At 34.1% G+C, this 123,233-nt stretch overlaps 6 protein-coding genes, 4 long non-coding RNA genes and 4 pseudogenes across 14 annotated transcripts; 9 read left to right on the top strand and 5 right to left on the bottom strand.

The window, feature by feature from the left end:
• Positions 1 to 18,120: 18,120 nt before the first annotated feature.
• On the bottom strand, positions 18,121 to 18,818 carry LOC123913034 (auxin-induced protein 15A-like). Its single transcript, XM_045963642.1, has one exon. It carries the CDS (start codon positions 18,732 to 18,734, stop codon positions 18,432 to 18,434), a length of 303 nt encoding a protein of 100 aa, XP_045819598.1. The 5' UTR covers positions 18,735 to 18,818; the 3' UTR covers positions 18,121 to 18,431.
• Positions 18,819 to 33,631: 14,813 nt separating this feature from the next.
• Positions 33,632 to 34,580, bottom strand: LOC123913052. The gene is made up of 2 exons (XR_006811549.1): positions 34,221 to 34,580; positions 33,632 to 33,910 (listed from the first exon to the last, which is right to left on the bottom strand). It is a non-coding gene; the product is annotated as an uncharacterized LOC123913052 (long non-coding RNA).
• A 3,429-nt stretch (positions 34,581 to 38,009) lies between these two features.
• On the bottom strand, positions 38,010 to 53,705 carry LOC123913048. 4 transcript variants are annotated; one of them, XR_006811539.1, is made up of 7 exons: positions 53,475 to 53,681; positions 51,480 to 52,440; positions 50,133 to 50,379; positions 48,258 to 48,540; positions 45,253 to 45,499; positions 42,477 to 42,759; positions 38,010 to 39,749 (listed from the first exon to the last, which is right to left on the bottom strand). It is a non-coding gene; the product is annotated as an uncharacterized LOC123913048 (long non-coding RNA). The 4 variants fall into 4 exon arrangements; XR_006811540.1 differs by lacking the exon at positions 51,480 to 52,440 and having other exon boundaries at positions 53,475 to 53,705; XR_006811538.1 differs by having other exon boundaries at positions 38,010 to 42,759.
• On the top strand, positions 41,963 to 42,956 carry LOC123913044 (auxin-induced protein 15A-like). The gene is made up of 2 exons (XM_045963648.1): positions 41,963 to 42,038; positions 42,444 to 42,956. The coding sequence occupies exons 1-2, from the start codon at positions 41,963 to 41,965 to the stop codon at positions 42,743 to 42,745; spliced, it is 378 nt and encodes a 125-aa protein (XP_045819604.1). The 3' UTR covers positions 42,746 to 42,956.
• LOC123913037 (auxin-induced protein 15A-like) lies at positions 42,407 to 48,658 on the top strand. The gene is made up of 2 exons (XM_045963644.1): positions 42,407 to 42,452; positions 48,234 to 48,658. Exon 2 carries the CDS (start codon positions 48,242 to 48,244, stop codon positions 48,524 to 48,526), a length of 285 nt encoding a protein of 94 aa, XP_045819600.1. The 5' UTR covers positions 42,407 to 42,452; positions 48,234 to 48,241; the 3' UTR covers positions 48,527 to 48,658.
• Positions 53,706 to 57,391: 3,686 nt separating the features above from the next.
• On the top strand, positions 57,392 to 68,065 carry LOC123913042 (annotated as a pseudogene).
• Positions 57,615 to 62,839, top strand: LOC123913043 (annotated as a pseudogene).
• LOC123913038 (auxin-induced protein 6B-like) lies at positions 66,533 to 67,261 on the bottom strand. Its single transcript, XM_045963645.1, has one exon. It carries the CDS (start codon positions 66,932 to 66,934, stop codon positions 66,656 to 66,658), a length of 279 nt encoding a protein of 92 aa, XP_045819601.1. The 5' UTR covers positions 66,935 to 67,261; the 3' UTR covers positions 66,533 to 66,655.
• A 508-nt stretch (positions 68,066 to 68,573) lies between the features above and the next one.
• Positions 68,574 to 70,247, top strand: LOC123914804 (annotated as a pseudogene).
• A 734-nt stretch (positions 70,248 to 70,981) lies between these two features.
• Positions 70,982 to 75,599, top strand: LOC123914803 (auxin-responsive protein SAUR64-like). The gene is made up of 2 exons (XM_045965978.1): positions 70,982 to 71,369; positions 75,088 to 75,599. The coding sequence occupies exons 1-2, from the start codon at positions 71,121 to 71,123 to the stop codon at positions 75,433 to 75,435; spliced, it is 597 nt and encodes a 198-aa protein (XP_045821934.1). The 5' UTR covers positions 70,982 to 71,120; the 3' UTR covers positions 75,436 to 75,599.
• Positions 75,600 to 77,428: 1,829 nt separating this feature from the next.
• LOC123913041 lies at positions 77,429 to 81,080 on the top strand (annotated as a pseudogene).
• Positions 81,081 to 90,874: 9,794 nt separating this feature from the next.
• Positions 90,875 to 91,494, bottom strand: LOC123913036 (auxin-responsive protein SAUR21-like). Its single transcript, XM_045963643.1, has one exon. It carries the CDS (start codon positions 91,437 to 91,439, stop codon positions 91,140 to 91,142), a length of 300 nt encoding a protein of 99 aa, XP_045819599.1. The 5' UTR covers positions 91,440 to 91,494; the 3' UTR covers positions 90,875 to 91,139.
• Positions 91,495 to 96,079: 4,585 nt separating this feature from the next.
• LOC123913051 lies at positions 96,080 to 102,524 on the top strand. Of its 2 annotated transcripts, XR_006811548.1 has the most exons (5): positions 96,080 to 96,293; positions 97,173 to 97,315; positions 97,763 to 97,855; positions 100,637 to 100,724; positions 101,197 to 102,524. It is a non-coding gene; the product is annotated as an uncharacterized LOC123913051 (long non-coding RNA). The 2 variants fall into 2 exon arrangements; XR_006811547.1 differs by lacking the exons at positions 100,637 to 100,724; positions 101,197 to 102,524 and having other exon boundaries at positions 97,763 to 98,096.
• Positions 102,525 to 106,581: 4,057 nt separating this feature from the next.
• On the top strand, positions 106,582 to 111,594 carry LOC123913055. Its single transcript, XR_006811551.1, has 3 exons — positions 106,582 to 107,015; positions 107,266 to 107,431; positions 111,425 to 111,594. It is a non-coding gene; the product is annotated as an uncharacterized LOC123913055 (long non-coding RNA).
• Positions 111,595 to 123,233: the final 11,639 nt, after the last annotated feature.

Here is a 123,233-nt window from a genome sequence, read left to right as displayed (position 1 = left end):
GAGTATGATAAAAAAATTATATTTGGTCAGAATAATTCTAAATGAAAATATACTATGGTGCAATGTATAGTTGTCAGAGTACGTATGGCTGGCACATAAATAGATCTAGATTCCTCAAATATCTTATCAATGCAAACTGCAATACTGCATAGTGCATATTTGGATTTTATCAAAATATAAATTTAATGTATCACCTATTCTTATAGTGCTATAACAAAACATATAAAAATATGAGAAAATCAGAATTATTAGTTAAGTTTGTATGACCATATGTGAGAATTTTGGAATATTTTGAGATTTGTCTGTGTTCTGGGCCGAGCATCGAGCTCGAGCATCAGAAGGTGTCGAACATACACGATCCGAGCAAGACTCCAACGGTCTGATACTCTTACGTATTGTAACGGCTGTAAACCGGAATGATGGGCATTTACTGCACATCAAGGCCTCCAAGCCGTTTTCCGGCAGCCACTTGATGGCCATTAATGCCATCAAGGGTCTTAGCCCAGCGCTGGGGGCTATATATATGCATCTCCACTTCATTTGCAAGGTACGCATTATTTTGCTAAGAAAACCTTCACAAACACAAACTGACTTGAGCGTCGGAGTGCCTGCAGGTACACAACCCCCCTCCGCTTCAACAGGGGTCTCAACGCTCTCAACCACCGCAAACGCCGGCGAAGTCGCATCATTCTGGTCAACACGATCAGTGGCGCCGTCTGTGGGAACCATTAGTTTCCCTGTTTAACCAAACCAAAAACTAAAACTTCCTTCAAAACACCTTCACGACCAATGGCTGGCGTTAACAACCACCAAATCCCGGAGCACGTGGCGGAGAACCATGGATCACCGATGGACTACGCGACGTACCATCCGCTGGACGGCCAATTCGCCTCCGTAACGGAAGATGGCCAGGGAGGGCAAGACGCGCATTACGAGCCCTACAACCCAGAAGAACCGCAGATCCCTGTGGCTACCCCGCCACAGGCGACTCCGGCAGTGGCTATCCCTCCGGGCGTTCCCATGCAGGAAATGATGGCTGCGCTGGTCAATGCAATCAACCGCCAGTCGGACTTATTGCTGCAACAGAACCAGCGATACGAGCAGCAGAATCAAAGGCTCGAGCAGCAAAGCCGTCGCATCGACGCAATTGCTGAATCGAGGGTTACGGCGCAAGCTCGCCCAGCTCGCCGTTCACCCACACCTGTGAGGAGCAGAACCTACTCCAGGTCACGCTCACCACCTCGCCACAGAAGCGAAAGGAGGTCGAGCCCAAGGAGAAACGAGGCAATATCTCGAAACTCCACCCCACCGAGGAGACATTCCCCTAGAAGGGACAACCCTCCTCGCCGCCAAAGGAACCGATCCCCGGAAGAAAGGGACAGTCACCAAGGCCCCCTCTCCCGAAGGATCCGAGAACTCCCTCTGCCGGTCGGACTCGAGAAACCACCGGCAATGGATACCTACGATGGCTCGACAGATCCAGACGAGCACATCGAAAATCTTGAAGCTCTCCTCGAGTACAGAAATGTACGAGGCTCTATCAAGTGTAAGCTCTTTCCCACGACTCTGAGGAAAGGCGCTATGGCTTGGTACAAGAGCTTGGCGCCAGGATCCATAGACTCTTGGTCGGACCTGTGCGCCCGCTTCCGGGCTCACTTCACTTCCTCGAGGCGTCACCCAAAAACTGAAGCAACCCTCGAAGCCATTATCCAAGGCGAGAACGAGCCTCTAAGGGCCTACCTCGAACGGTTCAACAAAGCAGCCGTAGAAGTGAAGGTCGAGGAGAGCATGAAGCTGTATCTCCTCGACAGGGGACTACATCCAGACAGCGACTTTGCTAAAGCTGTCGGTATCGAAGAGCCGAAGACGCTGGATGCATTCTTCGAAAAGGCGAAGAAGTACATCGCCTACGAGGAGAAACAAAGGGCCAAAGATCTAAGGAGGCCTAAAAGTCAAGAAAAAACCAGGAACCACGAGAAAGATGAAGCTGGAACCTCGCGAAGAGGTAACGAAAAGCAAAAGGAGGAAAGGATTAAAGATTCCAAACCTCCTCGGGGAAAATTCACAACATACACTCCACTAAATGCGTCAAGAGATCGCATTTTCGCCGAAGTCTCCGCTGCGGACTTCAAAAAGGCTGGGATCCACTTCCCAAGACAGCAGCCCATGAAGGCAAATACTGATAGGACGAAATTTTGTCGCTATCATAAAAGCCATGGACACGTTACTGTGTCCACTTAAAAGATGCTATCGAAATTCTGATACAAAAGGGTTATGCCCGAAGATACGTTCAGAACGACGAACAAGCACAACAACAACAACAACAACGGCGGGAGCCTCAAGAGGTTGCAATGGCCATTGATGTTCCCGAGCAGGAAAACAGAGGCATCGTCCCTCAGGCACTGGCCATCTCAGCACCTGAAATTCCACTCCCATCCCCGGGGTCGGACGAGGGAGCGCTCATGAGGCATTTCAACGCCCACCTGAATGGCTCATGGGAAAATTTCCCAAAAGCACTGGTGATAACAGGGGGAGGCCTAAACAAAATCACCCTCGGATCGGTAAAAAGAAAATTCGAGGAGCTGGAAAACGTTTGCTCGGTAACTCCCATCACCATCACCAAACCTGAGGGAGACTCCGAACCGTTGGCCTTCTACAAATCAGAAGTTCCTGGGGGCTCGCCAAACTACCAGATACCACTGTTGGTAAGGGCTCGCATGGCAAACTTCGACGTCCACCGCATCCTCGTAGATCAGGGGAGCTCGTGCGACGTAATGTACTCAGGGCTTTTCAAAACTTTACAGCTATCGGAGAAGAACTTGGTTCCGTATGTAGGACCCGACCTCCAGGGGTTCAACGGGTCGACTACCAAACCTTGGGGATATGTGGACCTCATCGTCACTTTCGGCGAGGAGAAGGCTATGAAATCCGTGAGGACGCAATTCATGGTCGTCGACTGTCCCTCGCTGTACAACTGCATCATCGGCAGAACTACTTTAGCAGAGCTGTTTGCTGTGTCGTCCACCGTTCACTTGAAGCTGAAATACTACACACCGGACGGCCAGGTCGCCACCATCAACGGCGATATAGCTGCTGCGAGGAGATGTTTCGAGGCCGCGGCAAAAAATTTGAGCACCGTGGCAACCCCCAAGAAAACTGAAAAGAAAAATTCGGGGGTAAACACTATTGGAGGTTCCGTCGACATCGATGCTCGACTCACAAAAAAGGAGCATCAAGAAGAAAAACAAAAGGACCTCACCGATGCTGAAAAGAAAATCTACCGCCCCATCCCGGACGGAGATTTCGAGCTGGTGCCCTTGGGTGAAGACCCCCTCAAAGGGATCAAGATTGGAACTGGACTCCCCGACTTGGTCAAAAAGCAGCTGATCGCCTGCCTTAAGGACAATGCTGAACTGTTCGCCTGGAGCGCTGCAGAGATGCCTGGTATCGACCATGAGGTCGCTTGTCACCAGTTGACTTTAGATCCTAGGGCTAGTGCCGTTGTTCAGCGGCGTAGGAAGCAGTCTCCCGAAAAAGCGGAGGCTGCCGAAAAAGCTGTAAAAGACCTCCTCGAGGCAAATTTCATTTCGGAAGCTAGGTATACCACCTGGCTATCCAATATTGTACTTGTTAAGAAATCAAATGGAAAGTGGCGCATGTGTGTTGACTATACCGATCTTAATAGGGCTTGCCCTAAAGACGCTTACCCTTTACCTAACATAGACAAATTAGTAGATAATTCATCAGGATTTAAATTACTATCGTTTATGGATGCGTACTCGGGTTATAATCAAATAAAAATGGCTGAAATCGATAAAAAGAAAACAGCGTTTACGACCGAATCCGGTAATTATTATTACAACGTAATGCCTTTCGGGCTTAAAAACGCAGGCGCCACATACCAAAGGATGATGAACAAAGTCTTCAATAATGAAATCGGTGATATGCTCGAAGTCTACATGGATGATATGATCGTCAAATCCGAAGAGGAAGTCGATCATACAGCCCATCAAAAAAGAGTGTTCGACCAAGCGAGAAAGTATAACATGAGATTCAATCCTGAAAAATGCACGTTCGGCGTAAAAGCTGGGAAATTCCTCGGGTTTTACTAAACCGAAAGAGGAATCGAAGCCAACCCCGATAAATGCAGAGCATTCTTTGAATTCCCTACGCCGGACTCAAAGAAATCAATCCAATCATTAAACGGGATGCTCACAGCCTTATCTCGTTTTGTCGCAAAATCCGCTCAACACGCGCGACCCTTATTCAAATTACTTCGAAAAGAATCCACATTCGAATGGACAAAGGAATGCGAGGATGCGCTACAACACTTAAAACGAGCACTATCCGAACCTCCAGTCCTAACGCGACCCAACGAAGGGGAAACCCTATACCTTTATCTCGCCGTAGCATCGGAGGCCATCAGCGCCGTTCTCATAAGAGAAACCGAGCAAGGGCAAAAACCCGACTATTTCGTGAGTAAGGCTCTGCAAGGACCAGAACTCCGATACTTACAGATTGAAAAAACGGCCTTAGCAGTAGTCATGGCCGCGAGGAAGCTAAGACACTATTTCTTAGCTCACTCCATCGTTGTTCGAACTGATCAACCGATTAAGCAACTCCTTGCGAGGCCAGACATGACAGGACGAATGCTAAAATGGTCGCTCGAGTTGTCCGAATTCGAAATCTTTTTCGAAAGCAGAAAGGCTTTAAAAGCCCAAGTGCTAGCAGACTTCATAGCCGAAATGACCACGTCATCTACCCCGGATAAAAACAAATGGACCATCTTCGTAGATGGATCCTCGAATCCACAAGGAAGTGGCGCAGGTATCATACTCGAAAGCGGTGAAGGAGTGCTCATAGAAGTTTCACTCGAACTCGCCTTTCCAACCACAAACAACCAAGCCGAATACGAAGCTTTCTTGGCAGGATTAAGGTTGGCTCAGGACATGGAAGCCGAGGAAATTAAGACATTCACGGACTCACAGCTCGTCGCATCACAAATAACCGGGGAATACCAAACAAAAGACGAGCGACTCACGGAATATTTAAACTTGATCAAAGAAAAATTAACCAAATTCAGACAAACCGAAATCAAGCACGTTCCTCGCGAACACAATGCAAGAGCAGATATCTTATCAAAGCTCGCTAGCACTAAGAGAAAGAAAGGCGGAAATCAATCGCTTATTCAGGAAACGCTATCCAAACCAAGCATAGTGAAACCCACCGAGGTATTCCTGATATGCGAGATCAATGCCGACAGCTGGATGACACCCGTGTTCGAATTTTTGAACACCGGAAACCTTCCACTTGACAAGAAGGAGGCAGCTAAGGTTAAAAGAAGAGCCTGCGCATACGTAATCCTAAATCGAAAAATGTACCGCCGAGGATTTTCCATCCCTCTACTAAGGTGTGTCGAGGAAAGCGAGGTAGCCTCGATCCTCGGCGAGATCCACGAAGGAATAAATGGTCAACACATCGGTGGACGCTCCTTGGCCAGAAAGGCCTTGCGAGCAGGATTCTATTGGCCTACCATGCAAGCAGACGCAAAGGAGCATGTCAAAAAATGCGACAAATGCCAACGTCACGGGGATATGCACTTGGCCCCTCCAAACGAGCTAAAAACGCTATCGTCCCCGTGGCCGTTTTCTTGGTGGGGGATGGACCTCTTAGGACCGTTTCCAACGGCAGCAGGACAAAATAAATACTTAATAGTAGCTGTCGACTACTTCACGAAATGGATCGAAGCCGAACCTCTCGCCCACATCACAACATTCAACGTGTTGCGATTCTTCAAACGCAATATACTTGCGAGGTTTGGCATCCCTCAAGTTGTCGTTACAGATAACGGGACTCAATTCACAGACAAGAAAGTGCGAGAATTCATGGCAAAAATAGGTACAAACCCAACATTTCACCTCTGTCGAACACCCTCAGACGAACGGCCAAGCCGAAGCTGCGAATAGGGTTATACTACGAGGACTCAAAAGAAGGTTGGATGAAGCAAAGGGAAAATGGACAGAAGAACTACACAGCGTACTCTGGTCTTACCGAACCACTCCACATTCTACAATGGGAGAAACGCCCTTCCGACTGACGTACGGAACAGAGGCCGTAATTCCAGTAGAAACCGGAGCATCCTCCTTCCGAACGGAAGTACCCCTTGAAGGGGAAGACAACCACTAAATGCTCAGAGAGGAGCTCGACCTCTTGGAAGAACTCCGATACGGCGCAGCCCTCCGAGAAGCTACTTTGAAACAAAAAATAGCAAAACGGCATGACAAAAAGGTCATCAAGCAAGAATTTGACGTTGGGACACTAGTACTCCGACGCAACCAAAAAGATTCTCGCGAGGGTAAACTCGCGGCAAATTGGGAGGGACCTTATCGTGTCCGAGCCAAAACCGAAAACGGTGCTTATTATTTGGAAGATCTTTACGGAAAAGAAATTCCACGACCTTGGAATACCGAAAAGCTCAAACAATACTACAGTTGAGGGAAGCTCCAAGCCATCCCTCGACGAAGGCTGTGTCTTCGTCCATGAGAAGCACGCCTATACAACGGAGGAGTGCTTAGGTACGGGCATGAATCTTAAAATATAAAACAAAGTCGAGGCATTTGGAACTCGATGATGTTGGCGAGGATAGTTCTAGACCACGGAACACCATCGTCGTAGTACACGCCCGGTAGAACCCCAGCTCGCGATGGGATGTTCACACCCCGAGGAGGAAAGCTTAACAACAACCCCTCTCCTCGTTGTTAGTTTGGATTAACATCTCCAAACACTTAGAATGGTTCCCCACACCTTCTAAGCCCGACATCAAATGGTACCAGCTGCCACAACGATGACCACCATCCAAGCACACACTAGCGCGAAGAAACGAGTAGTTCGGCGTATAGAATGTTTGGAAAATTATCAAGTTAAAAACCTCAAATTTGGTCGAGCGCAAACAAAAAGATAGCAAGTATCCAGGTCGTCACAATGAAAAGACAATCAAAGCGTAGGCTTAAGAGCGTCGAGCATACGAACGATCGATTCGACATTCAGAGGAAATTAAAAACATCGCCATACAAACCCTAAATCTAGATGAGATAAAGGTAAAAGAAAAAAGTAGGTGAATAAATAGAAGTACTGAAATTATAAAGACCACAAAGGGTCATAATTGTCGATTACATCAGAAGGGCAAACGCCCGAACAAAATAAAGAAAGAAAAAACAAATTTACACTTCATCATCAGGAGGGGTGACAATAGCTCCATCACGAACTTCCTTCTCCTCGTCTAGCCCCTCCTCAGTCATACCGGGGTTAAGAATCCTAAGCTGGGCCACCGCATTGTTGAAGCTAAAAGAAGCAGCAGCAACCATGTTGGACTCGAGCTCCTGGATCTTTGCAATCAAAGCAGCACGAGAGGAGGAGGCATACACCCCTTCAGGATCGAGCTCCTTCTCCTCATCCTCGACAATCCCGGTGACTTGGAGCCTCTCCAGCTTCCCTTCCAGCTCGCCTATCAAGATCTTCTGTTCATCAACCTTCTGCACAACATTATCCCTCTCCTCCGACACCGTCTTGAGCCTATCCTCCGCTTCCTTGAGGTTGGCCGAGAGGGTCTTGCGCTCCTCCCTGAACGCCTCGCAGGAGGCCTCGGATTCTGCCAGCCTCCGCTGCAACAAAGGCAACTCCTTGCGAGCTTCATCCCTTTCTTCCAGATACTTGCATTCCCGGCCATTCAAAAAAGTCGCCACCTCGACTAATTTGAGCAGAGCCATGGACTGGGCGGCTATTTCAGTCCGGAGAGCCTCAGGACCCATATCCGAGAGGATGGCCTCATCTGTCGGATCAATCTTCACTTTGGTCTCTCCGGTCAGCAGTTTCTCATGAGCATAGAGTGGAGGAAGGACGAAATCATCGGCAGGAACACCAGCAGACAACCTGTGAGGACCAGGGCGAGGAGGATCATCCTGACCAGAAAGATCCACCACCTCACGCTCCTGTTGGGAAGAGGTTTCTTCCTCCGGCCGCATCCTCTTCGAGCGATCCACATTAGAGGCTGAGGGAGAATGAGGGGCAGAAGAAGTTGTGGCAGCACTGCTCGCCTCCCTCTTGTTCTTAGCAGCACGAGCTTTGCGGAGAGCAGCAGATCCACTGGTCATTGTACCTACACAAATCAGCGTAACAGTTAGCAAAACGAAAGCGAGCAAATAAAAGAAGCGAAAACAGTTGGTAAAAAATAAATAAAAGAAAGCTACGAGCATACTCCAAAAAGCGGTCAATTTTTCCGAGGTGTCGCAAGCGAGCAACTCTTTCGTAGCGATCACCTTCGGGCAAGTTAACCTTCGACCATCTTCCCCGAGCAAAGGCTCGCCCCCAGGGTCACTCAGAAGGTAAGGAGGCAGGCCCTCCACGAACTCCAAAAGTTTTTTATAGTCAGTTCTTTCCTCGACAGACAACGCTCCCAGCGTGAAAACGAACTCCTTGGTCGACATGGAATAATGATCCCTGCGCCAATAGAAAGGAAATCTGGCAAAGTCCTCCTCGATAGGGAGCCCCTGCTCATCGAGCACTTCCTGTCCCAGCTCATCTATTCGATGCCCCCTACGAACGAAATTATTCCAACCTTTCGTCGTTATTGGCCTAACTCCATAGAAAACGGACTTGAACCCCCGCACCGACTCGTCGAACATATCAAAGAGGCGTTTCCGTTGCCTCAAAGAAACCCATCCGTGTTTGGTGTCCGGTACCGGGGCTCCCTTCGCAAGCTTCCCTTTCGCCTGTTCCCCCCGAGGACAGCTCCGTTGAAGGCCAAAATGATAGAAAAATAAAGGCAAGGTGGGGCCCAGACCCAAATACTCAGCAGTTTTTTCGAAAGCCTTGATAAAGGCCAACGAGTTCGGGTGGAGTTGAGAAGGAGCTAGCCGAAGATGACGAAAGATGGACACTTCTAGATCGGTGAAAGGCAACTGAATTCCCAGATGCTTAAAAGCAATCTCGTACATGGGAATCGTCCCCCAAGCCCAATTGCCGCAGATCCTGTGACGAGCAGTAGGAATCCGCACCTCAAAATCTTCGGTAGGAGGAGTCTGTATATCCGTGCACATCGTCTCTGGGATGTCACTCTCGCAATCCTGATAAACTGACTCCGTCTCTCGAGGTTCATCCGCCACCCACGAAACGTCGGCTCGGATGCGAATTGATGAGGAAGGCTGTTGATCTATGAACGTGAATTGACTTTGAGATCCCTCAGCCATCTAAAAAACCTGAAAAAGCAGAGGAAGAAAAAATGAATTCGACATTCAAATCCACCCTTCCACCGCCAAATCAAGTGAAAGGGCGAGGATCTCAAACAAAAGACTACGCGGAAACTAAAGGTGACAAAACAATTTCTCCGAGCGCTAAGTTCATCAAACAACCGAGCACGAAACGAATGTGGTGCTCGACGCTGTTCTAAGCCAAAACCCAACCGTCAGTTGGTAAAAACAGCGATTTCTCGCCTGAAAACCGCGAAAAACCCTTATTTTAGGGGGAAAAGGGTGCTAATCACCACCTACAACCTTCAAAAGGACTACCCAAGCTACATGAAAAAACACACTACAGCACTACACCGCGTAACTAACTACACAATCCAAGTAAAATCCAAACAAAATCTTCAAAGATCAAAAGGGATAAAACACTTACTTGTTGTTGAATGAAGATAGGAGCAAGGAGTTTGTAGTAGAAGAATGGAAGAGGAGCAAAACCACCAATGGAAGCTTGAAACGGAAAGGCCAAAAGATGGAGAAAGTGAGTAAGAAACTGTAAAGTTTCAAACGAAAGAACCTCCCTCCTATATATAGGCCAACGCATCCGTACAGGAAAACCCGCGCCGCTTCCATCTGAACCACAGGATCGATCCAACGGTCCGGATCAATCACGATCAAGTGGCTCAGGTTTGATCTCAGGAGAAACGAAAAGGCGCGAAAATCCAACGGTTCAAGACGACCTCGAGATTCAAATCTCAGTTAATAGCCACTCGAGTACTATTTAATAGTCTTTACACGTGGCGAGAGGAAACGAAGCGACTCGTCCTTTCAAGTCACATCCGTCTGCTCGCGCAAATCTCGCGGAATCCAAGACACCACATCCCGAGAAAATTGCAACCAAAAAAGGAAATGCAAGATCCTCGGAGTCCATTCCCCTTATTTCTTTGCTAAAAATACGGGGAAGGCCGCAGCAACCGAATAAGAACACCGCGCTCCTCGACAAGTTCGTAAAGTCGAAAACATGCTCGAAAAAGGAGTATGGTTTTCGATCGAAAAGTCTGCTCGGAATCGTTCGGAAAATCCACGATATTATTAAATTAAGAGCATACGTAAAGCGTAAACGCAAATAAAATGTGCTCGAAATACTTAAAGTAAAAACGTTCTTTATTAATTGGAATCTAATACAAGGAAAGGAAAGTTACAAAGGACCCGAGCATCTAATCCTCATGCTCGGAATCCGAATCAATTGCTGAGTCCGAATCAGTTCCCAACACCTCCGCTGGCCAAATCTTGGACTCCTTCCCATCCCAAGACCTCCCTTCACCAAAGGGGGGGGGGAGGAGGATAGAGATGGGGAAACTTGTGGGCCCTCCAGAACTCCTCAAAAGGATCCTCCGACTCATCGGAACTTGAAGTATCAGAAGTTTCTGAAGAGAGGATCATCACCTTGGCCTCCTTCCCTTTCTGAGAACGAGCCACCGCAGCCTTGGGAGCCTCGGCTCTTTTCTTTCCCCTCTGAGAATTGAAGCTCTCAGCAACAACCTTTTTGGAATCCTTGTTATCCATCGCTGACACTCAAAGCACAAAATATGGATGGCTAAGAAAAAGCAGCAGGTATTTATAGAGAAGCCTGCCGCCCAACAAAGCCTATCGTCACGCCTGACACTCCATAAATGCGAAGAGACGGCTACTGATACCTAGGATTGACCACTTGGAAAAAACGCTTCTCCTTTTTCCAAAGCTTGACTTTGACCAAAGGGAACCGCGAAAGTTCGTCCGTCCAACTCGAAGCAGTTATGTTCGACAAATCAAAATAAATCGAAAGAACTTCAAGTTATTATCCTCGTCTACGAGCATAACAACTTGGGGGGCTCCTGTTCTGGGCCGAGCATCGAGCTCGAGCATCAGAAGGTGTCGAACATACACGATCCGAGCAAGACTCCAACGGTCTGATACTCTTACGTATTGTAACGGCCGTAAACCGGAATGATGGGCATTTACTGCACATCAAGGCCTCCAAGTCGTTTTCCGGCAGCCACTTGATGGCCATTAATGCCATCAAGGGTCTTAGCCCAGCGCTGGGGGCTATATATATGCATCTCCACTTCATTTGCAAGGTACGCATTATTTAGCTAAGAAAACCTTCACAAACACAAACTGACTTGAGCGTCGGAGTGCCTGCAGGTACACAACCCCCCTCCGCTTCAACAGGGGTCTCAACGCTCTCAACCACCGCAAACGCCGGCAAAGTCGCATCATTCTGGTCAACACGATCAGTCTGATTATTAAAATTCAAATGAATCTTAATCCAGTATTTTGGGATCAATATGTGAATTAGCAAATTCTTGATGATGCTCAATCAGTATTCCTTGTCGCGAGTTCAATGAACACAAAACCTAGAACAAAAGGTAAATGCTCGTAATTTTTTTTTTATATTTTTGTGTAAATAAAAAATCAGTTACACAATAACACAAAGATAAATGCTCGTACTTCCTCTTTTTTTTGTGTGTGTAAATAAAAAATCAATTACGCAAAGATAAATGCTCACGATAGTACTGGATTCAAAATATGGATTCACTAATACAAGGATCTTGACTTTAATGTAAATATCTTGAATCAAAAGAGGAAAAAGAAGAAAAATCCAAGAACTCTAGGAAAAATCCACAAGGAAGATAAAAAACATACAAATTGAAAATTAGACGAGAAATGGAAGAAAGATCACCACATTCATGCAAAAAATAAGATGTTTTTTTGTTGTGCTCACTTCAATCAAAGATTGAATTTCCAATTTTATTCAAAGCTCCCAAAATACACTACAAACCAGTCGTATATAGGCTTCAATCAAGAAGGCTATGGAAAACTAAAAGGAAAATGAGCAAGATACAAGCTCTAAAAATAAACCTACAGTCTACAGAACTAAAAGGTTTTGTTTTCCGGCAAATAAAACTAAACAGGATTACTTTGTAAAACAATTCCAATATATGTCGGAATGACTCAGGATTACTTTATATTTATAAACTAAACAGGATTACTTTGAAAATTATAACGTCCGCTACTTAAGTAGCGGAGAAGGGTATATTGATAATTTCGTAGGACGCGCCCCAGAATCAGTAGGGTGAGAAAAGTAAAACTCTTTTTTTTCAAGTACTTGCTAACACATTGCAAAGCCCGTACAGGAAAGAAGAAACAAAAGACTCAATTAGGGAAGGCCCAAGGTGCTAATCTTATTTTGAGGCACACCCCCATAATTATGAACCGCCAAATATTCGTACATTTTGTGTACTTCCCCTTTCTAACATATTTTTTTTATTTTCTGTGAAAATAAAAACATTTTTTGGTATGTAATAAATAACATTTTATATACTGTCAAAAAAAAATTATATACTTGTAATGTGTATTTTTTTGTTTTCTTTCAAAAAAACAGTCGCAACTTTTTGTTATGTGTAAAATTTTATTTAGTTTCAAAAACCAGCTGAATTTCGAAAGTTACACCACCATCAACACTTCTTTTATTCAAATACCACCTTAAACTACGAATCATATCAGACATTATTATTTTAAGAAAAACTCAACTTTAATTATCAATCAATTTATAAAGTCAATTTATTCATGAAAAGTTGAAAACCGTGTTGGAAAAATAAACACCCATCCAAATCTAATTATATCCCAACACTCAACGTACTATTACTCCATCCGATCCTATATATAAGAAAAAATTGACTTTTTAAATTCATTGTAGAATTGATGTATTTAGATAATAATATAGTCTAAATACATTAATTTTACAATAAATCTAAAAAATGAAATGTTTCATATATATAGAATCGGTGGGAGTATACATTATGCTTATATCTTTTTCATGAGCTCTGCCACAATCAGTCTAACTGGATGAGTATGTCTATATGAATGACTTTAATATACTAATTTGGAGTATTGGCCTCACTCTTCAAATAAAAAATAATAATTAACAAGAAAATTAATCATTGATACATGCACGTACACTCACACAATTGTTTTTTTTGACACATACACTCATACAAATTACTCACTTCAAAACAGCGAAATACACCACAATTTTCTCTCACTAATTATATACATATATAATAATTAACAAAGTAAGATAGTTAAACACTTAACTAACTATGAAGGATTGAAATGAGAAGTGAGAGTAACAAAATAATGAATGGAACATGGAATAACAATATTCCCCATTGGATGTTCAAAACCAAACTCTTCCTCAGCACAACTCAACAAGGCTTGAAACATAGGTTGTTTCAAGTAAGATATTGGGACCACAAACCGCTTCATATATTCATCATCCTTATCACCCACATAAACAGTAAAATGTCCTTTTGGTACATCATGATGAATAATTTTTTTGGAACTAATTTCTCCTGAAAAATGGTGCTTTGAGTATTTTTGAGATCTCAATATTTGTTTTGCATGTTGAATGATCTCTACAAGCATAAGAAAACCCATGTTTGAATTGAACACTCTTTTTAGTCTCTAATTTTTAAAAAGTGAAAAGACACATGCTAGGTTTGAACTGTACATGACTTATATATATAGTATACTATATTGGTAAATAACAATTTAATTAATGGGTCATTGATTTTTATTTTCTTTATGATGTATTTGAATTGAATATTTAGATACACATTTTTATTTATATTTTAATTTTTCTTTATTAACTCTTTGATTTTTAGAAAAAAGTCTCAGTAATTAAGAGTTCGACTTTATTAGGGATTCTTCCCCTAAGAATCGGAGGGTTAACACTAAAAAATGTTTGACCAATTATTTTTTCCAAAATTTGAACTCAGATTTTTCTGAACGATTCGTTCTAGTTCATACATGTCTTTATATTTATAATAATAATAATAATAATAATAATAATAATAATAATAATAATAATAATAATAATAATAATAATAATAATAATAATAATAATGTAGCATTATTGTCAAAAAAGTGCACTGTTTTTTCAAATATAACGTAGTTCATAATGTGATGTGAGTTTGTAATAGGTCCAAGTTGGCGCTTCAAATTGACTCAAAAGCCCACTGTTTTTTCAAATAACATGCCCCGTTTCTGTGATGTGTGTTCTTGAATTAGCCACGTTGATGACGTCACTAGTTTGATGAATGCATGTTAATAATAATCAATGAAGATGAATTTGTCAATTATTTGTTGTTATTCATTCACACAATTTCAATCTACTCAACCTACCTACATAACATGTCAATTATTATTATGTACAAAATTTATACTATTCTCTCTTTCTCTTAATTTAGCACGCAACGACGACATTGCACACATGTTATGTTTTTTCAAGTTTGTGAGTTGAAAACTATGAATGGAACTACGAACGAGAATGTGGGCGGCTGGGCACGACACCTGAAAGCTTAATGAGTAGGTTGAATGCATCTATATTCATGTGTCAAAAGTGACTTATAAGTTTTACATAAAAGTGTGCGTTTGAACAACATATATGTGAGATAATCTATATATATTTAATGTTTATATGATTTTAGATTAAGATGCAAGAGCAAGCCACTATATATTTTAATCTATGAAAGTATAATTCATCGTCATATTAGTTTCCGAATGTATCAAAATTGTAAATACATATACATTCCTAATGTCTCTTTTATTAGTATTTTTACGGACTAAATTGACTAACAAAAAACATATCTGAGAACCAAATTGACTACATAAAAACATATTTGAGGACCAAAATGGCTTAATTTTGGATTTATAAGAGATGTGACATATTAACCCAAATGCTTTAAGGTTTTAGGTGGAGATGTGACGTCTCCCTCTATTGTGGTCCTGAAGTATTGACCTTTTTTTCTCTTGAGCTCCTCCAGATTCCCCAATACTAATTGCAATTTCGATACTTTTCGGAGCAAATGGGACAGTTAGATATACTTTCAGAAACCAAAACGTTGTTTTGCCCAAGATATAATGTCTAACTCACTTATGTTGTTGCTCTAAATTTATAACTAATGGTTTTTGTATAGGGAGCCGGTTCTGGATATCGAAAATCTTTCTAACAATGCTAGTCAAACGACGTGTATTGTTGACAGAGCAACAACGATGATACAAATGTATGCGGATAAAAAAAAATATTAAGCAATACTCCATCCGACTTTAATTATAAGCAAATTTTACTTTTTAGATTCAATTGAATACCAATGTATCTAGACTTACTTAAGACCAAATACATTGGTTTTTAAATGAATCTAAAAAGTAGAATTTTCTTATAATTAAGACCGAAAAAAATATATAAATGAGATAATTTAAATTAAGATATAATGTTCAACTTATTTATAATGCATGAGTGTAATCTCATGATACCTCATGACCCAACAAAGTGAACGGTTCATTGCCTAGATTTCGTAGAGGAATGGATGTATAGGGACATAGGTTACATAGCAATCTTATTTTCTTTTTTATTTTATGACAAAGGTCACGTAGCAATCTGAATCTAGTGAAAACAGAGTTATACTAGGAGGCATGCAGGGGATATTGTTTATATGATCCGTTTGGTCTTAATCTATGTTACCTATCTATCTCATTATCTCATGTCATGTGTACCTTTTTTTCATGGGTGGAAATAGGCCGAAATGAATTAGATCTTGTAAGGTCTAAATTTGACCTGTTAAAAAATATTTAGTTCGCATTCTAGACTTATAAATTTAAAGTTTTTTTAATAAATTTAAAAGTTAATTTTAATGAACGTATTTGAATAAATATTTTTTTTAAAGCAATTTGAATAAATAGTTGAATCTATGTTTAAATATATTAATGAATATGATTAAATTCATTTTTTATATTTAATACAATAAAAGAACCTGATTATTTATGGTATCATATTTCAACTCTAGTTTAAAATAATACATTTAAATAATGAAAAGTTAATGTAGATTAATAAACTTAAATTATTAAAAAATTTAGTAAAAATATAATATAATAATAGTAATAAAAATATTATTGCTCCACAGTTTAGTTTTTTTTAGCTAAACTTCTAAAAAAAAGGTATTAAACCTTCTCTATTTATTAAAGAGTCTAGTTTAACATGAGCCTAACGTAGATCCATGTAATTTTAATCGTACTTATCTCAGTGATGTTGGAAGAGCTGAATTTTAGTGGTTAGTTTCGCTCATTGAAAGGTCTATGGATTTTATTTTTAGTGGTTATCTTGGTGATTCTAATAATACCCATGTTGAACTAGCTGCAATCCTTGATGGTTTAAGGATTCGAATTCGGGACACTCCATTTATTCACCTTTAAGGTGGATTTTCTAGCTACTAAGACTACTTGACAAAATAAAAAGTTACGCAGAAGCCAAAATTTTGGTAATGTGGCTTGTTACTCAGATTTCTTGCATGATTTGAATCTCATAATTGCCAATACTAATGTTCAATTTCATTGTGATGTGGTAAGGATCGCCTCTATCGAAGATCTTTTGAAGTTTAATTAGAATGCTCATTCACACATTAAAAGAAAGTAATCGAAGTCCTGAACTACTTGCTAATTTTTCTAGCCGCAATGAGCATCATATTTAGTATGATCCTCCTTCGGACTCCCTCCATTTTTTAGGCAGATACTTGAGAAATGGCTACTTGAAAGAGTAGCTTTTTTTTTTCTTGTTTTCTTTTTCCATTGCACCAAAAGTCCAAAAAAATATTAAACATTATTTACAAATCACTCTAAAGTTATATTAACCTTTACTATATATTTATGATTATGAAAATACATCACACTAGTCATTATTATAAAATAGACTTAAATGTAGTTTTAGCCCCCAAGTTTTACAATTGCTTGATTTTAGCCCCCCACATTTTAATTGCTTGATTTTAGTCCCCCAGGTTTCAATTGCTCGATTTTGGCCCCCCGATAGACATTTGTAATCTTATTTGAAGGGAGTTTGAAATGAAATAGAATTTCTTCCGTGAGAAATGTGAGTGAGTTAGGTCTCCTCTTTTGAGTTATTGGATTAGAACTTAATTGAATCTTATCAATGGCTTCCTTACCATTGTGGCGATTCCTCTTGGCTTATCAATCATCGTGATTGTGGCACCTTCTTACCATCTCCTTCCTCAAATCCATCTTTTGTTTCTTTCTTTTCCCCTTTCATTTGCTACTTTGCTTCAAGAATCACTTGATGAGATCATTCATTGTATGTGGAACCTACTCCGTCCATAACTCCATATCACAAGTTTACCCCCTTTTGTATTTGCTAGTCCCCTGTTGACTTTTTTGACTAAAAATTGCTTATGTGACATTTTTAAAAAAAATTTAAAATATGTTTTAATTAAAAAATAATAATATTTGCTTTTATAAAAATGTATTAATTTTTTTTTAATAAAAGGTTTAATAATTCTTTTTTATTTAAAAAAAAAGTTTACAAAGTTTTTAAAAAATAGTTCATAATTTTTTTTTTTTACTTTTTTATATAACAAAATTATTTTATAAACTACATATAATAAAAAAAATTATAATTTAGTTTTTAAAAAACAATTTGTAATTTATTTATGTATTTTTAAACACTTATTTAATTTTAAAATGCCACATAACCAATTTTTAATCAAAATATTCAACGGGGGGCTAGCAAATACAAAAGTGGGTAAACTTGGAGGGCCAAAATCGAGCAATTGAAACTTGGAGGGCTAAAATCGAGCAATTGTGAAACTTAGGGGATTAAACTCAAGCAATTGAAACGTGGGAGCCAAAATCAAGCAATTGTGAAACTTGGAGAGCCAAAACTGCATTTAAGCCTATAAAATAAAATGATTTAAATCTTGGATGCATAAATAATTGCTACAATTTTGAGAGCTAAACATCAATTAATTATTTTTTCATAAGTAGGAATCAAACTACTCCAAATAAATGGCAAGTTATTTTTGAATGATAAATGCTAAGGTTACATTGTAATTTTCAGTTTACATCTCGAGACAGATAAAATTGCTCGAATCAATTTAGAAAAAACAATTTAAATGAGTACATCACATGAATTGGAAAGTTATTAGATTGAGTTGAATCTCCAATACAACATGAATTGATCAAGAGACCAAATTTAGTTGCTCCTATCTAACTTCACATTAAATAAAAAAAATAAAAATAATCAATATTTTTGTTCAATGGGTCAACAAATTTGTCATAAACCCATTTAATTTTTTTTTTTTGAACAAATTAATTAAGAGAAGAAGTTAGACTAATGAAGTAATCTTCAGTGCATGGAATTGTAAGACCACCCATTGGATGATTGAATCCAAATTCTTGTTCAGCCCAATCCAATAAATCTCTAAACAAAGGATGACTCAAATATGATATTGGAATTACAAACCTCTTATGGTCATTTCCAACATAAACTGCCAAGTGGCCTTTTGGAACATCACAACCAGATGAAGCCATTCTAATTCTTTGTGAAAGTGTTCTTTGAAGTTTCTGTTTAGCTTGAACTATTCCCACAAATCTGTTACTTGTTGTCTTCATGATGAAGAAAACTAGATATGGATCAATTTGAAAATATTATATGATAGGAAAAATGTTTAATGTGAAAGGTAGAGAAGACTTAGAAGTAAGACTTAGGTTTGAATTGAATTGTCATACTCTATAAATATATATAGGGTGGCAAGCCACACTAAATAATATTATTTTTCTATTTTTAATAAATAAATAAAATAAAAGTAAATAACAATAATGAGCTCCCCTTAAGAAGAATCGTTCAAGTAATATGCGAGTTCGATTCCTGGTGGAAAGAATTCTTTACTAAACTTTACTTAACTCACGGCCGAACTCTGGATTATCGGATGCCTCTTTCCTTGGGAAACAGAGGGTTAAAAAAAAAACAATTTTGGTTCATGAATGTGTAAGACTCTGTCATTATAGCTGCTGAATATATCAAGTTGCAAACACATTCTCATCTATCTTTATAGTTAGTTATTTTGATTATTGAATGTATTTTGTCGGCCTTTTTATCATCATTATATTTTTCTGTAATCAATTTAGTCAATAAAACTAAAAAAAAAAGAGACACTAATAAATGTATTTACGATTTTAATTTATTTTAGAAATTATAATGACAACAGTTTACACACATTTAGAGACACTAAAGTACTGTTTAGTCATTAAATAATATTGCTTGATAAGTGATAACCATGAAGAATGTTTAGGAACATGTCAGGTGGAAGGACAATAGTAGTTCACATGATAATGCCTAATCTGGACCAAAACATGAGGGCCCACGAAATTTTGGAGCCCAAAAAAAAGTGTGGCCCTTGTTGAAAGTTACATTACTTGTTGGTTATAACTTGCTACTTGCTTTAAACAAATGAAAATCTGGCTTTTTATATCATTGGCACGTTCTTGATACAAAATGCCAACATGGATTAGAAAATATGTTGTTTTGGTCTTTTGCTTATTCAAAGGAGCTTTGAATTTAGACTTGTGTGTGATCCTTATTGGCATATTTTTGTCCCCACTATAATCTCTGTTGTGATAAACTGATAATGGATATAACTTTCGATCATTGATTAAATATAACAAAGTTTGTTAGATTTTGGATTAGTTCTAACTCATTCTTATAAAATTATAAGACGTGTACAACGCATGTGGCACATACATGCCGAAAAAATAATAATAATATACAACATTGATGTGTAACATACAAGTATCGCACATGAACTGATATCTGATATGTCTCTCCCTCAAATGGTATATCCATGTTTTACACCTTATGTTATTTCCCAGTGTTGTGAATTCGGATCAAAAACCACACCAATAATACTTTTGATATGTGGACAAATGAATTGAAGCAACCAGAACAAAATGGATGAGCAATAATCAATAAATCAACAAAGAACTAGAACTACCAAAAGCGATAAAAACACGATCAAATTGTTTATTCAATTCAGTTAAAACCGATCTACTCTGGGGGAGAGAGAGACCCTCCAATCCACTATCAAACTTCCTTCTTGTTACAAAGATTCATTACAAAAGAGTTCTAAGAATTAGACTTCAACCATAATATTACTTTTTTCCCAAATCTCTTCCCGTGACCAAAAGATTTCAATGATAAGTGATTATAAGGTGTTAGAAACACTTCCCCAACCCTAGAATATACCCAAAAGGAACCCCTTTTGATCCTAGATTGATGTTGGATGAAGAACCATAAAAAACCTCACATTTTCTCTCCCTTTCTCTCTCTCTCTCTCTCTCTCTCTCATATATAACGCGATTTTTTGCCTGAGGCGCCAAGTTTTCCGCCTAGGGCGTGAAAACAGTGAGCTTGGCCCTGTTATGCAAAAACTTGCGCCTGAGGCGCAACTTCCTCCGCATGGGGCACCGTTACAGTGTGACAACCAATTTTCTGCTTCAATTTCAAGGCAAATCTCAACACCCAGTTTACGGAAAATCAATTTTTTGAATAATATGCAAAAAGAAATTATTGGTCGAGTCGCGGTTCAATACGCTCTCTTTAAGACGTTTCACGACACTATCCAAAATTGTGCAAGGTAGACTATCAACCGTGAAGTCCTCAGGATGAAACAGTCAATTCAAATATATACCGTTTTCTACTGCACTGTAGAAACAGGCAAAAAAACACCTTTGATGGTTACGACGAACCATTCTAATATTGATAGTGGTAATTTCTTGTGTCTTTTTGCATCAAAATTGCGTCCTCGTGCATTTCTTGAAGTGGAGTTTTGGGGAATTTTTAATGGTTTAAAGTCGGGTGGACTAGAGAATTTAGAAAAATTAAGGTGTCTTCTAATTCTTTGAATGTGGTCACTCTCCTAAATGACGGTTGTCCCTCCACCCATCCTTATAGGACCTTGGTGGAGGATGATACTCATCAAATTCACAATCGTGGAGGCGATATAAAATGGAACATATATATTTTTAGCGAGACTAATCAAGTAGCAGATAGTTTGACTAAGCATGATTTAACTTTGGATCGTGGGATTAAATTCTTTGGATATTCCTTTTATTTGTACTTGTTAACCAGATCCAATTTCTACTAGTGTATTGTAATTAAAAAACAAAAAAGATAAATTTGTATTATAAAAGACACCATTAATTACTTTGTACAAACAAGCTGATAATAGGTCCTCGACCAATTATTTGACAAAAGGTTGGTTTACCCATATATTAGTCCTACTATGTTTTTTTGCTAAGTTGGATTAAGATTGATAATAATCGTCTTTGCAATCAATTTATTCAAAAGCAATTTTTGTTACTACAAAATGAAACACACATGTGTTTGTTTTTTTTTTCCTTTGCAAATCACATTGGTTTTTCAACGGCAATTTAATTAGTCAATAGTACTCCAAATTGTTGGAAAATCAATAACAGAAATATTCAAACAAAAAACAAAAATAAAAGCTTAATTACAATAAAAATTTACTTACTCTACAACTTTTTTTTTTGGTACATATTACTCAACAATTTTTTTTAAGAGAGAAAACCGCAACTTATCTCAAACACACAACTACTGCTTAAACCCTCAAATACACTCAAACAACTAAACAATTTTTATAAGGAGAAAACCGTAACTTATCTCCATATACATTTATATTAACTGTCTATTTTATTTTCCTTCGAATTATTTGATGTGAAACTTGAATGAAGACATAATAACACAACACAAATGGATGCTAAAAAAAATGAAGAATATGCATGCTTAATTTGCCAATATAGTTCACTTAATTAATGACTTCATTACATTGTTCTCCTCTTCCATTGAAGTCATATAAAAGGGTGCCATTTAGCCTGCACAAATTGTACAATTTGTGCACTGTGCACAAAAACTTTTTGAAGGACACGTGTTTGTTACACTTTTTTATTACCGGTTATAAAAAAAAGTTAACTTTTGCTATTTAAACCTTACCAACCTCTCTTGTCTGTACAAGAAGTAATACATACCCTACTTACATTTCACCTTTTTGCCCCTTTTTCACGTTTTTCATATTTACCTTTTTTTATAATTATTATTAATAAAATAATTATTATTATTATAATAAAATAAAAAATAAATTATTTTTATTTAATTGAGTTTAAAAATAAAACTTTACACTGCCATATTGCATAATTTGATTGCGCTAATTTTAAGTGTACTAATTTATCATAACTCTAGTTAAGCCGACAAACAGTACGGTAAAAAAAGTGGGCACATAGAGTCGTTCATAATCTAGTTAGAGCGTCTATATTTTAGTTAACCCTAACATTTTTTTATTATCATCCTCCTTATATCGATACTATTATATATATGATATGATGAAATGAATTGATTTAGCTTTACTTAAAAAAAATGGCCACGTAAATGAATTTCGGCTCAAAATAAAATTAGCTATTAGATCGTTTATAATATTTGGTTAAAATATTTTATCAATCTGACTGTTAAATATCACATAATTAGACTGAAAGACAAATGAGAATGATAATTTTCATAATCAGACTTCGAATGTATAGACTGATTGTAATAACGATCTCATCAGAGACCTAGTTTATATAAAAGGGTCATGGAGTTTGACTCGAGAATTTGAATTTGATCAATCTCACATAATTTGAATTTGCAGCGAGTCGTCACCGTATTAGATTTTTTTAATTATTTATTTAAAAAATAAAATCGAACATCGTTTTATACGTATCAACGACGTTCCAAAGAGTATCGGCGAATCGGTGCTTCAAAGCTCAAAATAACCTCCAAAATTCTCATGAGTATTTTTTGTGTAAGAAAATTAAAAAATTTGTGTAACGTTTTATTTTTTTAATTAATAGAAGGATTTTTTTTATTGCAGAGAAGGATCAATTAACTGAACAAGTTGTATTAAACATAGAAAGATTGATTTTTTTTGTCAAAAAAATAAAACTGAACAAGTTATTTTTTTGGTCAAGAAAAAAAAACTGAACAAGTTATAATTATATTAAACATTTATAGCAAAATATATTTTTTGGTTAAAAAAAAAACATTTATAGCAAAATGTCTCAAAAAAAAAACATTTATAGCAAAATAATATCTTCCCTTCAATATTTTATTTGGGCTCAAAAAAATATTTGGCCCAAACTTCCAGCCCAAAAGACACAAATAAATAACATAAATTTATATGATTTAAAATATTCATTGTATCCAAAAAAAAAAAAATTATTTGGTGGGGTCATGGTTTTATTTTTTATGTATGACCAATAAGTCATAAAAAGTTAACAAGTCAACAATCAAAATTAATCTCAACCACTACAATATTATATATTATATCCAATGGCTCACATTGAAACAAATAAATTTGTGCACCCATGCACAAATTTTACAATTTGTGCATACTAAACCCCACCATATAAAAGTGGTTCAATAATAGAAGCACAGTACTGTAGTAGAAATTTGAAAATGAAAAGCACTTTAATTTCCATGTGATTGCATAAGATATGCTTTCAAAGTTTCAACACAGCATGTGAAGTACGAACTCCTGCTTGGAAGAGCATTGTACCTTATTTTAATTATTAAATAGATTTTATGTATCATTAGTTTTTAATTTTTATGTATATTTAAATTTAACTACACTCTAAGAGGTTAAGTCAATATATGGTCCAGAAACATCTCTTCAAAATTTAATTTATGTGCAACCAAACACAGCCATACTATATATGAAAAGAAAACTAACAACTCTCGTAGAACAATGGTCACCCCTGATTTGTCAACTTGAGAAAGAGTACAAAAAGATAGATATTATTGGCAGTGAACAGAAAAATAGATAAGGAATGTGAACGAAATTACTTGCATACTCCCTCATATTTTTTAAATTTATTTAATAGCTGATATATATAGACCAGTTTTACATAATAGACCAATTATTATTTATATATATATATAGAAAAAAGGTAAAAATACATCGGTGGTCTTTTATCTTATTTTTTTGTAACACTTTTATGATTTATCTTTTATTTGTAACATATATGTCATTTTTCTTGTATATTCGTAATATTTCAATCATTTTTCTCATTTTTTATTAAAAAAAATAAAGAAATTCAGAAAAATATGAAGTTCTTGAGCATCTCTAACATGTTGCTTTGAATCTTCATCATTCCTTAAAAAAAAATTCCCCAATTTTTCAATACTCAAAACCCTAAATCACCAAAACTCAAATTGACACTCAATGACTTCAACTACAAATGAAATTTGGTTCACTCTTTTTCACACTAGTGAACACAACAACACAAAAACAAATTATCTTCTCTCTATTTTTTCACTTATTTCTCTGTCACTGTAATTGAAGAGTGAATTTTTTTGAATCATTGAAGCAATTAAGTTTCAGAACTTCAGATCTCGTGTTGATTTAATTTATGCAAAGGAGATGAAGTTTCAGATCTCGTTTTGCTCATGGAAACAAGGAGATCTTCTGTTGATTTGGATTTAGATCTCATTTTTGGTATTGAGATTGGAGTGTTTGTGGTTGTTGATTATGGAGAAATTGTTGTTGTTGAAGATAGATGTCTCCATCTTTTTTCTCATTGAAGAGTTAAAGATCTTGATGAAGATGATGAAGATTTTTATCATTTTCTGAATTTTTTTAATAAACATATATTTAAAAAATAAAATTATCTGATGTGGTTGGCAAGCCACTTTTTTTAATAAAAAATGGAGAAAAAAAATGACTGAAATATTATAAATATACAAAATAAAGGATCTATATATTACAAATAAAATATTAAAATGTTATAAATAAATAAGATAATTTTGCCTATTAAAAAAAAAACAGAAAAAGAAAATGTAGTGGCGGAATATTCCGCAACAAAATTGAAAAATAAATATGAAAGATGCATAAGGTGCGTATGAAAAATAAATATGAAAGCACATGGTGAAAGTAGAAAATCAAATGTTTTTGGTTGGGCTATAGACACTAGAGCAATAGAAAATTATGAAAGCCCAACAAACTTCTTTGTAGATCAAGTTCGAATTTTTTTTTCTACCCCAACAATTATCCATCTATCTCAATATTAATTTTGAATGGATGAATTTGTCCTCATAAAGTGTTCTGGTATGTACAATTTTTTCTAAACTTTTTTTTTGGTTACCGGAACACTTTTCTAAAGAGTTCGGGTATGTAAAAATTTCAATTAATGATCCAAAGTGTTCCGGTGACCGTCGGCTGGGTGGGATTCTAATACTCTAACCCTTATACTCTTCAAACACCTTCTAGATGAATCTCTAGAAATCTTCAACACAAAAGATCCAAAAGCACAAAAATATCACACTCACATTTAAATTATCCAACAATTTAATCAACAAAAACAGAGAGAAAAAAAGGTAAAAAATAAAGGGTAAATAGTGTTATACCCCCTGCAAAATAGGCGAGTTTTGCGTTACCCCTGCAAAATATTTTTTTGAGATTACCCCCCCTGCAATGTCAAGATTCTTTGTGTTACCCCCTGGCTCAACAAGTGGGCATATGACATGGAAGAATCTTGACGTGGCATGACACATGAAAATTAATTTATTTTTTATTTATTTTTAATTGCCAACTCATTAATTAATGTGGGTTTTTAATTAAAAAAATGAAAAAAAAACTTAAAAGTTGTTATATTTTTATGAACTTACTTAAAAGAAAGTTTTTTTTTTTTTTACTAAAAGTTGTTATTATATATATATAAAAAAATTCTTATATATATATATAATAACTAATAATAGAGTAACCAAAAAAAATGAAGATGAAAAAAAAACTAATAATAATAATAGTAACCAAAAAACTAATAATAATAATAATAATAATAATAATAACTAATAATAATAGAGTAACCCAAAAAAAAACTGCAATCACATAGTAACGCAAGAACAATCGCTTTGCACTAACCCCCAAATTGAAATTGAAAACGAAGAACAATCGCTGCATATGAACGGAACGAAAAAAAAAGTTTCTTTAAATAAAAAAATTTCTTAAAAAAAAAAAAGTTTCTTTAAAAAAAAGTTTTTTTTAAAAAAAAAAGTTTCTTTAAAAAAAAAAGATTTCTTTAAAAAAAAAGTTACCGTAAAAAAAAAAGTTTCTTTAAAAAAAAAGTTTTTTTCATTTTTTTTAATTAAAAAATAAATAATTACTGAGTTGGCAATTAAAAATAAATAAAAAATAAATTAATTTCCACGTGTCATGCCACGTCAAGATTCGTCCATGTCATATGCCCACTTGTTGAGCCAGGGGGTAACGCAAGGAATCTTGACATTGCAGGGGGTAATCTCAAAAAAATATTTTGCAGGGGGTAACGCAAAACTCGCCTATTTTGCAGGGGGGTATGACACTATTTACCCAAAAATAAATATAGGAGATTTATTTTGGTACGAACAAGTGATGAGATTCATATCAGAAGAAACAATACATTCATCATAACCGGTATCATCATCTTCTCCAGTTTCAACAGGAAGACGTGTCCCATGTCCACTGTAATGAACGAACAAAACATCTCCTTCCTCCGCCGATCCAACCAAATTCGACAGCGCACTTCGTATATTCTTGCTTGTCAGCTCCGTCTACGACGAATCTGTGTCGATCAAAACAGTTATATCATTTTCAGAAAAACCGTATCGTTCGATCAAGCATTTGTGCATCCTCCAAACGTCGTTAACACATCCTCTTAACTCTGCTTTTGTTCCAGGATAATTGATCCCAATCAACACAGTTTTTTTCCAGAGTATTCCGGTAACCAAAAAAAATTTAGAAAATTTTACATACCTGAACACTTTATTCCAAAGTGTTCCGGTAACAAAAAAAAATTTTAGGAAAAATTTATATACCTGAACACTTTTTCTAGTAACCAAAAAAAGTTTTTGAAACATCGTACATACTAGAACACTTTTTTCTAAAGTGTTTCGATAACCAATTTTTTTTTCTTCAGGGTTAAATTTTATATATCAGGGCAAATTCGTCAATTCAAAATTAATGTTGGGGTAGAAATATTTTTTTTCATCAAGTTCGCCTAAAGTCATTCTCAATTTATATTTTATTTTATGTTTTTTTTTTTTTGGTAGATCAAGTTACCGTAAAAAAAATGAAATTGTTGACATGAACGATCATTTAGGTCGTAAATACTTTTTGAGTACATAATAAGGTTGTAAATATGTTATCTTGCTATATTATTTTTCTACTCTAACAGATTCACTCATTGATATCTATGGTTGTATGATTGTTATCAGTTATCTTTCCTTGTTAAACAAAAGTTCAATAGAACGGTTGAAAGTAGAGAAGAAATTGAGTATAACAAGTTTCACTTGTTGATCAAACTTGTGAGGCTATCAGAACGAGGTTGTTTTTGTAGTTCATGTTTAAGTAGAAGTTTATGTTGTACAATTAGAAAGATTGTATGCAATTCTTGTTAAGCAATGATATTGCACTTAGGCCTTTATATCTTGTTGTAACAAACTAGTTAGTTAGAAAGTTTGTTGTACAAGTTAGTTAGTTGGTTAGGCCTTATGTTAGATTTGAGTCAATCATTGTAATCCCTATATAAAGGGCACCTATTGATTTGAGTAATGCAATGAAAAACCTTTCCCTTTCTCTACAATTGGTATCTAGAGCCAAGAACTATTCTTCCCTTTCTTCTTGCAACTAACTGCAGTTAGTTACAACAAGTTGTTGCAACCGTTTCTTTCATCTTCTTCCTCCACCTTCACCGTTTTCTATGGCGGAACAAGGCTTTGTTCAACCATCCATCCCCAAATTCGAAGGCTACTATGATCATTGGGCTATGCTTATGGAGAATCTACTTCGTTCTAAAGAGCTTTGGACACAAATTGAAAATGGAATCGTGGTTGCACCTGCAAATCCAACCGCTGAACAAACAAGATTGGCAAACGAAAGCAATATTCGTGACTTGAAGGTGAAGAATTACTTGTTCCAAGCAATCGATCGCACGATCTTGGAAACCATTCTTGAACGCAACACAGCTCGTGATATTTGGGAATCAATGCGTAGAAAGTATCAAGGGTCTACTAGAGTGAAACGTGCACAACTTCAAACCTTGAGAAGAGAATTTGAAGTCTTAACAATGAAGGATAATGAGTCAGTTGAAGAGTACTTTGCACGCACTCTCACCATAGCCAACAAGATCACAGCACATGGAGAGAATTTGACTCAGGCATCTGTGATAGAAAAGGTATTGAGATCTATGTCTTCAAAATTCAATTATGTAGTCTGTGCAATAGAGGAATCACATGATGTAACAACAATGTCTATAGATGAAATTCAGAGTAGTTTAATTGTTCATGAAAAAAGAATGAAGGCTAATCTTGATAAAGAAGAAGAAGAACAAGCCCTGAAAGTATCTAACTATGGTAGAGGTGCTAATCGTGGCAGAGGTGGTAGATCTAGCTCTAGGGGAAGGGGGAGAGGAAGACAAATTAGTAAAGAAAATATTGAATGCTTTAGATGTCATAAATTGGGACACTACCAGAGTGAATGCCCAAATTGGGAAGATGCAAATGCCAATTTTGCTGAGTTTGATGACAAAGAAGAGATCTTGCTTATGGCACAAGGAACTGATGAATCCAATAACAAGAAAGTAGCGTGGTATTTGGATTCAGGATGTAGCAACCATATGGTTGGAAACAAAGAATGGTTATTTGACTTTGATGACAGCTTCAGAGAATCAGTGAAGCTTGGTGATGATTCAAGAATGGCAGTGATGGGAAAAGGAAATCTCAAACTCAACATCAATGGAATGGTACAAGTTATTACTGATGTTTACTTTTTACCTGGCTTGAAAAATAATCTTCTTAGCATTGGTCAATTGCAACAAAAGAATGTCACCATCATCTTTGAAAAGGACCAATGCAAAGTGTTTCATGACAAATGGGGACTGATCATTACTTCTGACATGTCTGCAAATAGGATGTTCATAATTCAAGCATCTATAATCAATCCTATGTGCTTGAAAATTAGCAAAGATAGTCAATCACACCTTTGGCACTGCAGATATGCACACCTTAGCTTTAAAGGGTTAAACACCCTGGTGAAGAAAGATATGGTAAAAGGTTTACCAACCCTGCAAGAAACAGATGAAGTTTGTAGTGACTGTGCAACAGGCAAACAAAGCAGAGAAGCCATTCCAAAGAGCAACAACTGGAGAGCTAGTGAAAAGCTACAACTTGTCCACTCTGACATATGTGGGCCAATTAATCCAGCTTCAAATGGTGGTAGCAGGTATTTCATCACCTTCACTGATGACTTTAGTAGAAAAACATGGACATACCCTTTAGCTGCAAAATCTAATGCCTTTGAAATTTTTAAGAAATTTAAAGCATTAGTGGAAAAAGAGTCCAACTGCAACATTCAAACTTTGAGAACAGATAGGGGTGGAGAGTTCACCTCACATGAATTTAATGAATTTTGCAGCACCAATGGCATCAAAAGACAGTTAACTGCAGCATATACACCTCAGCAGAATGGTGTGTCATAGAGGAAGAATAGGACTCTACTCAATATGGTTAGAAGCATGCTCAATGGAAGGAATGTACCAAAAAGATTTTGGCCAGAAGCAGTCATTTGGGCAACATATGTCATGAACAGATGCCCTACCTTGTTTGTCAAAGATATAACACCTGAAGAAGCTTGGAGTGAAATCAAACCATCTGTGCATTATTTTAGAGTTTTTGGATGTCTGGCCTATGCTCATGTACCAGATGTTCTGAGAAAGAAGCTAGACCCTAAAGCAAGCAAGTGTGTTCACTTAGGCATAAGTGAAGAATCTAAGGCCTATAAATTGTATGATCCAATTCAAAAGAAGATCATAATAAGTAGAGATGTGAAATTTGATGAATCAAAAGGTTGGATTTGGGATAAGAAGAATCAGAAATCTCAGAGTCAGATTGAAATTACACACAGCAGTGATGAGGAAAACATAGCAGAAGATAATACAAATGATAGTGGTTCACAACAAGGTGAAATAGCAGATGAACAAGTTGAAGATAGTGATGGACCAGATGAAGACATTGAGTCACCTATTACAAAATTAGGTCCAAGAATAAGAAAACCACCTGCATGGACTCAAGATTATGTCACAGAGCTGGAGAATGCTGAAAATAGTGACCTGCAGAACTTAGCTATATTCGATGTTCAAAGCAATGTTTTAAGAACTGGACCGGACCGACCGGTTCGACCGGGAACCGGACACAGCAGCAGTCCGGATGAGTGCTAAGAACCGGTAGTCTGTAGAACCGGAAAAAAACTGTTTGGAACCGTTCTGAACCGCCCTGAACCGCTCAAACCATTGAATCGGGGGCGGTTTTAAAAAACCGGCCGGTTCGGAATCTAGCTTTTAAAAAAAAAACATTTTTTTCCCTATTTTTTTCTTTTCACGCTTTTTTTATTGTCAAGATTTTTTTTTCCTTTTATCAATTGATTAAGATTTGCCTTTGTCTTTTACGGTAATTAGTTAACAGAGTTGTAAAAAGATCTGTACATAGAAATACAGAGACAAGAAGGATTCAATTTTCTTTTCCTTTGTTTTTATACAAATAAAAGTAACTGATTTGTTTAAAAAAGTAAAAGAAAGGAGAGAGATTTGTTTGAAGAAGAGAAAGAAAAGAGAGAAAAAGAACAAGATTGAGCTTGAAGAAGAGATATAAGAAAGGATGTGCCAATAAAAAATAAGAAAGAAAAAGAAAGAAAGAAAAAATCTCACGTGATTGAGAAGAGAAAGATGAACAGTGACGGCTGATTACATTACCTTTGCATATTGTTTGTATTGTATACTAAGATTAGATTAGATATTTATATTTAGGGTTTAGTAAATGGGCTTGGGTCAAGTATGTTCTTTTTTCACTAATAAATTGGGCTTATTGTTGAGCTAAGTGTTATTCTTTTTATTTTATTTAATATTTATTTATTTATTACTTTCTTAAGTTGTGTTTTCTTAGTTTGTTATAGAGAAAAAAAATTCTATTCTATTTTGTTATTATAGTAAAATTATATGAACGGTTCAATATAAACAGTTCAATAACGGTCGAACCGGTCCGACCGATTGAACCTTGAACCGGTGGTCACAACGGTTCGACTTCCGGTCCGGTTCTTAAAACATTGGTTCAAAGTGATCCTATCACCTATGATGAAACAGCCAAACACAAAGTATGGAGAGATGCCATGGATCAGGAAATACTGTCTATTGAAAAGAATGACACATGGGAATTACTTGACCTACCAACTGGAAGCAAGAAAATAGGTGTGAAATGGATTTATAAAACTAAGTTCAATGAAAAAGGGGAAGTTGAAAAGTACAAGGCAAGATTGGTAGCAAAAGGATACAGCCAACAACATGGTGTAGATTATAATGAAGTTTTTGCCCCTGTAGCAAGATGGGACACCATAAGAACTGTGATTGCTCTAGCAGCCAGCAAAGGTTGGAATATCTTTCAATTAGATGTGAAGAGTGCCTTCTTACATGGTGAGGTAATTGAAGATGTGTATGTTGATCAACCTCATGGTTATCATAAAGAAGGAAAGGACAAGGTATACAAACTCAAAAAGGCTCTATATGGCCTGAAGCAAGCTCCCAGAGCTTGGTATAGTAAGATTGAATCTTACTTTGTGCAAGAAAATTTTGAAAAATGCCCTCATGAACATACCTTATTTGTCAAGCAAACTGATCAAGGCAACATTCTAATTGTCAGTTTATATGTAGATGATCTCATATACACTGGTAATAATGAAGAGATGTTTGAAAGTTTTAAAGCATCCATGAAAAGCAAGTTTGCTATGACTGATCTAGGAAGAATGAGATACTTCCTTGGAGTAGAAATAAAACAAAGTGACAGTGGAATCTTCATATATCAGCAGAAGTATGCTCAGGACATCATTCTTAAATTTGGAATGGAGAATTGTAACAAGGTGTGTAGTCCCATTGTGCCAGGTAACAGACTTATGAAAGATGAAAATGGAAAAACTGTTGATGCAACTGTGTATAGGCAATTGACTGGAAGCCTAATGTATCTTCTTGCTACTAGGCCAGATCTTGCATTCTCTGTGTGCCTAATTGCTAGATATATGGAGAGGCCTACAGAACTTCACTTAGCAGCAGCAAAAAGAGTATTTAGATACCTTCAAGGCACCTTGAATTTTGGTATTTTGTATACAAGAAGCAATGACTGTGAACTTAAGGGCTGGACTGACTCTGACTATGCAGGAGACATAGATGATAGAAAAAGTACTTCAGGCTATGTGTATATGTATGGAAATGGAGCAATATCCTGGTCATCTAAGAAACAAGCCATTGTCACTTTATCTACCACTAAAGCTGAGTATGTTGCTGCAGCATCTTGTGCCTGCCAAGGTATATGGTTGAGAAGAATTTTGGAGCAGCTTAAGCAAACACACATGACTGGAACTACAATTCTCTGTGACAATACCTCTTCCATCAAACTTTCAAAGAATCCAGTTATGCATGGTAGATGTAAGCACATAGATGTTAGATATCACTTTCTCAGAGATTTGATCAAGGATGGAACTGTGGAGATGAGTTTCTGCTCATCACAGGATCAGATAGCAGATATAATGACCAAAGCATTGAAGCTAGAGACTCTTTGCAATTTGAGAACAAGGCTTGGAATGTGTGACTTGGTTGAAGTTACTTGAAGCTACATGATTAAAGCAGTTGTTTGTAATCTGGTTTTTTTAAGCAAATACAGATTAGGAGAGGTTGTTAAGCAATGATATTGCACTTAGGCCTTTATATCTTGTTGTAACAAACTAGTTAGTTAGAAAGTTTGTTGTACAAGTTAGTTAGTTGGTTAGGCCTTATGTTAGATTTGAGTCAATCATTGTAATCCCTATATAAGGGCACCTATTGATTTGAGTAATGCAATGAAAAACCTTTCCCTTTCTCTACAATTCTTTCTAATCAATTAGGAAAAGAGCTATGCTAGCGAATTTTCACGAACACGGCTACAGTAGCATTGACAACCTTCTCAAACATAGAATCATCCAGAGATTGATTGATGAGGGTGAAAGCTTGTTGATCCTTTTTCTTTGTATTTTCAAAAACCTCCTTCTAAATTTAAGACAACTCTCTTCTTCTTGTGTTTCATCATCGCCTTTCTCTGAAATCTCCCATACACCTTGAGAGTCAAGCAATGTGCTATTTTTCATAATTCTCTTTAGTAAGAAGAGGAAAGTGAAAAGTAATGTAGTCACAACTTACCATCTCTCAACCAATCGTTAGTTGGTTCAGTGGTGATTGGCGCTGAACTTGGTAGGGAGGACCGCGGTTCGATCCCCCGCAACTGCGATCGGGAGGGGGCTGGAACCACTTGATACCAGAACTGACCCCCGAACCAGATTCAACTGGTGGTGAAAAACCAAAAAAAAACTTACCATCTCTCAATTTTATTCTTTAAACTCTCATGACCAAGCTCTGAATACCACAATTTGCTTGATTGAAAATAACAAAAGTACAATGGAATTCGTATTCGTTATAATGAAATCGCTAACTTGTGCATCGTACACCATATGGTGCACTTGTGCATGTTATCCAAAGCCAGAAGAATATGATGGGAGTAGTTGGCTAGGTAGTTGAAATCATGGGGCAGGAAGTGGCTCCATGTGTTCCTATTTTCCTGGTCCCATCTTGCCCTAAGCATGACCGAGTCCATCCTCATACAATGAGATGATAAACTAAATATGATATCAGTTCAAGTCCTGATAAAGGAGAAAAAAATTAACATAACATTGTAATAAAAAAAAATGATATATTAGTTCTCAATGCATATTGGGTCTTTCGCTCTATGGGGCGGGTCGAGCCCTAAATAGAAATTTGGAGCTCGCCCAGTACATGGGCCAATAGGCGAGTTGGGCCTTATGCAAATAGTACCCTGATATTTTGTCCGGTACAACTACCTAAATCAGAAAACACAATCGCATGCTAACACACAAATCCACAAGCATAAACTTCTCACGTGGATGTAAATGTTTCAATGTATGAAACTCAATTAATTTTAACTGAATTTACCTTTACAATTCATAGCATTTGGACTAGACTTAATCCAATGTCAACACTAATAACACAAATATGATATTGAAATCACGAACTGCCTCATTCTAGACAACAAGATATACTTTTAGGTCTTCAAATCCATTGGCAGATGCTTGTTGAATATTAGGCCTTTTGATAGTACTTGTCATACAGAAGCCCATTGTTTTGTTCTTCCAAAAAAATTCAAAGGAATTGTATGAGAAAGAAATATTTGAATTCTGATATTTCAGGATAAAAAAGACTTTTGTTGCCTTAGAGCCCAAGAGATAGTGTATATATAGTTGTCTAGGGCCTATGCAAAAATTGCAAACCATTTTCAATTAATGTTTTGTGGGCTATGATATGGCCTAGTGAGGGAGGAAGGTTCACATGTTAATGTCGATGATTTCTCTCCCAACCCCCCTCAATTCTTTTCTACCCCCCAAAAATCCAAATTTGCCCCTTGCGGTTTGAAACATTTTTGCCAAAAAACTTCGGTTCGTATTCACCGAAGCCAAATATTAGACCATTTCGGTAACTGCAAACCGAACATTAGCGTTTTCGGTACACAAAAAACGAACGTCAGTTTGTTCGGTATCTGCGAACCGAAATGTCATAGATTTCGGTACGTTGGTCGTTGGAATTAGGCCATTTTCGGTAGAAGTTTACCGAAATAATTGTTTCGGTACCTGCGTACCGAAATGTCCCAGATTTCGGTAAGTGGTTACCGAAATTTATTAGAATGTCAGCTTATTTCGGTTTATATAAACCGCAGTACCCCCCAGGGGCAAAAACGGAAAATCAGGGGGTAGAAAAGAATTGAGGGGGGTTGGGAGAGAAACCATCGTTAATGTCTTATAGAGGTCTTTTTCAAGGATTAGGATGCTAAATGGAAGAACATGCACATAATACCCCACTTTGTGAGAATGGCCAACAAATAACCCACTTGAAATTTGAAACAATGCAATGGTGAAAGAAACCTGATGTTTGTTGTTGCTATGTACACAGAGATAAACATTGAACACGACATGGAGACGTCGACACTGATAATTTAAAAAAATAACATAATTCAATATAATCATAAGTGTTAGTGTTGTGTCGGTGTCAGATACCGACACGTGTCCGATGTGGGACACGCCTAATCTGAGGAGTTTCTGTGACTATAGCTAATCCAATGGTAGACATGGTTTAGACATCTCACATGTATCTTTGAATTGACAATGTAGCTAATATACATCTAACAACTAAATATATATTAGATTTATGTGCAACTTGTAAAACTTGAGTAGGACCAGATTGATATCTCAGAAATAGTGAGTGTTAGGAGGCAATAAGAGAATCAATATTGAACACATAATCATGAGCCATTATGAACCACATTTTATATGTTTGCAAAGGCAAATCCCTTGAAACTTGCATACCAGAACAGAAGTTTGTGGTCCCTGCCTTCCTAATCAAGTATCAAGGTCAATTAAACTTTCTTTTTCATGGATAAGTCTGCTTTATAGTGGGGTGATATGTTGGTTTTCTTTATAGAAGGTGGGACTTGATTATTAGCTATTAAGAAATTTGGTCTTTGGGAAAGACTTCTAAGACAATACCATGTGATCTTATATCTACTCTTGTCTCTTTGTAGATCCTATTACCCTATTCTAATCCTAATCTATAGTATACTCCTCCTTCACCAATCATTCAAGTAGCCAATGGTTTTTCAATATTCTTTTATCTATATATATACTCATGGTTAGAAGCATTTAGAATCAACACAAATTATTCTCATCCTAAACATTCCAATTTCAAAAACTTGCTTCTTGCTTACAAGTCTTTTTTAAAACCAAACTTTCTCAAGTTTTAACACATACAACAATGGGTTTTCGTTTCCCTGCTATCATCAGAATTGCATCATTTAATGCAAACCGAACAGTTTCAAAAGATGATGTGCCTAAGGGATATCTTGCCGTGTATGTTGGAGACAAACAAAAACGGTATGTGATCCCCGTATCATACTTGAACCAACCACTGTTTCAAGAGTTGTTGAGTCAAGCTGAGGAAGAGTTTGGATACGATCATCCAACGGGTGGCCTCACTATTCCTTGCACCGAAGATGTCTTTCAACATATAACATCTCGCTTCAATGGACTATGAATCCGACACCAAAACAGTCTGACATAATTTAGTAGAGATGTTTTTTTGTTAACCTAGGCATCTTATCAAAATGTAAAGATGGGGCAAACACCATTAGATTGACAAATTTATATAGAGTAAATATATTTTATTTAATGACAATGAATTCGACTACTCAAACATCTCATCTGTGTTTTTGGTTTATTGCACTTAAGAACTTATGAAATATGAATATGATTGAGTTATGTTGCTATAAGGAATAAAAGGACTTGGTAATATTCAATGCAAGAATAACACATGATTCCTAGTAAGTGCATATCATAATTATTTTTCCTAGCACAAAAAGTGAAAGATAAATTTACATAAGTTTCTTTTTAAACTACATAAGTTAGGCATGAAATTAGGGTAGAAAAACTTTAATCATATGAGGCACCTTCCCTTCAGAAGCAAGTCCACTTGACAATGGCAGTAACAAGGTAAAATGTTCCACTGAATCACACAGATCTCATTCTATGGTGCTTGTTAGGATATCCTTATCTATAGAATTGAATGGATAGTACTTACTTAGTACTAGTAGGCTGTATGATGTGATGTAGTGAGAGACGACGGCTCACGAACCACCACATGGTGTTGTCTTATAGGTTTGTATCAAGAGTCACAAGAAATTTTGTCTTCAATTAGTAATGCATTATTTGCACATCAATATTAGTCATTGGTCTAATAGGAGCTTAAATTCAATATTGGTTCCATGTTATGATGTCTGCAATCAAAATCAATGACTTTCTTTGTCATAACAACTTAGACAAGTTCTTTGTGATGAGCACAAAGTCCTTTTGATTGTATAGTCTTCATCAACACCCTGCTGTTTCCAACTGCAGAAGTATTATCATTAAACATATAATTCTCATAACCTATGGACCACTCGAGAGTACATTTTTATTACTAATCAATTTGAAAAATTGATATATTATTAATTACATTCCTTCTACTTGGTTCATATGATCTAACTATTGGCCTGAATGAGTCCTCAAATAATTTCCTTAAGAAACAAGCACGTGAATTATAGTGATAATTCCTCTAAAAGCAAGTTTTACCATCTACGTATTACGACGTGTTTAGTTTCTCAAGTATATACGTAATGTGATGACAAAAATTAATGAATTAACCATATGTTTATTCTTGATCCAAAATGAAATATATTTTCTCAAAAACTAAAGTGCACATGAATATGAGAAAACATTATAATCTAGATGGAAAAATATTCAAGCCATATATTCAAGTCATCTCGCAACTGATGTGAGACTTCTTAATCCAACACCAAATGCAATGGAAGACGAGTTAAATATTACAACTTTACCAGAGCTAGATGGAAAAATCAAAATTAACAGAAAATAATTATTTAAAACTTAGTGATACTGAAAGCAGGAAATAAATATTATAAAAGAATCTAGCAACAAGTGGCTAAAGCTGTTTGTTTTTGTGTTCCATGTTACATTTTGAAATACAATCGCAGAAGTCACTAGCCACAATTGCTATCAAGTAATTTGATCAATATCTCTAAAATAATCACTACACTTAATCCCTTTTAAATACTGATAGCTTGGTATATGTCAACTGAAATTTGATAACAGATTCATGATACTGTTGTATGTGAGTCTGTAATAGAATTCATTGAGATTTGGAAAAAGCTATAATTGTTTCAACAATGTCTTGTGTCATAACATTCTCATTCAGGAAACAGTATTTCCATAGGAATGATACATGAAAGAAACAAAAAAAAAATAAATAAATCATAATACAAAAAAAAGAAGGCCTTATGTACAAATTAGCCTCAACTAATCTACTTCAATCTCCATTAGCATGATCTATAGCTCAATTCAAACGTGAAGTGAGGTTTAGGAATTCATCCTCTTTGCATGGAATTGTGAGACCACCCATTGGATGTTCATAACCAAATTCTTCTTCTGCTTGATGTAGTAAGTCTTGAAACAATGGTTGGTTCAAGTATGATATTGGAATCACAAACCGTCTCATTTCATCTCCAACATAGACTGCGAGATAGCCTTTTGGGATTTCAAGTCCCTTGGTAGATCCTTGAGTTTTGGAAAATGATGCCTTTCTGATAATACTGCGGAAACCCATTGTTATTTTATGGTACCACAAAAAAAAGAGTGATTATGTTAGAGGATTTGATGAGAAAGAAATATTTGAATTCTGATAATTTATGATGCAAATGAATTTTGTTGCTTGAGAACCCAAAATATAGTGTATATATAGTTGCTAAGGGACTCTACAAATCAATTAGCCAATGAAATCATTTTGATGAGCTGTGATAGGGCCTAGTGAGGGACAAGGGATCACATGGTATTGTCTTATACAAGTCATTTTCAAGGATTAGATTAAGCTAATTGTAAGAACATGCAAAAACTCTACTGTGATGAGATAACTCAACAACCTTCAAATCAAAGACAATGCAATGGTGAAAGAAACTTGATGTTTGTTGCTATAGCTAATCCAATGGTAGACATGCTTTAGACATCTACCATGTTTCTTCTAATTGAGATTGCAATTAATACAAATCTACCAAATAAATATTAGATTTATGTGCACAACTTGTAAAGCTTGAGTATGATGTAGGACCTGATTGATATCTCAGAAAATGTGAGGAGGCAAGAACAGAACAGATATCTAACAAAAGATCACAAACCACTATAAACCACAATTTATATTTTTGCAAAACAAACTCCATGAATTTTGCATACCAGAACAGAACTATGCGGTCCCAGCCTTGCTAAATAAGTAACAAGGTCAATTAAACTTTCTCTATCTTGAATAAGCCTGTTTTCTGGTGGGAGTGCTATGTTGGGAAAGACCTCTAAGACAATCCCATGTAATCTTGTATATGTCTTGTCTGCTTTGTAGATTCCTTCTACTTCACAAGTCATTCAAGTAGCCAATAGTTTTTCAATATTCTTTTATCTATATATATTCATTGCTACAACCATTTAGGACCAACACAAATCATTCACATCCTAAAGCATTCCAATTTCAAAAACTTGCTTCTTCCTTACAAGTCTTTTATAAGACCAATTCTTCTCAAGTTTTAACACATAAAACAATGGGTTTTCGCTTCTCTGGTATCATTAAACGGGCATCACTCGTGGCAAACCGAACAGCATCAAAAGCGGTGGAAATGCCGAAGGGATATCTTGCAGTGTATGTTGGAGAGAAACAAAAGCGATTTGTGATCCCCATATCATACTTGAACCAACCATCGTTTCAAGACTTGTTGAGTCAAGCGGAGGAAGAGTTTGAATACAATCATCCCATGGGTGGTCTCACCATTCCTTGCACAGAAGATGTCTTTCAACATATAACATCTCGCTTCAATGGACTATGAATCTAACATCAAAACAGACTGACATAGTTTAGTAGACATTTTTTCTGTAAACTAGGCATCTTATCAAATTGTAAAGATGGGGAAAAAATGACCATTAGATTGAGAAATTGTACATATATTTTGTTTAATGACAATGAATTCGACTACTCTAGCAATTCCTCTATGTTTTTGGTTTATTGCATTTAAGAACTTTAGAAATATGAATCTGACTAAATGAGTAATGTTGCTAGCTATAAGAAAGAAAAAAAAAAAAAGACATCATAGTCTAAAATTTTCCAAAGTAGGAATAGAACACACGATTCCTAGCAAGGGCAGAGCAAAATTAATTTTCCGAGGACAGGTGAAAGATAAACTGTTGTGTACCATCCAAAATTAATTTTTCTAGAGATGAAATTAAAATGTTGAGTACCAAAGCCTTAATCATACATGAGGTACCTTCCTCTCATAATCAACAAGTGCACAACAACAATTCAGTAACAAGGTTAATTATTTTACTGAATGACATCCTTATCTAAATAATTGAATGGTTACAACTTACTTAACAAGCTATATGATAGGGTTTAGTGAGGACAACGGCTCACAAACCACCACATGGTATTGTCTTATAGGTTTTCACCAAGAGTCACAAGATGTTTTAGAATAATGGCCCACCCACATAATTATTTCTAGAATAATGATGTTGTTCTTTCATCGACATACACTTGTACTGCCGTTGACACAATATCAACACGTAGGTGCCTGACCACCACTGTCGTGAAGATTTTTTATACCAGGAGTCAGTCACCTTTAGTCATACAATCGGCTCTTATACCACTATTAGGTCATGAGGGGAGTTTGGAGGATCATCATCACAATGATCTAAGAGTAATCACATAAGTGGCTTAGACACCACATTTTCACCCAAAACCTCAAGACATCAGCAGGTATATGGGACACATTACTTATACGATGCTCAACATCCACTTTTTCATATTCATCACGAGGTGGTAATGTGGATGACCATAAAAAAGGATGTTGATCCTTTCGATGTAAGCTTCTGCGTCATTCCTAATGCTAATGCAGGGTTAACAGACATCGATAAACAAATTAAAGCATAGCGAACCAAAATGTAAAATTAGCAAATATGCCTCTTTCACGGCAAGAGTGACCAGGTCGCTTACGATCCATTCGACTCTTACTCACACTTGACATACCAACATCCCATGAACCTCTGTAATAATTAATGCATAGCTAAATTGGCGGTATGAGAGCTAAATGAAATTTCTTCAATTGTTAATACATTATCTGCACATTACTATTAGTCATTGGTCTGCCGGGAGCTTAAATTCAATGGTTGCATGTTATAATGTTTTCTGCAGTCAAAATCAATGGCTTTATTTGTCATAACAGCTTGCAGGACTAGTACATTGTGAGGAGCACGGAAAGTCCTTTTGATTGTATAGTATTCATCAACACCCCACCGTTTCCAACTGCACAAGTACTACCACACAACATATAATTTAATTGCTAACTGATGAGACATTGTTGTAGGTGAGAATTGCCTATAAGTAATCACATGCATTGGCAGTTGGTAAGGACCCTACACACTTTATTTCTCAAGTTAAGTTTTCATCACTTCAAAGCCATAGAACACATGCATGCCAATGATCTTGTTGTCCCAACTCTCAATAGCACATTAAAGTAATTATATAATACATAATAGTGTGTTTGTGTTAACTTAATTTTCTTCTTATTAATGCTTTTTAAGTACATTTATGTGCTATGTATAGTTTAAAAATCTGGGGACCGAGTATGTGTATCGTTTTCCGATTCATTGGCCTGTGAGGTTGAGACATAATCTTGAAAACACTTACATTTTCTCCAACTATGGAAGAGTTTTACTCATAGGGCTTTACATAGTGAGTAATAATTGAATGACCGTGTACGTTTTTTATACACTGACAGTGCACAGTCATTAACCTCTTTATTTAACATTTTATTTATTTGATGAAATTGGTTATAAAAAGAAGTTACTCTAATACATTGAGTAGCTGATAAAAGTGGTTCTTGTCTTGTTCACCCCTTATAACATTTCTGACAATAGCCAACAAACAATATTGCTATATTAATGATGTTTAGCCATGATCATGAGCCATTATGAACCACATTGATAGCTTAGAAACAATGTTAGGAGGAAAGAAGAGAATCAATATAGAACACAAGATCATGAGCCATTATGAACCACAATTTATATTTTTATAAAACCAACCCCGTGAAATTTCCACAGAACTTCGCGGTCCTTGCCTCCGTAAGTAAGTATCAATAGTTGTTTAGACATACCAAAAATTTGAATACCAGAACTCTTGCATGTACAGGTGGGGTAATATGTTGGTTTTATTTATAGAAGGTGGGACTTATATTATATACATTATCACATTTGGTCTTTGGAAAGACCTCTAGACAATCCCATGTGATCCGGTACATGCTCTTGTCTCACTGTACATACTATGACCAATCCTAATTAATATTGCACTATACTAGAGCTCTCCTTAACCAATCACTCAAGTAGCCAATGGTTTCTCAATATTCTTTTATCTATATATATTCATGGCTTAAAGCATTTAGAACCAACACAAAATCATTCACATCTTAAAGCATTCAGATTTCAAAAACTTGGTTATTGCTTAAAAGTTTGTTTTCTTTTTGTTAAAAGAAAGTTATAACATATACAACGATGGGTTTTCGTTTACCTGGTATCATTAGAAGGTCATCATCATTTTCTGCAAACCGGGCAGTTTCAAAAGTTGTGGACGTGCCAAAGGGATATCTTGCTGTGTATGTGGGAGAGAAACAAAAGAGATTTGTGATCCCCGTATCATACTTGAACCAACCATTGTTTCAAGACTTGTTGAGTCAAGCTGAGGAAGAGTTTGGATATGATCATCCGATGGGTGGCCTCACCATTCCTTGCACCGAAGATTTCTTCCAAAATATAACTTCTCGCTTGAATGAGCTATGAAGTATGGCATGAATCTAAGATTGTAGGAAACTGACATAGATTAGTTCAGGAAATTTTGTACATTAGGAATGATATTAAATTGTAAAGATCCCCTTTTCTAATGAAATGAGAAAACAAGTTACTATTAAAATGAAAAATTTATAGTGTGTGATTTTTGTTTGATGACATGAATTCAATTACTCGAGCAGCTCCAGTGTGTTTATTTGAGCAATGCTATTGTCACACTCTTTAGCACACTCTTCTAACACACTCCAATATAATATTGCCACCTCATATTATTTTGTTTAATGTTTACCTGGTAACCGGTTCAGTAGGTTGAGAGAAAAAAATATTAAAAAATGATTAAAATAAAACATCATCTTCCCTAAATCGTTTTGTGCTATCTTCATCACTGGAGTTATGGTTGACGTTGCTGCTGACAATCTCAATTGCAATCTTCCTTTAATGAAAACAGAGAAACGCACATCCAGCATTACAAAGCTATTTCAACAACAAAAAAATTGCTCCTTCTACATCAAAATAAAATATATTGGGTTTCATTATCTCTATCTTCGTCTCCCATTACTCAACAACACAAAACCTTCACAATTTCTCATTGCAAGCATTATGAATCTGAGAATCCTTGTTGGATATATTGTGAAGGGGATGAAAAAAAAGCAACGGTTTTATTTTTTAATTTTTTTTTGGGTCCATGGAATGGAGTGGATAGATATGAGATTCAACAACTTTATAGATTAAACAACATTTATATTGTTCACTGCAACTTTATTTCCAAAGTAATAAACTGTTTGATTTGGAACAAAGACGCTATTTTTTAGAGATTGGATGGGTGGATCTTTGAATTTGAGGAGACGGTGGTGGGATGGGATGTTGATGCATACAAGTTTTTTTTTTTTATGCAATCAAGAGGAAAAGTTAAAACCGGTAACAGGGAAATGAATAGAAAAAGTGAATGAGGCGGCAAATTTTTATTGGAGTGTGTAATAGGAGTGTGTTAAAGGGTGTGACCCTAGCACTCCTCGTGTTTATTTATTTATCAGTTAGGTAGGAACTTCAAAAATATGAACAAGATTGCTTGACATGAGAAAAACAAAGTTTTGTATTCTAATAAATTTCAAAGCACTGATGAAACACATGATTTGTAGCAAGAGCAGATCAAGAGTATTTTTCCTACGACCGATGTGAAAGATAAATTTACCAATAGTATTATTAATTAAAAACTAATATATATATAATTAAAAACTATATGATATAGATATGAAATTAAAATTTTCGGAAGCCAGATCTCCAATTTATGATGCATGACCCATGAGGTTCCTTCCCATCATTGTAACAACGATTAGTTATAAGTTTTGTACCTGTAGATTTTCTATTGTGCCAGTTATGTCTATTGAATACTTATATTTTCCTCGAAATTTCCCAAATTCGTTGTTGAGGTTGTATTTATCAGATTCTACTATTGTAGTTCTACTTGGCAGAAGGTCAATGAAAGTTGCTGTAAAATTTGAAATTTTGTCATCTTAACTAGTTTAGTTACCAAAATGGAAAATAGAAAGAAAAAAAAAAAAAAAACTAATCTAAGTGCAAATTTCTATATTATTAGCCATAAATTATTTATCCAGCCTCTTTACAGATTTCCTTGTATCTTAAGTGCTTCATAGTAAGACCATAGGAAAATAAATAAGACATTTGACTTGGCACTATATATAAACTATATATTTGCATGGTCAAAGCAATTTAGCCTATCAACAAAAAATTCCAAATTTGAGTTATGCAGTGTTTGTGACACTAGGTTTTAAGTAGCTATCTACACAACATTTAAAAAATTTCTTGCTTGGATTACATAACTGATGTAATTCTTATTTAACTGGGAGGAAGTGATTTATCTTACGTACAGTGGATTTGTTTTCCTTTCTGGTTAAGTGATTAATCAAGTTCATGGTACAACTCTGGGACCACAATGTCTACCAATTTCTAAGTAACAGTAACATTAGTTGGATAATGTCACATATTATGGTCTTCTCTTATCTTCAATTACATTATTTAGTAGCTATAGTTCTTATCAGATCCCAAGAACCAATTTCCTAGTTGTTTAACAATAATTTGAGAAACCAATTTTCTGATATACATGTTTTGAGCTTGTCTGCTGCAAGAATGTGATAATTAGTTTAGTGGTTGTAAAGTCTTTTTCTAAAGGGGCAACTGAGTTGGCATGCGTTTTTAAGCATGAAACAATACCATGTGACATCTCATTGGCCCTTGTCTCCAATCAAATAATAGCCCACAAGTAACACAGCCACACAATTCAGCAGAAAATTATTTCCACAAAGACTCCCAATATCTATCTATCTATATATACTCGTCTATGACATTCTCAAACAGCAAAACAAGTCATCTACAAAATACAAATTCAAATATTTCTTTCTTTCATACATAAGCTGTAGCATTCTTTATAAGTGTGTGTTGCAACTCATAATAAGTTAATAACAATATGGGATTTCGCTTACCTGGTATTAGAAAGTCATCTTCAAAGGTTGTGGATGAAGTCCCAAAAGGCTATCTTGCGGTTTATGTCGGAGACAAAATGAAGCGGTTTGTGATTCCCATTTCATTCTTGAATCAACCTTCATTTCAAGAATTATTATGTCAAGCAGAAGAAGAATTTGGATACGATCATCCAATGGGTGGTCTAACAATTCCTTGCCGTGAAGATGCTTTCTTAGAACTCGCTTCTCACTTCAAAGTTAAATTTCACTAAAGGAGAAATTATGACATAGGATTTAGTTAGTTGACACAAATTGTATAGCACAAACTTTCATTTTTCATTCTTTTGTAAGTAGAAATGACATCCAATTGAGATAATTATGAACAGAGAAATATTTGACTTTTTGATCAAATTTCAGAGAGTTTCTGTAAACATCTTATTTTTGCTCAAAACATTATATATATAAACAGCCAGATTTTTGCATAAATCCTCTTTGTTTTCTTTATGTTATTCCTGTTTATAACATCTTCTGTTCTACTGCTACTGTTGTCTGATAAGAGTGTAATTAAACAGATACATGTCAAAACAAACCAAAATTCTCACTGAATGATGCCTACTAGCTAGTTCTTTCATAGGAAGAAGTAGTAATGAGAAAAATTGGGAGTGTAAAATTGAAATCAAAGAGCTTTACAGTCTTAGGTATAGTTTATAAGTAGCATGTATGTGTTTGGATTTAGGTGGAAATGAACCCATCATGACATATGGCAAGCGAAATGGAATCCATGTGAGTGCATGGTCACCAGACTCACCACTAGGAGCATACAATATTTCGCGAAAACGCAGAGGCTAGACAGAAGAGTGTAGCTCTGTTAGAGCTCATTATTTTATTTCAAACTATTTTCAATGACAGCTATGAACTATGGTTAGCCAATTGAGATATTAATGAGGTTTATAAAATATCCAGCCCCGTGTTTTTAAATCAACTTTTTTTTTTTTATAAGAACAAGGTTTCAAGTGTTAACCTCTAGATAGACTTGGTCATAAAAATTATAATACCACATCACGAACCAACTCTTTCAAAACCTTAAATTGTTAACTGAAATCAAATAAATGGTTTTATATCATATATCTCTATTAACAGTTCAAACTTGATAAAGACATACAGATATTAATGTTTCACTGAAAATCAATCGCTAATGTGGATATTGTGGATTTAATGACTATTCCTAGACTTGGGTCAGTCACCTTTAGTCATACAATCAGCTTTGATACCACAATTGGGTCATGAGGAAATTTTGGAGGATCATCACAATGATCTAAGAGCAATCACATAAGTGGCTTAGACACCACATTTTCACCCAAAACCTCAAGACATCAGCAGGTATATGGGACACATTACTTATAGGATGCTCAACATCCACTTTTTCATATTCATCAGAAGGTGGTAATAGATGACCGTAAAAAAGGCTGCAGATCCTTTCGATGTAAGCTTTGGCGTCATTCCAAATGCTAATGCAGGGTTAAGAGGCATCGATAAACAGAGCATTGCGAACCAGGGTTAAGAGACATAGATAAACAGAGCATTGCGAACCAGAGTTAATGTGATGTAAAATTGGCAAATATTCCTCTTTCATGGAAAGAGTGAACAGGTCGCTTAGGAGCCATTGGACTCTTACTCACACTTGACATGCCAACATCCCATGGACCTCTAAAATAATCAATGCATCTCTAAATTGGCGGTATGAGAGCCAAAGCAAATTTCTTCAAATGTTAATACTTATCTGCACATTACTATTAGTCATTGGTCTACTAGGTCTAGGAGCTTGAATTCAATTAATGGTTGCATGTTATAATGTCTTACGCAGTCAAAATCAATAGCTTTATTTGTCATAACAGCTTGCAGGGCTAGTACGTTGTGAGGAGCACGGAAAGTCCTTTTGATTGTATAGTATTCATAAACACCCCACCGTTTCCAACTGCACAAGTACTACCACACAACATATAATTTAATTGCTAACTGATCAGACATTGTTGTAAGGTGGGAATTGCCTATAAGTAATCACATGCATTGGCAGTTGGCAAGGACCCGACACACTTTAATTCTCTAGTGAAGTTTTTCGATTCATTGGCTGTGAGGTTGACACTTATGATCTTGAAAACACTTTCATTTTCTCCAACTATGGAAGAGTTTTACACACAAGGTTTTACAGAGTGAGTAATAATTGAATGACCGTGTACATTTTTTATACACTGACAGTGCACAGTCATTAACCTCTTTATTTAACATTTTATTTATTTGATGAAATTGGTTATAAAAAGAAGTTACTCTAATACATTGAGTAGCTGATAAAAGTGGTTCTTGTCTTGTTCATACCTTCTGCCAATAGCCAACAAACAATGTTGCTATATTAATGATCATGAGCCATTATGAACCACATTGATAGCTCAGAAACAATGTTAGGAGAAAAGAAGAGAATCAATATAGAACACAAGATCATGAGCCATTATGAACCACATTTTATAAAACCAACCCCGTGAAATTTGCATACCCAAACTTCGCGGTCCCTGCCTCCCTAAGTAAGTATCAAAAGTTGTTTAGACATACCAGAAATTTGCATACCAGAATTCTTGCATGTACAGGTGGGGTAATATGTCAGTTTTATTTATAGAAGGTGGGACTTATATTATATACATTATCACATTTGGTCTTTGGAAAGACCTCTAGACAATCCCATGTGATCCTGTACATGCTCTTGTCTCACTGTAGTTAGTTACTATGACCAATCCTAATTAGTATTGTACTATACTAGAGCTCTTCTTAACCAATCACTCAAGTAGCCAATGGTTTCTCAATATTCTTTTATCTATATATATTCATGGCTTCAAGCATATAGAACCAACATAAATCATTCACATCCTAAAGCATTCAAATTTCAAAAAGTTGGTTATTGCTTAAAAATTTGTTTTTTTGTTAAAAAAACATTTCTTCTCAAGTTTTAACACATACAACGATGGGTTTTCGTTTACCTGGTATCATTAGAAGGTCATCATCATTTTCTGCAAACCGGACAGTTTCAAAAGTAGTGGACGTGCCAAAGGGATATCTTGCAGTGTATGTGGGAGAGAAACAAAAGAGATTTGTGATCCCCGTATCATACTTGAACCAACCATTGTTTCAAGACTTATTGAGTCAAGCTGAGGAAGAGTTTGGATATGATCATCCGATGGGTGGCCTCACCATTCCTTGCACCGAAGATTTCTTCCAAAATATAACTTCTCGCTTGAATGAGCTATGAAGTATGGCATGAATCTAAGGTTGTAGGAAACCGACATAGATTAGTTCAGGAAATTTTGTACATTAGGAATCTTATTAAATTGTAAAGATCCTCTTATCCAATGAAATGAGAAAACAAGTTACTATTAAAATGACAAATTTATGGAGTATGTGATTTTTGTTTGATGACATGATTTCAATTACTCAAGCAGCTGTTTATTTATCTATCAGTTAGGAATTTAAAAAATATGAACAGGATTGCTTTAAGGGAAGATCAAGAATATTTTTCAAAGCAATAATGAAACACATGATTTCTAACAAGGGCAGATCAAGAATATTTGTCCTGCGACCGATGTGAAAGATAAATTTACCAATAGTATTATTAATTAAAAATTATATGAAATAGATATGAAGTTAAAATTTTGGGAAGCCACATCCCCAATTTATCATGCATGAGCTATGAGGTTCCTTCCCTTTGCATCATAGTGGACAATAACAACGATTAGTTATAAGTTTTGTAGCTGTAGATTTTCTATTATGTCAGTTATGTCTATTGAATATTTAGATTTTCCTCGAAATTTCCAAAATTCATTGTTCATGTTGTATTTATCAGATTCTACTATTGTAGTTCTACTTGTGCTGAATGTCAATGAAAGTTGCTGTAAAATTTGAAATTTTGTCATTCTAACTAGCTTAGTTACCAAAGTGGAAAATAGCAAGAATTTTTTTTTTTAATCTAAGTGCAAATTTCTATATTATTAGCCAGAAATTAATAAGACCATAGGAAGACCTTCTAAGTACATATTTCCTTTATATCTTAAGTGCTTCATAGTAAGACCATAGGAAACTAAATAAGACCTTCGACTTGACACTATATATAAACTAATTTCCATAGGCTTTTAGTAGCTATCTACAAAACATTTAAAACTTTTCTTGCTTGGATTACATAACTGAAGTAATTCTTATTTTACTGGGAGGAAGTGATTGATCTTACGTAACTACTTTACAGTGGATTTGTTTTCCTTTCTGGTTTAGTGATTAATTAAGTTCATGGTACAACTCTAGGACCACAATGTCTACCAATTTCCAAGTAACAGTAACATTAGTTGGATAATGTCACATTATGGTCTTCTCTTATCTTCAATTCCATTATTTAGTAGCTATATGGTATATTCAATGGTTCATATATCAGATCCCAAGAACCAATTTCCTAGTTGTTTAACAATAATTTGAGAAACCAATTTTCTGATATACATGTTTTGAGCTTGTCTGCTGCAAGAATGTGATAATTAGCTTAGTGGTTGTAAAGTCTTTTTCTAAAGGGGCAACTGAGTTGGCATGAGTTTTTAAGCATGAAACAATACCATGTGACATCTCATTGGCCCTTGTCTCCAATCAAATAATAGCCCACAAGTAACACAGCCACACAATTCAGCAGAAAATTATTTCCACAAAGACTCCCAATATCTATCTATATATACTCGTCATGACATTCTCAAACAGCAAAACAAGTCATCTACAAAATACAAATTCAAATATTTCTTTCTTCCATACATAAGCTGTTGCATTCTTTATAAGTGTGTGTTGCAACTCATAATAAGTTAATAACAATATGGGATTTCGCGTACCTGGTATTAGAAAGTCATCTTCAAAGGTTGTGGATGAAGTCCCAAAAGGCTATCTTGCGGTTTATGTCGGAGACAAAATGAAGCGGTTTGTGATTCCCATTTCATTCTTGAATCAACCTTCATTTCAAGAATTACTATGTCAAGCAGAAGAAGAATTTGGATACGATCATCCAATGGGTGGTCTAACAATTCCTTGCCGTGAAGATGCTTTCTTAGAAATCACTTCTCACTTCAAAGTTAAATTTCGCTAAAGGAGAAATTATGACATAGGATTTAGTTAGTTGACACAAATTGTATAGCACAAACTTTCATTTTTCATTCTTTTGTAAGTAGAAATGACATCCAATTGAGATAATTATGAACAGAGAAATATTCGACTTTTTGATCAAATTTCAGAGAGTTTCTGTAAACATCTTATTTTTGCTCAAAACATTATATATATAAACAGCCAGATTTTTGCATAAATCCTCTTTGTTTTCTTTATGTTATTCCTGTTTATAACATCTTCTGTTCTACTGCTACTGTTGTCTGATAAGAGTGTAATTAAACAGATACATGTCAAAACAAACCAAAATTCTCACTGAATGATGCCTACTAGTTAGTTCTTTCATAGGAAGAAGTAGTGATGAGAAAAATTGGAACTGTAAAATTGAAATCAAAGAGCTTAGTCATAGGTATATTTTAGAAGTAGCATATATGTGTTCGGATTAATGAACCCATCATGAGTTATGGCAAACTCAGTGAATTCTGCAAGCGAAAAGGAATCCGTGTGAGTGCATGGTCACCACTAGGAGTATACAAATTATTTTGGGGTTCGCCTGATGTGATGGAGAATTCAATATTTCGCGAAATCGCAGAGGCTCATTATTTTATTTCAAACTATTTTCAATGACAGCTATGAACTATCGTTAGCCAATTAAGATATTAATGAGGTTACTAAAATATACAGCCGTGTTTTTAAATCAACTTTTTTTTATAAGAATAAGGTTTTCAAGGGTTAAACTCTAGTCTAGATAGACTTGGTCATAATACCACACCATGAACCAACTCTTTGAAAACCTTAAATTGTTAAGTGAAATCAAATAAATGGTTTTATATTATATATCTTTATTAACAGTTCAAACTTCATAAAGACATACATGATATGCTACTATACAGAGATTATTGTTTCACTGAAATTATATCTCCAATGTGGATTTATGACTATTCCTAGACTTGAGAATCACATGGCATTTTGTTTCAAAGGATTCCTAGATTAAACTTCCATTCAATATTCAAATTGTAAATCATCCTAAGGTGATCAACCCCTACAAATTATGAATTATGAAGTATGAAATCATTACTTACAATAATCTTTGGATTAATCATGTCTACAAGTTGTGGCGTCGTAACCGATTTCAATGGGAAGAAGATCAATTCCATGAACTTTGTGATGTTATTGCGCCGTTTGCTCCTACGGATTATCATGACAGATGGCTGTGGCTAGATGACGGCATTCAAGGGTTTACAGTTAAATCGGCATATGTTTTATTGGAGAATATGGTGCCCAGTACTCGGATTCTGCAACCTGTAGAGAAATTCGCCTTTAAAAGGCTTTGGAAGTGTGCGTCACCGTCGAAGACACGCGCGTTTGTGTGGCAACTGCTCTTAAATCGTGTCCCGACAAAGGACAATTTATTGAAGCGTAGGATGCTCCAGCATGATCAACAGAACTGTGTACTGTGCGGCCAGAAAATAGAAACAGCGGTGCATTTATTTCTCCATTGTGATTATACGGCGAAGGTATGGTATGGCCTTACTACTTGGTTGGGTTTTTCTCTGATGATTCCTCCAAATATTGTCACTTCTTTTGCTATGTGGACTACTTGTGGCAACAAGAAATTTGAGAAGGCAGGTATGTGTTTGATTTGGAATGCTTTTATGTGGGCTTTGTGGAAGAGAAGGAATGATTGTTTGTTTAATAATACCATTGTGAATGTTGATGAGGTGGTGGAACAAATTAAGGTTCTATCTTGGCAATGGTTTATTGGGAGGATGGCGAAGGGTCCATGCCTTTTGTATGAATGGAAGTGGAGTCCGATCGATTGTATGGGTAGGTGATGGTGTTTGTAGGCCTGCTGCTCCTGGTTGTTGCAATGATGTGTTTGTGTTATAGGGTGTTTGCTGCTACTGTTAGCGTTTGCCTTTGTTCTCTTTGGCTAGCTGCTCTCTTTTTTTTGTTTTGCCTCTTGTTTTTCCTTGCTGTACTATTTTATACTCACATAACATGCCTTATGTTATGATTGGGTTTGTTGAATAAAATCTTTTGCTGCTCAAAAAAAATAATCATGTCCACAAGTTTATTCTTGAGTGTATAAGTTCTTATTTATTAGTTCTATATCTCGTTTTAGTTCTTTAAAGTACTAATTTGATCTATTTTTTGTAATTAAAAAGTTAACTCATGCACATACCTACAATTTAAAACTAAACTTAAACCATTAAATATTGCCCTTTTTCAGTGGCAGAAAACAAGTTGGATACTAATCAAAGCAACAAATTTCTCGTATTAAAAATTGGGTACTGAGATTGCTATTACGCGAAGGCCGAAGGTTACTTAACAGTCCAACAAAACTATTACAGATCCAAAAACAGTATAGACTCCCAGCTGATTATGAAATAAAACATATTTGCTTATTTCATAGTAAGGTAAAATTTGTTCTTTGTGAATTATGGAACAAAATATAAAATTAAAAGGCATTTTCAGAAGATCATATGGAAGACAAATATGTCTCATGGCATTATATTTCTGCATATAAGTTTATAATATAAATTCATTGAAAATTTTCCTAAACAAATCATTATCTCTTTGTCCCTAATCATCTCATTCAATTGTGTTACCTTTTGTTTTTAACTAACAAAAGGTAGAGTGTAGACTATAATGAAAACTAAGTAACGACCTGATGTACAAATAATCTATGCCAGTTCCTTCTTCTGAAAGGGTTAGCACCTACTCAAATGTTCATTGATTAGGTTTGTATTTATCAGATTCCAGTGCTAGTTGTGGTGAAGGTCAGTGAAAGTTTCTCTACAACTTTAAATTTTATTAATCTATTTTCTAAGGAAAATGCTACTACCTATAGCGAAAGATTTTTCACGAATCCATCACGATAAGTGTAATTTAGCTACATATATTATCACGATAAGTGTAATTTAGATTTTATGGTTCATATATTATCAGATCCCAAGAACTACGAATGTATATACACACATTATGACAGACATTTTGAAGAAGCAATACAAGTGATTAATGCGTTGCAGCAAAGAAGTGATAATAACAAATTAAGAATATAGGGTTCCGGTTACCTGGCAGTATTAGAAGGCCATCATCATCATCATCATCGACGATTCATCATCTTCCAAGGCTGCGGATGAAGTCCCAAAAGGCAATCTTGCAGTTTATGTTGGAGACCAAATGAAGCAGTTTGTTTGTGAATTTCATTCTGCTGGAATCAAGCTTCATTTTCCTTTCCCCTTTCTTTCTACCCAACCCAACACACCCCAAAGATGGTCTCACTTGTCCCTTCTATTTCTTTTGTTTTTTTTTTTTTTTTTAAATTATTATATTAACATTGACTCGGTCAAAATTGACTTTTTGTAAAACAGTAAATATAGGGGTCAGATGTGCTATTTTGAAAATTAAAAAGTCAAAATCATAAGTTTTTTTAATTTAAGTGATAAAAATACAATTTAGCAAAAATTTAAAATAAAATAAAATAAAATGTGTCGGGATAACCATTATCCATTATAGTCCATAGTGGTAAGATTAAGATCTTTCTTTTCGCTCCTCTCATATTGTTGAGTTTGTTAGATAATAAAGTATTGGGTTTAAGCTATTGGGCCTTTATACTAGTAAGTTAGAGTTCAATAAATTATATTATAAATATTCTTTTATCACTTTTGTAATGTTAAGTCATTGTAATGTAATGAAACTCTAGCCCCTTTTGTTCTTTTCCATTTCTCTCTTTGATTGATTGTGTAGTTAATAGCGTTCAAAACATGCGCAAGTATATATAGGAAGTGGATGAAAAAGAGTATCACACCTAAAGGTGTACGTGAGCCGGATTGAGTTGGGTTTGACCAAAACCAAAACCCGAATCACATAAGGTACTCCGGATTGAGTTTAGTAAAATAACTACACGTTATAACATTAGACCGGGTTGGGTAAACCCACTAATTTCCGGGTTGGATTGGGTTGGGTAGTGAGTTACCCGAATTATTTTTCTATTAAAAATATAAATGTCGAATCACCATATTTTTTCATAAAAATAACTCAATAATTTAATTTTTTTGAAAAATAGTGTAACTTTTTTCACTATAAAAATAATCACCTATTTTTTGTGTATACCCACTAACATTTTAACGATGAATCACTGTATTTGTTTATAAAAATTATTCAATCTTTTTATTTTAAAAAAAATTAGTGCGATGATTATCATATTTGTTTATAAAAATTATTCAATCTTTTTAGTATAACTCATTTTCAATATCAAAATATTTAATGATCAAATGACAAAAATTTTAATATTTTCATAAAAAATATTACAAAAAACATAGTACTAATGGGTCAGTGGATTTTTTGGGTTGGGTCCGGTTTTACCCAAAATCCAATTTTTTTAATAGGTTTTTCATTTTTGAAATCCATATTCACCCACTTGCCCGACCCAACCCACTTTTTTGGATTGGATTGGGTGGGTTTGACCGGGTCGACCGAATTTGCCCAATCCATATACACCCGAATCACACCCTTAGAAATTATTTAAGGGAACTTCATTCCATTTAACAAACTTTTTTTTGCATAAAAACAAAATATATTTTAGCTTATGAGCAAAAAAAGGTAACCAAATAGCATTTAGGGTTTCGAAAGTTTAAAAAAAAATAATTATAAAAGGATTGGGAAAATAGAAGTCGGAAGTGTGTTGGAATAAAGATTCATTCAATTAGGATATGACATATGTGCTTGATAAGTGGTTTTATTACTCCTGTGAATGAAGTTATATCTTTGGGTGATATGCGTCTTTAATGTTGAAATATAAAATGGCGGATAAATTGTTCCTATGTCTATGTTGGCTTAAATAATTTCACCTCACTTAAAACTTACTTCATTTCTCACTATGGTCGTAATGCTTAATGTTTAAGTCATCGAGTAAGAAGTATGTGTCCATTATATATATTTAACCATATTAGTTCTTACTTTCCATTTATGACTAGATGTCACATAATAATAAATTTGTGTTAAGATCTAAGTTGATCAATCCTAAATATAAACATATATCATGAAATCATAAGAACTAAACGTAAAAACACACAATCATATCACATGAATAATATTAGACCTTCATTGAACTTCACAAAATTCAAACAATAAGAGTTTTAGCTCATATAGTGAGCTTGCTTAACAACACATACAACCAAAATCATAGATTTACACATCATAAAAGAGTATAAAGATGTAAATCTAAGAAGTACAACAACTATGTCAAAAAAAAAGAAGCACACCAACTAAAGGAAAATCTCTCAACCACCCATGGTCTGGAATGTCATGTCTCCGGTCGTCAGAATCACAACAAGATGGCTTGTGGATGTAGAAATAGTGGCGCGGCAAAATGCAACTCTCTTCTTTTCTATTTTATACCCTTAACTAGGGTTTCAAAGACTCCTTAAATAGGCAACTTCTTGGATCATGGGTCAGCCCATATTTTGAATAGAACAACCAAAGTGGTTAAGAGTATCCACAATGGAGCTCCCCAAATTTGAGTATTTAACAGGGTCTCATGTGTACACATCACTCATTTATTATTTTTTAATAATAGTATCTAATAAGTACTCAATCCCTCCAACTCAGCACCTCTTAAAAAGTTCTAAATCGGTCCCACTAATAACTCTATATCTCATCAATAATACTATATCTTTATATCATAGGTCCCACATAAATATATTATAATGAGGAGAGAGAGAATATCTATTTGATAAGCAGTACCTATTAGGTACTCAATGAGTTTTGCTCAAATGGTAGTACCTAATAAGTACCTATATAAGTACCTAATAGGTACTACCATTGGAGATGGTCTAATGAGTTTTCCTTAAAATAAATTATTTGGATAATCAAAATTATATTTCCTAAAGAGAACAACTCTTGACCAAACTTGCCAAATGATTAATTCAATAATAAAAGTGCCTTGAAACATTAATTAAGGATAAAAAAATGTAAATTTTACTATGAAAATAACTGTCAAATAACCGATTATCTCAAAAGCTTAAGCTGTTAGGATAAAGTCACATCAATGATTTATATTATTTCTAACACGCCCCCACATGCAAGAGTCCACTTGAGTTTGAAGTGTGGATAATGCATAGGCCCACCTAGCATATGCTTAAATTCCACTTTTTAATTAGAAATTGAGGGAAACAGAGATCGAACTCTAGACCACTTAGTAATAGAAGCTCTGATACCATGTTTCAATATAAACATTTTTTTTAAAAAAGTTTCTATCATTTCATTAATAACATTATTTATATTTTACAAATATTGATTACACAAATTCCAATTTTGTTTTACTATATTGAGTTTTTTTAATAAACCGCCGGAACAATTGGTATACGCGGGTTACGTCGATTTTAGCCAAATCGTTACCTGACCTGAATTGTTACATATAAATTTCGACTAAATTTTACTATTTAAAATTTAAATACTTGAATTTTTTATTTTGAAGAAGTTGAATTAGTCATCCAAAATGACACTAGAAAGAATCGAACTTGAGACCTTAAGGAAGATGAACACACTTTCAGGTACCAAGCCAATACCACCGGACCAACTAAAATGGGTTGTTAAACACTTGAAATTACCTGAAATATTTTAAATATAGTATCAAAATTTAAGATTTTAAAACATAAAAATATATATTATATATATATTATCCCCGTGAGCTTAGCTTAGTTGGTAGGGATATCGCACTATATGTGCAAGAGCCCGGGTTCGAACCCGGGACACTCCACTAATTCACCTTTAAAGTGGATTTTCTAGCCACTAGGCTACTTGATAATATATATATATATATATATATATATATATTTATTTTTGGTACAAAACATAAAAATATTAAACTATATTATAAAAAATAATAAAGGTAACAATTTTTTAAAAATTTAAACAGGTTGGTTCGGATTGGACTAATTCGGATAAAATGCGGGTTGAACGGGTCCCCATACCCGGAACACCCAAAACCACGGTTTAGTCAGCTCACTTATCCGAAGATGGAGAGAAAAAGAAAAGATGAGAAGAAGACTTCTCCGAAGAGATCCTCTGTGTAAGGAATACACCCATTGGATGATGGTACCCAAAATCCCAAATTCTTGTTCATCTTTGCTTAACAATTCTTTGAAATGAAGCTTTGATTCAACCATCCAATCGGAATCACGAACTGCTTCTCTACCTCTTCTAACACCAGGTAAACCAAAACCCCATTCTTTCTCTTCTTTCATTTTTGTCACACAACATAATTGTTTACAATGATGATATATCAACAAAGAATTTGTATATCACTGTTAAGTAGTTAAACTATGATGCTTGATGTGTGTGTATTTACCCTATGATACGCTGCTGTGCCTGTATGTATTGATGATCGTTACTTACTTAAGGAATTGAATGGTTAATTTGGTAGCATTTGACAGAGATTAGGGCTCATGAACCACCCCATATATACTCTTGTCTTTGGTTTCTATTTGAATTAGTCATAATAAATTTATATATGCTTTGCGTCCAAAAATTCTAGCTCAACTTGCAAAAATGCAGAAATTATTAGGCCGCAAGCTGTGAGCGGGGTTCGGACCCCAACTCCTCCAATTGTGTGTGTGTGAGTTTCCAATGGCTATTGTCATTTTGTCTATCTACCAAAAATAAATAAATTATATATGCTGTGCTAAAATGGTGGTATGTATGAGTATGATAGTTACTGTATTAGTCATAGATTCATAGGTCTGGCAAAAGCTTGTCGAGTATTTAAATATAAGTTGTACACTGTAAAGCCTAAGCTTAAAATAATAGAAAGGAACTGAAGCCTGCAGCCAGAGAGACATAGGCACGATTAGTCAAACTTCGTAATTAAAAATCGTGTGTTCATTGTTTGCATTTTTCCGTGTCTCTATTCTTTTGAATCAGTGTTTCTGTTCTAATAGAACTTAAATTCAATATTGGTTGCATGTGATATGCTTTATTTTTTAAATAACCAAGAGTTATTCTTCATAAGCAGGCTTAAACTTAAAGAACTAATTATAACTAGTGAAAGTCGTAATAGATGAAGTAACTGCGCTCAATGCCATTACACAAGAAAAAAGAGGACAGTAAGTTTTTGAATTTGTTATGCAGATAGGAATTTTTCTCGGTTTCCCGTGAAAAGGGTAATATTTACAAGTAAAATAAATGGCTGTTATAAAAAATGTCTAAGCTAATCTAGTCTATGTCAGTATGCTACAGTGTAAGATTCATAGTCCATTCAAGCAAGAAGTTATATGTTGGAAGACGTCTTCGGTGCAAGGAATGGTGAGTCTACCCGTGGGATGATCATATCCAAACTCTTCCTCAACTTGACTTAACAAGTCTTGAAATGAAGGTTGGTTCAAGTATGATACAGGGATTATAAACTGTTTCTGTTTCTCTCCAACATACACTGCTACACAGCCCTTTCTCACTTCTACAGATTTTGATGTTGCTTGTCTAGCTGATGTCCTTAGAATAGCGTGTAAACGGAAACCCATTTTTTGTGCTTGTTTGTGAGAACAAAGCAAAAATCTCAAATATTAGAAGGATGTAACTAAACAATTGAGGATGCGAATGACTTGTGCTGTTTGTGAAGGAGAAAGGAAGTGTATATATAGTTTTTGAAGTTCTCTCAAAACTCAACTCCAAAAGAAACGATTGTTGATGGGGGTTAAAGGATAGAAAGCATATGGATGAGGTGTCATGTGGTGTTGTCTTAGTTTGTAACCCCACCTTCTTAAACATTGCCCAATACAAAGCTTCCACTTGCTACCAAATGAGATGTGCTCAAGTGCTGCTTCATATTTGTTCATTATTGAATTGTTGTACTTCATTATTTTGTAAACATGCTTTAGACATGTTTTCTCCATTATGATAATGTTGATGTCCAGATGGTAATGACTAAATTATAAGGCAATGGATAACTATATATCAGCAATGGATAACTATGGATATGCTTTACTGGCCTTTGCTCAAGGTGGTGGAGCCTGCATTATCTACTATATGTTGGCCTCTGCTTAAGGAGGTGGGACTTATTATCTATTATCATGACATTTGACGTTGAAACTTGAGAAAATTATCTAAGACAACATCATGTGATCTATTATATGACCTTGTCTCCCTTAGGTTCTATGGCTCCTATACAACTCATGGCCCTCCCTCACTGATCATTGTAGTTGCCGACTGTTTGTCACACATCCTTTCATATATATATATATATATATATATATATATATATATATATATATATATATATATATATTCGTCATTGTAAACATTTAGGACCAACACAAAATCATTCACAACCCAAAGCATTTGAAATTCAGAGACCTATACACAAAGTTCTTCACTTTTAGACCAATATCTTCTTTTCACATCACATACAAGAATGGGGTTTCGTTTACCTAGTATCATCAGAAGAACTGCATCTTCAAAAAGCGTGGATGTTCCAAAGGGATATCTTTCCGTATATGTAGGAGAGGAAATGAAGAGGTTTGTGATCCCAATATCATACTTGAAGAAATCATCGTTTCAAGAATTGCTGAATCAAGCTGAGGAACAATTCGGATATGACCATCCAACAGGTGGTCTCACAATTCCGTGCAGAGAAGAAGTTTTCTTAGATATTACTTCTCGTTTGAATCTGGGCTAATTCCTTATGAAGACAACTTAGATAAGACTAACGTAGATAGTTGACCAATTTTTGTAACAATTTAATTTCTTACCATGGAAAATATTCTCATTTGGTGTTATCAAACTTGTTTGTAAACTTTGTATACAAGTTCATCTGAATGATAAAATTTATGAATATTGCCATATTTCTTTAATTGTTTCCCTCAACAATTTATATAATCAACTGTCTAACAAGCTAAATGTTTAGTTTTGAATCTCCAGATGATAAAATGAAAAATTAATTTCTCTCTTGAAATAAAATAGTCCACATAAACATTTTGCTTGGGTGAAAGTGCACTCTAATAATGTTTAAGTTGTATGTTGCATAGTACTGTTGCAGCTGGAAAGTAGGGTCTTAATGAAGAATATACAATCTAAAGGAATTACCGTGCTCTTCACAAGTATTTGTCGTGCAAGAATTTTTTTGCTATTAGAATCTTACTTCAATAGTAGAGTTTAGAACCATAAGCAAATGATTTTCATCATGCTTCTGAGTGTATTGCAACTCATACAACTCGATGAAGGGAAATAACTCTTTATAAAGAGTTGCATTCTTTCACGAGTTGATTCAAATGAAAAAATGTATTGTTGATTCATGGTTAAACAAATCCATTCATGTAAGAACACACTTTACTAATTTGAATTTTAAATCTATGAAGATACACACCTTCCAGAATAAGTCATAGATTTTTTATAGTACGTCCATTATTTTCAAAATCCCTACCATTTAAGTAGCAGAGTTGTTCTTTATAAGCAGAAAATTTAGAGTGTTTTTGGAAACTAAGATTCCTGCAGTGGAAACCTATTGTATCCTTGAAGCTACACTTTGGAGTGATGGAACCAACTAGATGGTTTTATTTTTCAATTCTTTTCAATCTGTGCATAAAACTCAATTCTTTTCAATCTGTCCCAAATAAACTTATGCTACACAGTACTGGAAAACAATTTTAACTTTGCAGTGACTGTTAATATCCGTTTCTACTGTTAAATTTATGAGGATATTCATGTCGACTCGTTTCACCTTCAGCAAGAAGCTTGCGTGTTTCTCATCATGTTAAAATTGCAGAGAGGGTAATGAAATTGATAAAGTTAGTGTGCTCACTGTCATTAAACAAGAAAAAAAAATATGTAACTGTTTTGTTTTCTTTGTATTCAGATGAATATATTTCTCTATTTCCCATAAAAGGGATAATGTTTACAAGTTAAAATGATTCCTATTGTAAAAAATGTCTTCTAATCTGTCAGTATGTTACACTATCATATTCATAGCTCATTCAAGCGTGAAGTTATGTGTTGAAACACATCTTCGGTGCAAGGAATGGTGAGGCCACCCATGGGATGGTCATATCCAAACTCTTCCTCGGCTTGACTCAATAAATCTTGAAATGATGGTTGGCTCAAGTATGATATTGGGATCACAAACCGCTTCTGTTTCTCTCCAACATACACTGCAACATATCCCTTTCTCACTTCCGTGGATTTTGATGTTGTTTGGATGGAAGTTAATGATGCCCGTCGAATAACATTTAAACGGAAACCCATTTATGGTGATTGTTTGAAGGAGAAGAAAATACAAAACAGATCAAAGATATCAAAAACTTTTGAAGGATGTAACTAACACTTTGAGGATGCCAATGACTTGTGATGTGTTTGAACTTTGAACGCAATTTGTAAGTATATTTATAGTTATTTAGGATCTCTGGACTTCCAATTCCAAGCTAAATTATTATTTGAAAGAGTTAAAGGGTAATATGATATATCATGTGGTGTTGTCTTAAGATTGTACCCCACCCTTTCAAGTGCAACCTCATATTTGTTTATGCATTAACTAGCATTTCATAATTGTGTAAACATGCTTTAGACATGTTTTCTTCATTATGATAATGTTGATGTCCATCTTGTATCATCTACCTAACGAACTGTTTGGTAATGGATCATAGACATGTTTTCTTCATTATGATGATAGTGTTGATTTCCAGCTGGTATCTGCCTCACAAACTGTGTGGTAATGGATCATAGACATTAGCATTTGTTCAAGGGGAAACATTATCTACCATGCAATTAATCTGAGATTGACACTTGCGCAAGTCCTCCAAAACAACATCATGTGATCTTTCACATGCACTTGTTTCCCATAGCTTCCATGACTAACATCCATCACATGGTCCTCCTTCAACTTGCCGACTGTTTGTTACATATCCTTTCATCTATATATTTAGGATTTTGGATCAACACAAATCATTCACATCCCAACGCGTTTGAAGTTCAAAAACTTGAGTCTTCTATATACAAGTCTTCCTTCCTTAGATCAATCTCTTCTTTTCAACACATACAAAAATGGGTTTTCGTTTACCTAGTATCATCAAATCAAAAGCATCATCTTCAAAAGGTGTCCCAAAGGGATATCTAGCTGTGTATGTAGGAGAGAAAATGAAGAGGTTTGTGATTCCCGTATCATACTTGAACCAAATCTCATTCCAAGACTTACTGAGTCAATCTGAAGAACAATTCGGATTTGACCATCCAATGGGTGGTATAACTATTCCTTGCAGTGAAGATGTTTTCTTAGAAATCACTTCTAGCTTGAATTAAATAACTGCTAACCCTCTAAGACAAGACTGACAGATATATGACCAATTTTGTAGTAGTTTAGTTTCTCACCTTCAAAAGATTTTGTCTTTTGTTGTTATTATTATACTTGGTTGTAAAGAAGTTCATCTCAATGAGAAATTGATTATAATTATTACTGTTTTTCTCTATATTTCCACTTAAATATCAATCTGATAATTGAAGCCTTTCTTTGCTAAATGTTCAATTTAGAAAATAGATGAAGCATCAATTACCCCTGCTGCAAAAAAAAAATGGAAAAAAGTAACCATCATTATATAATGATCATAAATGAAACATATATTGCGGAAAAAAAAACTGCAGAGAAGAACATAATTATTGGATAAGAACTTAGATAACAAAAATTATGGTTTATTAAATCATGATATATGTTATGGTTGATAAAAATTTTCATAAGTTAAACGTGTTAACCAATAAGTGAGAGAGCTTTTGAATAAAAATTGAAGTGTAGAAGCAGATTTCTACTTAGGATAGTCATGGTCAACGTTTTCTTTTTATAGTGTAAAATTTAATTTGGGTGTAAAGGCAATTTCTTCAAACATAGGTCATTCTTCAATAGTTATTGATTTAGTTCAAGAATTTAATTAGCTACCTATAACAATAACAGTAATTTTGCAGTATTTAGCGAAATAAAAGTAACAGATTATCTCATTTCATCAGGCTTAAAGAACTAACTATAACTTGTGATAGGCTTTTATATAGAAGTATATAATCTGTGTCTTTAAAGTAATATTTAGAGAAATAAAAGTAACAAATTATCTTTTCAATGGCTTGAAAGAAATAACTATCTGTGTCTTTTAGTTTGGAAACTGAGTTTTCTGCAGCTGGAACATGTGGTAACCTTGAAGCCACACTTTGGAGTGGCTAGTCGATGTGCCCTGTTGGCAGTTGTTCTTTATGAGCAGAAAAATTTAGCGTGTTTGGAAACTGAGTTTTCTGGAGTTGGTACATGTGGTAACCTTGAAGCCACGCTTTTCAATGTGCTGTGGAGTCTACTAGATGTTCCACACACAACATTGATTTGTTAAACTTGTGCCACTTAGGTGGATTGTAGGTTCATGTATAAAGCTGAAAATTTGTTTGGTTTCATAAATTTCAACTTAACATATCTTAGGATAAAACTCAATTCTTTAAATACAGTTCCAAATAAGTTTATGCCTGATAATTCTCTTTGATTCTGGAAAATAATTTCATTTCTACTGTTAAGTTTATGAGGACATTCATATCTTTTTTCCTCATCAGCAAGCAGTTTTCTGTTTTTGCATTATGTTCAAATTGCAGGGAGTAGTGAAAATTGTAACAGATAAAGTAACTAAACTAAAACAGGAAAAAGAGGACAGTAAATTTTTGAATTTGTTATCCAGATTGTAACTTTTCTTCATTTCCCATGAAAAGGTAATATTTACAAGTAAAAAAATATGCCTATTGTAAAAAATGTCTCAACTAATCTAGTCTATGTCGGTATAAGATTCATAGCCCATTCAAGCAAGAAATTATATGTTGGAAGGCATCTTCAGTGCAAGGAATGGTGAGTCCACCCATGGGATGATCATATCCAAATTCTTCCTCAGCTTGACTCAACAAGTCTTGAAATGAAGGTTCGTTCAAGTAAGTCACAGGGACTACAAACCGCTTCTGTTTCTCTCCAACGTACACTGCTACGTAGCCCTTTCTCACTTCTACAGATTTTGATGTTGCTTGTCTAGCTGTTACTGATGCCCGTAGAATAGCGTGTAAACGAAAACCCATTTTTAGTGTTTGTTTTAGAAAATGAGAGCAAAACAAAAATCTCAAATATAAGAAGGATGTAACTAAATACTTGAAGATGGAATGATTTGTGTTGTGTTTGTGAATGAGAGAGGAAGTGTATTTATAGTTTTTGAAGTTCTCTCAAAACCCAATTCCAAGAGAGAAACGATTGTTGAAGGGGTGAAAGGATAGAAATCATACAGGTGATGAGATAGCACATGGTGTTGTCTTAGATTGTACCCCACCTTCTTAAAAAATGTCCAATAAAAAGCTTCCACTTGTTACCAAATGAGAAGTGCTCAACTGCAAACCTCAAATTTTTCAATGATTTAATTGCTGTACTCCATAATTTTGTAAACATGCTTAGACATGTTTACTCCATTGTGATAATGTTGATGTGCAGCTGGGAAGTGACTATAAGGCAATGGATAACTATAGATCAACCAAAACCATTCTACATGTTTGTTATTATCTGTGTAGATTAATATGCTTTGCTGGCCTTTGCTCAAGGAGGTGGAGCCTGCATTATCTACTAAAATGTATAGACATTGAAGCTTGAGAAAGTCCTCTAAGACAACACCATGTGGTCTTTCACATGCCCTTGTCTGGCCATGACTCATAACTTATGGTCCTCCTTCATTGATCATTCAAGTTCTCGACGATTAGTTACACATCTTTTCATCATCTATATAAGTTCATGGCTGCATGCATTTAGAACCACCACAATTCATACACATCCCAAAGCATTTGAAATTCAGAAACCTAAGTCTTCTATATACAAGTCTTTTCTTGTTCAACACATACAAAAATGGGTTTTCGTTTACCTGGTATTAGAAGGGCAACATCTTCAAAAGATATGGATGTACCAAAGGGATACCTTGCAGTGTATGTAGGAGAGAAAATGAAGCGGTTTGTGATTCCAATATCATATTTGAAACAAACATCATTCCAAGATTTGCTGAGCCAAGCTGAGGAACAATTTGGATATGACCATCCAATGGGTGGTCTTACTATTCCTTGTGGAGAAGATCTTTTCTTAGATATCACTTCTCACTTGAATAGGCACTAACTCCTTATGAAGATAACTTAGATTACACTGACGTAGATAGTTGACAAATTTTGTATTGTGGAAATATTTTCTTTTGTTGCTATTAAACTTGTTTGTAAACAAGTTCATCTGGATGAGGAAATTTATAAACATTGCCTTATTTCTTTAAAATTTTCCCTCTATAATTTATTTGACAATCAAATTCTCCAATAAGCTAAATGTGTTTAGTTTGGAATCTCTAGATGATAAAATGAAAAATTCACCTCTCTTGAAAAGAATTGTCTATGTAAACATTTTACTTTGCTAATGCATAAAAATGTTATAAGTGCCTAGGCCATCTAATCCATGTGTATCTCCAAATAGGCTTCAAATGAAGTATCAAAGTTGCATAAAAACAAGTGTGTTATTTGAATTTCACATCTTCATAACTTGTGATGAGACATAGTACATTATCTTGCTCAATCTAGCGTATCTAAGTGAATATTTCTTAAGATTTTGTGTTATCCAATTCTTTGCTCATATTCCTCTTCATTGATCTTCCATTCAAATTCCTTTTCATTGTTTTTCCATGCTAACTTGGTGGTAGTTCTTTTCCCTGTTAACTAAACCAAAGCACTCCAAAATTTTCTCTAAAGTAGAAAATTAGAGCGTTCTGATGGGTAAAGGTTTAGTTTGAGATAGCAAAGCTGATTTTGTTACAGAGAAAGGTTTAGTTATATTTTTAACAACGAAAGTAATTTTGTTAATTAGTATCTAGATAAATAGGAGTAACAGATTGTATAATTTCAAAATGCTCAAAGTTCTTTAACTGTTGTCCCAAATAAACATATGCTTGATACTTTTCTTTGGTTCTGAAAAGTAATTTTAGTTCTGCAGTTGAATTGTCTGTTAAGATCATTTCTGCGATGAAATTTATGAGTTTACTTCAAATTGTAGAGAGTACTGAAAATCGTAATTAATAAAGCAACTGAGCCCACTATGATTACGCAAGAAGAAATATGAATCATGTTGTAATGAAATAATGATTTTTCTCTGTTTCCCAAGAAAAGGGATAATCTTTACAAGTTAAAAAGATTCCTGTTATACAAAATATCTCTACTAATTAATCTATGTTAGTATGCTATTATGTCAATTTCATAGCCCATTCAAGTGAGAAGTTATGTGTTGAAAGTCATCTTCAGGACAAGGAATGGTGAGGCCACCCATGGGATGATCATATCCAAACTGTTCTTCAGCTTGACTCAATAAGTCTTGAAATGATGGTTGGTTCAAATATGATATTGGGATCACAAACCGCTTCTGTTTCTCTCCAACATACACTGCAACATAGCCCTTTCTCACTTCTGCAGATTTTGATGCTGTTTGGTTGGCAGTTAATGATGCCCGTCGAATAACATTTAAACGGAAACCCATTTTTGGTGATTGTTTGAAGGAGAAGAAAAGACTCAACAGAGCAAATATATCAAAAACTTTAGAAGGATGTAACTAACACTTGAGGATGCCAATGACTTGTGGTGTGTTTGAAGGCAATTTGTAAGTATATTTATAGTTATTTAAGTTCTCTGGAATTCCAATTACAAGCTAAATTATTGTTTGAAAGAGTTAAAGGGTATGATAATATAGCATGTGGCTATGTCTTTAGCCTGTACCCCACATTTCAAGTGCATCCTCATATTTCTTCATGCATTAACTAGTACTTCATAATTCTGTAAACATGCTTTATACATGTTTTCTTCATTATGATGATAGTGTTGATTTCCAGCTGGTAAACTATACAAGGAAATGGATAAGTATAGTTCATCATTCTACATGTTTGTGGTTATCCTTTCAAGGATGTGGGACTTGCATTATCCTTTCAACAAAATATTTGATGTTGATCATTGCGAAAGTCCTTTAAACTCTGAAGACAACACCATGTGATCTTTCATATGCTCTTGTCTGAACATGACTCATATCACATGGCCCTCCTTCAGCGATCATTATAGTTGCCGACGGTTTGTTAAGTATCCTTTGATTCATCTATATATATTCATCGCTGCAAGCATTTAGGACCAACACAAATCATTCACATCCAATACCTTCTTAGTTTAGACCAATACCTTCTTTTCAAGACTTACTTACAACAATGGGTTTTCGTTTACCAAGTATTATCAGAAGGTCATCATCATCAAAAGGTGTGGATGTGCCAAAGGGATATCTAGCAGTATATGTAGGAGATAAAATGAAGCGGTTTGTGATCCCTGTATCATACTTGAGCCAAACCTCATTTCAAGAATTGTTGAGCCAAACCGAGGAGCAATATGGATATGACCATCCAATGGGTGGTCTCACAATTCCTTGTAGAGAAGACGTTTTCTTAGATATTACTTCTCAATTGAATTGAATACCTGGTATCCCTCAGAGGATATCACTAGACTGACATAGATATATGACCAATTTTTGTAGTTTAGTTTCTGACTTTCAAAAGATTTTCTGTTTTGTTGTTATCATACTTGGATGTAAAAAGTTCATCTGAATGAGAAATTTATTAACACTATTATCATATTTCTCTATTTACTCCTCTTAAATATCAGTCTGAAAGTTGAAGCATCTATTTGCTAAATGTTCAGCTTAGAATCTCTTAAATGATAAAATGGGAAGTAAATTTATTTCAAATATAAAATTGATTGCCCCTGTTGCAAAAAATGAAAGTTAAAAGGAACTTTCATGATTTACTTATCATAAATGAGTATGTATTTCGTTGTTTTTTCCCTTTCAAGTAGAACGTAATTATTGGATAAGAAGGTAGATATAAATAATTACTTAGAAGTGTATATAATAGGATTTGAAATAATTATTTAGCTTGTGAGTTGAGAAAAGTTTATAAAGAGGAGACAATCCTCACCTTACAAGCCGGTTTTGTAAGGATGAGTTAGACCTCGATATTCATGGCAAAAATAACATCTTCTGGTTTCATAGAGAAATTTTCAAACATGATGGACAAGGAAGCTTTCATTTTTCCGCAAATCCGTATTATGATGTGAATTATGTGAATCGTCCCCATGATGTGAAGATGTTTTCAGTTTCCAATCAAGCAATTTCAGTTTCTGCAGGACAACCGTCCTAAAGAATCAGTTTGCTGCTTTTGGTCAGAATATGAATGGTGCTAATGTGAAGCAACCACTACTTGGGGGATTACCTGTTACAAAACCTCATTCAGTTCTTCCAATCGTTGATAATGTTGCTGGTTTGACTGAACCATGTGTGAAACCATCTGCATCAGTTTCTCAACTTACCATTTTCTATGCTGGTACTGTGAACATCTTCAATGATATCGCTTCTGAGAAGGCACAAACCATCATGTTGTTGGCTGGAAATGGCATATCTTCAGCTTCAAACATGCTTCAACATGAATTTCAGGCACCTAGTTCAAAGTTTGCATCAGGTGATAATGGTGTGCCTATGAGTCCACCTGTAAATATACCACCCTTGTCTGGTATTTCTAGTCCTTTATCTGTTTCTTCACACACCAGTCCACAGTCAGGGAGTGGCTCAAGTAGCAGTGATGAATTTCTAACTGCTAAAACATTTAGAGGTCCTACTCCTACGACTTCTGCTAGCAAAGTGGAGACTCCAAAAGTAGTCAGCTATACCTCAGGCCCACAAAGCATCATTGACTCGATTTTTGGAGAAGCGCAAGGAAAGGGTGATGAGGGCAGACCATATAACCTCAACAAGAAGAAGTCTGAGGATGCTCCAATGCCAAATTCAATGGTTGCAGCGAAGCAATGATAACAGTAAGTAACTCCTTATAGAAAGAGTCTACATCAGATGGAGAACATTTTGATCCAACATGTAAGTTAATATATTTTAGGAAGATGACTCTATTCTTCCATAATTAAATTTAAAACTTATGCTGAGATTCTTAAGTATCAAACTATGTTTGGTACATAGGCAGGTCTTTCCCTTAAACTATTGTGTTGGAGGGACTTACCTTGTTACAAACTATGTCACAGTGGAGAATTCAAAGTAAGTTTAGATATATATAAAAAAAAAAAATATCTCCTAATGTCAGAAGTCAAGATACAAAGATGTATATATATAAATCTTCAGCCAAAAAATGTATATATATTAATACATTGAAGTTGAGATAAAAAGTATAATCTTGGTCTGTAACATAGTATTTAGAGAAATAAAAGTAACAAATCTTGTTTCCGAAACAGGCTGAAAGAAATAACTATAGTTGTGTTTGGTGTTATTTCTTTACAATCCGTTCCGTCCAAAATAAACTTATGCTAGATTCTTTTCATTTGTTCTGAAAAATAATTTTAACTTTGCAGTGACTGTTAATATCCATTTCTACTGTTAAATTTATGAAGATAATCATGACGATTCTTTTTCCCTTCAGCAAGCAGCTTGCTATTTTTTCATCATGTTTAAAATTGCAGAGAGAATAATGAAATTGATAAAGTAAGTGAACTCATTGTCATTAAACAAGAAAAAGATATGAAAGTGTTTTGTTTTCTTTGTATTCACATTAATATTTTTCTCTATTTCCCATGAAAGGGGTTAATCTTTACAAGTTAAAAATATTCCTATTGTACAAAATGTCTCTACTAATCTATCAGTATGCTACAGTTTCATAGCTCATTCATGCGAGAAGTTACATGTTGAAACACATCTTCGTTGCAAGGAATGGTGAGGCCACCCATGGGATGATCGTAACCAAACTCTTCCTCAGCTTGACTCAACAACTCTTGAAACAATGGTTGGTTCAAGTATGATACGGGGATCACAAACCGCTTCTGTTTCTCTCCAACATACACTGCAACATAGCCCTTTCTCACTTCTGCAGATTTTGATGTTGCTTGGTTGGCAGTTAATGATGCCCGTCGAATAACATTTAATCGGAAACCCATTTTTGTTGATTGTTTAAAGGAGAAGAAAAGACACAACAAAGCAAAGATATCAAAAAATTTAGAAGTATGTAACTAACACTTGAGGATGCAAATGACTTATGGTGTGTTTGAAGGCAATTTGTAAGTATATTTATAGTTATTTAGGTTCTCTGGAATTGCAATTCCAAGCTAAATTATTGTTGAAAATAGCATGTGGTGATGTCTTAAGATTGTACCCCACCCTTTCAAGGGCAACCTCATATTTGTTTATGCATTAACTTAGCATTTCATAATTGTGAAAACATGCTTTAGACATGTTTTCTTCATTATGATGATAGTGTTGATTTCCAGCTGGTACTATCGAACTGTATGGTAATGGATCATAGACACTTGCCTTTGTTCAAGGGGAGACATTATCTACCATGAAATTAATTTGACGTTGAAACTTGAACGAGTCCTCCAAAACAACACCATGTGATCTTTCACATGCACTTGTTTCCCATAGCTTGCATAGATCCATCTCATGATCCTCCTTCAACTTGCCGACTGTTTGTTACATATCCTTTCATCTATATATATATATATATTCATGTCTGCAGACTGCAGGCATAGGATCAACACAAATCATTCACATCCCAACACATTTGAAGTTCAAAAACTCTAGTCTTCTATATACAATCATTGTTTTTTAGATCAATCTCATCTTTTCAACACATACAACAATGGGTTTTCGTTTACCTAGTATCATCAGATCAAAGTCATCATCTTCAAAAGGTGTTCCAAAGGGATATCTAGCTGTGTATGTAGGAGAGGAAATGAAGAGGTTTGTGATTCCTGTATCATACTTGAACCAAATCTCATTCCAAGACTTATTAAGCCAATCTGAGGAACAATTCGGATATGACCATCCAATGGGTGGTATAACTATTCCTTGCAGTGAAGATGTTTTCGTAGAAATCACTTCTAGCTTGAATTAGATAACTGCTAACCCTCTCATACAAGACTGACATAGATATATGACCAATTTTTGTAGTAGTTTAGTTTGTAACCTTCAAAAGATTTTCTGTTTTGTTGTTATTATACTTGGTTGTAAAAAGTTCATATGAATGAGAAATTTATTATAAATATTACTGTTTGCTAAATGCTCAGTTTAGAAAATTAAAGCGTCTGTTTGCTAAATGCTCAGTTTAGAAAATAGATGAAGCATCGATTCTGGTCTGCTGCAAAAAAAATGGAAAGTTTAAAGTAACTATCAAGATTTAATGAAGTATATATTATGAAAAGGAAAAATGAACTTATATAGATATTAAAAATCATAATAATTTTATTTTTCGCAAAGGAAAAATGAACTGATACAGAAACTAACCAAACCCAACAATTGCATGAATGTAAAACAATACAAACTAAAGCTAACATAAAAAATATGGATAAAACAAAAAACACAGTAATCTATGAGTATTAAACCCAAAACTATCTTAAGATCCCCACACAATGAAACACCAAAAACTAGAAACCAATCTGCAATTCCATACATAACAAAGATCCTGACAAATTCAACTGCCCTTCTATAATGCATAGCACTGCAACCTGCATAATTTTGCAGGTTCAACTTGATCATCCTATCTTCACCCCAAAACAGCTCCGTATCACATTAAAGCTACCTCAACTTTTAAAAACACTTTTATACTTGACTAACATAACCAGACAGAGAACATGCACACCAGGCGACCATCAGCCCGGACAAAAAAAACACCCTCCAATACCGTCTAAATACCATCTCAAGTCTTTACACATATAATCAAAGGTACATACATTTTTTCTCCAAATAATTAATCAAAAACGCCTTTTACAACAGGAATCTGTGTGCCAATATAAACTGCAGCAACTGAATTCATAAAAAAATATGCAGCAACAATCGCCATCTACCCACAAGAGATTTTAAGCCATCACTTCAATCAAATAAATTCAGCCCCCTCATCGACTAAAAGCATACCACCTCTCAACCTAGACACAATAGAAGACATTCAGCCACTCGTTGTGAACCTCAAAACAATTTCTTCTTCGTGTATAACTTTTCAATTTTAAACTTAATTAATGTAATTGTATTGATCCATATATATAAATATTCAAGTTTTTTATTCACTCCACTTTAATATATATTGAATTTACACAGTATATTAGAGGTTAAGTTGGTACTTTTTGTACATCAGTGAAATAGAAAGGAAAATAACTTTAAAGAGCATATGAAGGAAAATCTGTCACTTTGTATTATACTTTAGCAAATAAGTTTCTAACATATGTTGCATTAAACATTGGCATAAAGCCCTAAACAGGTTATACTCTTTGTCTACAAAGGAAGAAGACTAAAATGGAAAAGAAAAAAAAAAGTGTCTTTTGTACAAATTGGCTCAAATTAAATAATCTGTCAGCTCCTTCTACTAATTGAATTAGCACCTACTCAAGCGAGAAGTGATATCTAAGAACATGTCTTCTCTGCATGGAATAGTGAGACCACCCATTGGATGATCATATTCAAATTGTTCCTGAGCTTGGTTCAACAATTCTTGAAATGATGTTTGGTTCAAGTATGATATGGGGATCACAAACCGCTTCATTTCTTCACCAACATATACTGCTAGATATCCTTTAGGCACGTCCACACTTTTTGAAGATGTTGCCCTTGATCTGATGATAACAGGTAAACGAAAACCCATTCTTGTTTGTGTGTTGAAAAAAAGAGATTAAATTGGTCTATAAATGAAATATTTGTATATAGAAGACTCAAGTTTCTGAACTTCAAATGTCTTGGGATGTGTATGATTTGTGTTGGTTGATGATAAATTTCGCAAGTGCACGAAAATCACGTAGTAATAAAAATATCGATCCACAGGGATTGTGTGATCAAACTAGTCGAACGGTGTTCATAGACATTATACAAAAAATACACATGAATTGGGGGTATGTTGAGTAATGAATTGCTAGAAAATGTGCTTTGATATATTGGAAAAGCGAGGTAGAATCATCGGAATCGCCTAGTCTATAGCTAACCGCATGCAACCTACAATGTCATAAGATCTACTCAAGTGTTCACAACTAGATCGACAAATTAGTGAATCGCAATCTCTTGTCAAAATCCACTCTATTCGTTGTCGATACTCCCCCGATCTCTCGGGCGGAAGCTACCTACAACGAATGATATTAACGCGCGTCAATCGTTCGCTACACTCTATGCCTCAATCTCTCGACCGGAGACACTCGAGTGCTCAATACAATTCAGTTCAGACATTAAATCAATACTCTCGCACGTGACTTAACTCAAAATCATTATAACACTAATGAAGGATTATAAAGCATTAGAAACAGACTTGAATTGAATGAACACTATAAAGAGAGTATGATCTTACACAATTGCAGGTTACATTCAGCTGAACTACATCCTAAACTATCCTAGATTCTACCTCCGAGGGAGTTTAGCTCCTCATCGTTCTTCGTACGCTTCCTCGCTTCATCGCCACGGCTTGTGAATCCATGATCTGATGCGCTTGGAGCTCTCCGCTGGAGTGTTGAATCACGATCTTCAAGTTCCAAAACCAGAATGTAGTGAAAAGATGCAGAATTTTCCAACCCGAAAACAGAATTATGCAGAAAATATATATACAGAATGCAACCACGCCGCGCGCCAGATCTATCACGCCGCGCGTGGTTGCAAATCCATCAACTACGCCGCGCGTGGTAACAGAATCACGCGGCGCGTGATCAAGTCAGAGAGCAATCTTCATCTTCAGCAAAGCTTCACGCCGCGCGTAGTAAGGCATCACGCCGCGCGTAGTCAAGTCAGAGAGCAACCCAGTTCCTGAACCAAGCCTCACGCCGCGCGTGGTCAAGTATCACGCCGCGCGTGATCAGAGTAAAAATCCTGGCTCCCTGTGAGCTCCATCACGCGGCGCGTGATGGGCTACGCCCCCAGCGTAGTGAAAATCATTCATTTCCTGCAGTTTTTCCTGTTTTCTTGCAAAACAAGTAATCAAGCTAACAGTTAGATTTCTCTCATATTTATTGCTAAAAACCTACTAAAATGTATCTAATGTTGCTAAAATAGGCATGGATTAGAGAGTGTGACGATTTGTCATCATTGGTCCTAAATGTTTGCAGCTATTAATATATATAGATGAATGAAATGATACATAACAAACCGTCGGCAACTTTAATCATCAATGAAGGAGGGCCATGGGATTTGAATCATATCCAGACAAGAACATATGAAAGATCACATGGTGTTGTCTGCAAATTATTTTCTAAATGATAAACATACAATTAATGGATTTGAAAGTATAACCACAAACATGAAGAATGGTTTATGTTGATCTATTGTTATCGAATGCCTTATACTCATTTACCAGCTGGACATTAACGATATCATAATGAAGAAAACATGTCTAAAACATGTTTACAAAATTATGAAGTACCTACTAATATCTGAAAAAATATGAGGTTGCACATTATTTGAAAGGGTGGGGTACAATCTAAGACAATTCCACATGATATCTTATCCTATGCTCTATTATTATTTTACCCTTTCAAAAAGCCATTAATCTTGGAATAAGGTTTCTATAGAATCTCAATAGTTATAAATACACTTACTCTTGCCTTCACAAACAACGCAATTCATTGGCTTCATCGAGTATTTAGTTACACATCCTTAATAAATTTGAGACCTTTTCTCTGTTGAGTTTGTTCTTCCTTCAAACAAGCACAAAAATGGGTTTCCGCTTACAGTCTATTCTAAGGGCATCAGTAACTGCTAGACAAGCAGCATCAAAATCTGTAGAAATACCGAAGGGCTATGTTGCAGTGTATGTTGGAGAGAAACAGAAGCGGTATGTGGTTCAAATATCATACTTGAACCAACCATTGTTTCAAGACTTGTTGAATCAAGCTGAGGAAGAGTTTGGATATGATCATCCCACGGGTGGTCTCACCATTCCTTGCACAGAAGATGTCTTCCAACGTATAACTTCTAGTTTGAATGTGCTATAAACTTCACACGGAAAGAGAATGACATAGTTTTATAGACTAGAGACATTTTTGTAAACTAGGAATCTTATCATATTGTAGAGATGGGAAAAGAAATTACAATTATACTGACAAATTTATAGAGGACGTATTTTTTTGCTTAATGACAATGAATTCGATTACTCAAACATCTCTGTCTTTTTGGTCTGTTAGCGAAAATGTTTACTCCTCCCTGCACTTAAGGACTTATTAAATATGAAATTTTTTGCTTGCTATAAGAAAACACATTCTTAAATGAGGTTTAATTAGTCACTTTAACAAGCTTAATTCTAATTAAAAAAGCTTGGTTTCGTACCATTGAAGTATGATTTGTCTATGATTCCATATTCTTAGAATTTAAGGGCTTTTGCAAACCAATTCCACAATTAATAAATTCTGAAGGGACACTATGATAGGGTCTAGTAAGGGTCAAGGGATCACATATTCACATGATATTGCCTAGAGTCTTTTTCAAAGTTTTGAGATTATATATATGGCCAGAAGAATAACTGCCTGAAATTAAAGACTATAGTTGCATAGTTGAAAACTAATGTTAATTTGTTATTTTTTCTCATTCTTCTAGATTTAATTCTCTTGAGTAATTCTAGCCATCATGTGATTTTGTGAGACTGGATATGATAAACTCATCAAGCATGACATTATTTCCATATAAAGCATAGCCTATGTTAATTTCTACATGGTTCAAAGTAGAATGACTTCTGCATAGTACATTTGTTTAAATAGCTGCACAGATCATATTCTGATTATTTATTGTTGTGTTTAAATTTTAAATTGAGAAGTGACAGTAACATTCATGTCTACTGTTACAGTTAATATTATCCATTTCTACTGTTATATTTATGAGTACATTCATGTCTACTTTTTTCCCTTTCAGAGAGCAGTTTGCTGAGAGAATAATGAAATTGATAAAGCAAGTGAGCTCACTCAGTGTCATTAAACAAGAAAAAGATATGAAAGTGTTTTGTTTTCTTTGTATTCAGATGAATATTTTTCTAAATTTCCCATGAAAGGGGATAAAATTTACAAGTTAAAAAGATTCCTATTGTACAAAATGTCTCTACTAATCTATCATTATTGCTACAGTTTCAAATTCATAGCTCATTCAAGCGAGAAGTTATGTGTTGAAACACATCTTCGGTGCAAGGCATGGTGAGGCCACCCATGGGATGATCATAACCAAACTCTTCCTCAGATTGACTCAATAAGTCTTGAAATGATGGTTGGTTCAAATACGATATTGGGATCACAAATCGCTTCTGTTTCTCTCCAACATACACTGCAACATAGCCCTTTCTCACTTCTGCGGATTTTGATGTTGTTTGGATATAAGTTAATGATGCTCGTCGAATAACATTTAAACGGAAACCCATTTTTGGTGATTGTTTGAGGGAGAAGAAAAGACTCAACAGAGCAAAGATATCAAAAAAAGCTTTAGAAGGATGTAACTAACACTTCAGGATGCCAATGACAATTGTGTTGTGTTTGAATCCAATTGTAAGTATATATATAGTTATTTAGGTTCTCTGGAATTCAAACTCCATGCTAAATTATTGTTTGAAAGAGTTAAAAGGGTATGATGATATATCATGTGGAGTTGTCTTAAGATTGTACCCCACCCTTTCAAGTACAACCTCATATTTGTTCATGCATTAACTAGTACTTCATAATTGTGTAAACATGCTTTAGACATGTTTTCTTCATTATGATGATAGTGTTGATTTCCAGCTGGTATCTGCCTAACGAACTGTATGGTAATGAATCATAGACATTAGCCTTTTTTCAAGGGGAGACATTTTCTACCATAAATTAATCTGACATTGACACTTGAGCAAGTCCTCCAAAACAACACCATGTGATCATTCATATGCACTTGTTTCCCATACCTTGCATGATTAACATCCATCACATGGTCATCCTTCAACTTTCCTACTGTTTCTTACATATCCGTTCATGTATATATATATATTCATTGCAGCATGCATTTAGGATCAACACAAATCATTCACATCCCAACTCATTTGAAGTTCAAAAACTTGAGTCTTCTATATACAAGTCTATCTTTTTTAGATCAGTCTCTTTTTTTCAACACAAATATACAACAATGGGTTTTCGTTTACTTAGTATCATTAAATCAAAGACATCATCTTCAAAAGGTGCGGATGTTCCAAAGGGATATTTAGCAGTGTATGTTGGAGAGAAAATGAAGCGGTTTGTTATCCCTGTATCATGCTTAAACCAAACATCATTCCAAGAATTGCTGAGCCAATCTGAGGAACAATTCGGATATGACCATCCAATGGGTGGTATAACTATTCCCTGCAGTGAAGATGTTTTCGTTGAAATAACTTCTAGCTTGAATTAGATAACTGCTAACCCTCTTGTATAAGACTGACATAGATATATGAACAATTTTTGTAGTTGTTTAGTTTCTAACCTTCAATGAGGAATCTCTTGTTATTATACTTGGTTGTAAAAAGTTCATATCAATGAGAAATTTATTCATTTTTATCATTACTGTTTTTCTTTAAATTTTCACTTTCATATCAATCGGAATATCTAAGCTTCTATTTGGTAAAAAACCAATCTGCAGAGAAGAAGGTAATTATTGGATAAGAGCTTAGATAACAAAAGTTATGGTTTATTAAGTCTAAATTATACGTCTCTTTATTTTTTGCAGAGGAAAAAGAAAATTATATTAAAAATGACCAAGCACAAGAAGTGCATGACTGTAAAACAATACAAAAGATCCTGCATAATTTTGGCGAAACTCAGACAAGACAATTCATTACATGCACAAGCAAAGGTACAGGAATTAGAACCTCAAATTAGAATCTCGTACGTTAACTCTATTCTACTCTGAGCTCAAGATCCCTTGGGAAGAGTTAGAAATCTATATGCCAATTCCTACTTGTACATGTCGTGTTCGTTGTTCTTGTGATGCCATGCGTGTAGTTCGTAACAATCACTATATGCTTCATGCTATTCGTTTTCTAACTAGCTTGAATGATAACTTCAATGTTGTGAAATCTCAAATTCTGTTGATTGATCCATTACCCTCTATGACCAAGATTTTCTCTATGGTGCTTCAACATGAGCGTTGTTGAGATTGCCTTTGAATTGTTAAAAGCAGAAAACTGATTTTGTCACTGTGCCCTGCGCTAGGCGCAGCAGGGGTTGCGCTAGGCGCAATGAGAAATCTGGAAATATGTTTGTTTGTGCTGTGAGCTGCGCCAGGCGCAGCCTGGCCTGCGCCAGGCGCAGGTGTCCTGCTTTTTGCTGCGTTTTGCAGCCGTCAGGAAGAGAGAGAAGGTGGAATTTTAGGGTTCTAGTGTTTGAATCTCTTTTCTTTCACCTTGTAATCATTATTGTTTGAATCTCTTGTTCACGGGGAGAGATTATTGAAAATGGTAGAATTTAGGAAAACTCTAAATTCTTGCACCTCTTGTATTGAATTTTTGTAATCAAGTTTTTCATTGATAGTGGAACGGAGAGCTCTCTCTCCCCCAGAGTAGGCTGAACTAGGCAAACAATTTTATCGTGTCTTTTATCGCTTTTGGTAGTTTTAGCTTTTGTTGATTTATTGCTCATTCATTTTGATTTGGTTGCTTCAATTCATTTGTTCCACACACTAAAGGTTATTGTTGTTTCGGTTTGGATTCACAACAAGCGTCAGAATGGGTGTATTGTTTCTGATGATTCTGGTTATCCTCCTTCTGGTTCCAAACGATTCTGCACCATAATGATCCTGATTTGCATACTTTGAAATTTTTTGGCTCAAAAATGTATTTTCTCAGGGTACAAGGCAAGTGTTAAAGGTGTTGAAGGTACCAGAAGGTCCAGTCTATACATAAAACTTCAGTGAAAAAATGTATACAAATAAATTAGAATTATAAACTGTGTCAGTAACATCTCATTGGGATGGCTCTTTATCATATATAGTACAAAGGAAGAATAAAAATATGATTGGGGCCATCAATTTTAATTCAACATATCTGTTCATAAAACTCAAAATTTTTTAAAAGCTGTCCTAAAGAAATATATGTACTTATGCTCGATGCATTTATTTTATTTCTGAAAAAAAAAAAATTCTTGTCTGTTCTTTTTATATCTGTTCAAATAGCAGGGAGCACTGAAAATTCTAATTGGTAAAGTAATTGAGCTCAATTTCATTACACAAGAGCAAAGGTGAGGTGACAAATTATTTTTCAATTTTGCATTCAGATAACAATTTTTCTCTATTTCCCATGAAAAGGGATAATCTTTACAACTTACAAAGAATTCCTGTTGTACAAAATGTATGTGCTAATCTATGTCAGTAAGATACAATGTCAGATTCATAACTCATTCAAACGAGAAGTTATGTGTTGAAACACATCTTCGGTGCAAGGAATGGTGAGGCCACCCATGGGATGGTCGTATCCAGACTCTTCCTCAACTTGACTCAACAAGTCTTGAAACGATTGTTGGTTCAAATATGATATTGGGATCACAAACCGCTTCTGTTTCTCTCCAACATACACTGCAACATAGCCCTTTCTCCAACAATAACATTTAATCGGAAACCCATTTTTGGTGATTTTTTGAAGGAGAATATAAAAGACACAACAGAGAAAAGATATAAAAAACTTTAGAAGGATTTAACTAACACTTTGAGGATGCCAATGAGTTGTGGTGTGTTTGAAGGCAATTTGTAAGTATATTTATAGTTATTTAGGTTCTCTGGAATTCCAATTACAAGCTAAATTATTGTTCGAAAGAGTTAAAGGTTATGATGATATAGCATGTGGTAATGTCTTAAGATTGTACCCCACCCTTTCAAAGGTAACCTCATATTTGTTTATGCATTAACTAGCTCTTCAATATTAAGTAAACATGCTTCAGACATGTTTTCTTTATTATGATGATAGTGTTGATTTCCAGCTGGTACTATCAAACTGTATGGTAGCGGATCATAGTCATAGACATTAGCCTTTGTTCAAGGGGAGACATTATCTACCATGAAATTACTTTGATGTTGAAACTTGAGCAAGTCCTCCAAAACAATACCATGTGATCTTTCACATGCACTTGTTTCCCATAGCTTCCACGACTAACATCCATCTCATGGTCCTCCTTCAACTTGCCGACTGTTTGTTACATATCCTTTCATCTATATATATTCATAGCTGCAGGCATTTAGGATCAACAAAAATCATTTCACATCCCAACGCATTTGAAGTTCAAAAACTCTAGTCTTGTGTATACAAGTCTCTCATTTTTAGATCAATATCTTCTTTTCAACACATACAACAATGGGTTTTCGTTTACCTAGTATCATCAGATCAAAGGGATTATCTTCAAAAGGTGTACCAAAGGGATATCTACCTGTGTATGTAGGAGAGAAAATGAAGAGGTTTGTGATTCCCGTATCATACTTGAACCAAATCTCATTCCAAGACTTGTTGAGTCAATCTGAGGAACAATTCGGATATGACCATCCAATGGGTGGTATCACTATTCATTGCAGAGAAGATATTTTCTTAGAAATCACTTCTAACTTCGATTAGATAACTGCTAACCCTGTGTCGATATCACAAGACTGACATAGATATATGACCAATTTTGTAGTAGTAGTTGTTTCTTTTGTTGTAAAAAAGTTCATCTCAATGAGAAATTTATTTTAAATATTACTGTGCTTCTCTATATGTCCACTTAAATATCAATCTTAAATCGTAGCCTCTATTTTCTAAATGTTCACTTTAGAAAATAGATAAAGCATCGATTCACCCTGCTGCAAAAAATAAAAAATGGAAAGTTAAAAGTAACTATCATGATTTAATGATCATAAATGAAGTATGTATTGCGCAAAAAAAATCTTCGGAGAAGAACATAGTTATTGGACAAGAACTTAGATAACATAACTTATGGTTTACTAAATCATAATATATGTTATTTTTGCCAAGGAAAAGGAAAACTTTATTAAAAATGACCAAGAACTAGTAGTGGTTGAATGTAAAACAATACAAACTAGAGCTAACTTCTAAAAGACTGAAAAACAAACAAAACAAAAATCGAAGATATTTAAACCCAAAACTGTCTCTAGACCCTTATACAATAAAGCAGCAAAACTAGAAACCAATCATCAATGCATTACATAACCAAGATCCTGACAAATTCAGCCACCTATCTTTAATGCATAGTACTACAACCTGCATAATTTTGCAGGTTCAGTTTGAGCATCCAATCTTCACCCCAAAACAACTCCAAAGCTATCTGAATACAACCAGACAGAGAACATGCACACGCCAGGCAACCACGGGGTCAGATCGGACAGAAAATGCCGTCCAATTTGACCAAACTCAGGTCAATCCTGCAGCAAGTGAATTCACACACAGCAGGCCAGTCCTGCAGCAAGTGGATTCACAAAATTCATGCAGTAACTGTATTAACCGACAATCACCATCTACCTACAAGAGATCAATTAACTTCACCCCCTCATCGATGAAAAGTCGTACAACCATCCCAAACTAGACACAACAATTGATTTCTATTAGTTTGCGTTGAATTATCTGTAATTGTTATTCATGTTTGACTTTTCAATTTTACACTTAAATTAAAGTTATTGTAATGATCCGTACATAAAAATCGTCCGATTTTTTATTCAGTACACTTTAATATATATATATATATATATATATATATATATATATATATATATTCACTTTTCACTATAGTGCAAGTTTTTTCCTTTGTTTTTGGTAACATATATTACACAGTTTATTAGAAATTAAGTTTGTATTGTACTGCAGTGAAGCAATGGAAAGGAAAATGACTTTGAAGACCATATGAAAGCAAATATGTCACTTTGTATTATATTTTGGAAAATTAGTTTATAACATATATTCATAAAACATTGACATATAACCCTAAACAGGTTGTAATCTTTTGTACAAATTCCCTCAAATTAAATAATCTAAGTCAGCTCCTACTACCAAAGGAATTAGCACCTAATCAAGCGAGAAGTGATATCTAAGAATACGTCTTCTCTGCATGGAATAGTGAGACCACCCATTGGATGATCATATTCGAATTGTTCCTCAGCTTGGTTCAACAACCCTTGAAATGATGGTTGGTTCAAGTATGATATTGGGATTACAAACCGTTTCATTTCGTCTCCAACATATACGGCAAGATATCCCTTTTGCACATCCACGCCCTTTGAAGATGATGCCCTTGATCTGATGATACTAGGTAAACGAAAACCCATTATTGTATGTATGTGTTGAAAAAAAGGTGATTAAGTTGGTCTAAAAATGAAAAATTTGTATATAGAAGACTCAAGTTTCTAATATAGAATGATTTGTGTTGGTCCTAAATGTTTGCAGTCATGAATATATATAGAAGGATATATAAAATTGTCACTGATGGAGGGCCATTAGATTTGAGTCATGTTAAGACAAGAGCATATGAAAGATCACATGGTGTTGTCTCTAGAGGACTTTCTCAAGCATCAACATCAGATGTTGTAGTAGATAATGCATGTCCCACCCACCTTCTTTAGCAGAGGCTAGCCTATAATTAATCCACTTGAAAGTATAACCACAAACATTTAGAATGGTTTATGTTGATCTATTGCTATCCATTTCCTTATAGTCACTTACCAGATGGACATCAATACTATGATACTGAAGATCACATGGTGTTGTTTTGGAGGACTTGCTCTAAGTGTCAATGTCAGATTAATTTCATGGTAGATAATGTCTCCCCTTAAAGAAAGGGTAATGTCTATGATCCATTACCATACACTTCATTAGGTAGATACCAGCTGGAAATCAACATTATGAAGAAAACATGTCTGAAGCATGTTTACACAATTATGAAGTACTAGTTAATGCATGAACAAATATGAGGTTGCCCTTGAAAGGGTGGGGTACAATCTTAAGACATCACCACATGCTATATCATCTTACTCTTTAACTCTTTCAAACAATAATTTAGCTTGTAATTGGAATTCCAGAGAACCTAAATAACTATAAATATACTTACAAATTGCCTTCAAACATACCACAATTCATTGGCATCCTCAAGTGTTCGTTACATCCTTCTAAAGTTTTCTATATCTTTGCTCTGTTGAGTCTTTTCTTCTCCCTCAAATAATCACCAAAAATGGGTTTCCAATTAAATGTTATTCGACGGGCATCATTAACAGCCAACCAAACAGCATCAAAATCTGCAGAAGTGAGAAAGGGTTATGTTGCAGTGTATGTTGGAGAGAAACAGAAGCGGTTTGTGATCCCAATATCATATTTGAACCAACCATCATTTCAAGACTTATTGAGTCAAGCTGAGGAAGAGTTTGGTTACGATCATTCCATGGGTGGCCTCACCATTCCTTGCACCGAAGATGTTTTTCAACACATAACTTCACGCTTGAATGAGCTATGAATCTGATATATTGTAACATACAGATAGATTAGAAGACATTTTTTACAACAGGAATCTTTTTAACTTGTAAAGATTATCCCCTTTCATGGGAAATAGAGAAAGATATTCATCTCAATACAAAGAAAACAAAACACTTTTCATATCTTTTTCTTGTTTAATGACATTGAGTTCACTCACTTTATCAATTTCATTACTCTCTCCTCGGCAATTTTAAACATGATGAAAAAATAGCAGGCTGCTTCCCGAAGGGGAAAAGAATCGTCATGAATATTTTCCAAAATTTAACAGTACAAATGGATATTAACAGTCACTGCAAAGTTAAAAAATTTCAGAACCAATGAATAGAATATATCTAGCATAAGTTTGTTTTGAAAGAAATTTGAGTTTTATGCACAGATATGAAGAACAACTCAACTCTACTTTGAAAAATAAAATCAAACACAACTATAGTTATTTCTTTCAGCCTGTTTTGAAAACAAAATTTGTTATTACTTTTATTTCTCTAAATACTACTATGTTACAGACATAGATTATACTTTTTTCTCAACTTCAATGCATTTATACATACATTTTTTGGCTGAAGATTTATATATATAAACTGGCACTTTCTTTGTATCTTGACTTCTGACATTGGGAGACATCCATCATGGAACAACAAATTCACATAAATGGCACAAGTTATCAAATGAAATTTTCTGATTATTTAAACAATAAAATCCATCGCAAGTCATAGTTAGTTAGTTCTTTAAGCCAACTGAAATAAGATAATCTATTACTTAAAATTCTCTAAAAAGAAAAAGTTGAACATGATTACCGCCTAAGTAGGAATCAGCTCTACAGTTCAATTGTTTTCAGAAGCTCCCTCACTTAAGTATCGTTTGACCTAACTTTTTTAGGTCTTAGAAGCTATTTGAAAGCTAAAAGTGAAAATAAGAGCTTTTAATTAGAAAAAAGCTAAAGACGTTTGGTAATTGTTACTTTTTAGCTTCCGAAGTCTTTTATCTATATACTTTTACTCATAAAAATTAAGCAACTTTTTTCTATCAAGAACTTCTTGAAAATCTGTTTAGCCTAGCTTATCCTTTTATTGAGTAAAAATGTTTGAAATAAGCTAGGCCAAACGATACCTTAGTCTAAGTTTAGTTTATTAGTAAACACCTTTAAACTCATTTATGATCGTTAAATCATGATAGTTCCTTTTAACTTTCCATTTTTTGCAACAGGGAAGATCGATTTTATATTTAAACAAATGAATTTTCCATTTTATATCATTTAAGAGATTCTAAACTGAACATTTAGCAAATAGATGCTTCAGTTTTCAGACTGATATGTAAGGGGAATAAATAGAGAAACATGATAATAGTGTTGATAAATTTCTCATTTAGATGAACTTTTTACATCCAATCTGTTAGATAATAATATTATCAGGGCTTTAAGTATTGGGCTTTATATGTTAGTAGTTTAGTAGTCCATTAGGAATTATTATAAATTATTTTGTAATCCTTATTTTGTGAAGTAATGCTATTATAATATTATTGAAACCCTAGCCGTCACTTTGTGTTTCTCTCTGAACTTTAACATGGTATCGAGAGCTTGTTTCGATCCTCCTTGAATTGTTCATTTCTTCCGTTATTGAATTCCCAAAATTTTGGGAAACTATGTGTTTTGAAGATTGCATTTATTGATCTCGGTTTGGTTCGTTGGATTTAATTTATTCATTGGTCATCGTTGTTCACTTTGATCCATTTGTTTGGTTGGTCAAAAGTTTGGGAACGTGTTTGATTTAGCTTTTGAAGTTTGGCTCTTGTAAGTTATATGTTTGCCATTGAATTTGGTGTTTTGAAGATCAATTTCAATCTCATGGGATTGATTTGTGAGAATTGTGCTACTGTGCCATTGCGTTTAGTGGTTGGTCAGAATTGTTTTTTGGCATTTGTTCATTAAGGAAAGGCAAGATGTGGAAATTTGTTCACATGCATGATTCGGTGGCTATGCATAAAAGTTGTGATGGCTTTGCATATGATTATATGAGTGGTACGTGATGAAGCGGCTTCGTTCATGATATGAGTTTTTGCAAGGGTCATCTTTGAAGAAAGATGGTGTGTGTTTCGGCATGAAATATAATTGGTTTGTTTGGTTTTAGTTGGTTTGGTTCTCTTTGATTGCACTTCTTCTGATTATATTGCATTTCTCCCTGTTGCACTTCTTTTGCATTGCACTTCTCCCCCTATTGCACTTCTTCTGATTGCATTGCACTTCTCCCTCTATTGCACTTCTTCTGATTGCATTGCACTTCTCCCTCTATTGCACTTCTCTTCTGATTGCATTGCACCTCTCCCTTCTTGGTTTAGTTCTGTGTTTATTGGTTTGTATGTCTTGATTTGGTTTCGTTCGGTTCAATTTGTTTTGGCTTCGTTGGTTTGGTTCCATTAATTTGGAAATTTGTTTGAATTTGTTTGTTTGGTGGGTCTAGTACTCACAATTTGGTTGTATGGTGAGTTGAGTGCTCACAATTTGGTTTCTTCTTATTGATTGTCTTTCTATTGGTCTCTTTCTGATTGATTGCTTCTCCCCCTTTTGATTCTCGGTGAGGGAATACTCACAATATGTCTGGTGAGCGAAAGCTCGCAATCTGTTTGTCTGGTGAGCGAATACTCACAATCTGAAATTTGAATCCGGTGAGGGAATACTCACAATTTGAAATTTGAATCCGGTGAGGGAATACTCACATTGAATCCGGTGAGGGAATACTCACATTGAATCCGGTCACATTGAATCCGGTGAGGGAATACTCACAATTTGAAATTTGAATCCGGTGAGGGAATACTCACATTGAATCCGGTGAGGGAATACTCACATTGAATCCGGTGAGGGAATACTCACAATTCGAAGTCTGAAATCTGAAGAAGTTGAATTTGAAGCTATTAGTTAATTTAGTTTATTTTTGGGTTGATTTGTAACAAGCTCAAAGCTTAGTACGCTTTAGCTTGAGGGGTAGTATTAGAAATAAAATATTTAGTTGTAGTAGTTTGATTTTCGTTTTTTGTTTGACAAACTCTCGATGATTATCTGAGAATGCATCGTGAGTTTGAGGGGAAGTGTTAGATAATAATATTATTAGGGCTTTAAGTATTGGGCTTTATATGTTAGTAGTTTAGTAGTCCATTAGGAATTATTATAAATTATTTTGTAATCCTTATTTTGTGAAGTAATGCTATTATAATATTATTGAAACCCTAGCCGTCACTTTGTGTTTCTCTCTGAACTTTAACACAATCCAAGTATGATAACAACAAAAGAGAAAATCTTTTGAAAGTCAGAAACTAAACAACTACAAAAATTGGTCATGTATCTATGTTAGTCTTGTGTTGTGATATCCTTAGAGGGCTACCAGATATATTCAATTCAATTGAGAAGTAATATCTAAGAAAACGTCTTCTCTGCAAGGAATTGTGAGACCACCCATTGGATGGTCATATCCATATTGCTCCTCAGTTTGGTTCAACAATTCTTGAAATGATGTTTGGCTCAAATATGATATAGGGATCACAAACCGCTTCATTTTCTCTCCAACATATACTGCTAGACATCCCTTTGGCATGTCCATGCCTTTTGATGATGATGCCCTTCTGATAATACTTGGTAAACGAAAACCCATTGTTGTATGTATGTCTTGAAAAGAAGATATAGATGAATGATATGTGTTGGTTCTAAATGCTTGAAGCAATGAATATATATAGATGAATCAAAGGATACTTAACAAACCGTCGGCAACTATAATGATCGCTGAAGAAGGGCCATGTGATATGAGTCATGTTCAGACAAGAGCATATGAAAGATCACATGGTGTTGTCTTCAGAGTTTAAAGGACTTTCGCAATGATCAACATCAAATATTTTGTAGTATATCCATAATGCAAGTCCCACATCCTTGAAAGGATAGCCACAAACATATAGAATGGTCTATGATGACCTATAGTTATCCATTTCCTTGTATAGTTTACCAGCTGAACATCAACACTGTCATCATAATGAAGAAAACATGTCTAAGGCATGTTACAAAAGTATGAAATAAACTCACTTGGGTTGGTGCATTGGTATTGACTTGGGACCTGGGAGTGTGCTCCTCTTAAGGTCTGAGGTTCGATTCTCTCTAGCGCCAATTTGAGTGGGCTAATTTAGTTTCTTCAAAAAAACAAAAGTATGAAAATTGTTAATGTGTGAACAAAATATGAGGTTGTAGTTGAAAGGGTGGGGTACAATCTTAAGACATAACCACATGCTATTTCATCTTATGCTTTGTACCCTTTAGTCCTTTCAAACAAAACTATTCCCACACCCGTGCATAGCACGGGTATTATGCGGTATTTTATATTGTAATGTTGAAAAATCATTCGTATAAATTGAAACAATAATTATTATGAAAATTATAATAATAACATCAACAACAACAACAAAATAATAATATAAAAAAAGTGATGTAAATATAAGATAGATATTAAATATGTGTTTATACATTTCGAAAAGATTACAATGGATCCTATTGCATCTACCAAAATAAGTTGGTAATCCATAAATTGTCATGTCGCTATGAAAACGGTTTGTGGTCATACTCATACATTGTGCATTTGATTCTTAATTGGACACTATAATTCAATATATAGTATAAAAGATTAATTAGTGCGTATAATTTAGTAAAACCTATTATTATTAGTTGAGTGAGTGTATAATGAAAAGTCATAGGTATATAAATGTATCATATAAAAAAATGTATAGAGATGACAATGATGTAAGTAGAAGTGATGTGACATTATTGGGTGGTTTAATTGGATATAAGTGACTGACGTGGATTAGGGTTAGATTAGTGGTTGCACAACTATCTAGGAATTATATATATAGATGTTTATACATTTAAAAAACTTATTTATACATCACATTTGAAGTTACGTTGGTATCTTCTTCATTAACATTGATTAACAATATCTTTAACTCATTCTTCAAAATAACTATGGAAATGATAACATATAATTGACCATGGAAAACAATCGATGTTGAAACACAAGTTTTTATTTATATAATAAATCTCATTGGAGGATTCTGAGTTGGATAAACTACTTCATTATCTCTTACCAAAAAACTACTGTATTATCGAATTTGACATTTATATTAATTTGAAACTTATTGGAGCAAAGATAAATCAACTTAACTCATACTCAAATATCGAATATGATAAAAATCATACAGGGCGTAACAACCATTAGTAAAATTTATTTTATCTACTTTTTTTTACTAACATTAGAAAGTAGTCCTGACAATCGACCAACTCCTTATATTTATAAAGATTGGACAAAAGATTATTAGCAAAAACATTAACTTTTTTGAAAAAAAAACAATAAAATACACAAAATAATAAAATAAAAAAAATAATTTAAAATGAATAATAACCCAAAATATTAATAATAATAATAATAATAATAATAATAATAATAATTACAATTAGTACCCCACATTAAATGGATGTAAGTGGATGATGTGGCTAAATGAAAGGTTTTCATTGGTTTGTGGATTAGGATTTAGATAGACAATTCCACGGCTATCTAGGATTTATATATATAAATTATAGCTTGTAATTGCATTTCCAAAACCTCAAAAACTATAAATATACTCACAGTTGCCTTCAAAAACAATTCAAGTCATTGGCTTCTTCATCAAGTAACTCAATAAATTTGAGTCCTTTGCTCTGTTGAGTATGTGCTTCCCTCAATTAGGGACGGCAATGAGTGCCCATGCATGCGAGTTTGATACTTACCCAAACTCACACCCATATATTCAGGTGAAACCGAAACCCAAATATTGTTCGGGTGGAAAAATGAAACTTGCACCCGCTGGGTTCGGGTTTTTCATCCACACCCAAAACCCGTAACAAGAACACGTATAATTGATTATCTGCTCAAACCAGACCATAACTATATTTGATAAAATGCAAAATGTAGCATAATTTGGTAATATATTTTGTAAATTTCAAATTTTTTTTTTTAATTAAACAATTCATCAAATGTTATCATCACTACAACATGCACCAGTACAACATTCAAAAATTTAAAAGGGAGCAAAATACATAGGGGTAAATAAGTAATTTAATATATAAACGGGTGGGTGAATGAGTTTCGGGTGTGGGTTTGATACTACCCAAACTCACACCCATATATTCGGGTGCCACCCGAACTCAGGTTTCACCCGTTGACTTGAGTTTGAGTTCGGGTAGCTCTATCGGGTTTGAGTTTTTCTGTCATCCCTACCCTCAATCAAGCATAAAACAGTTTCCGTTTACACGCTATTCTAAGGACATCAGTAACTGCTAGACAAACAACATCAAAATATGTACAAGTGCCAAAGGGATATCGTTTGTCTATGATTCCATATTCTTAGATTTTAAGGCCTTTACCTACCAATTACACAATTAGTAACTTTTGAAGGGACTCTCTATGATATGGTCTAGTATTGGCCAAGGGATCATACATTCACATGATATTAATATTGCTTGGAATCTCTTTCAAAGTTTTGAGATTAGATGGCCAGCAAATTAACTGCCTGAAATTAAAGACTATAGTTGTATAGTTACAAACTAATGGCTAATCTATCTGTTTCTCTTTGATGGGGTGTATGTGAGACATGGGCTATTAAATCATCACATGGTGTTATTTTATAGGTCTTAAACAAGTATCACATGAGAATGGGAATGATCAATTTCTCTAACCGTAATTTGTTGTATCTGTCTATCTCGCTGCGTTGTATTGTACCCGTGTGTCTGTACTATATATCCAGTGACCGGTGTTGATATAAGGAAAAGATGCACATTGAGAAAGACATTGAGCTAAATATCAATTGATCAATGAATTTAATAAATAAAAACAAAAAGTAGTTAAATTCCTTGTTTTTACTCATCTCATAATAATATACAAAATGTTTTACAACTTATGTATCTCTTGTACATGTCAATACTAGCTTCTAGATCAAATTCTCTTGAGTAATTCTAATCATTATGTAAAATTTGGCGACACCGGATATGATTTCATATAAAACATCGCCTATGTTAATTTCTACATGCTTCAAAACATAATGGCTTCTAGAGTTCTAGTCATATATATATTTGATTCTGCGCGCATAGTCAATCAGTTGAACATTTCAAGTTGAAATGGCCGCAAAGATCATGTCTTGATAGAAAATTCTGTAATCTATTTGTGATTAAGTTTCCAGTTGAGAAGTTACTGTAACAAAAACATCTTCTCTGCAAGGAATAGTGAGGCCACCCATTGGATGATTAAATCCAAATTCTTCCTCAGCTTTACAAAGAAATTGCTGAAAAACAGGTTCATGCAAATATGATATTGGAACCACAAATCTCTTCTTTTCTTCTTCTCCAACATATACTGCCAAATACCCTTTTGGTATATTATTATTAACTAACACTTTTTTGCATTTCGAAAGTGTGCGGCAAAGGATATGCTTCTTCGCTTGCTTGATCAATGGTAAACGAATAGCCATAATTTTGTCAAACAAATTGAAAACAAGTTTTTGAAGAAAGGACTAGTTGGTTGAAAGTGTGATGAATGCTTTATGATGAAGGATTTTTGAGATGTTACGTACATGTGTATATATAGGGAGATAAATTTTGGAAGCAACAAAATCAAATTAGTTAAAGACTTAGACAATAAAATCATGGTTTATGTAGTTGAAATTCAATGTATTGTTAAGAGGTAGGTTGTGATTTGGAGACTAAACATATAAATAGTAAATCATGTGTGCCTAACAATTTGGTTGTGGATTCAGGAACTTCCCTTTAGACAAGGGAATATGTATTCAAAGGACATATTAAGATTCGATTTATTCATAGATGATTAAACCACCTAATTAATGTTAGATATTGAGTTGGAGAATTGATGCAAATAACTTGAACAATAAGAAATGAAGATGAGTATGATGAATTTATGTTGCCCATAAATTTTAAAGTGTGTATTATACTAAATTTTAGGTTCGATTTAATCCCATTAAACTATGCAAATTGGATGCAAATGGTCTAACTAACGAACTTCCTTCAAGGTATTTTGAAAATGTTGACATGAATTGTACACTCATATCAAACATATCGATCAATGGTAGTTTACAAAATAAAGTTCTTTCCATTACTCTTGTGCACTAGAGAAAAGAATAAATAATTTTGCTAACATTTATCCTAAGAGCACTTGTTAACCAACCTAAAAGTAGAAAAATTGCATTGAAAAAAGAAATATTTTAACTTTAAAAAAAAGTTAGATGCATGGATTTTAAGGCAGATATTTCTAGAGTTTTGACTCATGAAAATATAATTTTCGTGTATCACTTCTGTTTATATAATGTAATTATTTATAGAGAAACTCATGTTATTTGATGAGTAGAAAGTTTTCTTCGATGTTAATTTCAAGCAACAGTTATGATTAACAAAGGGATACATTGTATCAAATTCAAATTAAATCCGCTAACATTACATGGGATAAACACCTATTAACCCTTTTTTTTAAAGAGGGATGAATTATAAGTATGAATTTATATATTTTTTGCGCTTAAAAATTAAGATTTAATTCATCTTTTGTTAAAAAATATAATTTTTTGCGGGAGAGATTCTTATAATATTATGAACATGAATACAAAAACACATTAAAAAATGTGAAGATACATGGGTTAATTAAAAGAATGGACTAAAAGTAGAGACGTCACATATTTTGGGAGACCAAAACTTATTGAAATTTTTTACGGCGACTAAAAGAGAAATTTGATATATTTATAGGGACCAAAAACTTACTTAACTCATATATATATATATATATATATATATATATATATATATATATATATATATATATATATATATATATATATATATATATATATATATATATATATATATATATATAGGGGGCTGCTAACTTAGACCCAGTTGGGTCTAAGTTAGCAAGGTGCACCTTTTCAGTTGGACAAAAATACTCATTCTTTTTAATTAATTAACCAAATTACCATCAATGGACGCGGATCCAGCGTCGTGCGCGTACCGCAGGACCATGGTTACAAACCGTTGATTTCCATCAGACAGCCAAGATCTGATCTCATCAAGACTGTCTGATCAATCAGACAGCCCAGATCATCCGAATCCATCAGATTCCAGCGCGTGCATCACACTGGATTACACCCTGGAGAGAGAAGAATCTACTTTTTAAAAGCAGGACACGTGTCGCTGTCTGATCGGCTGGACGTGATTTTTTTCCATTTAATACTTTGAACTCAATTATTTCGTTGTAAATTAATTTTTTATTTTTTTTTTATACCAAAATTCATAATTTTTTTTTCTCTACAAATAGAGACTTGGTTCGTTTGATTTGGACACAGAAAAAAAAACTCAATTTTTCACTACCTTAATCTCATTTTTCACTACCTTACATCAACTCACTGAAACCATTCTACCAGCAAAATGGTTTCAGATTACAACTCTCTGAAACCATTGTACCAGATAAATGGTTTCAGAAGCAAACACAATTAATAAATTACTCACTGAAACCATTCTACCAGTAAAATGGTTTCAGAATACAACTATGTGCAACCATTCTACAAGCTAAATGGTTTCAGAAGCAAATAACTAATAATCAACTTACTGAAACCATTCTACAAGCAAAATGGTTTCAGATTACAACTCTCTGAAACCATTGTACCAGATAAATGGTTTCAGAAGCAAACACAATTAATAAATTACTCATTGAAACCATTCTACCAGTAAAATGGTTTCAGAATACAACTATGTGCAACCATTCTACTAGTAAAATGGTTTCAGAAGCAAACACTAGTTTTTAATTACCGTTTTATCTCATTTAATTAACTAAAAATAGTTTCAGGTCTCCAAAAATTTCATAAAATATACCAAAAGTTCCAGAATATTATCTACTATTTTCCTGGTATAATGGTTTCAGTGAGTTGGTTGAGTGGTGCGTGTTAAATTACAACACACAAGTAACGTATTTAGTAGACAAAAAATGAGATTAAGGTAGTGAAAAATTGCATTTTTTTTTCGGTGTCCAAATCAAACGAACCAAGTCTCTATTTGTAGAAAAAAAAATTATGAATTTTGGTATAAAAAATAAAAAATAAAAAATTAATTTACAACGAAATAATTGAGTTCAAAGTATTAAATGAACAAAAATCACGTCCAGCCAACCATTGTGTGACACGTGTCCTACTTTTAAAAAGCAAATTTTTCTCGCTCCAGGGTGTAATCCAGTGTGGGGCACACGCTGGAATCTGATGGATCAGGATGATCTGGGCTGTCGGATTGATCAGACAGTCTTGATGAGATCAGATCTTGGCTGTCTGATGGAAATCAACGGTCTGTAACCATGGTCCTTCGGTACGCGCACGACACTGGATCCGCGTCCATTGATGGGTATTTTGGTTAATTAATTAAAAAGAATGGGTATTTTGGTCCAATTGAAAAGGTGCACCTTGCTAACTTAGACCTAACTAGGGTTTAGAAAACCCCATATATATATATATATATATATATATATATATATATATATATATATATATATATATATATATATATATATATATATATATATATATTATATGACCAAATTTTGAGTTGTCAAAGAAAATACTGCCTTAAAAACAAAATTTCTTATAAGATGCAAATATTGTGAAAAAACTAAAATATTTTAAAAAATATATATTAGTTAAAAATATTTATAAATGTAATCTATACAAAAAAAAAAATTAAACATATTTTTATGTCATTTTATACTTATTAACTAGCTTAGAATGCACTGATCCATTGACTTTTCGAATAACCTGATTGGATTTCTCGGCCTTTCTTGTAATTCTTGTAACTGTTGGATTTGTCTTCTTTATTCTTCCATTTGAATGTCTCATAGAGTTTTTTCTTTCTATTTTCTTAGAGACATGTTGTCTTTGTGAATATGATCAATGTTATTTAAAAAAAAATAAAAATTTATCCATGAAAAGAGAGAAAGAAAAAAAAAACAACAAAAACATACATAAACCTAACATGAGAATAAAAATCAACGTGTACATTTTATATTGCCTTATTTTCGAATAATCCAATTAGGTTATTCGAAAAACCTAAAATCAACGATAAACGCTAAAATCGGTCAAAAATACAAAAAATCGGTCGAAAAAGCCTAAAATCGGCCAAAAACCCAAAAATCGACTATAAACAATAAAATTGGTCGAAAACCCAAAAAACTCGGCCGAAAACCTAAAATCGGCCAAAATTCCAAAAAGCTACTATAAACCCTAAAATCGGCTGAAAACCCAAAAATCGGCCAAAAAATCTAAAATCGACCGAAAACTCAAAAAATCGAAAAAAAAACCTAAAATCGGCCAAAAACTTTAAAATCGACTATAAACCCTAAAATTGGCTGAAAACCCAAAAAATCGGCCGAAAAATCTAAAATCGTCCCTAAACCCAAAAAACTCGGCCGAAAACCTAAAATCGACCCAAAATCCTAAAATCGGCTATAAACCCAGTTTTCGGCCGATTTTTGGGTTTATAGTCAAGTTTTGGGTTTTCGGTCGATTTTGGGTCTTTCGGTTGATTTTAGGGTTTATAGTCGATCCGATTTTAGGTTTTTCGGCCGATATTTTGGTTTTCCGGTCGATTTTTCCTTTTTCGACTGATTTTTGGGTTTTCGACCGATTTTAGAGTTTATAGTCGATTTTTGAGTTTTTAGTCGATTTTAGATATTTCTGCCGATTTTTTGTGTTCACAGTCGCTTTTAGGTTTACTGTTCATTTTAGGTTTTCAGTCGTTTTTTGGGTTTAGGGTCAATTTTATTAAGATAAATAAAATTAAGTGAAGGAATAAATTCAAATACATTACCCAAACAAATAATTTTACAATTGATGGAATTTCACCACTTTATCCAAACAATGAAATTTGAAAATCAAGGGAATTCAATTGAATCAATTGAATTGCCTAGTATTCAAAATCCCTGGAATTTTTTGAGGTAAAGTAATGTTTTGAGGGAATTCAAATGATTTGAGGTGAATTCCATTGTTTGGATAATAATTTGAAGAATTTTCAAAATAATATTTTGTTCAAATTAAATTTAGTTCATCATTTTAGCAAAAATAAAGTCCAATCCATATGTGTCTCGATACGCCTCCACTCTCACATCCATCATAAAATCTCGCCGTCAGTAGGGTTCTAGGAGCCGGCGAACCAACATACACCTCTACAGTCTCGCACCTCAACACTCGATCTTTTTCGCTCCAACTCCGACTTCGCAATCAGTTTAGCAATTTGGCTTCTCCTTCTGATTCCGATTAAAACGTCTTCATCTTTCCCATTTATTGGTAAGTAAACTCTATTGCTAGGATTTTCTTCTTCCTCTCAATCTGTTTCGGCCGATAATTAAGCTTTTGCAATATCATTCGCCATAATCTGTTTGATAACTTTTCTAGAGTAATGCTAGGACACACCTTCTAATTAGGATAACACTTCCTAATTAGCAAAATTTATTAACAAAACAATAAAACAAATACCATAAACTTCAACATCTGTTAGATTTTAAGCACCGTAATCACTCATTTGTTTTTTATTTTCAATTTAAAGCAAAACAAACTCTATCTCGCAGTCTTCTCTACCAGCCAGGTTGGTATTCTCATTCTCATCATCTAATATTTGTTCGTTACAGTCTAGGTACCGTTTGGCCTAGCTTGTTTTTCCTTTTCTTTTGAGATTATGCAAGTAGCTGGTGCAATATAAATTAGATCTGTGTTGCAAACAGCTTATGCAAAGAGCTTCTTTATGCCTACAAGGATCTGTGGTGTTTCAAATAAGTGCGCTCAAATCCAAACCAATCCAAATTAAAATCGCAAACTGGCTGATTCAAAGAAAAAACTGAAAACCGCAACAGTTGTGGTTCCAGAATGTTACTTTTAAATATGGGTTACACTCAAATATTTGTTCTTCACACCAATACAAACTAATTGCTCTCATATTATACATGAGTTTCTCTTCCCCTTGCGTTTGAAGTGATGATTTTTATTGTTTCTTACATGCATGCACTAAGCTATGTTTGAATGAAAGTCCGTTGTTGTTCCTTGGCATTGAAAGCTTTGTATCTTTCTTTTCTCACTTTCACTACAAAGTGAAAATGGTTGTGTTGTGCTGAACCTTTTTCAGCATGTAACATGTTGATTAATTTGTTCATTTATTGTTGTTGTTTACAGGATAATGCAAATGCCCTCTGCATATATCCAATTCTAACGTTTCTCTCGTAAGTGATGTTTGCGCTTATACAGCTGGACGTTCCTATAAAAATGTTGTTTCTTGCTGATGTCAAGATAATGACTATCAGTTTCAGTAACATATAGTAAGTTACTTCAGTAGTATCTTTTACTATCTTTATTTTGTTGAAACCTTTTTTTTATTTTCTAAATTATTTGTTCATTTTAACTTGCTAGCAAGGAGGTTGGTATTAACCATTGTAATGAACAAAAGATGAAATGCTTGTTATGTTGCATTTTTGGAAATTATATACCAAGATAATTCTTTTGGCAAATTTTACCGCTTCCCAAAATTGCATGTAATTGCTCATTTAAAGAGCTTAACAGCTTATTAGCAAGTAAAATTAAAACAAATTTTAGGAAATGAAAATAGAAAAAAGAAAATTCCACAAAGCAAATGGGGCCTTATCTTCTTTATATGTTTGGTGTTGCTCATTATAGATATTAATCACTTCAGCCAAAAAAATTTCCATAAAAAATCTTATCTTTCAGAGTATTCATTTGAATGTTTCCAATTCCCTCTAATTATGCAGTTTCAAAAGAAATATCCTAGGCATAGTAAAATTCCTTGCTTTGTTACATGGAGATTGGATTCACAAATATTTGATGAGATAATAATAGGAAAGGTAAAAGAAATGGTAACTTGTCTATTTCAAAATTCTCTTCATGTCAAAGTTGATATCATTCTGAAGGCAGGTTCCAACTCCTTGTTGGAGATTTGTTGGGGAAGATACTGCAGCACTTGAACAAAAGTGAAGTGAATTCAAACACCTTTCTATCTTGGGGAAGATACTACACATTTCTAGTGTTGTTAACCAGTGAATTCAAACACCATCTCCTACAATTCGGTTAAGGTTCAATGTTGACATTGATTGTAACTGTTAGTACAATGCTTCTATCTTCTGTCACCCATATTTTTTTAAAAAAATTCTTAGTCACTATCATTTACTAATGCTTCATTTGTCAAAAATTTTACTGATGCTTCATAAATATGAGGGTGCTTAAATATCTGATGTCTAAATATGCAGTTACATCCTACATGAATGATAAATTAAGTTGTACCATTGGTGGAACAAGTTTGCAGTTGGATACAAGTGAGAAGACTGATGGAGTTGAATCACTTTACAACGATATTTTAGTTAATATGCTAGAATCATCAGATCCATCAAGACTTGTTTTGGATATGATACAGAACCCTATTATTCCAATTTGTAAGAAGTGAGAAAGTTGAGCCCTGAATTAATTGCCTATTTTCATGACTAAAATTACTAATGAGAGAAATAATTGCTTAAGTCAGAGGCAACATTTATGAACTAAAGAGTCAGAGGCAACATTTATGTGATTATTAGAAATACACAAAGATTGATTCAGCCAGGGTTAGAACTTGTATACACCCGATCGATTCAGACTTAAAGCTTATTAACCAATTGAGCTAAATCACTTAAACTTGTATTGGAAAATTAAAGTGAAACTCTGATATACCTACTTAATCAAACACAACAATGACTTAATCAACCATATTTGCAAAAATCACTTAATCAAATATCACTTAATGAAACACAACAATGACTTAATCAAACAACTTTGACTTAAGAGTTTTTACTAATATCTCAAACCACATTTGCAAAAATCACTTAATCAAAACAATGACTTCATAATTTTCAAACACAACAATCAAACACAACAATCACATAATCGAACTATATTCCAGAAAAATCACTTAATCAAACCACATTTGCAAAAATCACTTAATCAAACACAACAATCACTTAATCGAACTATATTCCAGAAAAATAGAAATGAGAGAGAGAGAGAGAGAGAGAGAGAGAGAGAGAGAGATTTTCACTTACAAGCTTCGAAGAAAAAGAAGGAGTGAAGCAAAACCTAGAAACGAAAATTTAGCTCCGACGTAGATTTAGACTTCCGATTTAGCTCCGTTGGTTTTGCGAAACGATTCAGAGAGAGGTTTGCGAAACGATGGTGGTTTTGCGATTGTGAAACGATGGTGTTTTTTTGATGATGGAGTTTTTCAATTGTGAAACGATGGTGGTTTTGCGATTCTGAGAGAGAGTTTTGCGAAAGGATTCTGCGATTCTGAGAGAGTTTTGCGAACCATGGTGGAGAGAAAGGGTTTGCGATTCTGAGAAAGGGTTTGCGAAATGTTTTGATGGAGAAAGGGTTTAATAAAATATATGTATTTTAAATAATTAAAAAATGATTTGTTTGTGATGGAAAAAATCCCTCACAAACTTTATAATTCAAATTTTTTAATAAAATTAACATCCATCACTTGAGAAAGAATAAACCATGGTACAAATTTTCCACCTTTATGACGGATTCTGTGACGGAATATTTATGAGGGAAAAAAATTGTCACAAATTCCGTCACTAACATTAAGAAATTTGATTTAAAAAAAAAACATGACTTTCCATCACTAAAAATAAAAATTCCGTGGCAATTTGTGAGGGATTTGTTTCCCTCCCTAAATTCCCTCACTAATTCGCGAATTTCTAGTAGTGAAAGAAGATGCGGATGCACGTAAAGAATCAAAGCGTGTTTTCACACTAACCTTTAGGTTCTATTCGCCCCCACCAATAATGTGTATTGGATGCAATTGGGATATACGGCGAATACCCTGCAGGATACTTTGATCACCTTGTAGTGATTTGCACTAACATAACAAGCATATCTATGATAATAGTTTACAGAAATATTATTCCTTCAATTCATTCATGCATTAATGAAAAGAAAGATGATTTAGAGTATTGTAAATGGGAGAGGAATTGACAAGTTATTATATTTTTACGTATCCATGTTTCTCTATTTATAGAGAAAATGACTATTACTTGAGGAAAACAAACTTCCCTTCATAACAGTTATTGATGTATTCAGTTTGAAATAAATTCATAACTGCTCTCCTAGTGTGTTGGCATGCATATCTCTTGCAGTTACAGTTTTGCTAAAAATTCGAATTTTAACAATTCAAATCAATTCAACAAATAAAATGCATGCAAAAACCAGCAAAATGTGGGAATCGAACCATGCACATGCAGGTCGCCCCATTCATTGCTCAACCACTAGAACACATTCAATAACACTAATATAATTTTGATTATTAATAGTTATAAACAGTATTACAACAAGTTTATATATTTTGGAAATAACTCTTACACTCCTAGGTATTGAATTTTGCTAAGTACTCTGCTATTTACTTTACAATTGCTTTATATATATATATATAGCTAATGTTATATGGTGTTTCAACTTAAATCATCTGTAGCAATCCTGATCTTGCATCATTATTGGTGGTGAAGGGTTTTCCAATGTCCCATTTTGGTTTGAAAATGTATTTTTTGCATGGTTGAAGTTGAAATTGAAAAGTAGTTACACACTTATTCTATTCACAGGAAATTAGAAGCAAGTGTTGGTGCAAGGATGCAGTGGATGGATAGAGCAATACATTTTGAAGACAATATATCAAAGGCAAACTCCTAGGTATTGAATTTTGCTAAATACTCTACTTTTTGCTTTATTGCTTTATATATATATGGGGCTGTTTATATATATGGGTCAGCTCTAATTTAGCAATGCACATCTTTTTATTTTGGACAAAAAACCTTTGACATTTAATTTAATTATTTAACACTAGAAAATTGAGGATTAGTTAGGTAAATTTTATTAAATATTGTGCACTCATTTGCTAATTTACACCCACTTAATTATAAATAATATATGCAACATAAATAAACAACCTAGGAAATAAAAAAAAAAAACAATTTGATACAATCCAAACATAAAGTGTTTATAAATAAAGTGGGCATAAATTAGCAAAGTGGGTGCAAATTAAGGAATATTTTTTTATGAAAGTTACAAAACTATCACTCTAGGTACTAGTTTTAAATAACAAATATGAATGATTTTTTGGTCCAAAAGTGCACATTGCTAATTTAAACCTTCATGTTTTTAGGTGGGTCTAAATTAGCAAGCTCCCTATATGTGTGTGTTATTAGCAACCCCATATTCGTCGGATTTTTCTAACGACAGCGACACCAACACTCTCCGGTCTGTGGTGGTTGCGAAGGCATGCGGCGCTGTTGACGGTAACCCATCCAAGGCCGTTTGCTCCTTCCCTTTCTTTCTCATGCTCTCCGCCGTGTATCTCTCCCCGTCGAAGAACTCGCGTAAATCCGGTGGCCTGGGTGGCGGTGCTCGTCGTGGGCGAGCCACCACAAGTTGATCGGAGACCGAGATGTCCGGCGGCTCCGGTGGTGGTTCAAGAGCAACTACTTGCTCTCTTCTTCTGTACACCTCATTCATCGTCTTCACCATCACTTTACTGTTCACTACTTGCAACCTTTCCACCGTTGCAGTAACGATTGTTTCAGATCCAGAGCCAATTTGTTTGAAGCGAACTTCTTCTCCATCATCAATGGATGCCTCAATCACTACTTCAACTTCTTCGTCCTTGGACTCATCAGTAATCTCTTCTATCCCTTCAACTACAACCGTGTGATTTTTCACGATTGATGGTCGTTCCGATGAATTCGTCAACATTCGAGAATCTATCGTTTTCTCTGCATACTTCACCTGTAACTTCTGCGTCATTGAATCATCGCCGATTTCTGTATTCACCTTTTGAATCTCTTCTATCCGCGGAGGTGACTTCGGACCTATCCGCTTAATCAATTCACTCAACACGAGACTTTGTTGTTGCATTTGCTGGCCATGTTGTTGCATCTGCTGAGTAAGCTCTTGCAGCGTTGGTGTCACGTTAAGCATCGGTGTCTTCAAAACTCCCATCCGGTCATCCATCTTGTTTATGGTGTGTATGGATCCGGAAAGTCGGACCAATTGATGGAACTCTAGATCTCAAATAATGAAAATAAGATTGAAATGGAGAAATATGTAATTGTATTGATTGAAACAGATGAACAATTTAGTAGAGAGAGTCTACTAGTCCCAAAGCACTGAGTGCCCCAAAATCACTAAAAGTGATCCCATTAATTCTCACTGAAATTCTAACTAAGTTATTCCTTGTGTTCACTACTCTTTATATAGTAGAATAAGTCTTCATGCATTTCATGCTCTCATGCCATCTAATCATTCCTTTCCACACTTTAGTCTTGGGCCAAAGTCAAGGCCCACTTTCACATTCAAGTCTCTATCAGTGTTGGTGCAAGGTTTAATGCAGTGGATGGTTGCTTAGAGCAATACATTTTGAAGACAATATGTCAAAGGCTTTTAACAGGATTTTTGTATAATAATATTTAAATATTTATTATTATTATTATTATTATTATTATTATTATTTGTCTACCTTATATCTAGTCTTATTCCAAACTAAATTATTGATTGATTTAACTTCAAAAACTATATAAATGTTAAACCTTTTGAGAAATTTGCATTTGTGGCAGCTTCACTTGATGCTGTATATATGTCAAATAACATAATTGCTGCTAATTGATATATGACCACTTTTAATTTTAGCTAACAATAATTCTAACTTCTAGAAAATAAAATTATTGTTGTTTATGGCTTATTCAAGTAATGCAATAGTTCTTTGAAACTTTGATTTCTTTATCATTTGGCGAGTTCTAGCATATGGGAAATAGCATGGGAAGGATGATAGGTCTCCCATGGTGGGAGACCAATTTCCACCTTTAGATCACAAATGTCTACAATAGACTATAATAGTGTCCACACCATATTTTATCCTCTTTTACTAAAATCATTTTTTTTGGTACAAATTAAATCATCTTTTTCTACCAAAAACTAATAATTAAATCATCTTTTAATTTATATATTATTATAAAATGTATTTTTATATGTCAATTTTTTTTTGGGAAGATATATACCAAAATGTTATTTTAATGTAATATATATTTCTCGTCAAAGTGTACATGTACAATAACAAAGGTGGAAAAAAAAACAAGAAGGTCGAGAGATGAAATCCAGATAAGAGAAAGTTCCATTGTACTACATATATTATTTTATTAATTTAATATATTTATTTACTGGAATTTTATTTTCAATTTATTTTTATTTTAGTTGTATAATTTTGAAAGTACTCTTGTGTGCATTTGCGCTCTTTTTTTTTTTTTGTATTATTTTCAATTTATTTTTGTTCTAGTTGTATAATTTTATTTGATGGAGTATATTAGTTTGTTTTTACACTTTTTTTAGTCTTTAAAGTTTTTCCAGTCAATGTTTTTAGTCTTCATCGTCAAACGGATTTAACAGAAGATGATTTAATAGAAGATGATGTGGCGCTGTCATGTGTATTTTTTATTTTTTTACTTGCACCTCACTAATCAGTTTTTTTTTTTATATTTTGACACCTCAATCCCAATTAAAAGGAAAAAAAATAGTTTGTTAAATTTTTTTTGAGAAAGATTAATTTTTTGGAATTTTTTTTTTATTTTATTAATAATTAAATTACATTAATTTTTTTTTGACAATATTAAATTACATTATTTAAATTGTAAAAAAAGAAAAATCAGATTTAACACCCACACGAGATCTCCATCGCTTACTCCTTAAAACCTTGAACCAAACCTAGAAACAAAAAATCAAACAAATGATGAAATGATAAATCAGAAGAAATTGAGACAAATGGAGATCGAGAGGATCTAACTCCGTTTCGTTTTGTGTATGTTTGTGTAATCCATTTCACTTCTCCAATAAATGCTTCTAGGATCACCAGAGAAGAAATTATTATGTCTCTCCCAATTTATGTCGCAATTGGAAAATAAACAAAGGACCGAGCCAATACAAAACTTTAATCATCTCAAATTAATCTGATCAAACCAAAACTGCCTAAAGTTTGCTACCGTGACCTGATACAATTAAATCTAGGAAACTTAAGCTGAACCTCAAATTTTCAAGCATTTGATAGCAGTAATAGAGGCCAACAGTAATAGCAGTGAATACATCGGAAAAAAAACATTGTAAACTGTTCTGGATACACCAAAATAGTACCACATCGCTTGGTAATCGAGGCTAACAGTAGCTTATATATAACACTCACACCTTTCAAGCTACTGAGGCGCCTTTTCTACAAATGACAAAATTGTGATGAGTTAACCCTAAAGCGGACAACCTCTCGACAATGTGGACTTAAGGTCGGATCGAAACACACACCGACTAAAGTATCCGAACCAAACCGATTAGTTTAGTTCGACTTCATTTTTAAAAAAACACCAAAAACCGAATCAATCGAGAGTTCATTAGTTCAAACTTTTAGCGACTTACTAATTTAACAAAAATATATAAAACTCTAAATCATACAAAAGTGCCAAAGTAATTTTTTTTTTAAGTATGTCATTGGAGGTATAGCCACAATTAAACTATTCACTCATTCTCCATGGTTAATTAATGGTCGTGCGATTGTGACTACAAAATATGTCGTACCCTCAAACATTTTCCAATAAAATAATACTAAGATTCTTTGAGCATCCAAAAGTAGTTCTTTTAAACCTTTGCTAATTCACGTGCGGTATTAACAAGAAGTGACTGTTGGAGCTGGAGGATATTAACTATGAGACCAACTGCACCAGGTAACTTACCTATGGTGGCGAAATGATATGATTTTTTTTGTATTTTTAGTATTTGCGAAATTTGGTGGGATATTTTTTTATGATAAACGGAGAAGAAAATATATTGTTAATGTTTTTTCCAAGGTTTCAGAACCGGACCGGACATCGAACCGGTGAGCTTACCGGTTCAAAGTTCAATTGGTCGGACCGGGGTTCAACCGGGTCGGACCGTTTTTAATTAAATATATATTTTAATTAATATATAAATAAAATTATATAAACAATTACTCATAAAGGAAAAAAGTAGTTACTAATATTTTAAATAAATAAAAAATAACTCTGGACTTCTTCTTTTATAAAGCCCAATCCATAAAAAAACCCTAATTATAACCACAAAGTGATGCAGCTGCCTCCTTTTCTAATATTTCCACAGACTCTCTCACTCTCATTTTTCATCTATACAATATGTCTCTTTCTCGGTCTCTGCTTCCATTCTTCTTCCCCATCTTTTTTGTTTTCATCTATCAAGACATTTCTCGATACAAGCATCATGACTTTATTGGAAAATGCTTGAGGGTACGACATAGTATTATGTTATTGCATCTTGAAAACAAACTAAATATCATTTTTTATTGCACCTGTTCAAAACAAACTAAATAGCATTTTTTCCATCTAATATCTTTTTCCCTTCCTTTTGTTGCATCTTGAAAACAAACTAAATAAATTGTCATCTATTATTTATTTCAATACTGAACAACCATTACAACTTAATCTATTATTTTTTTGTTATGTTCCTCCTAATCTAATTTCAGTTTCACTTTCCTGTGTTTATGCTTTTTCTTACTTTTTTGAGATGTTAAATTAAAATTCTTATTAAAAAAGAAAAAACAGACAAAAATGATTTGTATTCTCGGTTTAAAAAATTAAATCCAGACCGACCAGTTTACCTGCAAACGACGTAGTTGGTGTTTCAAATTTTCAAAAAAAAAAAATTAAAACTGCTGAACCGCCCGGCGGCCGGTTCGCCGGTTTGAACCGGTTCGTAACCGGTCGAACGGTTTTTTTCCGGTCGGCTTGCTGTCCGTTTTTTGCACCTAACCGAACCGCTTTCACTCCAGGTTCACGGTCCGACCGGCCGGTCCGATTTTGATAACCTTGGGTTTTTCTTTCTCATATATTATTCATAACTATAAGACTCTATATACAGAGCTACATAAAAAACAAATCGTATATTTTAAATAACAAACTAATCCTATAAATTCTTCCTAAATATTCAAAACAAAAATATTAATCTTAAACCCTAATATTAATTTAATTTTAAATATAAATATAAAATATATTTAAATCTAAAATCTTCAAAAAAATAGTTAGGCATTATTCTCAACACTCCTCCTTAACCGGATATCTTTTTGTTGTACCCTGGACTGGGCAACAGCCCAAGAGATATTTGGCTAGGTCCAATAGTGAAAGACCCATTACATCCAACCCAAAGGAACTTGAATCAAACAAATGGCGGGAATGAGGAATGAGGAGCTCCATATCACATGCAAGGCAACATATACCCATGATCCCCATGATCCCCATGATCATCTAAACCAGCAATGTATTACTCCACTATCCCATGATCACATGTAGAGCAAGGAGTAACCACCAACTTTCCCATGATCCCATGATGAGCAAAGTGAGGTAGTGGGGGAAGTGGCTCAATAAACAATGGAGGAAGAAATGATCATAAATAGCACTTTGTAATGTTAATAAAAGAGATAGACTTTTTTATTCACACTGTATCAAACTCATTATTGAATAATAATAATAATAATAATAATAATAATAATAATAATAATAATAATAATAATAATAATAATAATAATAATAAGGACAAAACTTATGCACAGTTCCTTAAGTGCGGTTTTTGTTGTTCCCCAATTAAAAAACAACACCTGTATAAGTATTCTACATCACCTACTCTTATTCATAAGAGCATTTTCTCTCTCTTGATTTGTGCATTCCTTCCCTATTTTTTCTCTTCCTCTGTTGTTTCTGCAAAAAGTCTCCCTGTTTCTGTACTCATTGCATTGCGGCCATCAATTTCATACCTTCTTTTGTTCATGTACCCATAAAAATTGCTTCAGACCATTGTTTTTTAGTTTAGGAAGGTACTCCAACATGGAAAATTTAAATTTGGCTACAAACAATATCGGTGAACCATTAAGGAGTGACAATAATTCTCCCATCAGTTTGAATTCTAATGGTAAGCATTGTGGTGTGGGTATTGATTATGACAATTACTTGCAACCTATTATTTTGTTTTGTTGTGTTGCCTTTCCTCAAACAGGTCATGTAGATGTATTTTGTTGGTCTTGTATATTATTTGTGAGTGTTAGGTATTGGTCTTGGTTATGAGTCTAGGATTGCTTGTTTTGTCTCTGATGCGGGTTAAAAGGGTTTAATAAACTTTATTTAATTGAATCAGTCTCAAGATTACAAGAGTATTTATATAGATACAGAGATGAGAGGATTGACATGCTGCAGTTCCTGTCATTGAGGGAGCGTACAAACTCATGATGATGCTAGAGCTTATCAACTGGAGTTTATCAAATACTGTAACTAATGCCGAGAGATGTAAGGTAGCAGCAACCTAACTCTTATCTAATACATAATTTAAAAGTAAGTAGCTATTTTATTTTATTTTTATATTAAGTAAGTAGCTATTTTATATTAGACACACCAGACATGGAACACGACGCTAATATTAATTTGAGAAAATTCACTTATTGTATGGAAGCACACGTGTTTGTGTCGTGTGAGTGTCAGACATCGGCATGGGTCGATACCCGCCATATACCAACACCGACGCGTGCTGAAAATCTAACACATCTTCGATCGAAAGTGTTGGTACCACATAGTCATAGATATATGAAACAATATTTTTACAGAATTTTAAAAAGGATCGACTTTTTTTTTTAAATCTTCTTCTTAACTCATTCTCAAAACCCAGTTATTAAATAGATTGTTAAAGGAAGCTGGCCTCTCTAATGCTTTGAAGTTTGATGTGTGTTGTGAGGAAAATTGGAAATGAAAGTGGCAACATATTGTTCTCAAATCCCAATTTTGCAGCGTTTTTACACTAAACATAGAGAAAAAAACGAGTGGAGTTAAGATAATGGAAAATAAAATAACCTTAATGTACTAATTTTTAATGGGTACTTGAAACCTAGAATTTCAAAATACTCAGAATTTTGAAGTTTGATTTTTCGTAAAAGAGAGAAGAAGATTGAAAAGAATGCACGAAACAATAGAGGAAGAGAAAAAATAGGGAAGGAATGCACGAATCAAAGAGAGAGAAAATGCAGTTATGAATAAGAGGAGGTGATGTGGAATACTTATACAGGTGTTGTTTTTTAACTGGGGTACAGCAAAAACTGCACTTAAGGAACTATGCATAAGTTTTGTCCTATTAACTTTCTATTTTTATTTTTAAATGAAAATGATATGTTAATTCCACGTCATAAAAAATCCTACTTAGCATCTGCCAAATCATCATCTACAGAAGACACTCTGACATCCAAATCAGTATAAACTTGAGGTGTAAGTAAATGTTAGAATAATGCATACCATGTGAGGTTATGAAGGGTTTGTCAATATAGACCAATATATGTGACATTAGACTTGGTTCAGCCCAAAAATCCGGTCTGAAACAATTAATCAAAGGCTACATCAAACAAAACTAGGATTATTAGATGTGAATCAAAAAGAGAGTATCGGAAAATTACCTCATCTTGTAAATTTTAGCCACTATGTCTGTGGCTTGTTTATTAAAGTTCATCTTTGCTTAGCAACCATAGTCATATGTGAAAATTTGTAAAGTCCTGACCTTCAATTTATTTAGGACACGCCATACAATCCCAAGCTAGCCATCGAATTCCTTTACGGTTTTAACCAACGCCCCAATCAAAACAAAAAAAAAAATCAATTTTTGAATCTTTTTCAGGCCTATAGTATATGCGATAAGAAAAATACTCATAACATACGCCGAAATAGCTTGTAAAACCAATTTAATCATCACTTCTTTGTCGGCTTTGGATAATGACGACCCCTCAAAGAGTTATTTCACTTCCAAATTCTGTCCTTAACATATGTAAAAGTAGCTTTTTTTTATTCCTTCCAACCATTTTCTTTGCCAGCTTTGGATAATGACTGGCCCTCAAAGACCTGTGCAAAAACAAACAATCATCAGGAAAAAAAATCATTTGGCTTCTTATTTCTTTAAAAAAAAATTATTTCTTCAGAATTTATTTTCTACGTATTTTTTCGAAAAGAAAATTAGTCAAAATAGATAACTTTTTCGAAGTTAATTTTTTTTTTGACAAAATTTTCTTTAATTTTTTGATGTAGTACAAATCTGCTAGTTCAAGATGTTCTAGCTTGAGTGCAATATCTTGACACAACTACAGGTTGAATGATTTACACAAGTCTATCTTGTGCATGTTTCTCTCACATTTCTGTTACAACTCATACAAACGAAATTAAAGATTGTCCGTAATCAAAAGATTTGTTATCAAGCTTGTTTGTTATAGATATGATTGGGAATCATAACTAACTTTGAAATATTTAAAACAAACATTATCTTTTGATAAAGTTAGTTTTAATACAAATCTTATCTTTTGCAACTCAAAACTCAAGCATACCTCAAGACTCAAGAGTTGCATCACTATATATAGGAACACTTGCTTAGTCACAACACCAAATAATAGGTGTTGGGCACACATGCATGCTTTAAAATAAAAAATAAAGTAATTAATTAATACTAGATGATGTGATTGAGTTATTAAACATTTATTTTTTCTATTTTATGTGTGTCCCTAAGAAATAATTATTTGGGGTTGTGCCCATAGAATTATTTTTCCACTATATAAAGAGACTCAACACAACCAAATGTTAGTTGGTTCAGTGGTGATTGACGCTAAACTTGGTAGGGAGGACCACGGTTCGATCCCCCGCAACTGCATTTGGGAGGGAACTGAAAACACTTGACGCCAGAACATGCCCCGAACTCTGGACTACTAGGGGCCCCTTCCCCTAAGAACCAGAGGGTGAAAACCAAAAAAAAAAAAAAAAAAGAGACTCAACAGAACGTTTTCAAGTACGTGAAAGAATTGAAGATCTCAAGTTTTAGATCTAGTTATACTCGTGTTTTTTTTTTCTTGTAGACATCGTGCCCCACATCTGTCCACTGAAGAACAAAATTTTCATATAGAATTCCTCCCACAAAAATTTAAATATTTTAAATAAAAGATGAATTAAATATAAAATATTCATCGTCGAAAACACGAAAATTCATATTTAATTAATTACTTGTTAAAATTTTAAAATGTTTGCAAAATTTTTTTTTGTATTGTACTGAACATTACTATAAAAATTAATTAAACAAATGAAGAATAAACATGAGTTATCTTCAATGTACGGACCAAATTTTTTGATTAAAATCATTTCAAATTTTTTTGATGAAAGGGTCAAAAAATAAAATATAGCATATATAGTAAAATCATAAATCTCGTTGACCGTGTATATAATTATTTTTACTAATATATACTCCCTCCGTTCCTTTTTCTTTGTCGTTTTAGGAAAAAAAAATTGTTTCAAATTGTTTTCCGTTTAAATAATTTAAGGTTATATTTTGTCTGTTATACACATTATCAAATACTCTTATCTTTTTCAATAAAACTAATTAATGCTATATATTTAAAAAAACTACAGTTTTTTTTTGGAAAGAGAAAGTGTGTGCAAAAAAAATGGAATTTATTGATGAATTAAAATATGGATATAATAGGAAGATAAGGTGCAAAAATATATTTTCTTAATTTATTGTTTTTTTTCTAAAACGACAAAGAAAAAGAAATCGAGGGAGTATATACAACCAAACGTTTTATTATATAATAAATTTTATTGACCGTAATTATGTTTTTTTGACCTTAAAGGAAAAAGCAATACACATTAACTTCTCTTGTGACTATAAATAGCCTATTCTAACAGCTTAATTCTCAACCTATGAAAGTATAATGGCAATCCACATCAATCTTCTATGTTTTACAATTGCAGTTATGTGTCTTGCTTCAATGATATTTGTTGGTAATAAATCAATTCTTTCACTAAATTTTGTTATGTTGTCAATGAAATATCTTGTAATTGTAGAATTTGATAACAGTGTTTTAGATTATTATAAGTTTTTTTTTAGAAACATTTTTTTAAGAAGAATTATATCATCATATGTTTGAAATGACAATGTCTTGTACATTAGAAAATATTTATAATAACTTTTAATTGAATGTAACATAAGTTGAATTCACAAATCAAGAAAATTGTTTTATTTCGAGGAGTTGTCTAAATAAGTCGTTTTATTATATTGCTCTGCTTATTGTAGAACAAGGGGCTACATTTTGGTGGCAATTGTTTTATTGGCTCGAGCATTTGTTGTTGTACACCAAATTTTGATGTGTTATAAATAAAATGTTTTGCAGTAATTTAAATTCTTATATTTCTGTTTTAAGTTGCGAGTTTTAGAAGCATTTTTGTTTTGAAAATTTCTATCATAGGTTTGAAATGACAATATCTTGTATATTAGATGATATTTCTAAAATAACGTTTAATTGATTGTAGCAGAAGCTGATTTGACAAATTCAGGAACTTGCTTTGCTACGGGGACTTGTCCAACAGAGACATATGGGTGTTCCCTTCAATGTAAAGATAAGGGCTTTCATTTTGGTGGTCACTGTAAACCAGAGACACCCTTTTGTTGTTGTACACCAAACATTTGAGAGATTTATGTTTGATCGTTGCACTTTTTGAAATGTTTCTACACATTAGTATACAAACACAATCTTTAAGATTTTAATATTGTAATTTTAATTAAAAATAATATTATTATAAAATATATATATATATATATAGATGTGTGTGTGTGTGTGTGTGTGTGTGTGTGTGTGTGTGTGAAATTCTGGCAGGCTGGCGGACAGATGCTGTGACAGATGCTACAACATCTTATACCAGTACAGAACACAATAGACAAGTTAAATAAAGTGCATAACGTAAATAACACAGGTTATTTGTTAACACAGTTCAGTGTAAACACACCTAATCTGGGGGATACCAATCCAGGAAGGAAATCCACTATAATAGTGTTAATTCAGAGCTAAACTCCCCCGTTTACAACTTCTCACTTAACCACTACCCGTGCTAACTTCTACCTAGGAACTCCTAGATATGAGACCCCTCTCACTTCCTCTCAATCACACAACCCGTGATGTAAACTCAGTAGCAACTCAATTGTGAAGATACACTTCAAACACAATCCTAACTCCTTACTTCAAAGCTTAAGAGTAGGTTCACACAACTAATCTCCCTGCTTAAAAGCTTCAGAGATATTACAATATTCTACTCATTACCTAAAGGTTTCTGAGTGAGGACATAATGACCATCTCACAACCCGAGTGATTCACTTTACACCAACTCTCCACCACAAACGAAACTAATTTGCGGATTCAATTAAGTTTGGCACAACCCTTTAAAACCCAACATTTGAATCAATTTGGATATTCACTAGTGGAAAATTTTTAAATCAGAGATTTTAAATCGTATACAATCCACTTGATTTAAAAAGGTTGAGAGTGGAACACAGTTGGAATTTTGAAATTTGATTTGGTATACCCGTTTGACTTTACTTATTTTTTACTTCTCTACTTCTTTTAAGGAGAAATAGGCCTAACAAATTTTGATAAAATTCTTAAAATAATGAGTGTCTTTTTTAATGAAAAAAACACAATATAAGGTACTTTAATAAAAGAATTTATAATAACTAACGGGTCAGGCACGCGCGTTCCGCGCCTGTCTTTGTCTAAGTTATGTAAAAAAAAATATGTTTTATGTTATGGCGAGTTTGTTAATAAAAGATTTTTGCTACTAAAAAAAGACGTGTCTTATGGTGAGTTTGTTAATAAAAAAAATTTGTTGCTACTAAAAAAAAATCAAGTGTATTGTTGATATTATGAAAAGTTCACACCAAAACTCATGTATTCTCTTTAGAATTTAATTTATATGCACCGTCGGTGTAAAGTTATTTTGCACATGCGTCCAATAATATACTGACACATCATGTATAACAATTAAACTCTTCTCTTTATATATAGTATAGATATAGATTATATTTTTTAATTAAGTTGTTATTATTAGTTGTTATTATCTTTTTTAAGTTTGTTATTATTAGGATAATTATCTTTTAGCTATAGATATGATAGTGAATATATGATAATTTATTTACTAACATATCAAAACTTTTATAAAAATATTTTACCAAACATATTTAACTTAAAAGTGATAATTAAGTTGAAAAAAATATTAAATACCGAATAACTTTAACTTTAAATTTAAAGCTTTTTATTTTCAACTTTATTATTAAAGTAGTACTCCATCCGTTTCAAATTACTTGACATTTTAGAAGAAAAAAAATAAGAAATTAAGAAAATGTATTTTTGCATCTTATTTTCTGGACTGAGTAACGGTCCAAGATAAATTTGGCTAGGCCCAATAGTGAAAGGTCCATTACATCCAACCCAAAACACTTAAATCAGACAAATGGCGGGAATGAGGAGCTCAATGATCTCATCACATGCAAGGTAACATATACCCATGATCCCCATGATCATCTAAACCATGATCACGTGGGTGGAAGAAAGTAACCGCCCCACTTCCACAATTGGCCTATAGATAGAACAAGAGGAGAGGCCTATAAATAGTCCCTTTTGGTTATTGTAAAAGAGAGAACATTTTTTTCCATTTGACTGATCAATCAATTTTTTCTCTGATCATACCTGTATTCATCTTCATTATTAAATAATACAAACCCCCTTTGATCTTTACCAAAACATTTTGGCGCCCACCGTGGGATCATACTTATATTCATCTTCATTTCAGAGATTTCTTGTTATCATGATACTGATTTGAATGTTTTAAAACAAAAATAGTAAACAGAGGAGAGTTAACATATTTGGTTTGATGTTATGGTGGTTAATTTGGTTTCTAATTCAATTCAGTTCATTCATTTGTTGCCCTTATTTTAATTTGATTCATTTTGTTTAATTTTGTTTGATCAATGGCGTGGATCTGAACCTGTCGTCTTGCCAAATTGATGTAACTGCCCAACAATGTCGTCTCGCCTCCAAATCGCCGTTGTTGCAACTTCATAGTGCGGGACTACAATTGAATATGACAAATCGGAGTGACCATATATATAACCAAGTTAAAGCCCGAAGAGGAAAACGTACTTGAGTCACTAGTAAAAGGAGGAAAGATGTCAAATCGTCTCACGAGGCCAACGGTTTTGTAATTATGTTAGCCGTTTATTAAGATTATGTTTTGCCTCTCTTCATTTTTATTGTAGGTGAATTGATAAACTCGTCGCAAAAGCAAAGAGAGTCTCGCCAGGATCTTCATTTGCCAATCAATCATGAGCTCTGACCACATGGCCCATTATTTTCAATATGTCAGTGTTAATTTATATAAAAATTAGCTGCATATCGCGTTTATAATCAAAGATGTTGTTGTTAATACATATAAAAGTTAACTACATGTGATGATTATATCCGAAAATTATATTCAAAGGCAAGTGCCATAAAACATAGAAAACTCCAGGTGTGCTGTAAAAAGCCCTGGCCATCTGAAATACAACATAGAAAACTCCAGGCGTGCTTTAAAAAACCCTGGCCATCATCTATAAAAGAAAACATAGAAAATTGAAGTAGCAAAGTTTTTCACAAGAAAGGGGGATTGAATTGTGAACCTATTAAAATTTACCTTTAAAAATATAACTCGACAGAAAACGTTAGAATGATCTCAGAAAGATCTGCTTAGCAGTAAAACAAATTCAAAGTGAATTGTGTGCTTAGTGTTTGCTCAAAATAAAAGATAAGGGAAGAACAAATTCAAAGTGAATTGTGTGCTTAGTGTTTGCTCAAAATAAAAGATAAGGGAAGAGAGAATCAACACACAACAATTATACTGGTTCACCCGCTAATAGTATGGGTTACGTCCAGTCCCTCACGCTCCGTGAGTATCCACTATAATCTTGAGATACTAGTAATCTCAAATTACAAACCTCCTTGATCTAAACCAAGATCAATAACCTTAAGGCCTACAAGCTTAATATCTACCTCAGTCCTACAAACCAAGGTGTCACTCAATCAATAGTTACGTATTGACTTGAGCCAATCTTTTTACAATGAATTGTTCGGATCGCAAGCTTTCAAATGAATAGAAAATCAAGTTAAGAAGCTAATAGAAGAATACACTCAGTTCACTCAATGATATAGTGATTCAAGTATGTGATGTTAGAGAGATGGAGTGAGAGTGAAAGAGTTTAATGACTTGGTCGAAAAAGACAAGTGTAGATGTTGAAATATGTAGTTAAAACTCTTGAATCTTCAAAGCACCTGAAATTCTGGTATCGCTAGAATGATGTTACCACAGATGTCCCAACAACTGCTTTATGAATAATGTTGTACTTATTGTTGGCACATCTGACGTAACATGTAAATGGCAGGAAGTAAATAAATTGCACAGATAATTGTTAACCCAGTTCAGCCAACCTGCCTACTCTGGGGGATACCAATCCAGGAAGAAAATCTACTAATAGCTCTAGTCACTAAGACCTCCAGCAAACCCTCGAATTTACGTCTTACACTAAGACCTCCAGCAAACCCTTGGTTTACGTCTTATAACCTCGACACTACTCATGCAACTTCTGCCTAGGAACTCCTAGACATGAGATCCCATCTCACTTTCACTCAACCAACACAACCTGTGTTGTTCATACAATGTTGGATACAATATGGTGACAATCACCGTGACAATACTTTACTCTTGCTTAAAAGCTTCGAGTAAATCACACACAGTTAACTCCGTACTTCAAAGCTTAGGAGTAACCTTAAAAACAAACACAACAAACTTAGTTCTTATCTTGTGTTATAGAATCCACAAGTAAGAATCACAAATAACAAATACAGACAATTTTACTTAACAAAGACTCAAATGTATATTTCAATATATTTCAATGAGATACTTAGTCTTGGTCTTGGTCTTCATATAAATAGTGAGCTAGCACGCTCCACTTGCTTCAGGATAGATAGGACGCTCCTTCAGAGTCATAAAGATGATCTGATCCATTTTCAATCATCATCAAAGGTAGATCAAAACTTTCCAAAAGTGTTTGAATGGCTTGGAAGATAGGATAAGTCATACAGTTGTTTCCATTAAGTCTGACTTATCTCAAGGACATCTGATCAGATCAAATCTTCAAAAACGCGCTCCTATGTGGATTTCCATATATAGCAGATGCTCATATTAAATGCGCGAGATTTCCTTAGCAAATAACATGTTGTAACGAATGTTGTAACATGTCTTCCAGCATCTTGTTAGAATATTTGTTTTAGCAAAATTATGCCAATTCAAATATCCAACAGCACCCAAGTGTGCTATTTATAGATGTTGTTTGTCCTTTGTTTCGTGGTCTCCAAGCAAGTTGGAGTGTTGCCAAAGACTAGCCGTTAGTCCTTTAAAAGCCACATCAAAATATTATTCAAATAATATTTGATGAGAGAGAAGATGCTTCTTGAGAATGTTCTTAGAATGATGATGTCATGAGGAGCGTGAGTTGAGCATCTTATGGGCTGTATGAACTTGTTCTCCAAGAACAAGCACTGTTGAAGCCTTGGAAGATCAATTACAACAGCTGGATACAACTGGAGAGAATCTTTCGATCAAGAGCAGAAAGTTTGCTTGATTCTGGAACGTTCTTAGATCGTTCTCCTAGAGTATTTTCTGATTCTTGGCCTAGATCAAATAGAGAGGTATGCTTTGCTTGTTTTGATTTCGTGGGCCTTAAGATATTCATGATGATCATATGAAGATAGCTAGTCTTCTTATCCTTTTACTATTCATGTGTACTTGCAAAAGTACAAGTAGCTTGATAACACTAAAAATGTGCTATTTATTTAGTTAAATTATTATTATATTTTATACGTTTTTATTTCGATTTCGAAGTTTTACTATATAAATAGTTACTTATTTCTCGTATTTTAAATAAACAGATAAAAAGTGTACGAGTTGAAGAAAGGAGCAAAAATGGACTAAAAAGGAGAAAAAATGGACAAAAAGGCCACACATGTGCAGCCCACCAACACAAACAAGCAAGCCATGCCCAGCAGCAATGCATGCCGCTCGCCAGCAAGAGCCAAGTGGCGGTCGCCACTTCATTGATCCTGGCAGTCCCTCAATTTTGATCGTGTGGCGCTCGCCACACCTCAATTAGTCCCATATCGCCTGTTTTTAATTGTTTTGTCTCCTAGCTACTAGTATAAATATGTGTCCTTTCTTACACTTTAACACACACCAACTTGTAACAGTTGAGGAAGAGAATTGAGACTTAGATTTATTCTAGTTTCTTCTCTTAGTTTAAATTTTTATTTCCTGTTGTGCGCTGTCGGTGCCCGTACTCAAGATTTTTTTTATTAATTCAGGTTCTTTATTTTATTTTATTTTATTTATTTTTATTTTATTTATTTTATTTTTCTGTTTTTATTTAATGTCTTTATTTTTATTTATTTTATGTCTTTATTTTTAGTTATGTCTAGCTAAATTTAGCATTGCTAGGATGTGTAGTTAGTTGAGGTTTAGGGTCGGATAGTTAAAATTGACCGTTAGTTCTAAAGTCCGCGACAACTATCTAGGATTGATGAGTTTTATATTGGTTTTCACTAAGGTACTTATATAGGTAAGTGAGCGCGTGAGAGCAGAGCATTTATTTTATCTAAGTATAACGCTAGTCAAGATTTGCGACAGCTGAGATTAGTGTTTTTAAATCAAATATAATTCTTGAAAACTGACGACTGTTTTATTTTCTTAAGCAGTTTTTAATCAAACGTTGATTATAATTCGTCACGAGAGTGAGAATTAATTAAAGTAAAAATCAATAAAGCGACAGCGTGAGATTTCTACTAGATAGTAAAAATTGAACATTAATTCTAATTCGCAACGACAGTTGGGATTAGAGTTAATTAAATTATATTGCTTTTCAAAGAGTATTTTATTAGCGGATGTGAGAACGAGAGTTAAGCATCACCTTTATATTATATAATGCTGGTCAAGATTTGCGACAGCTGAGATTAGTATTTTTAAATCAATATAGTTTCAGAAATTTAACAGTTCGTTTAGCACGAATTAAATATTGAACCCTCTGAAGCAATTAATAACATGTCCTAGCAGTATTTTATTTATATATTAAAAATCTAAAAAATATATATTTCTCTTATTTTAATTATTCTATTATTCAAAACCCTTTAAATCATTAGCCTTAGATTTACAAAGCGACACTAGATAACGGTAGGTCGATTATTGGTCCTTTGGGTTCGATAATCTTTTAAAACTACGCGACACAACTGTATACTTCAAACTTATTGTCTCCTTTTCATTGGTCCATAAATGTCTTCAAATAATCTCTGAATAGAGCGTGAGAGCTTGAGAACTAAATTGTCAAAGACATGTTCATGTTTATTCCTTAAACATGACCAAATAGGAGGCTTTCTTTTGCTATCATTTAATTCTTGCCTTAAATGACTTATATCCTGTAGAGATTCTCTTCAATGAAGTCCTTTGCAAAAGTGCTTATTTGTCTCTTGTTCAGATGATATCAATTAGGAGCTTTTGTTCTTGTCTATATTAATCACTCAAGAGCACTTGTTAGATCACAAAAAGATCAGAATTCACTTAAAATATAATTAAGATGTTTGTTATCTTTAAAACATCAAATTTGGATTTTGCCTCAACAAAAACCTCATGTGTTGCCAAAGGCTCCATGGCCATCATCTATGAAAAAAAAAAGTTCCATGAGTTATGAAAGCAATCTCTATGAGAAAATGAAATGGATAAATCCACAATACGTTAAAATCGTTAATGGATCATTCTATACAAAAAGAAAAGCAGGAAGTTACTAGCTACCGAGTTCCAATTTATTCTCAACAAAGGAAGGTAAAGGTGAATCCTCATGAGATCATTGATAACGCCAACTGAAAAAATCTTCATACAACAGAGAGAGAAGAAGGCGAGTCATAATAACGCCGAATAATTTACAATCGCCAAAAAGCAGCAGGTATAAAAGTCATTCATAAATAAGATATGATTATATTTAAAGAACTAAAGATACTGCAGGTACATAGTTAACAATAAAACTTCAAAGGCGAGGAAAAGAAAGTGCAATGATCATGTCATAGATGAAAAGAAAAATATCCAAAGGCCACAGCAGGGCGTGTAACACATTCAGAAAAAAGTAAAAGAACATAAGATACAAGACGGCGGCAAAGATCAAAATCATTGCCCTTCAGGAAGAGTGAGTGGAATCAGTTTGCCATCCACTATCTAATTCAAGGCATCTGGGAAAAGCGAGGCGAATCGCGAAAGACGAGGAGGCGACATTGGTGACAATGCCAACTTGAAAATGCAAATACATTGGAAAAGGCTGAAGGGAGACTCGCCAACTCGCTCAAAATCGCCAAGAAACAACAGGTACAAAGTTGACAATAAGATTTCAAAGGCGAAATGGATAAAAGTACTTGATGGTTATACCATAAATGCAACAGAAAAATTCAAAGGCCTCAAAAGGGCATACATCAAAGAATCCATGAGCCGCAACAAGTGTACAAATTATCTAAGAAATACAAAATGCAAAAAGAAGGACAAAGCGACCAGCAAACAAAGAGTGTGAGTCAACAACAAATAGGCGGCATAGAACAACGCCGAGGGATAGTAATTGCCAAGTTGCTTCATTCAAAAGCACTTCGTCTTCCTGAAGCCTCGTACTTGGGGGGCTATGGACTGGGCAATGGTCCAAGAGAAATTTGGCTAGGCCCAATAGTGAAAGGCCCATTACATCCAACCCAAAGAAACTTAAATCAAACAAATGGCGGGAATGAGGAGCTCCATATGATCTCATCACATGCAAGGCAACATATACCTATGATCCCCATGATAATCTAAACCAGCAATGTATTACTCACATTATCCCATGATCGCGTGGGTGGAAGACAGTAACCGCCCCATTTCCACAGTTGGCCTATAGATAGAACAAGTGGAGAGGCCTATAAATAGACCCTTTTGGTTATTGTAAAAGAGATAACATTTTTTTCATTCGACTGATCAATCAATTTTTTCTCTGATCATACTTGTATTCATCTTCATTATTAAATAATACAAAGCCCCTTTGTTCTTTACCAGAACATTTTCCTATTATCTCCTTATTTTAATTCACCAATATGTTTTTTTTGGCACACACTTTCTCTTTCCAATAAATTTAATATGTTATGTACAAAAAAAAACTAATATGTTATGTACAAAAAAAAACTTTAGTTTTCCAAATATATATTAATTTTTTTTTGTTTCAACAACTACTTCTAAATATTTAGAATTTACATGAGGATATGATAGACAAAATATAACCTTAAATTATCAAAACGACAAGTAATTTGAAAAAAATAAAATTTTCTAAAACGTCAAGTAATTTGAAACGGAGGGAGTAACTTTTAGGAGAAAACTTAGGTCAAATACCGTACATTCTTTTGGTCATGTTACCCACTTAAAATTTGACACGTCAACAATTTTTTCCATGTCAACTTTTAACAAATTAACACTAAAAATGGAAACATGGGATGTATGGTAAAAAATTGTTGATGATATGTGTCAAATTTTAAGTGGAGAACATGACCAAAAGAATGTATGATACTTGACCTAAGTTTTCTCCTAACTTTTAATGCTAAAAAAAGTAGGGTCAAAAGGGTACTTGTTTGGTATAAGTCTTTTCAGGAAGAATTTATAGTTTATTTTACAGATTTATAACTTATTTTCCAGACACTATTTTAAGTAGCTTATGACTTATAGCTTATACTTTTTTCTTCTATTTTTTTTTTCCACCTTCTGATCCCTATGGGAAGGGGGCCTTAGTAGTCCAGAGTTCGGGGCGAGTTTTGACATCAAGTGGTTCCAGTCCCCTCCCAAATGAGTTTTGAGTGTTTTCTTCTATTTTTACTCTTTATTATTTTAACTAAAACCCTTTTTTATCCTTTTTTTTTTTTGATGTAATGAAGTCTGATTGAGGCTATGGGCTTGGCGTGTTGCAAGCTACTCGTAAACAAGTTTTGTGTTTTTAAGACCAAACACATAAACTACGTTAATTTGTATAAGAAAAAAAAGTTGTTGAGTTAAATTTTTTGTTTTATACAAAGTTGATTCGTTTTGTATATAAGAAAAAATGTTGTTTCGTTTGATTATAAATAATTATTATAATTATAATAATGGTAGCTTTTTTGTCAAAAAAATAAAATAAATGTAGCTTTGCTCTACCATTTCTACGTATTGCTACGGTTAACCTTTTCATAACAACTAGTAATAGACCCATGCGAAGCACGGGTCGTAAAGTTACGGGTTATTTATTTTATGTTAGACTTTGATAAGTTGACATTAAAAAATCAATGAAATTAGATATTGATGAATTCATTAAGTAATATGATTATTTAAAATATGAATAACAAAAAAAGTATTGTAACATATCAATACGAATTACGTCATGGACACAAATCAATGTCAATATAAAGTAAAAATAAGAATCATTCATTTGGTTACATAATATGGAATTAGGTATGAAATAAAAGTTACATGCGCACAACATTGTTGATCAACATATAATTAGAAACCATTTGTCCACAACTTAGACTTCAATAAACAGATAAAAGTTGAACTGATGAAAGTTGTACTGATTTACAACTTTTAGTTGTCTAATTATTGAACAATGTAAATGAAAAATGGGAACTGATAACTTCAACATTTAGGTAGTACACATAAGAAAGCACTTTGAAATTAAGTTATAACCTTGAAAACCTGACCGATATTTGGATCAAGGCGATTGAATTGAACTAGAATCCTATCTCCTAATTTGATACCGTTGTCAAAGCAAAAGTTTTTCCACCCAGCAACAATTTTGACATTTTCTATAGGATTTTCTGGATACTTCAAGTGTAATATATTCCAAAATAATACATTTTAATTGGTTTGAGTGGATTAGGGTATAGAAGAGTAGTAGGAGAACTATTTAGGAATTATATATATATATATATATATATATATATATATATATATATATATATATATATATATATATATATAAATTATGATTAGCAATTCATAATTTATAATATAAATTAAAAATATAGACAGTAAATTAATAATTAAAACAATTAATATTATTAAAATAATAATAATATGTCTCTATACAAAATTTATTATAAAAAATAAAGTTGAAATAACTTAAGGATAATGCATTTAATATGTTAAAAAAAATATTTTACTCAAAACTTTTGTTTTTATTTCTTGATCCGAAGCACCGTTTGCATATCCTTAATTTTTTTTATTCAAATGCATTTTTGCTAATAAATTGTAACATTCTATGCATTTTATCACGAAGTATTAATGGGATCTAAATCGCATAGTAGTATCACGCTAAAAGTCTGGTTTTGTGCAATAAATAAAACATGAGCATGTACACCAATTATATTAGAGTCCCCACGATGAATCTTTGAAGTGAAAATTACGATCTAAATTAAATTTAAGAAGACACTCCAGTACAATCTTCAAAGTCTTCAACCAAATTAACTTTTGACAGAGTTTTTGACAATGCAAAATCGCCAAACCCATTGCTAGAAAACATGTAAAAACATACTAAAGTTAACCCAAACAAATGGACTTAATTACAATACAAAAGCAATAAAATATAAAATAAATGAAAAAATGAAATTAGTTATATATTACCAAATAGTCAGAACTAAGATCGCTTCAAGTCAACCAAAAAAGCATCACAATGAATTTGCATACTAAAATCATCAACAAATAGTCCGTCAATCGACCAACACCGTATCCTATACAAACAAATATCAAACAAAAGGTTATTAGCATGGAGTACATAAAGATAAGACAAAAAGTTATGCACAAAATAATAACAAATAGAAATTTACATAATTTATATAGAATATAATATCGTAAACTTAAGTTCATTATATATGTCCTTTTCTACGAATTAGTTTAGGTACCAATCAAACTTTCAATTTTCAACATTTGCTTTGTAAGAGCAATTTAAACAACATACAAATCTAATTTAAGAATCAAGAAGAGATTGTTAACACACAAAGAACAACAAAATTGCTCTTCACATATTTATAGTGTGAAACATCCATGTCCAATGTGCATATGAATATGAAAAAGAATAATGTACTAGTCTCACACCCGTGCGATGCACAGGTATTATGTGGTATTTTATGTTATAATGTTGAAAAATTATTCATATAAATTGTAACAATAAGTGTTGTGAAAATGAAAATAATAA

The sequence above is a fragment of the Trifolium pratense genome, linkage group LG3 (genome assembly GCF_020283565.1).
Source record: "Trifolium pratense cultivar HEN17-A07 linkage group LG3, ARS_RC_1.1, whole genome shotgun sequence".
NCBI classification, from domain to species: domain Eukaryota; kingdom Viridiplantae; phylum Streptophyta; class Magnoliopsida; order Fabales; family Fabaceae; genus Trifolium; species Trifolium pratense.
This window is presented reverse-complemented; position numbering and strand designations above follow the sequence as displayed.

What these genes read in the sequence shown, in the direction of transcription:
- LOC123913034 (XM_045963642.1), bottom strand. Translation starts at nt 18,734, where the DNA reads ATGAAGACAACAAGTAACAGATTTGTGGGAATAGTTCAAGCTAAACAG.
- LOC123913044 (XM_045963648.1), top strand. Translation starts at nt 41,963, where the DNA reads ATGAACCACAATTTATATTTTTATAAAACCAACCCCGTGAAATTTCCA. An exon ending in CGCGGTCCTTGCCTCCGTAA is followed by an intron (nt 42,039 to 42,443) that starts GTAAGTATCAAT and finishes GTTAAAAGAAAG; the next exon opens with TTATAACATATACAACGATG.
- LOC123913037 (XM_045963644.1), top strand. Translation starts at nt 48,242, where the DNA reads ATGGGTTTTCGTTTACCTGGTATCATTAGAAGGTCATCATCATTTTCT.
- LOC123913038 (XM_045963645.1), bottom strand. Translation starts at nt 66,934, where the DNA reads ATGGGTTTCCGTTTAAATGTTATTCGACGGGCATCATTAACTGCCAAC.
- LOC123914803 (XM_045965978.1), top strand. Translation starts at nt 71,121, where the DNA reads ATGGGTTTTCGTTTACCTAGTATCATCAGATCAAAGTCATCATCTTCA. An exon ending in TAGAAATCACTTCTAGCTTG is followed by an intron (nt 71,370 to 75,087) that starts AATTAGATAACT and finishes TCGAGTATTTAG; the next exon opens with TTACACATCCTTAATAAATT.
- LOC123913036 (XM_045963643.1), bottom strand. Translation starts at nt 91,439, where the DNA reads ATGGCTATTCGTTTACCATTGATCAAGCAAGCGAAGAAGCATATCCTT.